At 46.2% G+C, this 144179-nt stretch overlaps 2 protein-coding genes across 2 annotated transcripts in view; one reads left to right on the top strand and one right to left on the bottom strand.

Annotated features, from left to right (window-relative positions):
• Positions 1–46939, top strand: part of ROBO3 (roundabout guidance receptor 3) — a 167833-nt gene extending 120894 nt beyond the window's left edge. The window contains exons 9-28 of the mRNA XM_063139600.1: positions 10681–10886; positions 20134–20215; positions 24110–24278; positions 26526–26692; positions 29262–29383; positions 31250–31466; positions 32009–32133; positions 32342–32513; positions 33094–33288; positions 34227–34250; positions 34362–34404; positions 34726–34883; positions 35244–35519; positions 37427–37580; positions 39101–39328; positions 39727–39908; positions 40965–41072; positions 42662–42844; positions 45137–45291; positions 46417–46939. Coding sequence (XP_062995670.1) covers positions 10681–10886; positions 20134–20215; positions 24110–24278; positions 26526–26692; positions 29262–29383; positions 31250–31466; positions 32009–32133; positions 32342–32513; positions 33094–33288; positions 34227–34250; positions 34362–34404; positions 34726–34883; positions 35244–35519; positions 37427–37580; positions 39101–39328; positions 39727–39908; positions 40965–41072; positions 42662–42844; positions 45137–45291; positions 46417–46428 — 2978 coding nt within the window. The 3' untranslated portion in view covers positions 46429–46939. The remainder of the gene's footprint in view (positions 1–10680; positions 10887–20133; positions 20216–24109; positions 24279–26525; positions 26693–29261; positions 29384–31249; positions 31467–32008; positions 32134–32341; positions 32514–33093; positions 33289–34226; positions 34251–34361; positions 34405–34725; positions 34884–35243; positions 35520–37426; positions 37581–39100; positions 39329–39726; positions 39909–40964; positions 41073–42661; positions 42845–45136; positions 45292–46416) is intronic.
• A 19324-nt stretch (positions 46940–66263) lies between these two features.
• On the bottom strand, positions 66264–129202 carry ROBO4 (roundabout guidance receptor 4). The gene is made up of 19 exons (XM_063139504.1): positions 128964–129202; positions 123018–123341; positions 115910–116067; positions 115362–115482; positions 114445–114583; positions 109006–109133; positions 108176–108306; positions 107080–107299; positions 106518–106639; positions 104985–105156; positions 103995–104189; positions 102394–102436; positions 101552–101691; positions 100019–100363; positions 94918–95019; positions 84634–84778; positions 77655–77897; positions 70752–71155; positions 66264–66565 (listed from the first exon to the last, which is right to left on the bottom strand). Exons 1-19 carry the CDS (start codon positions 129028–129030, stop codon positions 66264–66266), a joined length of 3501 nt encoding a protein of 1166 aa, XP_062995574.1. The 5' UTR covers positions 129031–129202.
• Positions 129203–144179: the final 14977 nt, after the last annotated feature.

Raw genomic sequence — 144179 nt, 5'->3', positions numbered from 1 at the left:
TTTAATGGCGACACCTGATCCGTTGGTGGCAGACAATTGGGAGAGATTAATAAGAACAAAGAAGGTTGTAACCCTGAAATCCTCATTTAGCCGCAGCCTCACCAGCTGGGTTTCTACGGCAACAAGAGGAGGAGAACTCTTCCCCAAACTGCTGTGGCACACCACCACCCAGGAGACGCACCTCTCTCTTTATGTGTGTGTGTGTGCGTGCGCGCATCGTGCGTTGACACATGAGCAAATGGACGGGCCTGTTGGCAACTCACAGTGTCGACCCGGACCAGCAAAATAACGCCTTCTTTGCCGTAACCCTCACCGCACAGCTCAGACCTGTGCCTGTTCTTGTAGGTTGTGCCCACGCGTGCCGTCACGTAGGATGTCAGGCGTCTTGTCTGCCGTGTGGGAGATTCAACGGGGCAGGAGGGGAGGAAGTGCCGATGATCAGTCTCCCGTGCGAGTGACGGGGGCAGGGTCCCCGTGCTGAAAGCTTGGCAGGTGCGACAGATGATTCCTGTCAGAACTCGGCTCCTTTGCCTTGATTGATTTTTCCCCCCTCCCGCTCCCTCCCCCTCGTGTCCGCTTTCGCGGCTGATTGTTACTGGGAAATTCAATTGTGTGTGAACTCTCGAACGCCCTTTGTCCGTCCGCTGCTTCCCAGTCGATAGAGAGTAATTAGGGCCGTAAATAACGGGCAGGGCCCCTGAGCTTGCCGGACTGCTGGGCAGGAGGTGAAACTTGCGTTGACTCTTGGGTTTCATTTCAGGGGATTATAAGGGACACGTCTTTCGGAGAGGCGGTGCAGTAATCCTGCTCTGATGCTCTTTCCCTCTGAGTCCTGCTGCTAAAGAGGGCAGCAGTTCAAGTGAGCTGCTTATATATGAGAGGGAAGAGTGGGAAGGCTACAGCCCACAGGAAGTGATGTTGCTCTAGGTGGGGCTACAGCTTTATCCCCTCTTTACTTTTCTCTACAGTTTGGGAGACAGCCAGGGAAGGCAGGCTATGCACTTAGCCTCTTCTCTCCATTTGCTTTAGGGGCAGGGAAGAAAAGTTAAGGATGCCTCTTAATTGTGGCATGAATCACATTGGTGATGGTTTATCAAGGGTGCCACATCACAACAAGGCATTTGCTTTTGACTTCCGCATTTAAGAGATTAACTTTCCAACCCCCACTGAAATGAACATAAAGAACACTAAGAACATTTCTATTCTTTCAGTAAACAGTAGGCTAAAATCCAAAGGTAATATAATATATATATACTGTATTTCACTTTGTAAACTGCCTTGTGAAAGGTCTTGGAATGAGTGTGGTTTTTCACATACTATAAAAGGCTGCAACCCACTTACCTGAAATTAAGACCCATTGGACTCAGTGGGACTTACCTTTGTGTAGGGTTGTGTTATAATATAAAATGAATCTTCCCCCACTTTAGTCTGTATGGGGGAATTTACAAAAATTGTGCAAATCGAACAGTTCAAAGCTGAGCAAATCAAACAGGTGAACGTTATGCAAATTTCACTTTCAAACGCTGCTCGATTTGCACAATTTTCCTGTTTTCACGGAGCCAACAGCACTCGCAAATGCGAACAGGAAGCGGGCATGGGATGAGCGTCAGATCCTGGTGATGTTCAGCGAATCTGATGATCTTGAACATCGCTTGTTCGCCCATTTCTATCCTATATGCTGATCACAAACTGTGGATCCATACATAGCCAGAGTGGCATCATCCATACACAAGAGGTAGGTATCCTCAGATTCAGGGAAACGCCAAGGTTGGCAGAAGTACAAAGAAATCGTTATTGGGGGAAGACCTACGGAGAGGACAAAACCCCCAAAATAGCCCAATGAGGATCCAGCATGTTCAGCAGCCATGAATAACTGACTGGTCGTTGGAGCGACAAATGAAAACTGTGAGCGGGGGAGGGTAAGCAATGACATGTCCTGGGAAAGGACATGGCTGGCTAGTTGGAACTCTGTATTGATCTGGAGGCCTGATTCTGTCAGGTCCCAGTCAAATTAGATTCTTTTGATTACCAAGATGAAACAAAGACTGGGACCTGACAGAAACAGGCCTCCAGATCAATACAAACTCTGAACAGAATCCCTCCATGCTGTAACATTTTGTTGCAGGTCTGATTTGTTTGGACCAGCACTACTACCACCACCACCACCCTCATCTCTTGCTCTGCCTAACATTTTGCTGCCGGTACATGTGAGTTTTCTGACCAAAGCAAATCGGATGATATTTGCACTTGGATGAATGTCTGTTTCTGTGACAGTCTGTGGACTGGGATGCTTTTTGAATCCTACTCATCGACCCCTGGCCTCCCCAGCCCTATCTCCTGTTTCCCTTTCCTCCAGCTGCCTGCCTGCCTCTCCGTTCAATAGGGCTGCTATTTTATGTCATTTCTCACCGGGTCAGAGCAAGCCCCCTCCAGCACTTCTGATCAATGGCATTGATCTGCAATAAAACTGGCACTGGCGTCAAGCGTCCGGAGAAGCGCTAAGCACTTCTCAGCAGGGGAAGGCAGGGGTGTGGAGTGCTTAGTTCGTTAACACAGCGACTGGCTTCCTCATAACTTCTTTCACTTGTAGTTCACCTGTATTTCGTTGTGCTGTGCAGATCTGTTTTGCTGTCAATGTAGATGTGGTTTGTTATGACCAGTGGCTGAGGGACAATCTATTTAGACTAATGATCCACATTCAGGGGACACGTGGAGGTGAAGGGTCAGGATTAGGCCCACTAGCCTCTTCCCAACCTCTGTGCAAGTCAGCCAAATCCCTGAACAGCATGTACTGTATGTACACCTGTAGAATCTATAATTCTGGGGATCTCCCTGATCCTGCAGAGAGAGCTTACCTAGGCACACCTTCTACACTGGGGATGAGGAAAACATGACCAACCATATGTGGTTGGATTGTAAATCCCATTGGCTATGGTAGCTAGCTAGGGCTGATTGATGGAAGCTGCAGTCCACCAGCTTGCTTATTTATTTATTTATTACATTTCTATACTGCCCAATAGCCAGAGCTCTCTGGGCGGTTCACAAAATTTAAAAACATTCAAAGTATAAAACAACAGTATAAAACCATAATATAAAATACAATATAAAAGCTCAATGAGATAAAAACAGCAGCAATGCAAAATTACAAATTTAAAACACCAAGTTAAAATTTATTTATAGACTGTTAAAATGCTGGGAGAATAAAAAGGTCTTCACCTGGCGTCTAAAAGCATATAATGTAGGTGCCAAGCGAACCTCCTTAGGGAGCTCATTCCATAGCCAGGGTGCCACAGCAGAGAAGGCCCTCCTCCTGATAGCCACCTGCCTCACTTCCTTTGGCAGGGGCTCACAGAGAAGGACCCCTGAGGATGACCTTAGGGTCCGGGCAGGTACATACGGGAGGAGGCGTTCCTTCAGATAACCTGGCCCCAAGCCATTTGGGGCTTTAAATGTTAATACGAGCACTTTGAATCGGGCCCGGACCTGGCTTCTGGAAAGCCACACTTTCCCCACCACCATTTGACACTCATAGCCCCCATTCAAACAATACGCTAAACCATGCTGCTTAACCAAAAAATGGTTAATGGAATGCATGAAGGTTAATGCATTCTGTTAGGCATTTTGTGGTTAAGCAGCATGGTTTAGCATGTTGTCTGAACGGGGCCATAGGCTCTGTTCAGAGGTTGGGCAGACAACATGGAGGTTGGGAGCATAACCATTGGACACAATCCCACTCTGTCCCCATGCATTCATTGAGCATTGAGCAGTAAAAGTATTAACTTTTACTGCTAAAAGGGTTGATCCCAGGGGTGACAGCAAAGCTTGTGTGCCGTCCGCTGGAGTTGACAAATGGCACTCGAAGCCATGATCAGTCCCTCTCTTGCAAAAATTGTCCAGCAAGTAAGCTGCATTTGGTATTGTAAGACTCTTAACAAATCAAGACTGAGACCCAGACCTCGATGCCCAAAATCAAGCTGAATTCAAGTTCCCAGTAAGCAGTTATCAAACAAAGACCCAATTTTTCAAAAGCTGCCAGATGATCCCAGAATGTTGAGTAAACGTGAAGATCACTGATAATTTTGGCCCTGTGAGAACCAGAGAATACTAGAGGCCCCTGTACATGTTATCTGTGTGAAAGATGCTCCATGTGAGTAGGGCCACCTCATCTGCCCACAACTTTTTGAGCATCCCTGGTCCCCCCGCTGCTGTGTTAGACTGCTAGAGCAGTACGACAATGGAACCAATGACCTAGGGAGGTCGTGGGCTCTCCCACAGAAGAGGCATTCAAGAGGCAGCTGGACAACCATCTGTCAGGGATGCTTGAAGGTGGATTCCTGCATTGAGCAGCGGATTGGACTCAGTGGCCTTATAGGCCACTTCCAACTCTACTATTCTATGATTCTATGTCCATGCATTGAATGTGGACCTCTGAAGAGAGGGATCCTATCCTGAAATATGAAATGCTTGTCCTGAAAATAACACATGAAGTGGGAAGGAGGCTTAATAACTGATGAGCACTGTATATGAATAAAGATGACAGAAGCTGGAAGGCAGGTTTGATGCTTCTATTTGATCAGCTTTCAGCAAATCACAGAGCATGATCAGAAAGCAAAGTGTAAGGACTGCATTCACATACTAAAATCCAAAGCAAAATGAATTTCCTTTGATAGAGAGACAGAGACAGGTCTTGCAAATTAGTGGAAACATTTCTAAACACCTCTTTTGTGTTAATTAAAAAAAAATTCTGGGCAACTACCTCTAGAGTAAACAACGCAGCAGGCAAAGTATTTAATAACAGGCAAATTGATTTCTCATTACTAGGTCACTTCTTAACGTTCCGTTATCACTGAACCGATACTCATTTCTCTGATTGTGTTAAATAATAGGCACGTCTATGGGAAATGATTTATATTCTTCTACCATGTTAATTCCACATGGGCGCCTTGTCTCTGAAAGAGAAATCTTTAACGTGTCTCCCCCTCTCATAACAAGCAATTTCTGTGTAAAACGTCGCCTAGTAATGGCTCCACTTTGTTTGTGATGATAGACAGGGAGACACGGGAGAAAAAAGAAAGTGAGAATTGCGCTTTTCAGCATGTTTGCAGAATTTAAGACTGCCTGCAGATCTAAACCTCTCTAGCTGTGTGTTGTTTTATCCATCCCACCTCACCCCACACCTGCACATATACACCTCTGGGTACCCTCGTCCTTAATGTGTGGTTCACACATGCATATTTATCTCTTCATGACAATTTTTTTTTAAAATAAGCCAGATCTAGTACCACAAAAGAATGTTCAATGAGCATGTGATTACATTCCTCCAGATCCAACATCGGCTCCTGAGGCCCTTTGGCAACTGACAGGAACCCTGTTCTCTGACCTGGCTCACCTGCCCTGGGCCTGTGAGTTGCTATTTTGCATATCCCACAATACCCCTGATGCAGCATCACTTTGTAGCATTGAGGGAAATTAAAATGGTGGACGAGGTACCCCAGAGCAACACTGTTAGCTCCGGCTATTGGGCGGTATAGAAATGTAATTAATAAATAAATAAATAAATACATCAGAGGCATTGTGGGGAAATTAAAATGGTGGCATGTCATTGCCCTCTGCTAGTAGGTGAAACCATGGCTGAGGGCCCACCTAAATAAGTAGTGGCTGTCCAGGTGGCATTTGCTGAGGAACCCCTCAAACATGGAGGACTATGTAGAATTTAACAACACACACACACATATATATATGTATGTATGTGTGTGTGTGTATGTGCGTGTCTGCAATTTCATGCATATTTTATTTTAAATGTACACATCAATTGTGCTCATCTTTCAAATGTACACATTCTTCTTAAATTTATTTATTTATCTATTTATTTATTTATTGCATTTCTATACTACCCAATAGCTGATGCTCTCTGCGGTTTACAAAATCAAGACAATTCAAAGTATAAAACAACAGTACAAAAACATTATATAAAATACAATATAAAAGCACAACCAAGATAAAAACAGCAGCAATGCAAAAATACAAAATTAAAATACAAATTTAAAACAGCAAAGTTAAAATTAACTTATAGACTGTTAAAATACTGGGAGAATAAAAAGGTCATCGCCTGGCATCTAAAAGAATATAATGTAGGTAGGTGCCAAGCAAACCTCCTTAGGGAGCTCATTCCACAGCTGGGGTGCCACAGCAGAGAAGGCCCTCCTCCTGGTAGCCACCTCTGTTTGTGTGTATTTTTTTCCCCAAATGTATGCATGTTGTCAAACACATTTTTTGGCTCCGCGTATCACATTGCAATGTGATGTAAGGCTTTGACTGCAGGTTGCATTCAAGTCTGTGTTTGGTCTAGAACATGCAAACTGGGTGAATAATAATAATAACAACAACAACAACAACAACAACAACAACAACAATAATAATTTCTCATGCAACCCTCCATATAGCCATCAGGACTAGCAGCCATTGATAGTCTTATCCCCTATGGATTTATCTAATCCCCTTTTAAAGCCATCCAAATCATTGCATCTTATGCTAGTGAATTCCATTGTCTAACTATGTACTTTCTTTTATCTGTCCTGAATCTCCCACCTAAATAGGACCTCTGATAATAGAGACACCTGATCTGTCAATCTGAAGCTATCAACCATGGCGGCTAAACAGAACCTCAAAGTTTAGTGTCAGTACGAATGAGGCCTGCAACAAAATGTTGCAGTGTGGAATCCTGATTCCACCCACTCTATTTTATTCTGCCTACACTAAGCCCCCACCCCACCCAGTCATCTTCCCCATCATCATCACCCCAACAGTATGTTGGCATTCTTTGGCTACTGTGCATATTGAATCTCCATTGGGCTATTTGGGGAGTTTCCCTTCACTTAAGAGTTCTTTTTTTGTCCGTAAAGATGATTTTTTTTTTTGTACTTCTGCAAAGGTTGGCATTCCCCCTAATCTTCTGATATCTCCCTGTGCATGGCTATATTAGCAGTGGCACTCATCCTGAACGTCAGAAGTAGAAGCAATGATACCAGATGCTGGCGACAAACAATGGAAGTGCTACTTCTGTCAAGGCTACCTTGAAAGAATCCAGCTAGACAACATTGACGTCAGAATGCCGGATTAGATAGTCCTCTGGCCCAGTCCAGAAGGCCGCTTCTTTAAGTGACGCAAAGTGGTTCTGCACTATATCTAGTCATTAATACGTCTACTTTTGTGCGTTCACCATGCATGAAGAGAGTTCCCACCCATCACTTAGCAACTTGACAAAATTCTTTCTGTCCTTCGGATTGGGCAGGTGATAGCTCAGATTAAAGGTGTGCATTGACACATTTACTGCTGCCTGTAGTTCCCTGGCAGTACATCTCCAGGTAATCAATTAACATTTGCCTTTAATTGACTATTTAATTATGCGTTACGAAACAAGCTGACGGATATGAGTTTTATCACCTGTGGCTCTGATGACAGCAAAGACGCAAATTGTGATCCGTCATGGAAGAGGCTTTTAAGATGCTGCAAAGATCAATTTCTATTCTTGGAGGGGGGAAGTATTTGTGTATATGGGGTGAGAGATGGGGAAGGATGGAAGCATTGTAGCCCAGCAGAAAGGAGCAACCCATCAGATTAAACAAGAATTTAAATGCTAGCACAATCATTCCTGCTCTTGGGCCTGTTTGGGGAACAACAGGAAGGGGCATTATGAAAGAATGCCTTTGTCAGTAGAACCAGGCAGGAGGAAAACGAAAAGGCTGGGAAGGTGTTTAGCAACCAGACAGGGTGTGCCGTTTTAAACTGGCTGAGAGGGAGTTTTCCTTGGGCTATGCTTTGTGTCTGGTTGCTCCCAAGTGCATTTTGGCATGTCAGAGATTGACTTGTGCAAATACGCCACTCGTGCTTTCGCAAGCCGTATCATGTAAGAACAGCCAAGCGCACATGTGCATTGAGGTAGAAAGAGAGAAGTCAGATTTCCCCCATCCTGATGCCCTTCAGATGTGTTGAACTGCAACTCCCATAATTCCCAGCCAACGGCTGTGCTGGCTGGGAATTATGAGAGATGCAGTCCAACACATCTGAAGGGCACCAGGTTGGGGAAGTACTATGAAAATTATCGCCTTTGAATTTGCTGTCCCTGCAAGCTACTTCTCTCACGTGAGTAGACTGTTCCTGTGCAGTGGTTTTGCTCAAACTAGACTCTGCATGGCAACTTTTCCCACATTGCACACATTCCACAGACTTACAGATTTTTTATTATTATTTTCCAGAATTTTGTGCAAATTCTGGAAAATACACCAGCTGAAAATGTACATTTCCTTCATAGGCTAAGTATGAAACTGCCCATTTTGGGGAGATTTGTGCAGTGGGAGGGATTTGCACATTTTCGCAAGTGCAAATTTGCACAGAACTGAATTTGCACAAATTTGGGAAATTGAAAACAACAACAACACACCTTTGATTCCATCAATGAGCAGACAGCAGAACAAAAAGCTGCAGACAATCCGTAAAATGAAGAAGGAACTTCTTTTTTTTACAAAACCTGTTTATCTCTGTCTCCAAGTCATTCTGTTTCACTATTTAAATAGGCCTTATTGTTAGGAAGTATTTCCCAATGCTTAGCTGGAATCTGCTTCTTTGCAATTTCTACCTATTGATTCTAACCCTGCCCTCTGGAACAACAGAGAATACGTTTGCTCCCTCTTCTGCATGGAAGCCCTTCAGATATTTGAAAGCAACTATCTTGTCTCCCCTTAACCATCTCAGCTGAATATGGGCCAGCAGTGTGATGTGGCTACAAAAAAAGCAAATGCTATTTTGGGCTGCATTAATAGAAATATAGCTTCCAAATCATGCAAGGTACTGGTTGCCCTCTATTCAGCACTGGTTAGGCCTCATCTTGAGTATTGCATCCAGTTCTGGGCACCAAACTTCAAGAAGGATGCAGACAAGCTGGAGCATGTTCAGAGGAGGCCAACCAGGATGATCAGGGGTCTGGAAACAAAGCCCTATGAAGAGAGACTGAAACAACTGGGCATGTTTAGCCTGGAGAAGAGAAGACTGAGGGGAGACATGATAGCACGCTTCAAGTACTTGAAAGGTTGTCACACAGAGGACAGCCAGGATCTCTTCTCAATCATCCCAGAATGCAGGACATGGAATAACAGACTGCAATTACAGGAAGTCGAATTCTGAATGGACATCAGGAAAAGCTTCCTAACTATTAGTGCAGTATGACAATGGAACCAATTACATAGAGAGGTTGTGGGCTCTCCCACACTAGAGGCCTTCAAGATGCAGCTGGACAACCATCTGTCAGGTATGCTTTAAGGCAGACTGAGCAGGGGGTTGGACTCGATGGCTTTATCGGCCCCTTCCAACTCTGCTATTCTATGATTCTGTGATCTCCAGGCTAACCTTACCCAGCTCCTTCAGCCACTCCTCACAGGACTTGGTTTCCAAACGCCCTCACCATCTGCGACACACTCATTTGAATGTGCTTCAGTTTGTTGATGTCTTTCTGAAAATGAGACAGCCAGCAGTCCAGTTATGGTCTGGTCACTACAGAATAGAGTGGAGAGGAGTGAGTTCACACATACTGTGCCTGCTTCTGAACACCGTGTCTCTCTGAACAGGGCTTACGCCTTGTTCAACTGTTGTTGTTTTCAGGGTTCCCAGTCACATCGAGGGGACATTGTCCATGTACAAGTGAGCTGTATTCCAACCTTCAACTGAACTACAGCTGTCCCCGGATTAAAGAAATCCTCCTCGTTGATTATTTGAATGTGTTTTAATGGATGAATCAGTTCATTAGTTAGATCTGTCCACATGTGCATATGATCACAACAACAGTTTTGAAGAGGAAAAGCATAGTTTAGAAGTCTATGTGTATCTATCGATCTATCGACACACACACACACACACACACAAGATACACACATGCACACACGCACACGCAGAGTCACAGTACACACAAACTTAGGCCTTTGCTAGACCAGGCTATATCCTGGGGTGATACCTGGGATCGTCACTATGTATCCAGATGACGCACAGGGGATCCTGGGCTCAGGCAGGGATCAACCCTCCCTGGCCCTGGGATATAGGCTACCCCTTTGGGCCCACTTTTCCCCATGGTCTCGGGCTGAGCCTGAGACCGCAAGCATGTGGCCTGTTTTCGCAGCTTTTCCCGGCTCTGCCCAAGCCAGGAGCACTGCGCCCATCAGGGGCAGGGTGGGGGGAGCAGGGAAACCCATTTTTTAAAAAACAAAAAACCCGCTTACCTTTGCGCACGATCGTTCATGCACGTCGTCCCCTTTAAAAGTTTTTAAAAATGGCGGTCACGGCAGCTCTCTTCGTGAGGTCACCTCGCCTTATGTATAAATGAGGGCGACATCCCGTGATACTTGCATCGTGGGGTGTCCCCTCATCCATCGTGGATTTACTGGTAGGTCTAGCAAAGGCCAGAGATGAGGCATCCTGTGTGAGAGGGAATGGGGAAGGCCTCTTCTGAATCCATCTGCAATTTTTAAAGTTACTGATATTAAAAAGAAAGTCCTAATCCTAAAACATCTTCCATTTTAAATGGCTCTCTGTCTAAATGATTTTATTTGAGCTGCAGCTGAGATAACTGTATTTCATTGTGTGAGCCAATATGCTATACCATGCAGTTTTATTTTTGTTTTGTTGTGCATAAAGTGACATCAGATCGTATTCCACCAATTATTCGCCGAGGGCCAACCAATCAGACGCTTGCCATAGATTCTACAGCACAGCTGCAGTGCCATGTGACTGGGAACCCCCTACCCAGCATTCAGTGGCTGAGAGATGGACAACGGATTGTGGGCAGTGACCCAAGAGTCAGTCTGTTAGACAACGGAACACTGCAAATTACAAACCTACAGGTATGATTATTTCCTTCCATCTTTGTTGGAAGACACACAGGCCTTAGCTAGACCTAAGGTTTATCCCAGGATTGTCCCGGGGTCTTCCCTGCCTGCTCCTGGGATATCCTGTGTGTCATTTACATGAACAAGGATGACCCCGGGACAATCCTGGAATAAACCTTAGGTCTATCTAAGGCCACAGTTTCGTCTCTTGCAGCAAAAGGTTGCAACTTTCCTGTCATCAGTATTTTATTGCCAATTGCTTTTAACTTGTTTCGAAACAGTTCTACAATTTTGAATGTTAGAGGTGTTACATTACATTTTATCATGTTGTGAACCACCCAGAGTTCGCTGGCTATTGGGCAGTACAGGAATGAATGAATGAATGAATGAATGAATGAATGAATGAATGAATGAAAAGATGACAACTTCTGCATTGGATTTGAGGGCATGCAATTGCACACAAGGTAGAGGAACTGGGCAGATCTGGCCTTCTGGCAGTTTTGACTGAGCTTAGAATGGACAAAGGTGCTATGCTTCGTGTTGGATTGATAGGCCATCGCTCCACTTATGTCTTTGCTGTGTGATGAAGTTAGCAAGGGGAAAGTCTTCCCCCTTTGACCACCTACAGACACATGTGGGGAGAGGGGAGGTCCCTTGCATCTTTGCATTTCATGTGCAAGTTTTTTAAAGGTATCAATTGCGTCAAACGGGGGAACCGGTAAGTTATGTGATCAGAGTAGGCATGGAGGGGGAATTCAACCTTTCCCTCCCCCCCCCAATGGGGGATAACTCAATCCCCCCCCTTTTTTTAAACCTTTGGGAAAGAAATTTTCCTCAGGACCTCAGCCAGACTGGGAAGGATTACACTCTGTGCCTGCTCTGATACAATTTTCTAATTTAATAACTGCACATTAAATGCACCATCACACCTAGTTTCATCAAGGCTACAACACATCACTGGGGATGTTAAACGTGTTGTTACATGTAGTTTTATTGTTGGTGCCCTACAGTACTGATGGTTTGTGTGGGCGGTACAGGTAGATTTCCCATTGGTTCAACCAATACCACATTCCCCGACACCTTCACAATAGCCAGTTTGCATAACCATCTTTTGTGCAATTAAATCAAATATGAACGTTTTAGTATTTCAGAGTGATCTTTCCAATGCTCTGACATGTGCCCAGATCATGACTTGCGACAGCTGGGTAAATTCAACCCCTCTAGTGAACAAGCAGCCTGCAAGCACATGAATTCCACAATGTAGTTAGGAATTGAATTGCTTGCTTTCATAATTGCGGGGAAATTGCTAAGTAATGAAATTACTTGATAAAAAGAGGGTCTGTAATTGCCTGGTTCAGAACTTGAATAGGAATTGTTAAACGCTCTTGAAAGCCAGCTCAGAGAATGGGCCCATAAGTTACTGTGTGCTTATTAAGAAATTAATGCTGTTAACAGGCAGTAAGCAATTTCTTTGTTTTACTGGCTAAAAAAACAGCTGAATGCAATTTTCTTGCTCTTAACAAAGTGAATATCAATAAACAAAGAGCCAAGCCAGCCAAATCAGTCCCTTTGCAACACAGCCACGTCTGAAAACCCACTTTGCTGTGCATTCCATTACGGGCAAAGTTATACATAATTTGCCGCCCAGAGTTTGATCATAATTAAACCTCTTTAACTGATGCTCTAGCAGCCACACTTCTCTTCAATTTTCATTTCCTCTCCTGAAGATCCTTTCCATCTTCTTCCAAACATGAGGCTAAACTGCACACCCTATTCAGACGTGACTGGAGGAAGAGTGGTCAGGGAAACAACGGAGCAGGGAGAGCACGTGAGACCATGACACATCCACCCATTCACGTAGTGGGGAACCACAAGGCATGCGTAGTTTATTTCCTGTTCCCCATATCATGGGGGCTGTATTCCAGTGGTGGGTAGGTCTGAAGGCAAAATGGAGCACGTCCAAAGGCAAAGGGGCAGGTCCCAAACAACAAAAATGCCAGCATATTTTCACTTAATGTTCTTACTAGGGGGTATTGGAGAAACTGCAATGGGATCAAATGAGTCCACTGAATCCATCCCATAGATTCCACAGCAGGTTGGCTTGTCCCGGTTTGCACAGATTCCACAGATTTGTCAACCCCCTTTTTAAAAAAATTCTTGAATTTTATGCAAATTTAGTCAGAAAAAAACACTAGCTGAAAACGCACATGTTGGGGGAAATTGTGCTTTTCAGGGAGATCTGGACATTTGGGGGATTCGTGCATTTTCGCAAGTGCAAATTTGCACAAATTTGAAAATTTGGGGGTGGGTGGGAAACCCGATTTGATCAATGAGCAAATCATGGAAATCTGCAAAATGCGGACGGAACAGACTTTAGAAATCTGTACATCCCTAGCTCTTGGTGCCAGTAAGTAAGCCTTAGGGGAGGTATTTGAAACTTTTAGAACTGGGGAGCATGGAGAAAGCCAGCAACGATCGAAAGATCTGCGGTTGCGAGGGAAAGGCAGAACTCCTTTGGCTCCAGTTTTTACCTCCATGCGTAGACTGACTTTTAAGTGGTGGGGCTTCATATCCATTTTGATGCATTACTATGGCGTGTGGTTTACAACTTCAATTTCCCATTCGTTCAATGATCACCACATCTCCCAATACCTTCACCTAATCTTCCCCACTATACGTTTATTTAAATATATTTACAATATAGTGCAGAAATGGATTTCCCCCCTCCCCTCGTTTAGTTGCTGGGTGATGCGGTGTGCCTCGTTCCTGTGGGGAATTGGAGTTGTAAACCGCACTGCTGTTATAAATGCATTGCAATGGATATGATGCATCACCTCGTAACAGTTTGATAACCAGGTGGAAGAATTGCTCTGTGCATTGAGGCAAACCTCCGGGCCCACCAAACATTTGCCTTCTCGCTGTTAAGCATCAGCTTAAGTGTACATATATATTGGCATGGCATAAGTTCTCCGCCATCCACTAGAAAAGACAACAACAAAGAGTCTTGTGTCACCTTAAAGAAAAACAAATTTATTATGGTGACCATATGAAAAGGAGGACAGGGTTCCTGTATCTTTAACAGTTGTATTGAAAAGGGAATTTCAGCAGGTGTCATAGAATCATAGGTGTGTCTCTAGAATGGCTATGCCAACATTTTCCAAACTTGGTCCTCTCCAGAAGTGTTCTACTGCAACTCCCATCATCATAGAATCATAGAATAGCAGAGTTGGAAGGGGCCTACAAGGCCATCAAGTCCAACCCCCTGCTCAATGCAGGAATCCACCCTAAAGCATCCCTGACAGATGGCTGTCCAGCTGCCTCTTGAAGGCCTCTAGTGTGGGAGAGCCCACAACCTCCCTAGGTAACTGATTCCATTGTCATACTGCTCTAACAGTCAGGAAGTTTTTCCTGATGTCCAGCTGGAATCTGGCTTCCTTTAACTTGAACTCATTATTCCGTGTCCTGCACTCTTGGAGGATCGAGAAGAGATCCTGGCCCTCCTCTGTGTGACAACCTTTTAAGTATTTGAAGAGTGCTATCATGTCTCCCCTCAATCTTCTCTTTTCTAGGCTAAACATGCCCAGTTCTTTCAGTCATTTGTATATATGGAGAACCTAAGGAAATTTCCTCCTCATCACACCAATTAAAGCTGCAGATGCCCTGCCCTCTTTTAAATCTGGCCACTCTAGCATAGCTCCTGCACCTTTAACTGTTGTGATGAAGAGGGAATTTCACCAGAATCATCATATATACAAATGACACCTGCTGAAATTCCCTTTTCTATGCAACTGTTAAAGATACAGGAGCCCTGCCCTCCTTTTCATATGGTCACCCTGATCTATGCACTACAGTACATCTGATGAAGTGGGCTGTAGTCCAAAGATGTTTATGCCCTAATAAACCTGTTAGTCTTCAACATTCATTCTGGAATTGCAATTACCATGGCTAGGTTAATCCAAAAAAGCTGTTGGATAAAGGCTGATATTATTATTGTGACTGCAGTGCACAGGGATGGAGGTTTTGATCTTGACCCCCAGCAATCTACACACACACACACACACACGTTAAGGTTCTGATGAAAACCGCCACCCAATAAAGCTACTATTTGTCTTGGGAGGGAAGTTTCTATCAGTGTGAAAGTAGAGATGGCAACCAATTTCAATAATAATAATAATAATAATAATAATAATAATAATAATAATATAAATAATATATTTCTTACCTGCCTCTCTGTTTGGATCAAGGCAGAGAACAACAGTAAGTATAAAATACATAAAATACTGATTAAAAACATAGTATACATAGTATACATGGCTTTAAAAGGGGTTGGATAAATTCCTGGAGGAGAAGGCTATTGATGGCTACTAGTCCTAATGGCTAAGTGCAACCTCCAGTATCAGAGGCAGTGAGCCTGTATACACCAGTTGTTGGGGAACATGGGTGGGAGGGTGCTGTTGCAGCCACATCCTGCTAGTGGGTTCCTGGTCAACAGTTGGTTGGCCACTGTGTGAATAGAGTGCTGGACTAGATGGACTTTGGTCTGATCCAGAATGGTGCTTCTTATGTTCTCCCAAGACTAAAAGCAACTTTGGATGGTGGGGGTGCCATCAGGACCATAGTGTAGGAAAACTGTTACATCCTCCCCCCGCCCCCCATGCATCATGAGCCCAGTTCTTATCCCCCACATCTGCAGTTCTTATTTAGAAAAAAGCCAACTAGATGGCTTATGGTGCAATCATACATTCCATGCCATGTCTAATTTGGTACTTTCTTCACTGTCTGCAAAGCCAAGTGGTTTGCTCTTAGGAAGAGGGGGACACCTCTGCTTCTACTTGTGCCCTTCCCTCCATGTCTCCCACTCGATGAAAGTAAGTTATTCTCTGAAATGTTATACATGAATTGAACACTTCAGGAGATATGGTTGCAACTGTTGACCCCCAAAGTATAGTAGATTCAAAATAGGTGAGCCTAATTTTAACCTCCACAGTTGGCTATAGCTTTGTTAGGAGCAACCAAAATTCCACAAAAATATGCAAGTGTACAAATTCCTAGTAAATGTATTGCCAAGTTGGATATATCTTCATGGACCCACGTGGCTATTTTTGTTTTTGTTTTGTTTTGAATGCATTTGAACAGGCCAGTTTAGGTTGATGTGCATCAAGAGTGAGTAACTTGTGACCCACCAGATGTTTCAGCATAGCCACTGGTGGGGGATCATGATAGTTGTAAGCCAAAACATCTGCCTACCCTGGAAAATGCATGATTTCCAGTTTCACGTGATAAACCAGCAATTTCTTGGATCTTCATAAATTAGATGAATATAGCTTTTGACCTATCTGGTCCAGTACTGTCTACTCCAGACTTCCACAACCTGGTGCCATCCAGATGTTTGGGGCAGCAACTTCCAGTATTCATGACCATTCCTGGTGGCCAAACTGGCTGCAAGTGATGGGAATTGAAGTCCAAAACATCTGGAAGGCACCTGGTTGGGGAAAGAAGGACTACTCCAACTAGTAGAATCTCAAGAGACCTTTTTCATCATCTGACAACTGACCCTTAACTGAAGATGCTAATGATTGAACAAGGACCTTCTACAGGCAAAGCATGTACTCTCCTACTGAGATATGACTCTTCCCCAACTCTTAGAATTTGGGATTCTTCTTGCACAATTGGAATGTAAGTGTGGGGTATCACACAGGATGCAAAGGCCTGAGGCTGTGGGGGCAGGAGGAATCCATCATGAGGCAGAACATCTGAGGTCGAACTTTGGGGGGCTTGGTATATAGCTGTCCTCTGAAACAATCCCGAGCACTGGGTGTGTCCGATCTGGCCTTTTGCTGCACCGGAGTCAGATCCGGCGACGGGGTAACCTGGAGGTTATTCATGAATTACTTATCAAAACACAGAGCTCACGCTAAACATTTGTTTAAAAATTGATGCCAGCAGTCAGCGGGGAGTGAAATATTTCACGTTAGTTTTGTGCCTTCCTTGTGTCGGAGTCAGGAGGTTAATGCATCTGCCCGGTCCCAGCGCGCCTAATAGCATCGTTTTATGGCAGTCGTGGCTCTTTGCCCAGGAAAAAATTAGAGCTGTCAGGTGGATTGGTGGACTAGTATGAGTTAATGGTCCCCCAGGACGGGCTGCCTCATCAGGCCACTCTGATTCATGGGGAAAAGTGGGGCAGCGGTCCATGAGTTGCGGCTTCAGAGCCCACCTGTCCTCTCACTGTCCCATAGCATGACCATCGGTATGTCAAGCCAACGGCTGTTTGCAACTTCCATTTTTGCTTCCTTTGCTCATAGGATTAGAGAACGGGCCACAACTGCATGGATAGCGCACAGCGATGTGTGAATCAGCAAAAAAAAATGAGTTCGCTGAACTTGCCAAATTCCATCTTGAAGCTAGTTCTGATTTGAGTCCATGTCAGTTTGCAAGGGTTGTTGTTTCTCTTTTCACATCAAGATCTGAATTGATTAAAGTGGGTTTGCATGCAATTTTCAAAACCACGCATTATTCAAATGTGCGAATGCTGTTGAACACATTTTTGTGGAGTCCATGAATCACATTGCAAGGTTGGAAATGCACAGACTTTGACTGCAGGCTGAGTCCAGGTTCATTCCAGAAGGTGCAACCTGGGAAAACCCTGATCAAAAAGGAACTGAAATAAAAAATCTCGTACATCCCTAATAAAGCACATTTTTTGCATGTGGAAGGTCCCAGATTCCATTCCTGGTGCCTCTAGTTCTAAAGGATCAGGGAAAAGGTTATGGGAAAGTCCCTGAAGGGTGAGAAGCTCATCACGTTTTTATTTTTAAGCGAGATTATCCAGTTTGCACCTCCCAGTCCTGAACACAGACTCGCAAACAACTTGCGGTCAGAAATCCATACATGTCCCAGCAGTGGAGGCTGTGGCTCCAATTTTGGTAAGGCTGTGAATCCATTCTGGGTTTGGGTCAGAACCAGAGCAAATGTGCGCAAATTGAGCTATTTAAATCTACATTTTATGCAAATTGCCATTTGCACAATTTTTTATTTTTATTTTTATAAAAGATTTCAGCTTGGCATGCAAACGTGAGCCACAACAGGGGCATTTGGGGGGATCCATCGAGCCCCAAAGGGCTGGATTTCCCCATGCTGGACATCCCTAAAGGCATCATTTTATATCAGGGGTGCAGAACCCAACACCCAGAAGCCAAACCTGGCCATTTGAGGGGGGCAAATCTGTCCCTCCAGGGCTTCTCAGAAGACCACACCCCTTCACGTAGTCCCACCCCATTTCCCTTGGCTACCAAGTGCATGGCAGGTGCCTGACCCGTGTGCCATTTTTCCCCATTCTGAAAAGTTGGGATGCCTCCCCTAAAGCTTAGTCAATGGCAGTAAAAGATTTAAGCAGAAATATGCTAGTATCTGGAGGGCAATGCCTTTTGCCATTGGCCCTGCCCACCACTGGCTGAATAAGGTTCTGCAGCCTGACCATGTTTCATATAGAATAGGGGATAGGGTGACCATGTGAAAAGGAGGACCGGGTTCCTGTATCTTTAACCGTTGTATTGAAAAGGGAATTTCAGCAGGTGTCATTTGCATGCATGCAGCACCTGGCGAAATTCCCTCTTCATCACAACAGTTAAAGCTGCAGGAGCCCTGCCCTCTGACCAGATACAAAAGAGGGCAGGGCTCCTGTTGTGATGCAGAGGGAATTTCACCAGGTGTGGCATACATTCAAATGACACCTGATGAAATTCGCTTTTCTATACCACTGTTAAAGATACAGGAGCCCGGTCCTCCTTTTCATATTGTCACCCTAATAGGGCATTTATTTATTTTTAGATCCCACCCTCCTTTTTCTGCTGTAGGTCCACTGGGGAGCAAACATTCCCTTCAGAGCCTTTCCAATCACCCAAATTGCTGTGCCATGAAGGAGAGTTGTTGTGCCTATCTAGCAGCCTTTGGCCTAGTCCTCACATAAGGCAACTGGAGAGGTACACCTCCACTTTGCATGATGGATGTTGTAGTCCAACATATCTGTAGGGCACCAAGTTGGGGAAACTGCACTAGAGAAAGGTCTTCTTATTTTCTCAGGCCTTTTTATATGTCAAGCTTGGTTCTCCCACCCCCATCGTCCGCCTTATTAAATCTGTCGCGGTGTGTGTGTGTGTGTGTGTGTGTGTGTGTGTTTAATCTGCTGTGTTTTATTAACTGTGCTGTTTTCATTTAATTTTGATTCTTTTATTGTTTGAGTTGTGGTGGAGGGGGTTTAATGTTAGCTGCCCTGGAAGTATTCCTACTCAAAGGGATACAAATTTGTTTTGAAAGGTAGCTGGGATTTATTAATCCCATATTGCAGTGGGGAGGGGAAGGGAAAATGGTATTATAAAAGACAACTGAAAGCTAGGTTGTTATTTTTATCCCTATATTGCGGATTGGAGGGGTGAGGCTGAGACAATGTTGGTGGCTGGCCTAAGACCTCCTAGTGAGCTGGCAGCTCAGCGGCAATAAAAAGAGGATCTCATGAACCTTTAACTCATGAACCTATGCCCATTGGATTTCATGCACATATTCGAACATAGGTCCATAGGTGGATAGGTGTGTTGGATGAGCAGGGAGGAAAGGCATGCTTTCACTTGGTACCACATCCAGAGGATTCATCCATGTATGTATCATCCAGTCCAGCCCACTCTTAGCCCGTACATAGCCCTAGTTCACCATTTCAGTTCAAGGCATCACATGCAGGAGCATTTCACTGATTAAGCACTGTAGCATGAAAAGTAACAGAGATGCACATGGACATCAAGGCTTGCGCCAAGACATCCTACTTTTCCCTGTGCCCTGGGAACAACTATGGGGCTTCTACCATGGATTAACTGTGGGTCTTCACACACACACACATACACAAACATCACAAGAAGATCCATAGAACATAAACCATTCTCCCCAACCTGGTGTCCTCCAGATCTGTTCTACTGTAACTCCCATCATTCCCAGTTGGAGTCCAATGGCCATCCTGGACAACCATCTGTCAGGTATGCTTTAGGGTCAATTCTGGAATTAGCAAGGGGTTGGACTTGATGGCCCTATAGGCCCCTTCCAACTCTACTATTCTATGATTCCATGATGATGGGAGTTGCAGTAGAACACTTCTGGAGAGGACCAGGTTTGGAAAATGTTGGCATAGCCATTCTAGAGACACACCCAAAGCTCTTTCTACAGTTGCACTGAGTTGTAGGTGGAGGTGAATAACATTTTCCCTTACTGTGCATTTCAGATTTCAGACTCCGGACTCTATGTTTGCATTGCTACAAGTTCAACCGGCGAGACGAGGTGGAGCGGGTTTCTGGCAGTTGAAGGTCAGTAACGTCAAAGGAAGTGTATGAACTGAACTCTCAGGTGATGACTCAAGGGGATGTGCTAGACTTGGTGTCTCGTCAAGTTCATTTGTTACATTTTTACTGGGGGAGGGATGCAGCCTGATGTTCAATCATTTTCATTTCATCCATTTGCATCTGTTCCAAAAGCAATGCATTGAGTAACAAGCGAGTACACTTCACTCATGCAGCAGGAGCATGTACCAATGGGAAATTTCTCTGCCCCGTTCCCCCACCTCTAATGAACATAATGAGATCCATGCTGGCTCAGACCAAGGGTCCATCTTGTTCAGCATTCTGTTCACACACTGGCCCACCCAGCTGCCTGTGGGGAACCTCCAAGTGGAACATGAATGCAATGGCACCTTCCCAGTTGTGTTCCCAAGCAACCAGTGTACATAGACATACTGCCTCTGATACTGGAGGTAGCATGTTGCTATCAAGTCTAGTGGACATTGTCAGCCATGTCTTCCATGAATTAATGTGCAGCTCAAACAATAAAGATTAGGTGTCTTCTTTTAATTGTGAAACTCCTGTCCTGAGAGAGCTTTTTGCTAAATAAGAGACGATTCAATAAATACTATTTTCGCACAGATGCAACGGTGCCATTAAATGGAATGGTACCATTTTTCTGTAGATTCGAAGGTGCAAATTGCACCTTCAGAGGAGGGATTTTCCTCAGGACCACAGCAGGGGAAGAAAGGGTGAAATCCCTTCTCCGTTGCTCCTGTGATCCTGAGAATGATCATGCTCTCCCACTCGCTTCCAGCTTGACAGTCTTTCCTCATTCAAGAAAGCTCTCAAGACTGAACTCTTCTGGCAGGCCTATCCAGTAGAATTTTAGGATACTTTTAATATGTGTTTAGGATGTTTTAACATTGTGTGCTATGTTTTTAATCAGTATTTTGTGTATTTTATGCTTCTTCTTGTTCCCCGCCTCGATCCAATCGGAGAGGCGGGTAAGAAATAAAGGATGATGATGATGTGCATTTTTAAAACTTGCACATTAAATGCAAAAATGCATTTCAAACATTGCATCTTGTTTGGCTTTTAGACGCGTAGAGCATGAAGCCAGGACTCAAGTATGGTACCCGAGGGTCTATTCTGCAATTATTTGTTCTTCTTTACATCGCCCAGGGCAGCACCTGAGCGGACCCAAACACAGATCATTATTTGGTGTAAAATCCATCCTCTAACATTGGTCGCTAGTTCTCCCATCAGGCTCTGGATTCCTTGCAAAGGAACGAGTGGGTGAAATTCTCAGGCCTGTCAACTGTTGAAGGAGTTAGGTGCAAAATAGTCATCCCTTGAAATGTGTGTCCAGCAGGTACATCGTAACCCTCTCTCCCCCCCTTTTTTTTTTACTCTGGAGTTAGGCATAGGACTCTCAATCCAGATGGGTATCCTAACACGGAGAGTGAGGGACTTTTAAGATGCAGATTGAGGCCTTTGTACCTACTCGAGATTAAAAACGAAGAGATGACATAGGTGCTAGATGCACATTTAAGGTGCACATTTTGGCCCATGGACTTGTACAGTCAGAGTTGTCTCTTCTGGCCTTGAAACCGAGACTCATGTATGTCCGTGGGCCACTGGACACCTCCTGCCTTCCAAAGCAAGAGGCCCGCCAGCATCTGCGTATTGGAACGGCTTGTTTCAAAAGCAGTAAACTGCCCCTCTGATTTCTAGCCCAGCCAGCACATTCCTGCCTGCAAGAGCCGGGCCAGGCAGTTAAATGCGAAACCAGCCTCAAGGAATAAATGCTGTTGATGTGGAGGAGACATGAGGGTGAGCCAGATTTCCTGGGCCCCACGCAGGGTTTTGGGAGCTTTGAAGCTCTCGTTTTTTTCTCTCTCTCCAGGATTGTTCTTGGAAAAAGAAGCAGCTCAGTGTAAAAGGAAACCTGCAATCCTGCCAAGCTGCATATTCTCCCCAGACTTGGGAGCTATTGGCATTTGTAGATTTGCCCATTCCAAAACCAAACCAACATTAGCAATTCTTGGGGCTGGCTCTGCCTTGCCCACATTAATAGCAGGAATTTTTTTTCCTTTGAATGATCAGAGCAGCCTTCATCAACCTGGTGTCCCCCATAGGTTTTGCACTACAACTCCCATCTCACCCAGCCAGCATGACCAGTGGTTGGGGGTGATGGGGCTTGTAGTCAAAAACTACTGGAGGGTAGCAGTACAGGGAAAACTGGGTTAGAGCCATGAACTGTTCCTCACCTGGCTTCATGGCAGCTGGTTGATTTGGCTTAAAAGAAGCTTAGTGTGAATGAAAGATTTCCTGAAGAGCTAAGCCTTCACTCACCAAAAAAAAAAAAAAAATGGCTAGCAGAGATTTTAAAAAGCCCTCCCTGTGATTATCACCTTTTTATCCTTATCATTCTCCAAGGACTTTTTATCTTCCTTCCTTTCCTCTTTAACAACAACTGGCTGTGAACTGGCAACTGATCACCCAATGAACATTTGTGTTTGAGCAGGGATTCGAACTCAGGTCTCTATCAAAAAATCTAACACGCTAGATCAACCTTCCCCAACCAGGTGCCCTCCAGATGTGCAAGGCTGCACTTCATATCGTGCCAGTCAGCATGGACAACTGCCGTGCCGACTGAGAATGATAGGAGTTGTAGTCTGACACATCTAAAGAGTTCTAGGATGAGGGAGGCTGTTTCCATGTTGGAACACAGAAGCACTTGTAATGGAGATGCGGAGGACAATTGTTACATTGAGGAGTTTAGTCGTGTACAACAAATTGTTCCCTTCTGTGCCTCGACTTCCAGGTGGGCGTGTTGCAGGAACCTAGTTATGCTTCTTCTTGCCATTCTTTCCCAGTGTCAATTATCTGTTTGAGGCTGTACAACTTGAGAGGCCAGTATTGACCTTTAGAGAGCATCTGGCGAGATCTCAAAGTTGGCCACTTGTGTGGAGAGTAGCTGGGATAGTCCTCTCTATGCTGGCAGCCTGCCACTTGTTAGAGCTAATCCTTTCACTTTGCAAGAGTGTGTAAACATTCTTGAAATCAGTGGAGTATTGCCAGAATTTAGGAGGGATTAATGTGAGTGTAGTAAATATACGGGTCTCTGGGAACCCTCCCAATTCAGAACCTCAATGCAGGTAGAACTTGTAGGGTGACCACTTGGAAAGGAGGACGGGGCTCCTGTATCTTTAATAGTTTTATAGAAAGGGGGATTTCAACAGGTGTCATTTGTATGCATACAGCACTTGCTGATACTCCCTCTTTATCACAACAGTTAAAGTTGCAGGAGCCCTGCCCTCTTTTGTATCAGGTCAGGATGGCAGAGCTCATGCAGGGTTAACTGTGGTGATGAAGAGGGAATGTCACCAGGTGCTGCATGCATACACATGACACCTGCTGGAATCCCCTTTTCGATACAACTGTTAAAAATACAGGAGCCCTGTCCTCCTTTCCATATGACCACCCTAGGCAGAAGGCACTGCATACCAGGCCGCTGGGGTTCCTTCATCACTGATTCTGACGGGGTTCCCGTTAACAGTAGGGGTGTAGCTTGCTTTGTAATTTCCTGCTGCAATCATTGCCTTGCAGTGTTCTGCTTTAATTCCTTCTGTTAATTTGCTTGATGACATCTTTAGCCTTTGCCCATTGGTGTGTTCATTATTTCTGAATCCTAAAAAGAACCACTGCCCCTTGGCAATTCAGTAGTACTGGGTACGGTGGAGTGGGGAAATAGTGTTAGATGTGAATTTGCTGCTCAGCTGAAAACCAATAGCCAATTCAGGCTCAGACCGTGCCAGCTTCCTTCAGTCATACCTCCAACTGGGGACGCTGATTAGAGAATAAAAAGGAGGGCTTACTGCTATTTTCCCCCTTTTCCCCCCACCTTTGTTTCTCTAGAGAATGGGGCTGATCTCCAGACTCAGCTTCCAGAGCCGAGCCTTCTCCCTGGACCGCCTTCTGCACCTCTGGTCACCGACGTCACCAAGAACAGTGTGGCTTTGATTTGGAAGCCAAATCCCATGAGCGGGGGTGCCGCTGTCAGTTCATACATAATCGAAGCATTCAGGTAACTCTCAGGTTACTGGGAAATCCTTGGGCACAAAACAGAGAGACGGTTTGGGGATGAAAAAGACTTAACAGCTTAGTTGATTTAGGGATGGCCAACCAGCAGACCTAGGGCTCCCTGAATTTCATGCAACCCTCTCTGCAAGCAGTCAGTTCAAATCTTTGGCAAGAGCAATCTATCCACCCCTCGGCAGCCACAAGAAGAGGAGATGGGGGGGCATCTTAAACCACAGCTGTAACCACAGTGGTTAAGCCAGAAAGCCGGGCTGTGTTCAGAAGACACCTTAAACCATGGCTTTAACCACTTTTTGCTTTATTCACCATGGTTAAAGCTGTGGTTTAAGGTGTCTTACGAACACAGCCTGGCTTTCTGGCTTAACCATGATGGTTAAAGCCATGGTTTAAGGTGTCTTCTGAATGGGGCCAGAGAGAGAGAGAGAAGGAAGGAAGGAAGGGAGTGACAGGAAGAGAGTGATGTATCAGAAAGGGGGTTCAGAGAGAGAGAGGTGTCACAAAGAAAGGGATGTGTCAGAAAGGGGGGTTTCAAAGAAAGAGGAAGAAAGAAGAAAGAGCAAGTGAAGGGGTATCCAAGAGGGAGAGACAGACAGAGACAGAGAGAGAGAGAGAGAGAGAGAGAGAGAAGGAAGGGGATGTCAGAAAGCGAGGGATGTGTCAGAAAGTGTGTTTTCCTCCTGGGATCGCAGAAACAGTAAGAGGGTTGCCTTCTTTAATGGGCAGAGCTCTTTAGAGAAACCCACTGACTTGTAGAATGACCCGGAGATAGTGGAGCATAGGCCTCTGCTCTGTTAACTGAGAACGGCAACTTTAGCATCTCACTTGGAAGACTTTGGTGTCGTAAAGATCTGAATTTGTATTCTGATTCAGCAGCTCAGCCAAGCCTGTCTAGATCTGGGCTTGTAGAGGTCACGGGAGCAGACCCCCGCAGCTGTGTAAATGTTTCGCTGTCAGCACACTCCTGGGCAGGAGGTCACCCCCACTGAGCCTGTATTAAGCTTCTGTTTGTGATTCCTGCCTACGGCACGCCGCCAGAGGCCCTCCGCTCAGATGCTTCCTTTCCGCGGCCGAGTTGCTAAGGGTGCCTCTGGCACGAAGGCAAACACTTGTCTTTTCCCATGCAGCTGGCTGTCTCTGGCCAAACTTACCTTGTAGTGCCATCTGCTCTGGCGTTAGGGGAGATTTGTGGGGTGAGCGCAGGTGGCCAAGCGATTCAGTTAGCAATGATAAATTCTGCAAACACGGAAGCAGCCAGGCTACGCTGTAAATCGCTGGACAAGCTGACTGTGTGTTTGCACATGGGCGTGAGTGTGCCTGCGTGCGGGAACACAGAGAGGCAGGGGTTAAAGGGGCAGTGTGGCATCTGTCGTAAGTTGCCTTTAATGGGGGCTTGTCTGTCTGTGTGTTCAGGCCAACCAGTCAGTCTGCAAGTCTGCATCTGCCCACAGTTTGTCTGGAACGTCCCTGTAGATCAGTCATCCCCAACTTGGTACCTTCTGGCGTTGTTAGACTACAGTCCCCGTAATGCCATAGCTGGCTGTGGGATTATGGGAGTTGTAGTCCAACATGTCTGGAGGGCACTAGGTTGGGGAAGGCTGCTATAGATCATATCCTGACATCACTGTCTAGCCCAGTGCCTTGCCGGCTTCAGTCTTTGGACTAGCCATCACAGGCAGATGCTCTGTTCTCCTGACCCTCCCCCATTTACAATCTATTTCCTGCCTCCAAGAAAAACTTCAAGGGCCATGCCCTGGCTCCCTTGTCTTCCTTTCCTGTCTCATTGCATTCACTAGATTTACTTCTATTACATCAGTAGATCAAGTAGGTCTACTTCACATACATCTCTCAGATTTAATCACAGTAGATCTATCACTATTGCATTCACTAGTACAAGTAGATCTACTTCAAGTAAATCAAGTAGAACTCTTCATAGAATTTACCTGAGCAGATGAAGTAGATCAGTAGATCAAACAGATCCTTTGACAGATCAAGTGGATCGGGGGATGAGTAGATAAAGCATAGACCTTGATAAAGTTGTCCTTAGTAGGGCAAATAGATCAGTAGATCAAGCAGATCCATTGATAGATTTCATCTTGGTTGTTCCAGCAGATCTATTTCTATTGCAGTCAGTAGATCAAGTCCATTCCATTGCAGCCAGCTGGCTGTGCACGGGAGCTGTAGGAGGCTGTTGAGGCTGTTCCCTCCTTTCTCTTCCTCTCCCATTGTTTTGCAGTCAATCTTCAGGTAGCACGTGGCAGACAGTGGCAAACAATGTGAAGCTTGAGAAGCACACGGTCAGCGGCTTGAACCCCAACACCATTTACCTCTTCCTCATACGGGCCGTCAACACCTACGGCCTGAGCGACCCCAGCCCTGTTTCGGAGCCGGTGCGTACGCAAGGTGAGTTTCCCTGCGCTGGCATGTTGGAGTAGCATAGGGTGGGTGAGTGGGTGCAATGGTTTGATCTGACACACCCATAGTGTCACCATGGTGGGACCACCAATGGGAATGTAGGAGGGTGGTGAAGAGACCAGATCAAATCCCTCCACTGCCAAGGATTTGTTGGGGTGCCTTAAACAAACCTTTCAGCCCCTCCTCCCTCTCTCCCTCTCCCTCTCCCTCTCTCTCTCTCTCTCTCTCTCTTACACACACACACACACACACACACACACACACACACACACCAGTCTGCAATAGGGGCTAAAAATACTAGCTGCCTTACAGGGCTGTTGTTGTGAGGACTGATGTGCCATACAAATGCAAAGTAGGGCTGTGCTCCGCTTCTCCTCGGACTGGAGAAGCAGAAGAGAATCGAGGTGCTTCGCCTCCCCTTAAGGTGGAGGCGAAGAGGATTGGGGGATCAGCGGAGTGGATCGAGGTGAAGGCAGATCCTTCACCTCGATCTGGAGCTCTGCAAAAAAGGTAAGGGGGGTTTACTTGGCCCTGCTGCTGCCGCCGCCACCCATGCGGTGACAGCGGCAGAGCCAGGCAAGAGGGAGGGGGGTCTTACCTGCATCCGTCCGCAGCCCCGTGGCTGCTTCAACTGAGCCTGAGGACTCAAACGGGAAGACTAGGCTGCAGGTAAGGGGGAGGAAGGAGGGGGTGGTTTCCTGGCCGTGCCACCGCCGCCTGTGCGGCAACGGCAGCAGAGCCAGGTAAGGGGGCAAGGGCTTACCTGCATCCGTCCGCGGCCCATTGCCGGCTTCACTAGAGCCCGTGGCTCAACCCAGAAGTGTAGGCCGCAAGCGGGGTCTACTCTTCCTGGTTGAGCCTCAGGCTCTAGTGAAGCTGGCGGTGGGCAGGGACGGAAGCAAGTAAGGGGGAGGAGGGAAGGGGGCCTTACCTGGCGCCGTCCCCCCCCCCCCGCCGCTGCCAGAGCTCCGCAGCGGAGCAGACCCTAGGTGAATCAAGGCGGGGCGGAGCGGGCCCGATCCACAATTTGTGGAGTGGGAGCAGGGCGGAGCGGGGGGTCCGTGCACAGCCCTAATGCAAAGTATCATTATAGAGGAAGAGTTCTTTTCTACTATACTCCTAATCTTGAGTCTTCCCTGTAAACATGGAGAAGAGGGCATATCTACCCAAATTATGGGTGATCCCTTCCACTCCTTGGTCCTAAGTGGTCTGTAATTGAGATATTTTATATGGGGGGGAGCCTTTAGAACAGTCTTTTCCCCATCCAGATGTGTTGAATTATAATTTCCACAATCCCCCCAGCTGGTTCCCCATCCTGGTGCCCTCCAGATGTGTTAGCATGGCTGGCTTGGTAGAATCTGGAAGTTTTCATCCAACAAACCTGTTGGGTATCAGGTCTGGGAAGGCTGCTGTAGAGGCTGTGGTTGGGAGGAACCCAGAGTGATGTATTGTATTCTGCGGTTATATTTCTGAACTGCAAAGACAGCTATTGAATGGATTTAGAATTCTAAAGCCTTCCATCCCCCCAACCCCATTTCAAAACAAAAAAAAACCCCAAACACCCATTATTCTAGCCCTTAAGACTATCTATAAAAAGGACTTTAAGGTATATGGGAAGCACTTGGTGAAATCTGAGGGTCAAACAGCGTGTTACGCACAAATGGGGATGGGAAAACTAGGGATGCTTGGGCTCACTGAAATTCTCCAAACTTTCGTTCAAAGTAGGGCTCAGAGGCCATTTCAGAGACCCCAAAACAGCCCTGATTCAACTTGGGTGCTTTGGGGGGGGGGGTGCCTGTCTCGCCTCAGTAGCAAATCAAAGGTGAAATTTGCCTTTTCCCTGCCCCCCCCCCCGAAGCAGGTCGGCTTGCAGGTCCCTGGGTGCCAGCTGGATGGACAGCACCCGAGAAAGCCGGGAGCCAGACCGACCAGAAGTCTACTGAACTCCCGACTCCCTGCTTCCCCCTTGCTGCCCCCACACCTCCCCCTTGTCACCCCTTTGCCCCCAACCCAGAGCCACCATTGCTGGGACTTACCTGGAAATGCATCCTCCTTTATAGTTATTGTGGGGGCTCTCTGTCTTTAGTATATCTAAAGGTTGACCACTCTGTGGCTTATTTATTTATTTATTTATTTATTGCATTTATAGCCCACCTTTTTTTCCTCCAATGAACCCAAGGTGGCATACATAATCCTCCTCCTCTCCATTTTATCCTCACAACAACAACCCTGTGAAGTAGGTTGGACTGAGAGTCTGTGACTGGCCCAAAGTCACCCAGTGGGTTTCCATGGCTGAGTGGGGACTAGAACCGAGATCTCCTGGTTCCCAGTGCAACACCTTAGCCACTACACCACACTGGCTCTCAATCACATGCACATCTGAATCACATGCACTTCCCAAGCCATTTGAGTGCAGCTGCTGGGGGACAGGGGTAGGTTGATGGAAGTAGGCATAAAAGGAGCTTCCTGTCCAATGCATGAGAGAGCCAACAAACTTTAGTCTTCATTGCTAATGACATCATTCATTTCCTCTCTCACCTTTCATGTGGCTCGGCAGACGTGAGTCCCACCAGGCAAGGGGTAGACCACCGCCAGGTTCAAAGAGAACTTGGAGAAGTTGTGGTCCAGCTCCAGGATCCTGTTGTCCTCACTTCCACCACCATCCAAGTGACCTGGACTGTGAGTACCAGCAACGCTCACTGACGAACGTATGCGAGAGGGCAGGACGCGTGCAAGCAAAATGCGTTAGACCCAAGTGCAGAAGCTCTTTCAGCTCAAAAGCCAAATTCAGTTTTGGAGAAGTTCTTGGAAGCCACATTCCAATGGTGGGCAGAGTCAAAGGCAAAGAGCGTGGAGTCAAAAATACCCCAATACTAGCATATTTTAGCTTAAAGCTCTTACTGCCAGTAACTAAGCCTTAGGGAAAGTCTTTCAACCTTTTACAATGGTGGGGAAAACTGCACAAAATCTGAGAAAACACATAAGAAGAACCCTGTTGGATCAGACCAAGGGTCCATCTAGTCCAGCACTCTGTTCACACAGTGGCCAACCAGCTGTCGACCAGGGACCAGCAAAGCAGGACATGGTGCAACAGCACCCTCCCACCCATGTTCCTCAGTCTCTGGTGCACACAGGCTTACTGCCTCAGATCCTGGAGGTAGCACATAACCATCAGGGCTAACAGCCATTGATAGCCTTCTCCTCCAGGAATCTATCCAACCCCCTTTTAAAGCCATCCAAATTGGTGACCATCACTACATCTTGTGGAAGTGAGTTCCATAATTTAACTATGCGCTTTGTGAAGAAGTCCTTCCACCAAATGACTGACAGTCAAGGGAATGGATAGAAGCAGGAGCGACAGGCAGGGGCCATCTGGGGAACTCCAGAGGGCCACCAGGGGATGCACAGGTGGGCCAGCTTGGCCCCACAGGCCTAAGGTTCAACACCCCTGCAGTAGACAGAGAAGGTAGTTTAAATGGGGGATAAGTTATCAGTGCCTCCTGGTCACTATATGCTTCCTCCAGGAAAATGGAAGCCACTGGGGAACAACAGCAGGAGATGCCTCTTGCCCTCATATCCTGTTTGTCAGGTTCAAAGAGGCATCTAGACGGCAAGCATGGGAGGGGGGAGTTGTACATAGGCCTTTGGTCTGGTCGAACGGGACTTTTCTTACATTCTGAAATATATTGGAGTCAATGGCAGCGCTGGCCTTCAACATTTTTGGGCCGAAAAGTCACAATTGCAGCTTTGGGTTGTTGTTGTTATTATCGTTATTATTTAATAGTATGCAGAAATTAATAATAATAATAATAATAATAATAATAATAATAATAATAATAATAATAATTTATTTATTTATTTGTTACCCACCTCTCCGTCTGGATCGAGGCAGGGTACAACACAAATAAAAACACCATAAAATACATAAAACTAATTCAAATGTTTAAAACCAGTGCATCATTAAAAGCAGCACACCATTAAAAAGGGCATCTTAAAATTCAACTGGCTAGGCCTGCCGGAAGAGATCAGTCTTTATGGCTTTCTTAAATTCCGGAAGACTGTTGAGTTGACGAATCTCTCCCAGCAAGCCATTCCGCAAACTGGGAGCGGCAGAAGAAAAGGTCCTCTGGGTAATAGTTGTCAGCCTTGTTTTTGTTGGCTGGAGTAAATTCTTCCCAGAGGACCTGAGTGTGTGGGGCAGATTGTACGGGAGAAGGCGATCCCGCAGGTAGCCTGGACCCAAACCATGTAGGGCTTTAAAGGTGATAACCAACACTTTATACTTCACCCGGAAACTAATTGGCAGCCAGTGAAGGGATTTTAAGACTGGTGTGATGTGGTCACCCCTAGGTGACCACATCACCACAAGCAAGAAAGCCTCCCCTCCTCCCAGGAACGTTGTTGTTTCTTGGTACAGCTGACCCTAGTTGAGGGAGATCAGGTTGCCGTGCAGGGTCTGGGGTTAGGCAGGCAGCTAGGCAGGTCCTTTTCCAGGCAATGGCTTTCATGCCCAGGCAGTTCATACTATCTCTTCTTCTCCCTCAGGTGGATCGCCAAGCTCAGTTCCTCCAAGGCTACAGAGTGATGTACCGGCCCAGAAATAGTGCCTGGCTGGTGCAGGATGTGAAGTCGCCTGCTGAACGAAGCACGGTCCTAGTTGAGCTGCACAAAGGCCAGGAGTATGAGGTCAAAATCCGCCCGTATTTCGATGAGTTCCAGGGCATGGACAGTGAGGTGCTACTGGTGCGCACCCCGGAAGAAGGTACATGTGAGAGGGGAAGGAAGCTGGGGTCTCTAGGGTCTGACCTCCCAGTCCAAGAAGCCAGGAGTTGTGATTCTCTGGGACAAACTAGACATAAAGTTAATTGCGTGAATTGTGAATGTGTACCATTTCGGACCATGAGTTCTGTGATCAGAACTTGAACAGGTTCTGTGAGGGAAGCCATGACAGTTAAACCAGTTTCAAATCCATTTCAATGGGTTCTTAAGGGTGATTCCGGCCATGGCTAGACCAGGCCTATATCCCAAGATCATCCCAGGATCGTCCCTGTGCATCCAAACGACACACAGGGAATCCTGGGAGCAGGCAGGGATGACCCCGCCGTTTGCCTGGGATCTAGCTAAGGCCTCAGTTTATTGGCAGGAATGACCTTTTCTTTCACTGCCTTTCTTGTGACTCAGCTTGTCCTGGCACTGCTGTGTGGCATCCCACAGTTCAGAATGGTCATCCCTATATGCCACATTGGTCCTTGCTCTTACCAGAAAAGACTGAACCATAAGCTCCTTTCATCCCTTCTCACCCAGCTCCCAGCGCTCCTCCTCAAGCAGTTACCGTAGTAACAGTGGGGCCCAGAAACAGCACCAGTATCAGCATATCCTGGGAGCCCCCTCCACCCGGAGAACAAAATGGGATCATCCAGGATTACCGGGTAAGGCAGACTCTCCAAATATCCTTGGGCAACCCCTGAGATTTGTGAAGCCCCAAAGATTAACAGAAGGGCCGGAAGGACTTGGGGTCTGGCTGCAGCAAAGGGGTGGAGGAGATGCCAAGAGGCAGTAATGGAATGTTTGCCCCTTTTTTTGCCATGTGTGTCACTTCAGCCATTGGGTCACTACTTTCTTCCATTCCTGTGTCAGGTTTGGTGCCTGGGGAATGAGACTCGTTACCACATCAACAAGACAGTGGATGGCACAGTGCGTTCGACAGTCTTGCTGGGTCTGGTGCCCGGCATGGTTTACCGCACGGAGGTGGCAGCAGTGACCAGCGCAGGCATTGGAGTGAGGAGTGCCCCAGTTGCCATACAGATCAGTGAGTATCCAGGGCTCACCCAACTGCCCATAGGTAGAGAGAAGATGACTTCTTCCCATACGACTTTGACAATCCACTGAGGACATGAGAAGTCCTCCGTTTTGTTTGGCCTCTGTAATGATGACAATTTAATGTTGCTGGATGCTGGTGAGGTTTGGCTTGCACGGTTCTGATGTGGGTCATGTGTTTACGAAGGCTTGGGACAAGGCAGGTTTCTCGGTAAGGCAGGACTGGGAACAGGACAGCAGCTTGGAGAGTTCTGAGTGGTAGTGGGGCTGGAGGCCAGATAAGCTTTTCAGTACATTGCTCCAGCAGGGAACAAGATTGAGCCTTAAGTAGGAGTTTGGCTTCTTTTAGGCTCATTTGCCCCACCTCCACTAAGGTCTTTTAACTTAAAGGGTCCTTGTCTGTTTCAGCAGCTTAAAGCTGCAATAACATGGAAATTGCTGTAGCAGGCTAGACTAATTTATTATTGTCAAGTGAGTTTCCTCCTGGTTTCCCACCTCAGTGACAACCAACGTAGCTCCAGCTACTTACATCCTCTCACAGCAGATTCTTTTGCCTCCCCTGCTTGCTGCAGAGCCTTTGCCGGACCAGGACACTGTGCCTGTCAGCAATGGCGACAGCGTGAGCCTTGCTGAGCAGATCACGGACGTAGTGAAACAGCCGGCCTTCATTGCTGGCATCGGTGGGGCCTGCTGGGTCATCCTGATGTGCTTCAGCGTGTGGATCTACTGTCGCCGGAAGAAGAGAAAGGAACTGAGTCACTACACAGGTGAGGCGGGTTGGGCATTCATGCCACCTCCTTGCTCTTGCGAGGGGCAGTGTGGGTTGGCTGCCTGAGGACATAGGTTGCATTATACTAGGTGACCTCTCCTGACCTTGGCTAGAGTCCAACAAACCAAGCAAGGTACCACCACCATGGGAAGCAACTTGCTTCGGTCTGGGACTTGACTGAAGCCTTCTGCCTTCAGGGCCAGGTCACCCCTCCCAGAAGCCTGCTCTTTAAAGGATCAGGCTCCTGACTTAAGCCTAGTACTCCAACTCCATCTCTCTGAGGATTTCCTTCAGTGGCATTGCCCACATTAATGAGACAGCACAGGTGTGTAGGTCTTTGTCATGACGGCTTAGTTCCATGAGGTGTGCCGGCTCTGAGGGTACATACAGGGGCTCTCCGTCTCAAGGAGCCAGTGGGCTCACATTCTGGCCTGGTCATGATGCTGGGACCTGAGTTGCTTACGATGCCATCGATCCAACATGTAGATCTGCCCAGGCTCTTTTCTTCTGAGTCAGGATCTGAGCCCACACTAGTGGTCAGAGTGAGGGTCTTCACACCAGGTCAGATTATTTCTCCTTTTGGCCCAAGGGTGTTGAACCACAGGGCTGTGGGGGTCCCCCATCTAGTCCTCCAAGGTTCCCCAGATGCCCATTCACCTTCCCCCTGGCTCACGCCCTTTCCTAGATCCTTTTTTTGCTCTGAGTGGCAGTGGGAGGTCTCAGGTAGGGAGATCCTTTCTCCGCCACCCTGATCCCTTTGCTTGGAGATACCAGGGAGACAAATGTATACCAATCTGCATGCAATGCATGTGCTCTGCCACCAAGCAATGGCCCCTCCACTTGCCCCGACCTTCCTTAGACTCCCTCCCTGCCTCTGCCAACCACATGTGTGACTTGCTCTGAGCTGCCTCACTCTTTGCTTGCTTCTCTTTGCAGCTTCCTTTGCGTACACGCCAGCAGGTAAGGCTTCTTCCCCTCCCATCACATTGCTTTTTCACCCAGCACCGCCACATCAGCCCTCACCTTGTTCTCCGAGGACGTGTCCCTGAGTGTGGTCTGCTTTCTTTTCAGTCTCTTTCCCCCATGCGGAAGGGTCAGCACGTGGCGGTGGAAGGTGAGTGCGGAGCAGGGATGGGGGAGAATTTCATGAAATATAGTGTAGTGGGTAGAGTGGTGGACTGGGGCTGGGGATGTCCACCATTGGGAAATCCAGTTCTTATTTGACTCAACTGACTTCCATGGTGTCTACAACTCAGTTTGTGAGCTGAGCTGTGGACTTCACCCCAAAATCTGGATTGTTGTTTTGCTCAAATTCAGCCATCAAGTACCCAAAATATTGACTAAACCTCAACACTTCAGTGTTGTTGTTTTTTTAAAAAAATGGATGTCAGCCCTTCCGATGAACTACAAAATGATTATCATGTCTCTCTTCTAGCCGCCCTGGCATGCTGGCCATGGCCACTAGTGCCTCTAGCTATCCGTGGCTAGCAGATTCGTGGCCAGCCCCAAACCTGCTGCGGAACGGGAAGACGAAGGAGCCTGGTGTGACCTGCTGCACAGGAAACCACAACGCCACCGAGAGATACTATAACGGTAAGAGCCCCTCAGATCACTAAGAAGGAAGCCTAATGTAGAACTAGTGAGCAAAAAACAAATAAGTGTAACTAGCAGAAATGACATGCAGGTGTTACAGTAGTTGAGCTGGACATGCTCAAGTAAGAGCCTTAGTTTGCACAAAAGAGGAAGCTGCTGAGACAACCAGAGCAGATTTTCCAGGTCGTGACCTCCCAAGAGAGGAGCTGAGACAAGGTTAATGCAGAAGGACTAGCAGGACCCCTTCTGACCCGCAAGCCTGGATTAGAGATAGTTCTCCGAGCCCAGAAGGTGCTCAAAAATTGAGGCATTCAGAAGGCCTGCTTAAGCCAGGTCACAATGTGTCCCCTTGTTTTGCAGATGCTGGGATTTCTAATTACATTGCTCAGACTGAGAAGTTTGGGACGGGGGTGTCCGATGGGCCCATCTACAGCACCATTGACCCAGCCAGCGATGACATGAGGACGTTCAATGGGGCGTTTTCACAGCACACCACCCCGTATGCCACGACGCCTGTGGTACCGTATGGGGCGACACATCTACACTCACCTGATGAAGAGGAGACCCAGTGGAACACCCAGCCTGGGATCTCCAGCATCCAGTATGCCCAGCCTGAGCGGGGCAGGGTGGAGACTGGTAGGAATCTTCAGGTTATGAGAAACTTCTTCTCTCCAAGTGTATAGATGGTCCAACTGCATTGGCATCATCTACCTAGGAAAGAGAGCCCTTGGCATGCCCTAGAACAGAATCAATGTTGTTGTTGTTGTTGAGATAGTACCGGGGTGCAGATCCTCGAATTCCATTTTGGAGATGCTCTAGGTGGTCGCATTCCAGTCGTGGGTAAGGCCAAATTCAAAAGGGCTGGGGCAAAACTGAAAAATACTAAAAAAAAAAAAAAAAACTAGCATATCATAGCTTAATGTTCTTACTGCCAGTAAGTAAGCCTTAGACAAAGGGGGTGTGGACTTTTGGGGAAACCTCGAGGTCCAGATGTAGAGCCATCAATAGACATAGCACTTTACAGGGCAATGCAAGGTGTGTGGGGGGGAAACCTTTAGACCGCGTTATACGTGGGGCTGCCTTTGAAAACGGTCCGGAAGCTTCAGCTGGTACAAAACAGAGCAGCACGGTTATTAACAGGGACTGGGCGGCGAGATCACATTACGCCAGTCCTTTTACAAGTTCATTGGCTGCCAGTCCAGGTCCGGGCCCGATTCAAAGTGCTGGTATTGACATTTAAAGCCCTAAACGGTTTGGGGCCAGGTTATTTGAAGGAACGCCTCCTCCCATATGTACCTACCCGGACCTTAAGTTCATCTACAGGGGCCCTCCTCCATGAGCCCCTGCCAAAGGAAGTGAGGCAGGTGGCTACTAGGAGGAGGGCTTTCTCCGCTGTGGCACTCCGGTTGTGGAATGAGCTCCCCAGAGAGGTCCGCCTGGCGCCTACACTGTACTTCTTTCGTCGCCAGCTGAAGACCTTTTTATGCTCTCATTATTTTAACACTTAATTTTAACTTAAATTTAAATTTTACTGTTTTAACTCTGTATTTTAATTTTATATCAATTTTGCTGCATGGTTTTTATCCTGGTTGTGCTTTTTATACTGTATTTTGTATTTGTGCTTTTAACCTGTTGGTTGTTTTATTATGGTTTTAATTTTTGTGAACCGCCCAGAGAGCTTCAGCTATTGGGCAGTATAAAAATGTAATAAATAAATAAATAAATAAATAATCTAATGTTAGATATTAGAAAGAGATGCAGGGGTGGAACTCAATGAGCTTTCATCAACTTCCTCAACCCCAACTTTGGTTCATCTTCCACTACCTGGGCCAACTCATCCTGCAGCGAGCCGGGCCATCTACTGAATATCTGTTTTTATAATTTGTGCAAATTACTGCCTCGATTTGTGCAAATTTATGTAAAACACCTGATGTGTACTAGATGACCAAGCAAGCTGCAATCCTCTGCACACTTGCTAGAATGTAGGTCCAAATGATCTTCATGGGGTTTGCTTCTGAGTATACATATGCCTGGAACTGCACCTAGATTCAGTGCATTGTTCTTTGGACGGTCCTCCTCCCTAAGAATGTGCGAATCACAAACCCGAGTTCAGCAAAGTTCCCCAAATTCCATCTTGAAGTTTGTTCCAACTTGAGTCCCTATCGGATTGCAGACTTTTGTGATTTTTTTGCATCAAAATCTGTGCATATTTTGGGAGGTGTTTTTTTTCCAAATCTTGTGGACATCTTTGAAATATACACATGCTTTTCTCATGGATTAAAGGGTATTTGTGCACATTTTTCAAAAGTATGCATTTTTCATGCACGTATTTAAAGGTATTCATGTTGGTGAACACATTTGTGGGTAGGGAGGGGGGTAGTCCATGAATCACATTGTAAACTGGGAAATGTATGGACTGCAGATTCCATCCAAGTCTATGTTTGGTCCTGAAGGCGAGAACTGGGAAAATCCTGTTCAAAAATGAACTGTCATTAATTTCTCATTCTCTCCTCCCTGTCCCTAACCTCTGTTTCTCTCCATAGTTGCTAAGCCTGGGAAACAGAAATCAATGGGGAAGCCAGTGAAAACGCCGTCCCTCAACTGGACAGAAGTGCTTCCTCCACCCCCTTCTGCCAGTGAACTGAGCCAATATGTGGAGGAAGATGAGGAGGAGGAGGAAGAAGAGCTAGAAGTTGGGTAAGTCTCAAAGGAAGAGCAAGCGATAACACTTCATTTCATTGCAGTGTTTCCCCTGCTAATAGGTCTGGTGTTTGGACTAGAGACCTTGCATTCATCATCAGTCTGAGCTTGGGCTTCCACCGTTATTGAGGTTGTAATCATGCACTCCATTTGAAGAGCATCTGGAAGCAACAACTGGTCTAAAATGCCAGCCTGTTCATTGGAGCATGCCATTCAGAGCACAAAACTCTCTGTGGTGTATTGGTTATAGCATAGGACTAGGATCAGGGAAGTCCAGATTCAAATCCCCTCTAACATAAAGCTCCCTGGACTAACCACTGTCTCTCAGTCTAACCTACCTTACAGGGTTGTTGTGAGGATAAAATGGAGGTGTCTGAGCTCCCTGGAGGAAGGACGGGGTGGAAATGGAATGGGTTAATTACTAACTCCAATGTTTTCATCAACTTCTCTGGCTTCCAGTTAGTACCAAGGTCCAATTCAAAGGGTTGGTCTTGCCCTTAAAAGCCCTAAATGGTCAGGAATCAGAATATCTGAAAGCCCTCCTTCCCCCTTAGAGCCATACAAGTTGCATTTGCATTGATTCAGCTCATACATCCTCTGGGGACCTTTCCGTGAGTATCAGGAACCAACGGTCACTTGAGCCTCACTTGAGTAGGATTTAAATGGGATTTAGAATTTGTCCCTAAACTCAATATTTGCAAGTGAGCCTGGTTCTTTGAATGCTGCCATCAGCCACCCCAAGCATCTCTTAAAGAACTGCATCTAACTCAAAAACCATCAGGTCTCTCCGGCAAATGCCTAGACCAGTTCCCGCTACTCAGAAGTGCACCGAGACCTCGGATTCATTCTGTGTTTTGAACCGGACGGGCACAACCAAATTAGATGTATCAGATGGCATCGAAGAACCTTTTTCGTCAGGTTAGGGATGGAAGCTGTAGGCCAGGTCTACACCAAGCAGGATATAACACGATGAAAGCGTCTTGAAAACCGTATATGGAATGTGTCATGGGCCCCAACAGTTGTCAGTGCACTTCAATAGCATTATACAGCAGCAATGCCAAACCTGCTGTAGTCAAAGTAGGTATGAAATGCCAAGAATTCTTATCCAGTGTTTAGAACAAGGGTGCAAAACTTCTGGCCTGAGACCAAATCTGCCCTCTGGGGTCCTAAACTGATCATTTGGCGGCTTCCCTACCTTTTACACAGTTCCTCCTCCCAAAGCGAAATGGTTAAGACGCTTCTCCTAAGGTTAAGTTACTGCCTGGCAGTAAGAGCTTTAAACTAAAATGTGCCGGTGGGATTTTTTTTTAGTTTTTGACCCATGCAACTTCTGGAATGTGGCCCAGGGAGCTTCTCCAAAATGGAATTTGGCCATTGGGCTAAATGCAGTTCAACACCGCTGGTTCAGATGCTCCCTCTAGACCCCTTAGGATGAATTTCCTGAGGATGCTTTGTTGGATGGGCTGGGAGCCCAACACCGTCCCTGCCAAACTGTCTAGTTCCTTCGCCCTTTGCAGTTCCGAGGTGGAGGAGTGGTGCCCGCCCCTGCCAGAGAGGACCTACTTGATGGAGAACATCCAGGAAGAGGAATGTCCTCCTCCCCCACCCCGTGGCGAAGCCTCCTCACCTGCAAATTCCTACGGGCAGCAGTCCACAGCCACACTAACCCCCTCGCCCCGGGAGGAGATGAGAGCTTCTGAGGACATCCCCAGACTGCATCACTTTGAGATCCCGCACCTGCCCAGGTATGAACCGCAGATGCTCGCAAAGTATACACTCCAGTCCTGGAATAGTACCGTACTTGCTCATCCCTTTACTAATCTCCCTTCCCCAGACCTATTGTCTGGACCTTCTAATGAAAGGCTTGCAATAGCTATCAAACTTTGGAGCAGGCTGCTTCTTTGAGGCTCCAGAGGACTAGAACTAATGGGTGGATGTTGGAAGGAAGCAGATTTCAACCAAACGTTAGGAGAAACTTCCTCATGGTGGAAGAGCCACAAGATGCTGGTTTTGTTGTGAGTGCAAAGTCTATACACAGCCCTACAAAGCGGTGATCTCCTCTACGCCTTGCATCCCCTCCATCATGACTGTCTCCCTGCCCAGCTCATCCTCTCCACTAAATCTGGTGCTTCTTGCTTTCAAGGCGGCTACCCAATGGCACCGGGCCATTGCCCAGGGCTTCAAGTCCGCCCTTGACTCAATCCAACCCAAATCTAAATGTGCCCGAAGACGGACTCGAGGGCATGGCTCCCAGGTCCGGCCATCGACGCAACCTGAGCCAGACGCCGGCGCATAGTGCGGAGAATGTGGACTCCCCAGGAATAGGTAGGTGCATCTTCCAAGAGGCAAGGTGGCAATCTGAAGCAGAGGGACACGGAGGGGATATGACCTCCACCCTGATGTCCCCGAGGTTGCAGTCATGCAATGTCAGGTTCGAGGCAGTTTCCCTTGTAGTCAAGTTGCTGCAACTGGAAGAGTGAAAATGTGCATGGGGTTAATTGCCCAGCAGCAGATTTTTAGGGCATATGCAGTAAATTCCTTTAAGAGTTAAGAAAGGCAATATGGTACAGGGGTTAGAGCAAGGGTGTTGAACCTCAGGCCCATGGTTAAAATCTGCCCCGCCTGGGGTTCCAATCTGGTCTTCCAGGGGGGTTTGGATAAACATGCTCCCTTTCTTCGATCTCATCCTTTCCCCCAGGTGTCAATTGTTGGCTGTGCATTTCTGTGCATTTTCCCCCCATTCTGAAAGCTTGAGATACTTCTCCTTAGTTACTGGCAGGGAGATCTTCAAGCTGGACTACGTTGATGGTGCACCAGTTGCTTTTTGCCTTCGGCACCAGCCATCACTGGAATGAAGTCTGCAAGAGCTTCTCCCAAATTTAATTCAGCCCTTGAAAGAGACCCGACACCCCTGTGTTATAGGGTATCAGACCAGGGCTGGGGAGACCAGGCTTCAAATCCTCACATAGCCGTGAAACTCACCAGTAATCCTCATACATAGAGCTTCGACTGTTGGGTGGTATAAAAATGTAATAAATAAATAAATACATCCAGCCCGCTTCACAGGGTTGTTGTGCGGATAAAACGGAAAGGGTCGGAAAGTGTACCCCACCGTATGCTTCTTGAAGGAAGGATGGAAACAAAATGGAATGAATGAATACATAATAGAGCCCCTCTGCACATGTATTTCACTGTGTAGGACAGTGCTGTGTTTTATTAGCTCTCCGTCATCCAGTGTTTTTGACCAGCCAGCAATAGTCAATTGTGCTGGGCTCACCCTCTGGATGCAATGGTTTCCCTTTGCCAAAGCTGAGACTGGGTGGGACAGACCACGTTGCTGGCTATGGTTCTATGACTCTGACACTAGGCTTTTACCGACAGGCAAAATGCACCCCAACCTCAGGGACATGCCTCTCCCTCCAGGGCAGAAAGCAAAAGGCAAGAAGAAATCGAAGTCCAGCCATTACCGTCGAGAGAAGAAGCAGGGAGGTGAGTGCAAAACATGCGCTCTTCCACAGAACTACGGCCTTTCCATTGTTCTGGGGTCCCCAATCCCACCAATCAAGCATATGTGTAGCTTTTGCATGCGCATGAATGTACAGACTTCAGAGAACAGGAACGGCAGGCGTGATCTCGCTTCTCTTCCCACCCACCCCACATTGCATTCTTTCTGCTTGGATGAACTTGTGGCCAGAGACATGGTAGAATACCGTAAGGCAGCTCCTCTAGCGAACTACCCAAGCTCCATTCAGAAGTAGCGCTCATCAGCGCATGAGCGGGGAGTGGCATTTTATTGAGTAGCCACATTCCCAATGCTGTGTGCACTGACTAGCCATGTCCCCCAGCACATGTGCAGGGAGAGAACACATGCATGTAACCCCCTGCACGATCAGGGTTCTAGATCTCATGGAAGTGTTTATGCATGCAGCTTTGCGTGCCAAGGCTCTGCCTCTGCAAAGATTCATGTGGCCATGAGGGTGGGGCTGGGCAGCACACATGATGTCAGGGGTGTGGCTACTCCCCGTTGTCTTCCTTCTTTGTTGGGGGAAGAATGCATGAGTGCTACTTCTGAACAGGGCTCCAGTGCAGCCAACTATTAGTATAATTTTAATTCCACAACCATGCACTGGCTTCCTCCCTGTGCTGTTTATATTGATAGAGTCTGAACTTCTGCTTACCACTGCAGGGTGACCAAGTGGGAGGAGAGTTCCCATTCCTACTGGTAAGAATCATAGAATAGTAGAGTTGGAAGGAGCCTTTGAGGCCATCAAGTCCAACCCCCTGCTCATTGCAGAAATCCACCTTAGGGCATGCCTGAGAGATGGCTGTCCAGCTGCCTCTTGAATGCCTCTAGTGTGGGAAAGCCCACGACCTCCCTAGGTCATTGGTTCCATTGTCGTACTGCTCTAACAGTCAGGAAGTTTTTCCTGATGTCCAGCCAGAATCTGGCTTCCTGTAACTTGAGCCCGTTATTCCATGTCCTGTACTCTGAGAGGATCGAGAAGAGATCCTGGCCCTCCTCTGTGTGACAACCTTTTAAGTATTTGAAGAGTGCTATCATGTCTCCCCTCAATCTTCTTTTCTCCAGGCTAAACATGCCCAGTTCTTTCAGTCTCTCCTCCTAGGGCTTTGTTTCCAGACCCTTGATCAAGAAGTCAGTGCAATGCAGGTGCTTTTTTGCTGATTGGCTAGCCACCCCAATGCAAGTGAGGGCTCCTGAAGCCAGCAGGGGTGGCTAGCCAGTCAGTTTGCACAGCGCTAACTGAGGCTCCCCTGCCTCTGCCAACATTTCCTAGTTCTTATAGGTAAGGGCAGGAATTCCCTTCACTTCCCTGTCATGCTACAGCAGCAGCCAGTGATTCCAGCTTGCAAAACCAAACTCTAGACAGTGCTGCATATAGCAAAAAGTTCAGCATCATGAAACTCTTGGGTTTCTGGTCTTCAAGTGAACTTCTAGTACTCCTTTTGACTGTGACACTGGGTTTGGACATATGGTGGGGGACGTCTGAGGACATTTCAGGAACCCTGTGGAAAGAAGGGGCTGATGGGGGCTGCTTCATCCTTGGTTCTGCTTGCAGATCTCCCACCCCCACCCCTGCCACCTCCCGCAGAAGACCTCAGCAGCTCTGCTCCAGACAGCACTCCCCGACTGGGCTGCGACCCCTCGTCCCTAGAGAAGGACACCTGTGGTTCTTCAGCCGTGGAGCGGAAGGCCACGCATCGCACACTGGCAGGCCAGCACTACCACCAGCATCGAGACGGTAATGATTGCCGGGGTCGTCACTTTTCATGCTGTGGCTTGGCGTTGAGATTGTCTTGTGATCTGGTTGTGGAGCCCATTTCTTACCAAGGGCCAAAGCTCCACTCATCCAAGCCTGGTATCTCCAAAGTGGTACCGGTGGGTACCAATGTGCTTAAAGACACCTCTTTTGGCAGCCACCAATCTTCCCGCCCCTCCCAATTTTAAGTTCATTTCTTAAGTTTGTTCTTTCACCCAGAGGCTGGCACGCTGCGGAGAGTAACATGGTGCCATCTTTAGCTGGGTTCAAAAGAGTGGCTTTCTAGGGATGTGCTCCGCTTCTAATCGGACCGGAGAAGCAGGAGCGGAGCGGGGGGCTTCGCCTGCCCTTAAGGCGGAGGCGAAGAGGATTGGGGGGCCGGCGGAGCGTGGCAGAGAGGATCGAGGTGAAGGCGGATCCTTCGCCTCGATCCGGAGCTCCTCCGGAAAGGTAAGTGGGGTTTATCGGGCCCTGCTGCTGTCGCTGTCGCCCATGCAGCGACAGCGGCAGGGCCTGGTAACCCCCCCCCCCGCCCTCCTCTCCCTTACCTGCCTCCATCCGCGGTCCGTCAGCGTCTTCAATTGAGCCCGGGCTCAATTGAAGACGGCGACGGACCGCGGACGGAGGCAGGTAAGGTCCCCCTCTCCCTTGGTCCCTTACCGGGCTCTGCCGCCGTCGCCGCATGGGGGGCGATGGCGGCAGGGCCCGGTAACCCCCCCTATGGGGGGGAACGGAGCTCCGATCCGGATCCGGAGCTCCGAGCGGAGCGGAGTGGGCACAGGCGGAGTGGGGGCGGGGCGGAGCGGCCCGATCCGAAAATGGTGGATCTGAAAGTGAAGCGGAGTGGGGGGTCCGTGCACACCCCTATGGTTTTCTACCTCTGCTTTGTACTCAGGTTATTGGGAAGGTCACATTTCTTTGAATCGCACAAGTTGCTTTCTTGGAAACTAGTTTTGTGGCTGGCCGTGTCCACTACAGTAGCCATTTTATGAATGGGCACGCTCCACTCCCACAGCAGCCCTTTTGTGGGAGCAGCCACCACCACATCCTCTCAGCATTCCAAAGGTGTGCACTAACATGAAAAGGGTGGGAACCCTCAATCTATGACTTTCCGGAAGAATTTGTTTTTAAGAGAAAAGTAGCATCTAACAGGAAGGAAGGAAGGAAGGAAGGAAGGAAGGAAGGAAGGAAGGAAAAAAAAGAAAGAAAGAAAGAAAGAAAGAAAGAAAGAAAGAAAGAAAGAAAGAAAGAAAGAGAAAATACTGTTGAGTTATGGCATAAAAGCTGATTAGTTATGGCTCAGACTGGGATTCTGGCACATAACCTTTTTGTATTAAGTCTCTGTCTGGGCAACCAGAGACTAGCAGAGAATGCAGCGGTTCTCAGCCAAGAGACAGCAAAGACATGAATTAAGGCAAAGATTCTTGTAGGTTAAAACAAACGATTTACTGGCAGATACATATAATTTAGTTATGGCAGTACAGATACAAATACTTACAAACGGTCAGTCAATACAGCACACATCAAGTGGGTAATGGGGAATGGAAGGTATCAGAATACATTTACTTGTATAGACAACCTGTACAATGATGCAACTCTTTGCAACTCTTAATTGACAATAACCACATAGACAATTATTCAATTATTACACTTAATGTCCAGGTGGAAAGTTGACCTTTAAGTTTCTGCTGAGTCCTCTGTTCTTCCAGATCCTCAGAAATTAACAAAGCAATGGAAAAACATAACCAAGATCCATTCCAGGATCCAACCTGCTCTGTTCCAAGCCCACTTGCAAAACTCAAACCCTGTTGTGCTCCTCTTTTCTCATTGGAATATTTGCATCCCCTTTTTCGTATGAACTATCCTTAAGCCAGTTAAGGAAAGATTGTGGAAATTGGGCACGGGAGTCTTCTTTCAGTGTTCCCATTCCACAATGTCCATACATACAAAGTGATCCCTGCTGAGCCATGCCGCTAACAGAAACCAACACAAGATCTAGAAAAGATGTGACTGGTTCCTGCAATGAAATCAGAACGCTTCTTGTATTCTTGGTTGATTTGCTGCCTAAACAAGCCCTGAAAACACTTCCTTGATGTTGCCGGATTATATTGTTATTGTGATGGTGGTGGTGGTAGTAATGGTGATGGTAGTTTATTCTGCCTGTGCTTCTGTGACTGCACAGGCTGTGCTGAATGGCAGCCTAGTGTATGTGAAGCCAGAGCCTGCCAGACCGATTGACTAGCTTTCATTATCGTTGTTCTTTTCTCCTGGCAGAGGAGGAAATCGTCCCTTATAGCAAGCCGAGCTTTCTCTCCAGAAGCCAGGTGTCCAGCAATTGCTCCACAACAGGAAGTTCTTCTTCCAGAGGATCAACAGGATCTCGAGGCCATGGGTCAGGCCGCAGCCGGACAACAGGGGAGCGCAGTGAGGTGACGTCACAGCACTTCCTGTACTTTAGTTTGGTTTGCTTGAAGGATGGGTGAGGGAATGAAGGGTCCTAGCTCTGGGGGATCGATTGATACAGGCCAGGCATCAGCACACAGGCATATGCCAGAGCCCCAGAAGCAGTTCTTGAACATGAGAAGAGAAGAAGAGCCATGCTGGATTAGAGCAAGGGTCCATCTAGTCCAGCACTCTGTTCACACAGTGGACAACCAGCCGTTGACCAGGGACCCATGAGCAGGACACGGTGCAACAGCACCCTCCCACCCATGTTCCCCAGCAACTGGTGTATACAGGCTTACTCCCTCAGATACTGGCGGTAGCACATAGCCATCACAACTAGCAGCCATTGATAGCCTTCTCCTCCAGGAATTTATCCAACCCAGCCTTCTCCTTCAGAAACGTAATAGGCCACTCAGTTTGGATCAGGACCACAGCAGAAGGGAAGGGGAGCTAACCTTCTGCCCCACATCAAGTCCTGAATTAGTGTTGGCTTCAGGTTTTTGAAGATCCCTTGGAAAGGCACTATCCCTAGTCCACACTGCTCTCCCAGAGTGCCTATTCAACATGGAGCAAACAAAAAATAACCCAAAACAAACACTATTTCCAGAGTGTTTGTAGGCCTAAGCTGTGCAATCTATATCCCCAATAAAATCCATAGTTAGCATCTCAAGGGAGAAGGTGATTTTGAATTGGGGGTTCAGTGCACAGCAGCCTTGGTCCAATTTGCTCCCTCCTCTCCTCTGCACATATATTTTGAAAGACATTTACATGGGGTATCCCAGTCGCAGTACAAGTAACATGCCCTGCAGGGCAATGGAAGTAGTTGGGGTTAGGGAGAAGGCTCACAAGTTAAACAGAGGCATAGGTTGATCAATTTGCTTAGGTATGGAGTCTGAGCCAGTTAACCCAAGGGTAGCACTTCTCTGAAAAGAAAAGTCCGAGGTTGTCTAATGGCATGGACTTCCTGCAGGAAGTGACTGGTACTTCCCCAGCCATACCCCAGTCTGTGATCATGCAGGCCGGGCCTCTGGCTGCATTATGGGAAGGAGGAAGAGCAGGTGAGAAGCAGAAGCAGCCCTGTTGATGTGTTGTCCCCTTTGTGCTTGCAGGAAAAAAGATGAAACCAAATGGAGATGGTGTGAGCAGAGTGTGAGGCCTACGGATTGGCATCGGTGGACTTTGGGCCAGGGTGGGTGGGTGTTTCCGCGCTTCTAATTTATGACCCTTCGAAAGGAGCCATGTGGCCGGGCCCCTTGTAAATATGTCTGTTCCCTGGAGGTTGGCAGTCCCTGGGAGCCAAGGAAGCTGTATTTATAAATCACGACAAAGGGACGCTCAAGCCTTGGGCCTCAGCGGGCCAGATTTTTGGAAACGTTGGCATTTCTGCAACTGGAGAGTGTGTACCCAGTGGCGGGCAGCTTGGGGGAGGGACGGGAGAAGGCGATGGGGAAGGAAGTCGGCCTTTGCTCATCCAACTCAGAAGGGGCATCGCAAGCAGCCCCACTGCACCAAGCACATGCTCCGATACTGCCCAGGTGCTCAGCCCTGCCAGCCACAAAGCAGAGATCACCAGGTGTTTCTTTGGTAGCTAATGAATCCTTTTGTAACATGACCAATAAAGATGTTTGTTAACCTGGATCTCTCTGGGGTCTCTCCACTTTCTCCACGGTGCTGCAAACTCACCCTCTTAGTGAATCCTGGAGCGTACAGACGTACTTACAGTAGAGCAGGGGTCCCCAATGCAGCACCTGCAGGCATATGTAGATTAGATAGAGATAGATAGATAGATAGATAGATAGGTAGGTAGGTAGGTAGGTAGGTAGATAGATAGATAGATAGATAGATAGATAGATAGATAGATAGATAGACGTGCACATGGATTTGTTTATATCCATAGCAATGAATACATATGAAATGCAGACAGCTTTCAAACAATGAAAGCTGAAAACAACAGAATGAAATTTAATAGGGATAAATGTCAAGTTCTACATCTAGGAAATAGTAACCAAATGTACAGTTACAAGATGGGCGATACTTGGCTCAGCAATACTACAAACAAGAAGAATCTTGGAATTGTTGTAGATCACAAGCTGAATATGAGCCAACAGTGTGATATGGCTGCAAGAAAGGCAAATGCTAATTTGGGCTGCATTAATAGAAATATAGCTTCCAAATCACGTGAGGTACTGGTTCCTCTCTATTCGGCCCTGGTTAGGCCTCATCTAGAGTATTGCGTCCAGTTCTGGGCTTCACAATTCAAGAAGGATGCAGACAAGCTGGAGTGTGTTCAGAGGAGGGCAACCAGGATGATCAGGGGTCTGGAAACAAAGCCCTATGAAGAGAGACTGAAAGAACTAGGCATGTTTAGCCTGGAGAAGAGAAGATTGAGGGGAGACATGATAGCACTCTTCAAATACTTAAAAGGTTGTCACACAGAGGAGGGACAGGACCTCTTCTCGATCCTCCCAGAGTACAGGACATGGAATAATGGGCTCAAGTTAAAGGAAGCCAGATTCCAGATGGACATCAGGAGAAACTTCCTGACTGTTAGAGTACAACAATGGAATCAGTTACCTAGGGAGGTTGTGGGCTCTCCCACACTAGATGCCTTCAAGAGGCAGCTGGACAACCATCTGTCAGGGATGCTTTAGGGTGGATTCCTGCATTGAGCAGGGGGTTGGACTCGATGGCCTTGTAGGTCCCTTCCAACTCTGCTATTCTATGATTCTATGATTCTATGAATTATACAGAGCATCAACAAAAGGGGACGAAATATCCAAATAAGTATCCCTTTGAAGGTGGCATCAATGCGCCATCTGTTCAAATACTGAAAGTGTTGTAGGGGCCTCAATCCATGGCACTATAGTAAGGTGAGTGTTATAATATCCTTTTGGTTGTCAAAAGGTGCAGAAGAGGACTTTATCTGTGTACTAACCTCTGCCCACAAAAGAAGCAACTCTTGAACATTACCAAAACATACGTTTAAAAGAAGCATTATGCTGACCATTTGTTAATTTCCACGAAGCAGATAAATAATTGAAAAGAATGTGTTCATCAGTGAATATTAGACTCTTGCAGTACAAAATTTATCTGTGTAATAACCTCTGCCCCCCAAAAGAAGCAACTACTGAACATTCCCAAAATAGAAGCATTAGCAGAATTGCACCGCCAACACGTAATACATGTTTTTGCTGAATAAGATGCAGCACAAGATCCATAGATGCAACAGGCAGCTGCAAAGCAGTGGTCCATTTTCTCAAATTCCCAAAGGTGTCCAGGGTCCAAAAAATATATATTGAGGATCCCTGCAGTAGAGCCTATTTAAAACACACTGGCACAAAGCCAGGCAACTTCGGGGAGTGGAGTTCAGGGCCCAATTTCCACCCATTGCTATGTTCCTCCCTGTCACTGCAGAAATAAATGGCTGTCCTGCCATCAAAATTTGGTGGTGTGGTAGCAGCCAAAAGCAATTTCTCTTTAAAACAGGACAGATGGCCTTGTCATAATGCAAGTACCTGCCTCCCCGTACCCAGCTTTGAAAAACTGGACAGGTTATCAGGAGCCCAAATATGTTGAATGGTCTAAAGTCACAGCAGCTGCCTCCCAGGAGTGGAAAAGCCAAATGGAAGCAGGAGGCCAAACCAGTTGCTATCAGATGGCAGATGCTGGAAAAAGGCAGCAGACGAGCCAAGCTGATGGGGGGTTCAGCCCAACACAGATGATGACCAGTCACTCATTTATCTGTCAATTGAGTTCCCTTTGTTGTGGAGTTCACTTTGTTGCATATCTATCTATCTCTGTGTGTGTGTGCAAATCTGTGTCCTTTCATTTTTTGTCCATGCATTTCCTCTATTTTTGGTGATGCAAAAGTGGTCACCCTACCAAGAATGGCTAACAAACTGTCCATCTCGGCACACAGTCCCAAACCAAATTCTGCAAAAAATAGTGGTGAGGGGGGGAGCCCTTTTCCCTGCTTCATCTCGTGCCTCTGTTCCAAATGGCATGGCAAAGCGAGAATTACTTTTCCTGGGAGGTTCCTGAAACTGAAAGGCACCTTGAGAGGTTGGTGCCAGAGAACTGGGCTGCAGAAAAAGCCCAGGGTTGATTTGTTCAGGGAAGTCACACTTTAGCAATTTATCCTCCCGCTGGGAGTACAAAGTCCCCCCCCTCCCCTCTGGTGCCTGTGATGAATGAGCTGGCGGTCAGTAAATCAAGGAGAAATTCAGCTCAGGAAATGACATGGCTCTTTTTGGAGGAGGGAGAAGTCTGTTGGGCTGCGGAGGCTGGGTTTGTTTGCGAAGGATGTCGCCGTGCTGCCTCGAGCCATGCCACTGCAGAGAATATGCCTCTCTAAGGGTGAAAGAGCCATGGCTGTGTTTACCTCCTCCCATTTCACCCTTGAACGTCTGCAACAAAACCCACTCATTGCCAGTGGTGGCTCTGATTTTAGTGGGGCTGTGACTCTATTCTGGGTTTCAGGCAGAACTTTAGAGAAGCTATCCAAGGCATTGAACTCTATCCCCAAAATAGGCTCAGCATCTTGGATAGCACCATCAGAGTTTTGGCTGGTTCTGACTGAAGCCCAAAATGGATTCACAGACCCACCGAAACCAGAGCCAGCAGCCTCTATTGTTCATTTCCCAGGGGATTATTGTATACCTTCAAAGAAGGAGGCTGGGACATTGGACTGGGGAACATGGTCTGCATCCAGCCTGCCAACTTCCCCGCCTTATTCCCAATCGCTAATCCCCTGCTCCATTAAGATTGCTAAAAGGCCTCCAGTGGTACCAGGGGAGCTTATTTCAAGCCTAACTGTGGTGTGGGTGAGCATTTTCAGGGGGGGCTTCTGGGGAAGCAAAGGGTTAACCCTCCACCTCCCCACTACTGCAACCCACCTCAAAAAATAGCAGCTCCCCCTCTGCAATTTGGCTTTTGAAAAGTCTGATTGCAGCGAGTGTGTGCATAGATGTGTGTGAGTGAATGAATGTGTGATGGTGGTGGTGTGGCTCCATCCACTTCTGGGCAACCCCACTGTGGGCATGTGGCTCCTGAAACACTTGCCCAGAATCCACTTGGCCCTTATGCCAAAAATGTTTCCCTAAATGTTCTTAAAAGTCCTGAGAGTGCCTTCTCCGCTACCAACCTGCCCGGTCACTGAGGTCATCCGAGGGCATGCTCCTGCCGGTTCCACATAGATCCATCCTCCAATTAGAGTCCACCAGGAGAAGAGCCTTCAGCGTGGTGGCTCCCTTCCTGTGGAATTCCCTGCCTCTGGAGGTCAGGCAGGCGCCAACTTCGTACTCCTTTCGGCACCTCCTGAAAACATGATTATTCCAGGAAGCCTTTCCTTAATGTCCTGCCATGAGTCACTGTATTTTAAGTGTTTTATTCTGCTTTTATTTTCATTTTATCTTGTACACTGCTCTGAAATTTTCAATGGGGAGTGGTATATAAATATTGTAAATAAATAAAAGTCCTCCCTACCCCCTATGTTAGCAATCTGGATCAGGCCCCCTGTGCCTACTCTAGAGGGGAAATGCCATAATACAATTCACAAGAGAGAGAGGAGAGCAAAGGCCCCTCTTTCCAGTAGCCACATGCCTAAACTCAGAAGGTTTGGGCCATTGTAGAAAAGCCTCCAATCAGAGGGGAAGTCAGGTAATTTTAGACTCTGAACCTACTGGTCTGAATCTAATGCTCTTAGGTCCCCCACCTATGGTAGACCTCCCTTCCTGTGTTTGGTTGCCATCCTGCTGAACGGGTGCCCTGAATGCTGGCACCAGAATCCTAGCCCCATGGAACCATCCCCGCAAACCAACTCCAGACATGCTGCTGCCAGAGGCAAAGAACAAGATGGTGCCCCCGCCCATTTCATGTACAAAAGCCAACTGGACTAATTAGGATGGCCATTCCTAATACTTTTGACCATTATTTTTTTATAAATTCACACTTTTTTGTGTCTAATTTCCTTAATTGAGCAGGGGGTTGGTCTTGATGGCCTTATAGAACCCTTACACCTCTACTATTCTATGATTAATATATACATTTGAGTGTTCATTACTTGATTGGAGAACTCCATTGCTGAATATGGAAAAGTGCAAATTTTGAGGCGTAGATGAGTTTGGTTCTCATATGGGTTTGAAAGTGGAAAGCTAGGTGCTTTTGCTGCATGGCTGAATGAATATCTCCCCCACCCACCCACCACCGTTCTCATCTCTACCACTCAGGCTACAAAAATAGCATTATAAGAATGTAAGAAGAGCCATGCTGGATCAGACCAAGGTTCCATCCAGTCCAACATTCTAGTAACACAGTGGCCAACCAGCTGTTGACCAGGAACCCACAAGCAAGGCAACAGCACCCTCCTGCCCATGTTTCCCAGCAACTGGCTTACATAAGCTTACTGTCTCTGGTACTGGAGGTTGTTGAGTTATGGCTTTAGAAGCTGTTTAGTTATGGCACAGACTGGGTTTCTGGCACATAACCTTTTGCGTTAAGTCTCTGTCTGGGCCCTACAGAGACTAGCAGAGATTACAGCGGTTCTCAGCCAAGTCAGCAAAGACGTGAATTAAGACAGAGTTTTATGTAGGTTAAAACAAACCTTTTTACTGGCAAATAAATATATAATTTAGTTATGGCAGTACGGATACAAATACTTACAAACGGTCAGTCAATACAGCTCACATGAGGGACATGGAAGTTATACAGGAACTTGAAAATACATTTACTTTTATAGACAACCTGTACAATGATGCAACTCCTTGCAACCCTTAATTGAAGACAAGCAGTTAGACAATTATTCAATTATGACACTCAATGTCCAGGTGTAGAGTTGACCTTTAAGTTTCTGCTGAGTCTTCTGTTCCTCCAGCTCCTCAGCAATTAACAAATCAATGGAAAACATAACCAAGATCCATTCCAGGATCCAACAGAGGTAGCCCATAGCTATCACAACTAGTAGCCATGGATAGCCTTCTCCTCCAGGAATTTATCTAACCTCCTTTTACAGCCATGGCAGGATCTACACTACTGGTTTAAAATGGTCTATAACAGTAGTGACAACTGTTAGGGCCTGGGACACACTGCACATATACAGTTTTCAAAGCATTTTCAAAGTATCGTATCCTGCTTGGTGTAGATCTGGCCCATCCAAACCGGTGGCCATCACTGCATCTTATGCAAGCAAAGTCTATAATTTAACGTCCTTTTATGGTGAGTGCAAGGAATCAGCCTACAGAACCAAGAGGCTGACAATGGATGCAAAAATGCCCCCTGGGTTTTCAGCGCTACAGTAATGTGATTCTGTACTACTAACCCCTGCCTTCGGTGGTGAGAGCCGCCTTCTGAAAGCTGCACATCGGGCTTTGCAGACCCAAGCTCTATAATCCCAGTATTCATCCAAGCATGGGCTCTTTTTCCCAGCATAACGCAGAGAAGGGCAAAGGCACCGGAAAAGCAACAGGATTTACGAGTTCAATTATTTCCCTTGCACGAAAGTCTGCTTTAATGAGCAGTGCAACAGTGTCGTTCCAGGTGTTGGGCTGCACATCCATAAAACAGGCAGATAACGTCCGTACCAAAGCAGAGCAATGCAACTCCCAAGCAGAGAGAGGAAGCACAATAGAATAATCAAAATAAGCATTGTTAACCGAGCAAGGGAGATAGTCTATCCTGAACTTCAGGGCAGCTTGAGGTTTCTGTAGACCCTGGGCCAAGGGAGCTCCAGTACTCCCCAACAAGGGCGGATGGTGGCCTAGAAAGACCAAAAAGGTAAATTTTGAATTGCACTTCCTCAGCAGTACTACGTGCCTGCCACACAAGGAATAACCAGCCCATGTTGAACGCACTGATTCACGGTGTCAAGTCCAGGCTCAGCAATCAATTTCAAAGCTTTCAGAGGTTCCAAACAGCCATGGGCTAGGGGCTGTCATTGTATGGAATTTGGCACATGCCAAGTGATGCCAGACTTGCTGAACAGCCTTAATAGTCCAGCAGAGTGGAACATACAAAGTTGCCTTTGACAATTAAGGATGTACAAGGATTTCATTTCTGTTCCCAAATCATGCAAACATTTCACATTCGCAATCCTGAACACAAGGAGGAGCATTTGGAGTGGGGTGGGGTGGGGACAAATGCTTGCAAATTCCCTAATTTGCAATTGTATTGCAAAAAATGTGTACATATATATTTCAAATGTGTATTCTGAAATATGAATTTCCCCTCAATATTATGTATTTTCTTGCTTTAGTTAACTGGAGGAAAGAACTACTACTACTTATTATTATTATTATTATTATTATTATTATTATTATTATTATTATTATTTGCATTTATAACTTGCCTTTTTTCCCTCCAATGAACCCAAGGTGGTGTACATAATCTTCCTCCTCTCCATTTTATCCTCACAACAACAGCCCTGTGAGGTAGGCTGGAATGAGAGTCTGTGACTGGCCCAAAGTCACCCAGTGAGCTTCCATGGCCATGTGGGGACTAGAACCCAGATCTCCCAGCTCCCAGTCCAAAACTTTAGCCACTACAACACACTGGCTTTTGAAAAACTATGCACAGACAAGCTCACTTCTCCCATTTGAACTGCACATTTCCTATTTGAACAAGGCAAAATAGAAACAGGTTAAAAATAAAAATGGGAGTGAGCCGACATGAAACCCAAAGTCATTTTCAGAGAATATAAGTGAGCTCAAAATTGCTGGTTCTCCCGATTGACCAGGTTTGAGTATTTGTCCAACTAGCCCGGTGTCATTGGGCTAGGACTGGGGAGATCAAGGTTCAAATCCCAGCTCAGTCATGATGTTTTTTGGGTGGTCCCCATACACGCCCTCACCCACATCCACCCATCCAATATGCACAGAAATGCCATGTGAAAAGGGGCTCTGGTGGAGTACCCCCCCATCATTTTGTTACAAGCAGTCATTCAAGCGGCTCATGGTGGGTACAAACCAGACTACAATCCCCAATCCCTCTGCTAGTCTGTGCTGCATCAAGGGATACAAACGGCTGAGCATCCCACAGCCTGCCCACCCCCAGCTTCCAATCTAGTGAGGATGACTCCAGATTTAAATAAATGGGTGACTTCATCCATGGATGGCAGCCGTCCCAACAGTTACAGTTGAATCTCCTGAGCTCCCGGATCTTCCTGGAGGCAGATGCTAAAGTCATCACTGCTGACTACATTGAGCTTCTGTTCTGAGATGGGAAGGATGTTTATGTAATCTGTCGAAGGAAACGGGGGGCCCTCGGCCACACTTAACAGACACAAAAGGTTTGGGTTTCCCAGCTCCCTGCTAAGCAGCTGCCTGTGTTTATTTAGCCTCTCTCCAACAGGAAACCCCTCTGGAGTTCCCTGATTAAACCAGACGAGACCCCCAAATGCTTCCAAGCTGCTCTGGACGCCTGGACAAAGAATGGCAAGAGTTTTGTTTTGTATGACTCTGATCTCAACTGTACGAGAATCTATAAGCAACTGCTAATACTGCTTCTTCTCATGCAGCTCCATTTCTTCCTGAAACTGAAGGCTGGAGATCTTTGGTAATGCTGAGCGCAGATTTTTTGGCACGGAGGGGGAAGCCCAGCAATTATTCTAACAAGTTCTCTCATTGTCCTTATTTTCTAGGGACAGCACACCTGTCTCCTAGTTGGCCTTGGTAAATGACTTCCCCTGTTTTTAACCCAGTTTGCCAGGGCGGGGTGGTGGTGAGAAAGAGAGAGTAAGATGTATTTATTTATTTATTTATTTATTAAAAAAGGGAAATCAAACATAAAGCATAAGAATATTAATAAGCCTGTCAATTAAGCACCAGACTTGAGAATGACAGTCAGGAAGAAATTGAAAATCAGGGGCTAACGGAGCATGAGATTGCAAAACCAGAGATAATAAGGAAATGTGATTGTGTTACTCAGGGACTCAGTAGGGACTAGGGTTTCTATGCACCTTATAAAGACTTTGAGTGCTTTTTGTGGCTTATAACCAACAAACGTCATGCAAATTTACTATAACATCTGAACAACTAAAATGGTTAGTCTATATGTGTGCTGCATTTAAATTATTATTATTATTATTATTATTATTATTATTATTATTATTATTATTTTAGTGTGTGAGGTTGGAGTCACCATCCTTCATGTGTTAGTTCCTTCCCCTTAGTTTCTAGACGTTAAATCTATGAGTAGAGAGCAGAGGCATTTTCTATTTAGCCCCTTATTACCTACTTTGACTGGCAGCTATCCTATTGTCGTTGCCAACGATGTCATTGTGACCAGCAAAACAGCATGCCCGTGCCATTTCATGTACAAACTACATTTTAGAACTTCTGTTTTACTGGCATTGATTCTTCTTCCAGTCATGGCTTGTAAATGCCCTGAGCTGCCATTTCTGAGCTGACGTTGCCAATGCTTTTTAATGTTGCCTTTGAAAGAGGCCCAATGGGCAGAAATTACAGCACCTCTCCAGCTGACCCTTATATCCTGATCCCTGATACTCCCCATCACTATTTTTACCTTTGGGGAAGGTCTTGTGTACTTTTAATGTTTACTATTTTTAATTGTTGTAAACCGCCCAGAGAGCTTCAGCTGGGGGGCGGTATATAAATGTAATAAAATAAATAAATAAAATAAATTCCTAACGGGCCCAGCATGGGGGGTTGCACCATTGGGCATTTACCCATGGCCCAAGCCCACTGGCCTGTCTCCCCACCCTTTCCCTTTCATAAGGCAGGCAGGCCAAAAAATAATGGCCTCACCACCAAACGTTCTCATGGTTCCCACCATTTTTAATTTCCCACACGCTGTTTTTTGGGGGGGCAGCACTGCTTCTTGCATTGACCTGAGGTTGCCTCTCTTGCTTGAGTCATCGCTCTTCAAGATTCTGACTCCTCTTTGGGATCTCCAGAAATGAAACCTCTGGGTGAGGAACGGGTACAGAGCTTCTTATTTTGCTCCTGCATGTATCAGTAAATGCATCTGCCCAAACGCAAAGGCACCATGCAGGGCACAGCCTGCCATTTCACATAGTTCAACTGCAGAGAGATATTTTGGAACCATCAATAGCACTCCGTAAAGCAATTTCTGTTGTTCCCATCTGTCTTTCAAACCAAACAACGGATTCCTCCTTAGCTTTCCAACCAGGTAGGAATGTACAGTTTTTTGTTATATCTGTTCAGTCTTTATTTCGAGATAAGGCATCTTTCATTCAATCATCTGCTCATTGTCAGAATGTGTGTGAGTGTGTTTTAACCAGAATTTTGCTCTACTACTGCTAATTCGCATTACTGCATATTACTGCATATTACCAATGCGCATTGACTAATACACACATTAATACTAATGCAAGTTAGTACAACACACACACACAAGTAAAAATAACATGGTCTGCAAATCCACGGAATCTGCATGACTCAGAACTATCCGGTCCACTACTGAATCTGTAAGTCGGATTCACAGAAATCGGAACTCATGTGAGCCCATTGCCAATTTCTGCAACATCCTAAAAGACAGACTTTTGCAGAGCAGATGAATGCCCGGCGGGTGGGGGGAGGTTCCCAGTAATGTTCTGGGAAGGAGGCCTCTTGGACCATAGTTCATTCGTAGGGCTGTTACAATTATAGCCCTGTACAGGGGTTCAACTGCACATGCAAGCTGTAGTAGACCAAGGGATGCACAGATTGTTGTTGGGTTGTTGTTGTTGTTGTTGTTTAAATCTGTCCCATCAGCCTTTTGCACATTGTCAGATGCCTTTTGCTTCATCGTCCAATAATTGACAGAATGACATTTTCCAATTTCCCAAATTTGTGCAAATTCATGTATGCACTCATTCGTACTTGTAAAAATACATAAATCACCCCAAAATGCACAAATCCCCCCAAAATGTGCATTTTCATGGATTTTTTTCATCAACAACATATTGTTGTGTGCTATCCCATGCACAGATATATAACCGACACACGCACACTCGCAACTATAGATGTGAAGCAACACAGCTGTCTGCCTTTGGGGGCTGTCCTTGGGGACATGGTTAGGGTGACTATCGTGATGAGTATCTGCACTTCAAAATGTACCACTACACCAAGCCTAGGTAGCTTGGGGTTCGGGAATGTGGTTTTCTGCCAGAGAGAAAACAAAAATAACCTTCAATGACTCAATGGGATGCTGCAGGAAGCAGAGGGGGCTGATAGCTGGACACATGGCACCCTGTGTCCCCTAATGCAGCCAGGGATGGCACCAAAGCACCTGATCTGGGAAGGCTTCCCTAATGGTCAAAGATGCAGTTGGCTAATTAGGTCAAGCTGCTCATAGAGGCAGAACTTTGTCCCTGGCTCTCCCGGTGCTCAGCCAATGTCCCCGAAAGTACCAAATCCAATTAGTTCATCTGAAGAAGTAAAAGCTCCGCTCATAAAATTATCATTGCAGCCATAAAACTATCCATCCCTCTTCTCAAACTGAGCACAAGCACTTAACTCCCTGACCCCGCCTGGCTCATTGAGTGCCGCAGGGCTGACTGGAATACAAAACGACAAAGCCCAGCGATCAGTTGTTCCCAACTTGGAAATTGGGGAAAGGCAGTGTGCAGAGATCCCAAGCATGCTTCAAAGTGCTGTGATCTAAGCGCAAGGGCAGCCCCAAGGCAAAACCTATGAACCACAAGGTCCTGCTTTAGAGAGGATAGTCCTCTATTTTGGAGTGCTGCCAGAAGATGTTCCTCTATTTGTAGGTGTCATCTGTTTGGAGAGGTGTCTGGTCCAAAACAGTTTTAAAGACAAAGAAACCTAAGGAGGGAGAGCCTTGAAGTTGCTCTCAATACTTAGCACTTGGGCAGCACACTAACCAGCAGGCACACCGGCCACCTGGTCAGTCTTCTCCTCTATGGTGTCCACTCTGTTGTATTTCTATTGACATTTGCAAAAGTTATGCAAATTGGTGTCTTCTTTTTGGTGAGGTGTTTCCTCTTTTGGAGTGATGTGCAAGTGGCCACCCTAGTCAGCATAAGAATTAAGAAGAGCCCTGCTGGATCAGACCAAAGGCTTATCTAGTCCCTCATGGTGTTTCCCACAATAGCCAACCAGATGCCTCCAGGAAGCCTACAATGCAGGGCATGAGGGCACTAGACTCTAGGGATGTGCTCCGCTTCTAATCGGACCAGAGAAGCAGTAGCGGAGCGGGGGGCTTCGCCTGCCCTTAAGGCGGAGGCGAAGAGGATTGGGGGGCCGGCGGAGCTTGGCGAAGAGGATCGAGGTGAAGGCGGATCCTTCGCCTAGATCCGGAGCTCCGCCGGAAAGGTAAGTGGGGTTTACCGGGCCCTGCCGCTGTCGCTGTCGCCCATGCGGCGACAGCAGCAGGGCCCGGTAACGCCCCCCGCCCTCCTCTCCCTTACCTGCCTCCGTCCGCGGTCCGTCAGCGTCTCCAATTGAGCCCGTGGTTCCAGCAGGAAGTCTGGGCCGCACTTGTGGCCCAGACTTCCTGGTGGAACCACGGGCTCAATTGAAGACGGCGACGGACCGCGGACGGAGGCAGGTAAGGCCCCCTCCCCCCTTGGTCCCTTACCCGGCTCTGCCGCCGTCGCCGCATGGGCGGCGATGGCGGCAGGGCTCGGTAACCCCCCCCCCGCCCTCCTCTCCCTTACCTGCCTCCGTCCGCGGTCCGTCAGCGTCTCCAATTGAGCCCGTGGTTCCAGCAGGAAGTCTGGGCCGCACTTGCGGCCCAAACTTCCTGGTGGAACCGCGGGCTCAATTGAAGATGGCGATGGACCGCGGACGGAGGCAGGTAAGGCCCCCCTCCTCCTTACCGGGCTCTGCCGCTGTCGCCGCATGGGCGACGATGGCAGCAGGGCCCGGTAACCCCCCCTATGGGGGGGGACCGGAGCTCCGATCCGGATCCGGAGCTCCGAGCGGAGCGGAGTGGGCACAGGCGGAGTGGGGGCGGGGCGGAGCGGGCCGATCCGAAAATGGCGGATCTTAAAGTGAAGCGGAGTGGGGGGTCCGTGCACACCCCTACTAGACTCCTTCTGGTCTTGTTCCTCAACCACTGGTGTTCAGAGTGGTGTGCCCACAGATATATCGCTCAACAAGAGGAAATTCATCACCGAAAAAGAAGACAAAAGAGGACGCTGATTTGTGTAGCATTTGCCTATGTAAATTTTATCTCTATAGATGCAAATTTAGAAATAATAACTATGATTTTTTTAAAAAACCATCTCACCATAGTGAAGAAGACTGACTAGGTGACCTGGGTACCTTCTGTCCAGGTTCTATCAAAGGACAATTTCAAGGAACCTGCACTCCTCTTCTTATAATTCTTCGACTTTAAACCAGAGTTGGACTGGGAAACCTATCAAATAGAGAACATCTTCAAATAGTGGACTACTAACTCACCAAACTAAGGGACTGCCTTCTGTAAAATAGGACATCTTGCCACCCTATTTCAGGGGCATAATGCTGCCTGTGGTCCTGGAGATAGCATCATGATTAGTAGTCATTGATTTAGCCTCCAGGGTTTGATCTAGGATAATCCAGAAAGACTGATAGTGTGCCCATGTGCCCAACTTTATTAGGGGATCAAAGGGTCTAATGCATACATATAGACACATGTTTAGAAATAATTACTAGAGTTTGAATATAAATGTAATACAACACAGCATAGTGAAGAAAACTGTGACCAGGTGGCCTGTGTGCCTTCTCAGGATGCTGCCCAGATGCTGTTAATGGACAACATCAAGGCCCAACTCTTCCTTCTGATGGTTCTTTAAACTGAACTTGGACTGGACAGCAGGACCGGTGTCAAGGGTAGGCATAGTTGGGCATGTGAAAGGGCCCACACCCCAGTAGGGCCCCACTAACAAAAGCCACATTTAGTAGCTTCTCCACTTCACCATTGCAACCTGCTTGTTCACCTACCTCTTGCTCTGACCAAGACAATGGTGATGGTGATGAGGAGCCATAAATGCCACAGCTAGGTTGCTCGCTGGCTCTCTGCCTACCAACCAAGCAAGTGGGAGCAATGATGAGAAAGAGAATGAGGACCAATAGCAGCTGGTGACAAAGGTGGTGAGAAGGTAGACTCGATGAGGGAGGAGGCCCATTGAGGGTCCTCAGAAACCTGAAGCCAGCAGTGCTGGACAGCCCTTCAGAGGACACCTTCAAATTTTGGAGGACAGGAGAACAGGACAGCTTGGATGTAAATGACCTATACTTTAAGTCCCTGTCTAAACCTCCCTGGTGTGCACATTTCCCCTATGACCCTCCGGCTTCTTTGATGCACTATCATGTGCCCCTGTATGCTCAGTGTTAAATTTCTACTCCATTACCATCCAGATGATCTGGAACATTTATCTCCCTAGCTCCCAGGGATGATTTGTCTTGGACAGGATGCTTCTCATCACCTGACAGCTCCCCATCTTCCAGGGTCAGTTTAAAAGCTATTCTCAGGTGAATCTAAAGAAGGAACACAAGCTCCATTGTTCTATGGCTGTGATGAAACACTGCAAAACAAGGAAGAGATTGCACACTCTGGAAAAGTTTCCATTTATTTACAGAATAAGGCCATAAGCACGCCAAAAAAAAAAAAAAGTTAGTAGCTGTGCTGCTGTATCAGGAGCAATTAGTACAGTAGACATTCAAAAGGAAGAAAGTGTTTTCAATGACATAGACGTTTCTCCTGCAAGAATGTAAAACAGTAAAAGAGACACACCCACCCAGGGGTTTTGGAGGGATGATTGCAATCGTTCTCTTTTCTCCAACTCTAAAGATGCCCCCCATTATTTAGGAAAATACCCCAACTGAATGAGAACAGCAGTGGGGAGGAGATTCCACTCTGAACCTTAAAAAAAAAAACACCATAAGCTTGTAAATCAATGATTACGTAGGAGATCACAAACAGTGGACTTTTCCCCTCCCCATTAATAGAAATGTCCTTGCAAGTCCACAACCCAGATGGTGGCAGAGACTGATGGATCCTGGGAGGGTAGCCAACAGCAAAAAGCCCAAAAGATTTCTCTTCATTATCCCGACACTGATCTCTGCCTCAGAGGTGACTGCGATGATCAGCCCTCTGCAGAATTACCAACTGGCTAGAAAGAAGAAAAATAAGACTGGGCTGGCAAAAAAAAAAATGGGCAGACGACGCTTTTGCTAACAGAGAGGTGAAGGTGATCACCTGCTCAGTGCTGCAGTTCAAACTCCTCTTTAGAGGGGCAGCTATGGCGAGTGCTTCAAGAGCTGGCCACTCAGGCTACTGCCCAAAGAGACAAGAAGGAAAATGCCAGCGAAGGGCTCCCAGATCTGACTGACAAACCCAATCCTGTGTGTGTTTACTCATATGCAAGTCCCACCCTGTTCAGTGGAGCCTGTGCTCAGGGAAGGGAGTACAGGAGGATCGCAGCCCAGTTGTGTAAGAGTTGATGACATAAGGGTGGGATACCTCAGGCCTCGGGGCCAAATCTGGCCCTGGAGGGTTTCCCAGAGGGCTATGCTCCCTTCTCCTGGCCACGCCTCCTTTCCTCCAACCCCTGATCATTGGGTGGTTTCCGACGTTGGTGCATTCCCCCCCCCCATTCTAAAAAAGCTGAAATGCTTAGTTACTGGTAGGAAGAGCTTCAAGCTACAATAGGCTGGTACTTTTTTTATTTTGGCCCCACCCATTTTAAATTTGGCCCCACCCCCTTTGCCTTCAGCCCCGCCCACTACTGGAAGGTGGCCCCCCGAGAGCTTCTCTAAAATTGAATTTGGCCCTCGAGCTGAACAAGGTTCCCCATTCCTGTGCTAACAACTAGGACGTGACACAGGAAGTTCCCTTCTCCCAGGCGCATTACAAGCAGATTGCAACAGAAGAGTCTGTGGGCAGACAGTGGCCCAGACCATTGCCCACCTGGACCCAAGGAACATCTGCAGGAATCCTTCCCACCAGGAATGAAAATCAGAAGAAGGACTTCCCCCCCACCCCGATCATCCAGACCCGGATTGGCGAAATTCTGCCGGCCAATGAGAAATATGAACCCACTTGTTGCATCGCAGCTCTCTGATCCCGACAGGCCCCTCCCAAAGAAGTGTGGGAGGGGCCGGCCTGGTAGGGGGCAGCGTGCTTTGCTTTTGTGCACCTTCCCCACAGTCAGGATGCTCCTGGGCTTTCTCAGCGCCCGTTTTCTCTCCCTTGGTTTGGCGCAGCGAACTTTTCCATGGCCGGTTCCTCTCCTCCCTTTGGAATGGCACAGGTCCCTGACCCGGGATCCTGGGTATCAGTTGCTAGAGACTGGGCGGCACCAATTCCTCCGTCTGGATGGTTGATTGAGTCAGACGCACAGGGCCCTGAAAGAAACAATCTCTTGCTATTACTGTCCTTCGGGGAGGGGGGGCAGGTCGAACCAGGCATGCACACAGAGGCACAAAAGGTTATTGTTCCAGCCCACAGACATAGCAGAGCAGGGGAGAGAAGGTTTCGGGGCAAGCCAAAAGCCACTTCTTTGACAGCTACCGAGAGGAAAAATCCTTTGCACACACAGGAGCCGTTCAAAGGCGTGTGCCCTGGAGGCCTGCTTCCAGCACGTACAAAGGCCGTACGTACAAACCCCCTCCATCAGGGTTTTGTTCTTTCTTGGCCAATGGATTACATCTCCGGGAAGCCTATTAGTTTCCGGGCAAAGTATAAAGTGTTGGTTATCACCTTTAAAGCCCTACATGGTTTGGGTTCAGGCTACCTGCAGAATCGCCTTCTCCCATACAATCCGCCCCACACACTCAGGTCCTCTGGGAAGAATTTACTCCAGTCAACAAAAACAAGGCTGAAAACTATTACCCAGAGGACCTTTTCTTCTGGCTGCTCCCAGATTACAGAATGACTTGCCGGAAGAGATTCGTCAACTTCACAGTCTTCCGGAATTTAAGAAAGCCATAAAGACTGATCTCTTCCGGCAGGCCTAGCAAGTTGAATTTTAAATTTGCCTTTTAATGATGTGCTGCTTTTAGTGATGTATTGGTTTAAATGTTTTAATTAGTTGTATGATGTTTGCATGTTGTATGATCAATGCCCTGCCTTGATCCAGAGGGAGAGGCGGGTAACAAATAAAATTATTATTATTATTATTATTATTATTATTATTATTATTATTATTATTATTATTTCTTGACACACCCAAATACAAAATCAAATTCCCCAAGGATTAGGATGCAACAAATACAATGCAGATGTGTTTCAGGTTCACAACTGGCATCGTTTTGATTGGTGTGAAGTGGTTCGGCTAGGATTGGGCCACAGGGCTGAGCTCCAGGGCCCCACAGCTGAGGCTGCTCACTGCAGTATTCCCCCTTCTTCTTCAGATAGAGGTTTTGTCCTGACATGGAAAAATGTGGTGCTTTGCCTGCTAGGATTTTTTTAAAGCAACCTGGGGTTAACAAAACTGCTGCCCTTGCTGAAACACCCCATCGTTCAAGGTACAGGGATTCCGTTCTCCCTTGCACCTGATCACATTAACTGATGGGTGCTAATAGATGGCTGATCCCTTCCAGCAGTGCAGACTGCCAAGAACAAAGTAGGAGGACCAATATATTACCTGCATCACCCTAACTATGCGTCACAGCAGGTTTTAACTTTAGGAACACAGGAAGTTGCCTTATATTAATTCAGACAATTAGACCATCTAACGCATTATCATCTATACTGGTCTTCCCCAACCTGCAGCCCTCCAGATGTTTCAGACCACAACTCCCTGACCATTGGCCATGCTGGTTGTGGCTGATGGGGAATTTAGTCCAAAACATCTGGAGAACACCTTGTGAAGGAAGACTGGTCTACATTGATTGGTAGCACTTCTCCAGAGTTTCAGACAAGAGTCTTTACTAGGAGATATTGGGAAATGAATCTGGGACCTTCTGCATGAAACACATCATGCGCTGTACCACCGAGCTATGATGCTTCCTGCTCCATGACCCACCACAGTCCATGGCAATATGACCATGTTCCCTACTAATAACTCAACCATCAAAACAAACAAAAGAAGTCCACACCAGGCCCTCATTTGGATTAGACTCCAGATCTCTCAAAGTGGCCCCTGAATGTCCTTGATGGGTGAGATGTTCCTTCATCCATGAGAGAAATCCCTCAGATACACCTTGAGGTGGGAAGAGTGAGGTACTGGAATGCCAGAATGCAGCTGAGGAAGAGCCGTTCTTCTTATCGTGCCTGAGACTCTGATCCAAAGTTGTTCTGGCAGAGGTCTCTGGACACACTGAATGCTTCCATCAGGTGAGGCCATTGCTAATTGAACCTCTTTTCCCTGCTTGCTGAGGCACAAAGGTGTGGGAAGCCATCAAGGCCCCCATCCATCAGTCAGACCATTGGAAATCAATAGGTCTTCTCTCCCCACACACACACACACACAAGCACACACCCGTTGTATGATCTTGAAGCAGCCGGGGGCTGCAGATTCCAGCAGAAACTCACTCAGCCTTTAGCTGTCCATAGAGCCCCGGGTGGAGCAGCCACATGGGGAGTTGGAAAGAGTTAACCCTTTTTTTCCCAAGCCACATCTTTGCCGAAGAGCAGGAGTGACTCTAGTCACTGCGAGCAATGCATTTGCCTTGACTTGCAGAGCAACATTTCGAATCTGGGTCACCCAAGGTAACCTGCTACAACTGATTGCAAAGTCCAGGCACCTTTAAGAGCTGAGGAGACAAAGGCAGGGGCATCCGCTCACCAAGTCGCAACACTGCAGGGACCGGAAAAGGCTGCACCTGTCATAATCCTTCTGTCGGCCTGACGCTTAAATGCATAGGAATCTCTAACCTTGTAAAGCTGCCTATCCCTGGCTGTGGAGTCATGTATGCACGTCCGATTTGCATTATACCCATGAAGCAAAAGAACTCAGTTTATGCTCTTGGTTGTGCCTGCCTAGGTCAGATGCATATAACCCTTCTCAGCATGGAACTTGATGCCTCTGGCTTTCCATTTCTAGCCGCTTGGTTGCAAAAGCGCAGGGCCTTTGGGAGGCGCGAGCCACATTTTCTTGGCACAGAACAAAGACACCGCCCTGTTCCTTTAACTTGGCAGATTGGGACTCCCCTGGTATGGCACACATCTGCATTCCCAGTTGGAAGCTCTGCCTCTGGCACCCAGTGGTGTAATGGTAAATGTTGAGTGTAGTGAGTGGTGTCTTTAGAGTGTGGTGTGCACGTAGTGGAAGTATATTAATCAATACTGATAATAAAGAAAGTTCAAGAGTGATTGTGTGAGAAAAAAGAAAGCGCGAATGTGAGAGTGACAGGATTGTATGGAAGGTTTCAAAAAGGTTTTTAAATGTTGTTATTTGAAACAAAGCTTATGAACTTTTAAAAATAAATTTTGATTGTTTGTTTTAAAACTACCACAAAAATCCCACGTGTCTGTTTGGCGTTTATCATCTTAAGTTTACACATTCAGCACCCACTCTGACAATCATTCACCTAAGCAGATATAACTCACAGCACATTATTATATATATTAAAATCCATTCTCCATTTTAAACCCCTTTCTCCACATAGTTTGGAGGAAGGTGGGCTTTATCCCTTTCCTCAGGCGTATCAAGCGGTGGTGCTTGGCTTGAGCAGGGAGTAGCCTCGGCCGGGTCTGGTGTTCAGAGCCTGTGTCACCCCATAAGAAGTGGTGGCAGATGTGAGGTCTGGTGTTCAGAGCCTGTGTCGCCCCATAAGAAGTGGTGGCAGACGTGAGGTCTGGTGTTCAGAGCCTGGGTCGTGGCAGTTACCCACCCCACATCTAAATGCCAACCCTCACATTGGAGAGTTTTAAGGGTAGTTTGGTGGAGGCAGCCAGAGGGGAGGGGAGGGGAGTTTCCACCTGGTGGCAGGGGAGAAGGTCACAGCAAGGGAACATCAAAGCATGGAGCACACTATTCTGTTTATTTCCCCTTCCATTTAGAGGACAAGGCATTGCTGGTGCATGACAGCGACAAAGTCTGAGCACCCTACCCATCCCAATCATTGGCTGGTCCTCCACCACGACGGCACTTGCCTTGTGTTCCTTGCAAGGCGGAAGCAGTGAGCAGCCGGGTCTCTCTTGGTGGAGCTGCCCTTTCTTTTCCCAACTTTGGGAGAGCATTCCAATTCTCAGCCTGCTGTGTATACTTGGTTTCCATCTCATCTACCCAATCTGTGCTCCACTCCCACACGGGCAGAGACTGCATTCCGGGCTTCGGCTGCGCTGCCTCCGAACTCTCGGAGGAAGGGTGCAGGAGTCCATCAAGAGGAGATGCGGAAGGCAAAAAGTCTGCAAGGAAGAAGAGTCAGCTCATCATGACAAGGGATGTATGAGAATTTCATTGCAGTTAGTTTTTGAGCAGGATTTACCTAGTTCTCCCCTTCCAGACTGAACACAGATCCGGGCGCAATCCGGGGTTGAAATTTGCGCATTTCCGAGCTTGCGGTGTGATTCATGGACACACGCATCCCCAAATGTGTTTGACAGCATGCAGACTTTTGACAAATTGTGCACAAACATGTTTTCATCAATGGGAAAAGAGTGCATACATCTCAAAGGTTGACGTGTGCATTCTGAAAAATATTCACCCAAATCTGCATGAATGTTCATGCGAAAAGAAAAGAAAAACCAAAGATAGCATTCCGTCATGGACACGAGATGGAACAAGCTCTGATGTACAATTTGGAAAATATCAAGGCATGTTTGTTTCGCTTGTGTGATATCCTTAATAATTGCCACCCATTTCAGTGCACAGCCAGGTGGACAGTGGATACATAACCTCTAAGGATCCAACCAAATTGTGGAAATAAGGAAGGAATAACTGCCCAATACATCCACACTGTTCTCTAGCCCACTCCAGCTCAGAAATGGCCACAGCAGTTGTTGGGACTTGGGAGTGCAAAGAAGGAAAACACTTGTGGAGCTACATGAAGAGGAAATGTTTAACAGCAGGGGTAAAGTAGCACACTTTGAGGATTTGGGATTAATCAGTCACTACTCCTTCCGTGCTCACAATCCTTAATGCAGCTTGGATCCCCCCACTTTGCACCAGCAATGGTGCTGTTGAACAGTTCATCCTTTTATCCCTCTGATTCTGAATGTGACAAGGTGGGTTCAGGAGAGTTTAAAGGGTGAGTCAATCTGTGCACAATTATTGAATAGGCTATCGAAGGCTATTAGCCATGATAGCTAAATAGAGTCCCTATGTTCAGAAGGAGTAAACCAATGAAAACTAATTTGCCAAGGAAATACAAAAGGGATTGTTCACACAACACACTAACCTATAGGGCTGTGCTCCACTCTGTTTCGGATCATAGAAGCCGGAGCGGATCCGAATCGGGTCAGGGTTGCTGTGGATCGAGGCAAAGCGGTTCGCCTCCATCTGGAGCTCTGAACACAGGTAAGTGGGGGAGGGCTCACCTGGCACTGCCACAGTCCATGCGGCGATGGTGGTGGAGCCAGGTAAGGGAGCCGGGCCCCCATTTTGTCGCCCCTTCCCCACTTACCTGCCTCCACCGTCCGACGCAGAGGCAAGTAAGTAGGGAAGGGGGGCAAAATCTCAATCCGCCCCTCTGAATCTCACTCCGCAGAGCAGAGTGAGGGGAGGGTCGCATCGACCCGAAGCAGTTTGGGCTCGATCCAGAAGTTCCGAATCGGGCCACGAAGTGGTTCAGTGAGCCCATGCACAGTTCTACTAACCTAAGTGGTTGAGTGGGGGTTATTGATAAACTGTGGTTTGGTTTTTGATCGTTAGTGAGCTGTCTGAACCCAGGAGATTTTCTGTAGGGTGACTTGTTAACCATGCAATATGGCTTATTCACTACCCTGAACATCCCAACAACAAACCATGGGTACTCAAGGTGAAATAATGTAGGGGAGCCAGACCCTTAATGCCTATCATGAACTTTCAGAATATGCTGTTGCTGATTCCCTCCATGCCTTGGAGTGGAACAAAGTGTGATGTAAAGTGCAGGGATCTGGCCGGGAGCAGAAAAGGCCTGTCTACGTCACATGCACTATGCCTGGTTTAGCTTCACTACGATGACGGATCTACACTACTGCTTTAAAGCACTTTATAACCGTTTTAAAGCACTTTAAAGCAGTTGAAACTGTTATAAAGTGGTTTAAAGCCATAGTGTAGATCCGGCCCTGTATGGAAGAAAGGAAGAGTCTGGCTCAGTAGCTAACAGAACTAGGAAGACCTTCATAGGAATCAGTTTGGGAAAGGGGGAAGAAATCCCAGCTCTGTCTTGCAAAGGAAAGTGAGTGTGATCTTGCTTAGGGATTCTCCGCATGTTTATGCCTGGAAGCTCTTTCTTCCTGCTGCATCAATTTTGTCATTTACGGCTCCCAAAGTTTGCAATACAGGGAGAAAACTCAAAACAAAAGCCTCATTCTAACGGCAACGGAGAATTACTGCAGTGATAAATCAAGCTGCACTTTCTTGGCTGTCTGCCTTATTATGAGGAACAGAGATTGAATGGAAGTGACCAGAACCTGAGCAGCAGATACAGTATAAATCAATTCATCTGTCAGCTCCAGAGAGCAGATCACACTCTGCTTGCAACTGAACTCCACTGTCCCAGAGAACATCTGGGGGTGGGGGTGGGCAAGGAGGACAAGGGAGAGTGTGGATTCTGCTCACACACCAGCAGGGCGTGTTAGCTGGCAGGTCAGCAGGCAGATGCTGACCATTTCAGGGGGGTGGGAGAAAATAACGGGCACCATGAACAAAGTGGGATTTGGAGGAGAGCAGTGTTACATTTTGTAACCCTCTGAATTCCAAAGGAGACCTTCCCCCAATTATCTTTGGGATGGGAGGAAGCAGAGCCCTTTCAACATCAGGCCCTTTCTACACCTAATGGCCTTCAGGGAGGGAGGGGGAATGATCCTGAACTTACCTGCTTCCAGGATCATCCCTGGGCATCTCAATGGAAGCATGATGTCTCTGTCTCTGCAGAGGCCACCAGTGAGGGAGGAAGCAGCAGCCAGGCACCTCTCCACCGTGCCTGGGTCCAGCTCCAGCTCAGAGCCCCCTCCCTCCTGCTGTCAACTGTAACTGCTGAACTTTGCAACTAAGATTGTAGTGCCTGAATTTGCTTTCCTTTTCCCCCTCCTCCTCCTCCCTCCCAATCCCCTTTCCTTTTGTGTCATGTCTTTTAGATTGTAAGCCTGTGGGCAGGGACTGTCAAGAAATACTTTTGTAAGCCGCCGTGAGAGCCTTTTTTGGCTGAATGGCGGCATAAAAATCCTTAAATAAATAAATAAATAAATAAAATGATGTCCCGGAAGGGAAGAGGGACATCGCACCCGCCATGCCCACAATTTTTTATATAAAAAACACAAAAAAACAGGAGCTGGAGCACACTTGCGCTCCAGCAAAAAGTTTTTGTATTTTTAAAGGCCCAACCCTGCTGCCCCCTACTGCCGATGTCCCTGAAGTCCCCCTGGCCCAGCTCTCTCACTCTGCTGAACCCCACTAATCATGGGAGGAGGGAAGAAGCTGGGACAGGCACCCACACCACCTGTGGTCCTAGGGATCATCCTGGGCCTGCAGGTAAAACTGGGGTAACCGAGGTCCTGGTTATCCCAGGAAAATGGAGGGATCATCCCTGCCTGCTCCCGGGATCCAGGGATCATCCTGGGAAAACTCCAAGGTGTAGAAACGGGCCATAGTTCTGGTTTACTACCAGGGCAACTCAGGGAAGGAATTACCTAGCAGATCGCCTTTCCCAATACAGACCTGAGCAAGCATTAAGGTCATCGGAGGAGGTCTTGCTGGTTGTAACATGATCTGCAGATAGCCATCTCTGAGCAACCAGGAAGTGGGCCTTCTCCATGGTGGCCCTGGGTTTATGGAATGAACTCCCCCCTCCCCTGGTATTTGTGAGGCACCAACTGAATCATGTTTTGGGTGCCAATTTATGGCCCATTTCCTTGCCCACGCCTTCCCTGAGTGAATGTGCTGCCCCGTCTGTTTGTTTGCAATCCTGGAGTTGTTTTAATTGAGTTTTATTTATTTAGGGTGACCATATAAAAAGGAGGACAGGGCTCCTGTATCTTTAACAGTTGCATAGAAAAGGAAATTCCCCCTTCATCACAACAGTTAAAGGTGCAGGAGCTATACTAGAGTGACCAGATTTAAAAGAGGGCAGGGCACCTGCAGCTTTAACTGCTGTGATGAAGAGGACATTTCACCAGGTTCCCCATATATACAAATGACACCTGCTGAAATTCCCTCTTCTATACAACTGTTAAAGATACAGGAGCCCTGTCCTCCTTTTCATAGGGTCACCCTAATTTATTTACTTCATGGTTTATATTAATTGTTCAGCCATTTTTACATATTCTAATTGCATGTCAACGTATATTACAATGTATGTTGTGAACCACTTAGCGATACCTTTAAGTACCTTCAGTGGTATATAAACCTATTAACTAAGCTGATCAATTAAACAATGAGACAGTTTGTTACCTGTCAGTGCCTTGTCAACCTCCCTCTGAGTCAGCCCGAAGCAGAAACTGTCCACTGCCACAGTCAGAGCCTGGGCAAAATTGGCGTCCATGAGGAAAGAGCCATCTGAGGAGCTGACCAGGCTGCAGCGTGTGCTGGTGCCGTTGTCTTCGGAGACGGAGCCCCACCCATTGAGCAGGGAGCCGCCCAGGGAGGCCTCATCCTCGCTCAGACTAGACGAGGGTGTCCGGCAGAAAGCCCGGAAGAATGGGGTGGGACGGCAGCCGCCCTCCACCAGGTTGGGGTCGTCATCGCCTGCGGCGTCTGTCTCCAGCAGCTCTGAGGCCAGCGGGCTGCAAATATAGCCGTAGGTATGAGGTGGAGAGAAAGGGCGAGGAGTAGCCGGGGTGCCGTTGTTCTGCTGCCTTGGGAGAAAGAGGACAAAGCTGGCATTTAAACCAGATGACAGCCATGAAATGGAGACTTGCCCAGCAAAGACAAATGAGCTCCAAACTTGAGGATCAAATCAGTTAAAGGCATCTTGGGATCTATTTCGCAGTTTGGTTTGGCTTGCTTTTCAACATGCAAGTGACATCAGAGAGGAGAAGTGAGAGCAGTATGTATTCAGGGGGAACTTAACCCTTTCCTCTCCCACTACACTCCTGAGGAAATCCCTTTCTCTAAAGCTGCTATTTGCTTTGGGAGTTAATCCCCCCTTGGCACCAATGGGGGATCTTTCCCCCAAGCAAACAGCAGCTTCCGAAAAAGGACTCAGGGACCAGTTCTTAATGTTACATAGTAGTTCTTACAATGACCAGCTTGACTGGAAATAGTTCAGGGAGATGAGGAGACACATGGAACTGGTGACTCAGGAGAGGGGATGGAAAGGCCCTGCCTCCCATTTCTTCTCTTGCTGAAGCCTGATGGAATGTCTGCAACCATATGTCAGTTGAGGAAAAGAACGAGCCAAAGGCAGCTGGTGTCTCAGCAGAGCTGATGGAATGGCTTGCTTCCCACCTGTCCCTCTGCTGCTGTCAGGTAGAATGGCTGTTGTCAAGTGATAGTTGAGGAAGGAAGGAGGTCTTTATCAGTAAGGATGTTTCTATTTATTTATTTATTTATTTATTACATTGCTATACTGCCCAATAGCCGGAGCTCTCTCGGTGGTTCTATCTATAAACATCATGGGTGGCCTCTAACTAGAGTCCCTCTGCTGATGGAAAGCATCCATCAACAGGGTTGGGAGGGTACAATTTTCAGTGATTCTCTTCCCCCCTGTAGTCTTCCACACCATCTCCCATATTGTCCCAAAGAGCAGCCTTGAGGTAGATGGGTTGTTGCATAGGGAGGGTGGAATCACTGAAAATCCACCCTTCCCTTTCCCCTAATGGATGCCTTCCATTGGCGGAGAGACACCAATGGGAAACCACCAGGGATGATTAGTTGTTTCTTCAGCCTACAAAGACTTGATGAAATCTACTGAGCACACCAAAGTGCCAATGACTGGTGATAAGGGACTTCTCCTTAGCCCAAGGAACATCTGCTACTAATGCCTTGAAGGAAGCATTGTTCTGCCCATGTCTTTTATGGATATGTTCTCCAAAGATTTTTTTAAAAAAATGTTTTCTACAGATGCTGTAGACTGATCAAAAGAATGCATGATAGACACTGGGAATGAAGGCCTCTTTAGGGAGGGGGATGCATCATGGTCTTATTATTCCTTTCTCCTAGCCAACTCCAGTTGCTTTGCTTCTATTTCTCTCCTTCTCTCTCTCCCTCTCTTGAGCTGTTCCATAACAATAGGTGGGAAGAAGAGGAAAAACAACTAAATGGGACAAATATAAATGGGACAGAATAGGTCCTTGGACAACTCAGAGCATAGGAATGTCAGAAGGGTCTCATGGACATCAGGGTAATGGGCCATCTTGTACAGCATCCTGCTTCCCACTTTGGCAAACCGAAGCCCACAAATGGCCAGTAGCCCCTCCCCTTCTGTCTCTCTCCACAATGTGTATTCCACAAGTTCCACAACCTCCAACTTCCACAACTTGTATTCAGTACTGATTTTGAATTGGTGGTTGCGTTTTGTGATCCTGGACTAAGAGCTGCTGAGATCCATCTTCTCCATGAATTGGTCTCATCTCCACCACCTCCATGAAGGCTCCTCCTCCCTCAACTGCCACCACCAGCAGCCAATCCAGCAGGCTGGAATGAGAGCACAAGAGTGGTGAAAGGATGGTCTTTTTTATTTTGGCTGCTCCTCTCCCCTCATTGGCCACCCTTCTTCCAAAGCAGCCTCTGATTGGTTCAGATTGCTGCTGCTCAAAACATCAAGTAAAAATGTGTTTCGAATGGCATGCTGTGGTTCCTAGAGGCTTGTCCGTCTGTTGCCATGCTTCATTTCATGAGCAGAGTTGGCCATGTGAGGAGACGGAGAGAGGAGCAGTTGCCAATGTCTCTGCCGCATCAGTGTCAGGGCAGGGAGAGGCCCATTTGAGTTTCTGCACCCTCGGCAGCTACCCAACCATGCTGACCCCTGACGCCAGGCCTAAGCAGCAGCAGTGTGCATCATCAAAGCCTTTCCCCACGCACATCTGCCGGCCTAGTCATTAAGCCCTTCCAAATGCCTAACAGATGCAAATTGCCCACACTGGAGTTCTGCCACGGTTTCTTTTCTTTTCTTTTCTTTTTTTGGTATTTGGGCCAAAGTGGAATGAGGCTGTTCTTCTTTTAAAAAAGCATTTCAGGAAGGGGGGGGAGAAAGATCACGGAAACCACCAGTCCTACCCGAGACAGCCAGAAAGCGAAACCAGCAATACCGAGGTTTCGTTTTAATTAGCAGCTTGTTTGTGTGACTCTTCATTTCAGGGATATATTCTCCCCGTTCAAATTACAAGGTCAATCTCAGCAGCAGCAGCAACAACCAAAAAGTAAATTAACCAGGCCCCTGCTATTCCAGGCATGGGCTTGTTTCCACCCTGTCCTCTTAGCTCTCCCTCTCTACAATCTCTCCCACCTCACTCACAATTGCTCTGCTACCTTGGCAATAAACACACACACACAGAGAGAGAGAGAGAGCCCAGGGATGCAATTAGGTAATTTTAGACCCTGCTCCTAATTATCTTATTCCACCACCACCCTCTTCGATGGCCATTGCTTCACTTACTTCAAAATGTGGTGAACCAGCCCTGCTGCATTTGGGGGGGGGGGGGGGGCTCCTGTACATTCTGCTGAGTGGGACCCCTGGACATTTGCCCCAAAGTTCTGTCCTTATGGTGCCACTGCACAGCCCTCTTGATTCCTTTGATTCTGACCCATGGGGATGTTCTCTGCTAATCTTTGGCTCTAAGAAAACCCATCAAAACCCCATTTGAAATCAGATTCAACAGTTGCTGACAGAAGTTTCGATTAGCAGCAGAAGTAAAGTTGGCAAATGGGGATTCATGACATTCCAAGAGAACATTCATGTGGCTACAGGACTTGATTCTTTATATATAGATTATAATGGATGGATGCATGCATAACTGCTGTTTTTTCACCCCTCCATAACCACAGCCCTACTCCGAGGGCTGGAAAACATTTTGCAGGCAGCCCTGGATGTAATTGACTCAGGATCAAAAGCTGCGGTCAACCCACATCCTGCCCTAAGACCCAAAGGTTTCAGAAACTGCAGCCTAGCATTAAAAGAGGCAGAGGCAGAATGGTCCCTGAAACCCATCCTAGAGGTGAGCACACATATAAAGGCTGGCTAGGTTGAGGCTCCTCTTCAGACGAGAGGGGAATAATGAGGTGGAGGGGTCAAAATGCAGTTCTTTCTACCTGCCTTGGCTTTCCGTCCCCCACTGTACTTCAAGCCTAGGGAATGATCATGCTGTATGGCCATACAGCAGAAGATTGCAATTCATTCAGAACCACAATTCTGAGTAGAAAAGAAAAACCACCTGGCACGCCAGTTCAGCGTTTGCATTTTTTGGGTCGCCACCTTCCATTCAGGGTGAAACTGCTTGCTACATCAACGGCGCCATTTGTAGCTGACCCATACTTTCCCTTTCTTTTACTTTAGCGTAAGAGTGTGGGGGCCGGATTCAGATCAGGACTACCACAGACGGGGGGGGGGGAATTAAACTGGACTCCATTTTTGGTGAGGGGATGGAATTTAGGGGAGAAAGTGGATAGGTGGAAGGATTTAACCCCTACCTACCCACATTGCAAGAGGCAGCCAGCGAGTTTCTCTCTGCACCTGCTGCGAGGGGGGAGGGGAAGAGGGGAGGGAGCTTGGTCTCCTGGGTCCGAGGTCAGAGCACAGTCACTGCCCTCGGATCCAGGAATTCAAAAGATCCTATTCCACCCCTGATGCTTTCTAGGGGCCATAGGATTGCTCCCTCCAGCGCTTTAAACATGCTGGTGTTTTGTCCCCACTCCATTTGCCTTTGCGCCCCCATCTGCCTACCATTGGAAGGGAAGAGCTTCTCCAAAATAGAATTTGGCCCTCCAGTTGGCTGTGGGTTCTCTGTTGGGGCTATAGCTCAGCATGGAGCACATGCTTTGCACATAGAGGGTGCTGGTTTCCACAACCCACTAAAAGATGCCAGGTAGAAGCAGACCAGGAAAGACCTCTGTTTGTGGCTCTGAGAAGCTGCTGCTAGTGACAGTAGACAACTGATGTCCTGGTGGTTTCTCCCAGTGCAAGGCAGCTTCTTCTGATCATCCCGCTGAAGCTACAATAATCACAGACTCTCTGTCACCAAGGAATGCCTATTCTCCCTCCCTCCCACCGTGTCTCAAGAGGAGAGGCGGCTCGGAGCTGGAAGGCAGGGGCAGCTGGCACACAGGACTGGCTGAGGCTTGTTAAACACCGCCAAGAACATATTAATCTGGCAGGCGGTCGGCCCACCTAGGCTCTAAACGGAGCTGTAATTATCCGAGTGGGATCAATGTGCTTCCCGTAAAATCAGCTCCTCCATGTCCCAGCCCCAATTACAAAAGTGTAAGGAGTCAGCCTTGTGGGGCGAGCCGTCCTCAAACTGCAGAGGCAGCAGTAACAGCGCATTAGCTAATTGCAGCCGGTGAGGCTCTTGCTGGCAGCCAGGAGGAAGCCGGAGCCCTACGTTAAGTGCAGTTCCCACGAGGCCAGGGTGGAACAGTGCCGTTGGCCCAGGCTGCCCTCATTCCACCCTGATCCCTGGTCTGCCTGCGAGGCAGACGGGAAGAAGAGCGGAGCCAGCCTGGGCTGCCAGAGACCTTCACGGATGACCTAAAAGCAGGGACGCAGGATATGCGAGTGACTCTGGCATCCCGTGTGCACAGCCATCCTCCTGCATGGCTCCTACCCATTTCAGTGGGACTTGTGCAGTAGAGTATCACAGGTGATTGCTCTGGGTCTTCAACTCCCATCACCTAACCAGCATGATCAATGATGGGAGCTGCAGTCCAACACCCTCTGGAGGGCCACAAGTTGCCCACCTGTGGGCTAGAGTGTTGGCATCTTGCTCCTGCCAGAGGGATCCTCCTCCTCTTCTGAGGACGTGGACCTCCCTGAAGCCCTGGAGCCACCTCTGTTGGGAGACATAGGGAGTCTGGGCCCCCAGGGGAGAAGACCACAGGCCTGCCCCTGCCAGAAGAGGGCAGTTCTGCTTCAAAGGCAGAGGCTGAGCGTCCACCCAGACCCAGAGAGTGCCATCTCCTTAAGAGGAAGATCAGTAAGACTCCTTCAAGATGAAGTACCTGACTCCAAGGAAGGACTCCTCATGAGTAAAGATTGTAATATATGGCAGCTGAGCTGAAAATATAACCCTGCATTTTTTGTCTGGACTTTGCTGACAACAACACCGGTTCTCAGCTCCAGCTTCTTTTATCCTAAACTTAACTTGTGTTTGGACCTCTGCATTACTGACTGTGGACTTCTGCTTGATGCTGCCTCTGGATTCTGACTGTTCTTGTCTGCTATCCCAGGCACTTGATGTTAGCTACATCGCTAACTTATCTCTGGAAATGCCTTGTTTGCCAGCAAAAACTCTGTTTCCCACTCAGCCTGCTTAATTGACTCCCCCATTGCAATTAGCAGTTTGTGTTTGCATAGCAAGGAGCAGAACAGGAGATCTGGGTTTAGTTTCCCATTCAGCAATGAATTTCCCCAGATGACTGAGGCCCAGGGTCTTTCTTTCAGCTGAATGTGCTTTCCAAGGTTTCTGCAAGGATAAAATAGGGGGTGTAGACGGGGGCACGTGCACCACCCCACGCTCATTGGAGAAAGGAGGAGATAAAAGCATACTTTTAAAGAGTCTGTGAGAATCAACTTCTACAGTGTTGTTTTATTGGTCTTTCATCTACAAAAAGCCGGAGGAAATCTGGAAAAGCGTTTTGCACAGCAAAGCGCTAATGATTAGAAATCACAACCATCTTCTCGGATCAAGGAACCTCCGCTACTGATGTTCTAAGAAGGCATTTATCACCCCAGGTTCCTTTACAGTGATGTCCTGCAAAGATTTTCAGTGAAACAGGACATGCAAAGTGACTTCTGCATCCTGTATATTTAGATATTGTGCCAACGGGGAACTTGTGCATGAGTCATGCAGAGAGATACACAAGCTGTTCCCACATTTGGAGGCATGTACCTGTAAGACAGAGGAATTAGGGTTGTCACCCCTTTTTTCTGATAGTCTTCTTGTCTCTAACATTGCAGGCAGGGACAAGACGGTCATCTCCATGCTGGGAATCACTGTACCTACTGAATTTGTCCAGTGCAGACAGTGAGAATTTTATACGTATTTTTGATAATAATTTACTAAAGTTCACAAATGTCTTCATATATGGGATGGGGAGAAAACTTGAACATTTTTTTAAAAAAAATGTTGGAGAAAGCAAAATGGGCAGATCTGTCCATCCCTACAGACATTACATTTTGCACAGAGTGGATCTATATACCTTTCATGTTCTGCCTCTTCGCTGAGCTCCAGGTATTCAGCCACTTCCTCCGGGGTTAGAACCGTCTCCTGGTCATCATTGAGAGATTCTGAGATCGAGGCTGCAGAAAGGTGGCTATAAGGAAGGGTTGGGAAGGTTTGACTCCCTTCCAGGGACTCACTGGCTGCCTGTAGGGAGTCCATGTCCTGCTGCCGCCGGGCCACAAAATCCGCAGGAGGATCCAGGTAGCAAGTGCAGGTACACCTGTGAAGAACAGAAACAATCACAGGCACACCATGAGTGCCTCCGGCAAAAAATGGCTCCATCTCTTCCTCTCTTTTTTTATGCATGGCAAAGCAGCTACTGAAAATCTGAGAATACAGCATCTCTTCGCTACATTCCCAATGTTCCCCTGATACGTTGGTTAGAGGAGTGCAAATTTAGTTTTAGATCTCGTTTGGTACCCAAGTACTGACCAGAGCCAGACCTGCTTAGATTCTGCAAGGTTATTACATCACGTGCCTTCTCCAGACTATGCCCTGGAAAAGCCGCTGCTGTGTCTCTTTGCAAGATCGGCTCTACCATTAACATGAGTGAGAAAACCGTGGTGAAATCCAGTGTGGTGTAGTGGTTAGAGTGCCGGACTGGGACTCGGGAGATCTGGGTCCCAGTCCCCATGCGACCATGAAGTTCACTGGGTGACTTCGGTCCACTCAATGACCCACAGCGTAACCTGCCTCACAGGATTGTTGTGAAGATAAATTGGACCATGTAAGTTGCTTTAGTTCCTTGGAGGGGGAAAAGGCAGGATATAAACATAATAGATAGATAGATAGATAGATAGATAGATAGATAGATAGATAGATAGATCTGCTTCACCTGGCAGATGATGAAGGGCAGCAGAAGCAATAGCAAATCCCCTGTTTCTTGTGAGCCCACTGACGGTATCCAATGTTGGCCCTATATAGAATGGAGCTATTGAAATGAATGGGACTTAAGTTAGTTATGACTGTCTTAAGTCTCATTCTTTTCAACGGGTCTACTTCCCATGTAGGAGTAACATTGGATGCTACCCTGTGTATGTTTGCCACACAGCCTGTCTTGGACCCCCAAAACCTTAGCTGTGGGTGGAGGATGTTATCCCATCGGCAGTGTTGAAGTAAAATTCAGCTGCTCGTCCAGTTGGTGGCTGTAATTGGAATAGGGAGGGAGACGCCATTTTATCTCTGGCAGAAAAATGACTTGGACCGGTTGGACCTCTAGGTCATCGAAATCTCAAATGCCAGCTTATGTGCCACAGTAGCCTCTCCCTTCCTGCTGGCTGCTTCTTAGCTGTCTGGAAGTAGGAGGCAGGCCAGAGAGAGCAAACCATCCAGGGCCACTGCAGAGGTATTGAACCACAGGCCCAAGGCCACATCCTGTAAGGTGGCCCACCTGAGGCATCAGTCTAGCCCCCTGGATGAAGGCTGGAGGCTCCGATGTCAATGGGGCAGTGAATCCACTCTGGGTTTCAGTGAGAACCAGTCCCCTTGGATCACTCTTTTAGAGTTCTGATTGATTCGGACTGAAACCTGGAGCGGATCCACTGCCCCACTGACATTGGAGCCACCAGCCTCCACTGCCCCTTCCCATGACCCACCCCACTTCCTCCAAGTGACAATCATGTGCTGGTTTCCCAACTTCTGCAGGTTTTTTTTCTTCCCTATGCAAAAAGGTGGAATTGCCTCTCCTGAAGTTTTAGTTATGGGCAGTAATAGCTTTAAGCTAAAATGCGCTGGTAGGCTTGGTCCTGCCCCTTTTGCCTTTGGTCCCGCCCATCAATGTGGCCCCTGAGAGCTTCTCTGAAATGGAATGGCTTCTGAAAGCCAAAGAATGGCTTTCAGAAGCAAAGAATGGCTGAAAGAGCTTCAACACCCCTGCTTTATTGGCTCCACTGATGGCCGCTTGCAAAGTTTGCAGGAAAAGTTCCGACACCTCCCTCCCTGCCCCTTGCCACAGCAATATCGGTGGCTGCCGGCAATCCTACAGCAGCAAAGCCAGCCTCCGGGTGGGGAGCACTCCCCCCTCATCGGCACAGTTCCAGTTCTCTAAGTGACTCTCTGGGTCGTGCGTCCATCTCTCACACCTCTGCCAGGCCATTTGGGTGATTTCCATAACTGAACTGAGCCCATTTCCGTGCAGGGAGCTCTTCCATCACTTCCAAAACAATTCCTCAGCCCTTCCTTCCCCACCCCCCATGTCTCCCCCCTGCCCCGCTTGGTTAATGACAGCACCCGCGCCTTGCATGTAAATGGATGGCGTCTGCCACCTGCCACCTGCATTTGGGGTCCTCTCTCTCCTTCGCTGACAATGTGCGAGACAGGAGGAGAAAGTGAAAGGGGAGGAGAAGGGGATTGCTAAGGAGGTGACGACGCTCGCTGCTGAAGGAGCAAACTTGCAGAAGGGTGCAGGTCCTTGCAAGAGACTGGGAGGGAAAGAGGATAAGCCTGAGCAAGGCGGCAGAGGCAGGTATCCTAAGAGCAGCAGACAGGTTTCACTGGGAAAATGTACTTTGCACCTCCATTTGGAGGATCTTAAGGCTACAGCTTATGGCTATTTGTTCCTTATTGTCAGTGCTGATTACTAGCTCATAGCTCAAAGGGGCACACTGTTCACACACGCACACACACATCCCCACACCCAATTGCATCACTAGAGACAGCAGAGACTATCAGGGGCAGCACAGCGGAAACAGGTGAAGTGTCAGAAGCCACTGGGTGCACCCTGGGGCAGAGGCCGGTCGCTGCAAGGTAATGACTTCAACAACAAAAAGAAAGAAGGAAGGAAGGAAGGAAGGAAGGAAGGAAGGAAGGAAGGAAGGAAGGAAAGAAAGAAGGAAGGAAGGAAGGAAGGAAGGATGGAAAGAAAGAAGGAAAGAAGGAAGGAAGGAAGGAAGGAAGGAAGGAAGGAAGGAAGGAAGGAAGGATGGAAAGAAAGAAGGAAAGAAGGAAAGAAGGAAAGAAGGAAGGAAGGAAGGAAGGAAGGATGGAAAGAAAGAAGGAAGGAAGGAAGGAAGGAAGGAAGGAAGGAAGGAAGGAAGGATGGAAAGAAAGAAAGAAGGAAAGAAAGAAGGAAGGAAGGAAGGAAGGAAGGAAGGAAGGAAGGAAGGAAGGAAGGAAGGAAGGAAGGACACACTGTTGAGAATGCTGCATGGCGAAGCAACTTGCCAGGGCACCATCTTTAGTCCCCCAGAGTGCCTGCAGGCTCCACATGGGTCCAGGGATATTCTGGGGAAATGAAGATGGAGATCACCTCTGGGATCTTGGCAGGTTCTTCACTGCTCTGTGCGCCCAACTTGACCAGTTGTTGGGGGGTTTTAGGGAGAGTGTTGAAGAAGGAAATGCCACCCCAGTTACTGCTTCCCACCACCTCCTGGTCAGTTGCACTGGGAAGGAGAGTGGGGCAGCCAGGATGGGAGACGGTGGCAGGGAGGAAGCAGCAGAGCATCTGGAGAGGAGAAAACTAAAGGGAGTGGCATGTGGGGGGGGGAGTTAAATGGTTAGGAGATAGATGGGGGTCCCTCTGTCTATATTTGAATGAGGTACCCATCAAAAACATGGGCAGTTTCTGGGGTCACCTCACCCAGAATGCCTTGCTATGGGGAAGGCATTTGGGCCAACTGCTCCTCCTCCTAGCCAGTCCACAGGAGCCATGGCCACATGGTACTCTGGAGAGCCCATCCCCCACTTTATTTGTTTGTTTCTTTTCTTGCTGCAGCAGGGAAATAGCTGGCAGGGCATCCCAGAGAGCCTGCCTGGCCCAAACCTGGGATTGGGCACCAGGTGGGTGGTGCTCCATTTCCTAAATACAAAAGCAGGAGACCATCCAAGCCAAATCAGAAAAAAGGAGAAACGGGTTCTCAGGATGCAAATAATTTATTTTCACGAAAATAAATTATTTGCATCCTGTTCATTTCAGCCTGTTCTTTATTTAAAGGCCTTCCTTAGGGGGTTGTTAGAAGATGGTGGGCAACTTCAAGGCCCATCTCTCCCTTCTTTATCTTCAAACCAGACTGGGACTGAACACAAATAGAGGACTGCTTTCAAAATAGAAGACAGTCCTTCAAATAGAGGGCTTCCCTCTATAAAAGAGGAGACATGGTTACCCAGTCCTCTGCTGTTTGGGCCATCTCCTGTGGTTCAGTGTAGAGAGTGGTGTCTTTGGAGCGTGGTGTGCACATAGTTGATGTATATTAATCAATACAGATAATAAAGAAAGCTCAAAAGTGATTGTGTGAGAGAAAGGAAAGCGCGTATGTGAATGAGTGGAAGGATTGGATGAAAGGTTTCAAAAAAGTTTTTAAATGTTTTATTTGAAACAAAACTTGTGAACTTTTAAAAATAAATTTTAATTATTTTGTTTTTAACTACTACAAAAATCCCACATGTCTGTTTGGTATTTATCATCTGAAGTTTACACATTTAGCACCCACTCTGTCAATAATTCACCTCAGCACATATAACTCACAGTGTTTTATTTTATATATTGAAATCTTTCTCCATTTAACCCCTTTCTCCACATAGTTTAGAGGAGGGTGGTTTTTATCCCTTGCCTCAGGCGTATCAAGCGGTGGTGCTTGGCTTGAGCAGGGAGTAGCCGTGGCCAGGCTTGGTGTTCAGAGCCTGTGTCGTGGCACCGCCCCTCTGCCATGAAAAGGTGGCTTCAGTCTTGGAATTACAGGCTCTACCCGCTTCCGCCACACTCTATGCTGCTATGTTGTGGCTCTCTCATCACTAGAAGGCGATGGCTCCAATTTTGGTGGAGCTGTGGTTCCATTCCAGGTTTCAATGAGGACCAGCCGGAACTCTGAAGGAGCTGTCCAAGGTGCTGAACCCCAGCCCCAGAATGGGTTCAGTACCTTGGATAGCTCCTTTAGAGTTCCGAATGGAATCCCAGCCCCACCAAAATTGGAGCCTCCACTGCTCCGTGTCTCTCCAACCTGAGCATGCGACAGACACCAGCTCTGGCCTGAGGCCTGCAGCACACGGGAAATGCACCACAGTCAGTTCTCTCGAGCAAACCCTGCCCTGATCCCCTCTGCAACAAAATGTATTTTCAATCGAGCAGCCAATTATTGTGTAATTGCCCATAAATTTAGAATGACACTGGAATTATTTCATGCACAGATCCAAGGACAACGTTTTCTCTTCATAAATGTGGGATTCAGGGGGCAGCGAAAAGGACGGAGTCAGCTGATATTTCACTAATGGATTGATTTACTTTCCTGGAATGATAATTGTCCATTTACTTAAATAGCTGGGCACTTGTACAAAGGCCTGGCCTATTAAGTGGGAAACGCTCCCTCCTAGCAAGGCACAGATTCTCAGCTTGATTTGTAGCTTTTTAAGTGCAAAGTAGGTAGAAGGTATGGTCGGAATTCATTTCCCATCTACCCGCTAACCCCCACTCACTGCCCGCGCCCGTCAGGGATGATCCATCATACCGGTGCCTGCAGATAATATGCAAAGCAGGTAGGTTACCCTTCTCAGTGCCAGAGGGGGGCAGCGGGGAATTTATTCTAAGCACCTGGCATGATTGGAAGATGAGTCAGCATGGAGGGGATCTTGATGCAGCTGCAGCTGCAGCGTGCTCCCCATCAAAAGGTGTGTGAGCCCAGGGAGGAATTCTATAGTACGGCAGACCTCCGTCGCTACAGCTGGCTATGAGTCACCACCTTGTGAGCTCAGTTAAGATCTGAGCACCATCAAAGCATTCATTTGAGGTTCAGAATCTCAGTTGGGAGAAGCTCTCAGGAGCTGCTTTCCAGTGGTGGGTGGAGCTGAAGGCAAAAGGGGCGGGGCAAAACACCCCAGCATATTTTATCTTAATGCTCTTATTTCCAGTAATTTAGCCTCATTTCATCGTTATACAATGGATGAAGGGGCTGTGCAAAATGCCAAATGCTTGTAGTCAAGGGAAATGGGTGTGGCCAAAGGAAGAGGCGTGGCTTCTTGGGCAACCTCAGAGGGCTGGATTGGGACCCTTGATCCTGAGATTCTCCCAAACTCATGCCCCATGCAACTGGTACTCGGGTATACTCATGAGGATGGAACAGAAGCTATGTCAGGTGGACATTCCTTAACCACTGGAATTCTTGCTACAGTTCAGTCTTCCCCAAACCAGTGCCCTCCAGATGTGTTGGGTTACAATTCCCAACACTCCCATCCAGCATGACCAGTGGCCATGCTGGCTGGGACTGATAGGAGTTGTAGTCCAACACATCTGAAGGGCGCCAGCTTTGGGGGAGATAGGTGTAGCCTTTGAGTTCCCATCCATCAGTCCTCACCCACTTTTGCAGCCTGGAAGTTTGTCATTTTCAAAACTGGGTTTGAAATCTGGGTTTGAAGAGGTCTGTATCCTGGTTACCTTGGCCAGTAGTCACTGAAGACTCAGGACTCTTTGATTCAAATGATTCACAGAGCTCATGTTTACTGCCAGTAACTAAGCTTTAGCAAAGGCATGTCAACCTTTTAGAATGGGAGAAAAACAGCACCAAAGTTCAGAAACCACAAAACCACTGAAGTTGGGGAAAAGCAGCTGAAGCCAGGCAAAGGGGCCTAGCTGTCTGGGACACCCCAGAGGGCTGTACTGGGGCACCAGGCAGGCCAGATTGGGACCCCAGGCCTGAGGTTCTGCAGCTCTCCTTTAATGGGAGTGAAAAGTTGCACCTACTTCATTTCTCCCTTCTTTACAACTACTGGGGATGTGCAAGGGAGGGGAGGGGGAGGGCATTCAATTTGGGCAGGTTTGCCATTCCTGAACTAGAACATGGTGAGCAAGGAAGTGTGCCTGTGCATAGGGAGGAGGGAACATGAACATTTGACAGAGGTACAAAGATTGATCTGTTTCTTCCATAAGCATCCTTAGACCCTCCAGAGCGCATATCAAGACAGAAAGAGGATCATGAACAGAGTCCTACAAACAGTGATAAACTAAAAAGGCATTTCAGAGCTGTTCTTACCCTTGCTGGGTGCTGTTATCCTGGGGAACCTGAAAACCTGGAGGGACGGGAGGAGGAGGAGGCAACAGACCAGCCACATTCTGTGAGGCACTCCAGTGTGAGAACTTTGGGAAGCTGTATGTTTTCTGCACCTTTTTCGTCTGCCCTAGGAAGGAAGACAAGGAAAAGATACAGTGTTAGCCATTTTGGGCTTGTACACAACCTCCAGTTCTTCTTTTTTCTACTATTAGGTTCCTGCCATCCTGTTTCTTCAACAGGATTACACATTCCCACAACCCAGTTTGCACAAAAAAGTATGTATTTTTGCATGTTTTTCAAAACATGCATCGCAATTTTTCAAATGTACATAACTTTGTCTACTATACATACTGCGACGGCACCAACCTCACACAGAAGGCCTTGCCTAGCACACCCTTCTCAAGCCAAGCGCCACCTCTTGAAAATCCTGAGGAAAGGGTGAAAACAACACAACCTTTCCCCTATATGTGAAGGAACAAGGTAAAGGGTTTTGGAAAATAGGTTCTATTACTGAGGTACTGAACTGCAGGTGTATTGTCAGATGTTTTTACACTGGGTAATATAGCAGGTAATAAATCCAAGCTGACACTTGGTTTGTGGTAACAGAACACAAAGTAAAGTTTATTGAAATTTAACAAATCTTTAATAATTCAATTTAGATCAAGCCTGCATATTTTTATATTTAAAACAACCATCCCAAGTCCCTTAAAATTCTATCTCTTCTCACTCCTCACACCAAACACTCTCACGAAGCACAAGCCAGACTAAAACTCCCAGACTAAAACCAAACCTCAAAACTAACTCTCACAATCCCCTCAGCCAACCTATTTATACTCCTCCCTCCCCCTCTCTCACCGCATCACTAGCCACACCCACTCAGTCAAACATTCTGCACTCACTAGACATACAAATGTCAGACATACCTAAGGGACAGAAAGGTGGGTGTCACCACACATACTACATAGTGAAATGCATCGCAAACTCTGGAAATGTATGGATTTCGAGGTTTAGATGCATTGTGGCTCATGTTTAAATCCAGGAAGTGTAATTTTGGTAAGTTCGCATTGAAATGTGAACCTGACAAATTTCTGAACCATCTCTATAACGGAGTATGCACATTGTTAATTTGATCACAAGTTTACTATTGTCATTGAGGTTAGGCTTCTAGGCTCCATGGTGCTTGCATCCAATGGAAGGAGACCACCGTAGATCTGTGTGTGTGTGTGTGCGTGTGTGTGCGTGTGTGTGCGTGTGGGGGTGGCAGAAGCAAGTCTGTCAGCATCATTGGCCTTCTTGTAGGAAACTAAAAATAATGTTCTCCTTGAAAGTCTCATTAAACAGCATCCCCGACCCCTGTGTATGACTGCTAGATCCAATTCAGATTGGGGAAAACTTAATGCGCCCATCAGAAAGAGAGAGAGAGAAAGAGAGAGAAAAGGCCCAGATAAGCATTAACTGCCTGACAGGATCTCTATGGGCAAATTGATCAGGCACTTAGTTTTCTGAGCTGCAGGGATGTGGAAAGGAGATTAGAGCAATAATGCTGCCCCGTATCTATCACAAGTCACAACCAACAGGGCTGTTACCTCGAATTTAGTTGCTTTCTGCAGGTCACAGCACCTAAGACGGTGTCCAGGTGGGCAATTGTCTGTGAGTTCTGCTAACGTTATTCATTGACGCAGAAAGAGGGAGTGGGTTTAGTCCATGCTATAACGTCTTATCTATCACTGTTTGTTTGCACATGGTTCTACAGGCACCTGATTCCCTGACCCCCCTCTCTTAATCCCCATCTCTCCTCTAAGAATTCTCCTGTCAAGGACCACAACTGTGTCTTCTGTAACACCCCTAGTGCATGGCTCATGACAAAGAAACATTAAACAGGAGGCAGAAGAAAGGGAAGGGAACAGGAGCCTTTCTTTCACACACACACACACACACACACACACACACACACACACACACACACCATCTCAGCTTGTGATGTAGGCCAAAATCACACGTACATTTAAAATTGCTTCAATTATCACTCCCCCGCTTCAGTTAATGCATGTTGTCACCATTCACAAGTTATTCTATTCCTGCTTTATGTGTCACCACATCCCCTCCTCTAGTGCAAGAGAAGAGGATCCCTTACCTGCCCTAACCCAGATGCTAATTCACGGGGTCGGGCAGCTAGATGCAAATCCCACAGGTATCTCTCAGGTAGGGTTATACAGATTTTGTAATATTCATTCTGTCTGTGTTTTGCAGACTGTCAGATACCTTTTGCACCATCCTCTGCTCTTCAGTAGGATTGGAATTTTTTTTTTCCAATTTCCCAAATTTGCACAGTTACGCAGTTGCAAAAATCCCCCCAAATGGGCACACACACAAAACCATGCACATTTTCATGCTTTAGCTTATGAGGACTATGTGCATTTTCAGCTGGTGTTTTCTTTTTAAAAAAAATATTTTGCATATTTTCCTATGACTAAATTTTGCATAAAATTCTGGAAAGAAAAAAAAAGTCTGCAAGTCCGTGAAATAAAACCACAAGACTCGGAAAAAGCCGGTCTGCTGCAGAATCTGTGGATCAGATTCATAGAAATGTGAATTCATTTGATTTTGTGGTGGATTTCTCCAACATTTATTTATTTATTATTTATTTATAAATAAATAAATAAATTCTCCAACATCCCTACCCTCAGGTCCATGTCATGACCATTTCTTCACTGTCCATTCATTTGCTCTCCAGTGAAACTGACAAGGTCAGGAAAAGGCTGGGAGAGCAAACAAGCAGGATGATGAAGGGAAATTTACGTCACTGAAACTGACAAGCTTTTCCCACCACACTTCTGTTTAGGTGACATAGGAATCTGGTCCACCTAGTTCAGCATTGTCCACACTGACTGGCAGCAGCTGGCAAGGATTTCAGGCAACTCTACCTGGAGATGCCAGGGATCAAACCTGAGACTTCTGCATGCAAAGTGTGTGCTCTGCCATTGACCTAGAGTCCTCCCTGCTCCACAAGTTAAAATATGAAAAGGCCACTCCTAAATCTATGCAACTGTATGGTGAAAAAATGGTGGTGATGAACAAAAAATGCACTTCAGACAGATAGCACCATAATCAGCGGCTCCATGTGGATCTATTCTGGAGTTTAGTCCGAACGAGACAGAACTCTAAAGAAGCTATCCAAGGTGTTGAACCTATTTGGGGATAGAGTTCAGCACCTCGGATATCTCCTTTAGAGTTCTGGCTGGTTCTGTCTAAAACAGGGTTTCTCAGCCCCACTGAAGTCAGAGCCACCAGCCTCCACTGACCAAAATAAAACGCAGGAATGTGGAAATGAGATTGTAAACCCATATTCTTTCATGGCCATTAAGTTATTTAATTTTAAACGCATGACAGGAACACATTCAAAACCATCTTTCTATCTTTCACACTTGCTCACCAACTGTGGGAGATAAGCTCAGAAGTACTTTAAGTGGCAGGTGTGAAATATGTGTGTTACATCAACCTCTAACAACCAGAGTGATGATTTTCTCCATCACACTACATCTGGGTAGCAGTCTGATCTGGAAACAGTTATCCATGCCTTGGTTACATTCTGATTAGACTATTGCAGTGAGCTCTATATGGGGCTTTTCTTGAAAAGTGTCTGGAAGCTTTGGTGCAAACTGTGGCACCTAGGCTGCTAATTGCGGTATTAGGGGTGTGCAAAGTGGGTCTTCTCTGCCTCAAAATTCAATCCAGAGCTCCGTAGAGGTGTTTCTTCGCCTCGATTTCCAGAGCGGGTCCCTCTCTCCGCCTCATCGAATTACCCATCAAAATAATTGCCCCACCCCATCACCCCATGTTCCTTATTGGGAGGTTTTCAATTAGACACACATACCACACACACACGCAACATGGTTGAATAATTATGGAGATGTTAGAAGCACCGACTGGGCGCATCTCCGCTCTGACATTAATCGATGGGTTTTGAAGCGGCCAATCTCCGCTCTGGAAGATTGAATGCTCTGCGGATGTTCACAGTTACCAGATAATTCCAGGGCAGAGTGCACACCCCTACTAGGTATCTTGGCTGCATCATCCCAGTACTAAAAACTCTGCACTGTTTGCCAATTGTTTTCTGGGTTTAATTGAAGGTGTCCGTTTTAACCTTTAAAGCTCTAAACTGCTTAGGTCCTGGATATTTGAGGATCATCTGTCTTTGTATGAGCCTGCTCCGTGATTAAGGCCCAATGTTTTGAGAATTCCACAATTCCCAGCATTTCCCCAGCCAGCCATGGTTTTCCTGTCTAACCAGGTGTAAGATTACAACCAAAGAACATCTGGAGAAGGCTCTTGAAGACACACCTGCTTGTCAGGCATGCAAGAAAGGACTTTCTCCAATGTTCCTGCCAAGCTCTAGAATGTGTTCCCTTTGGAGTTGCAACTCCCATATCACAACTGTGACTGGTGCACTCCTTCAAACTGTAGAAAATTACTTCCAGTTACTTATTTCAGACTGTGCCTCTATATCAGGGGTGAGGACAGGTTGCTCCCCCCCCCATGTGGTTGGACTTGAACTCCCATCAGCCGTAGGCAGCACAGCCAGAAGTGAGAGCTGATGGAATATGTAGTCCAGCAACATCTGGAGGACCACACATTTCTCATCTTTGCCCCATATGCAAAGTAAGGCAGCTCCTGCCTGCCACTTGAAAAGGGATAATCCAGGATGGGAATTATTTATTACTTGATTCTGTTGCAGGTATAAACCAGCCTTTAGTTAGGGTTTATGAGTACTCTGTCAGCTCACACTAGGGATGGACGAGAGTTTCATTTCCATTTGTGAATCATCAAAACTTACTTAGTTATTAAAACATTTGTATCCCACCCTATACCATTGGTATCAATGATATGTGAATTGGGAACTCATTGCGTTCACATCCCCCGAACTTGAATGGAAGTGCATTTTTCTCAATCTAGTGTCTACATAAGGAAAAAAAATGCATACATTTTGAAATGCACTTTAAAAAAAAGATGCATTTTCACACTTTAGTCGATGGGGAGAAAGTGGTCCCCTTTTTTAAAAAAAATGCTTACGGAAACGGGCACGTTCCCCATTTGAAGGGAAAGAAAGCCAACTTGCAAACAGAAAGAGGAGCAAGGAGAACCGAGCTTTGAAAGTACATTTGGAGAATCTCAATGAAGTTGCGTGTCCCTTGTTCTCCCATCCCTAGCTCACACAGCAGCAGCAGCAACGACAATAAAAACAATACACACACATCGCAATCCATTTCGAGACCGAAAACCATCCCATTCTCTGTTCCCAGAATGTCCAATTTAGCCACAGAGCCCCTTCCTCGCAGACGCTGCCTCATGAATGGCTGAGAAGGATTTATGGGCGTGGGGCACTGGGGAGAGGGGTGGCGGAGGCTGTGTGCAAAGTTGAAGAGGAGACGCGTCCTCGGCTGCCACGCAGCCTCATTAAGCATTAGAAAGGGCTTCGTACGAAGCCTCTTCGTCTGAGAGCCAGCTTGGCGGCTGGAGACTCATCTGGCATTGGGCTTCCTTAATAAAAGCAACAGCAGCAAAGTGCAGCCCTACTTCCAGAAGTGCATCTATTTGCCCCCAGAGCTGAGTGTTCAGAGATGGTCTAGTAGTCTCACCTCGAGCTCTTGAAAGTCCCTGAAAGCCGAGCTACTTAAGGGCAGACCAGGCCTCCCCTTAGGAGGTGTGGGCACTTGCTAGGGTTTGGATAAACCCATCCCTCACTCATTCTAGCCCATTTTTATTAGGGATGTCCCTCATTTGGAAATCCGGCCCAGAAATCACTCCTCCAAGATGTAGTGATGGCCAGCAACCTGGATGGCTTTAAAAGGGGATTAGGTAAATTCATGGACAATGAGGCTATCCATGACTATGACTCATGGTGGCTCTATGCCACTTGCGGGATCAGAGGCATCATAACTCTGTATACCAATTGTTGGGGAACCGCAGAGGTTGTAGGCTATTGCCCTCGTGTCCTGCTTGTGGGCTTGCCATGGGCATCTCATTGGCCCCCGTGGGAAACAAGTTCCTGGATTAGATAGGCCTTTTGTCTGATCCAGCAGGGCTCTTCTAATGTTCTTAAGCAGGTTCAGTTCATATAAAAACAACGGCTGTCACATCCACTGTGAGATTCTCAAGCCTTGCCTCCTAGAGAGGTTTAGTTCACCTAGCAGCAGAATCCTAAGCTGGACCGGTGATCAGACCACCAAGCCATGGCTGAGGAAGGGAGACTATGAGCTTCATCACATGGGGGAGAAATTGTGTTTCCTTACCGTCGTTTCTCTGCCCCCACATTTGTCCTTCATTACTTCCTCTTTTTTCCCAGAGAGGAAAGGGGAAGTAAACAAAGGTCACATGGCCCATTTAGGGGCCGTTTTTATCACGTCACTTTTCCTGCACACAGCAGATGATCGCAGCACATTCCGTTTTAAAAAAAAGTCAGATTAAAAGGGGTCTATTTTGTGATGGAAAAATGAGTGGAAGAAGTGGGAGGCAGACATCAACATCTAAAGGATGTGCGCACATCCATAAGTGGGCAGTAGCGAGCAAGCAATAAAACGCTCGTCCAATGATGCCCATAGTATGGACTTTGTTAAATCCAATCCATCTGTGTTTCATGGATTATTGGGCATCTTTTGTTATGTCACCCACTCATTAACAGAATCATATATATATATTTTAGGGATGTACAAGAATTTCATTCTACTTGTGCAAATGCACACTAGCACAAGTGTACACTTGTCCTAACAAGCATTAGTGCAAGTGCAAATTTGTGTGAATCCCTTACAAGTAAAAAAAAAACCAAAAAAACTGAACCACTACTCTGCAGAACCAATGTGACGTGGAAAAATCCAGTCTGCAGGAGAATCAATTGTGGATTTCTTTGACATCCCTAGGTATAGCAGGTGTAGGCACTTGGTGCCCTCCAGATGTTTTGGATTTTAACTCCCATCAGTCCCTGCCAGCATGGCCAATGTTCAGGTATGATGGGAGTTCTAGTCCAAAACACCTGGAGGGCACCAGGTACAGCATGTGAACTCATTTTAAAAACCCACAAGCAGCAACACAGAAGCATCTGACGTCTCAATGACTAGCAGCACACTGAAGAGAGCCATGTGGCCACTCTATTGGAAGGCAATCCAAAGTATTAAGGCTCTAAAAGGAAAAAAAAAATGAGAAGGCTGATCTAGTGTCAGTCTAGGGCAGGATCTACACTACTGCTTTATAACAGTAGTGACAACTGTTGGGGCCCAGGACACACTACATATACTGTTTTCAACCCATTTTCGAAGTGTCTTATCAGGCTTGGTGTAGATCTGGCCTAATATGGCAGCTTCAGCAAGGCTTCGACCACAAGAGCAGCCAACAAAAATGTTAGGTACTGCTTAGAAGAGCCTCCACCAACCTAGTACCCTCCAGATGTGTAGGAATTAGGGGTGTGCACAGACCCCCCGCTCCGCTTCACTTTCAGATCCACCATTTTCGGATCAGGCCACTCTGCCTGTGCCCACTCCGCTCCGCTCGGAGCTCCGGATCCGGATCAGAGCTCCGTTCCCCCCCCCATAGGGGGGGTTACCGGGCCCTGCCGCCATCGCCGCCCATGTGGCGACGGCAGCAGAGCCCAGTAAGGGACCAAGGGAGAGGGGGACCTTACCTGCCTCCGTCCGCGGTCCGTCGCCGACTTCAATTGAGCCTGCGGTTCCACCAGGAAGTCTGGGCCGCAAGCGGCCCAGACTTCCTGCTGGAACCACGGGCTCAATTGAAGACGCTGACGGACCGCGGACGGAGGCAGGTAAGGGAGAGAAGGGCGGGGGGGGTTACCGGGCCCTGCCGCTGTCGCCGCATGGGCGACAGCGACAGCAGCAGGGCCCGATAAACCCCACTTACCTTTCCGGCGGAGCTCCAGATCGAGGCGAAGGATCCGCCTTCACCTCGATCCTCTCCGCCACGCTCCGCCGGCCCCCCAATCCTCTTCGCCTCCGCCTTAAGGGCAGGCGAAGCCCCCCGCTCCGCTCCTGCTTCTCCGGTCCGATTAGAAGCGGAGCACATCCCTAGTAGGAATACAACTCCCAGGTGATGATAATGGGACTTGTACACCAACACATGTGGAGGACACCAGGTTGAGGAAGAAACACAGTCCCTACACACAGGCATGCAGTCTTAGAGCCCAGCCAGGGATGATGCTAATCCCATATCCTTAGAAAGCATGCAGGGTTGCAGTTTTCTGGGGGAACCTCCGCCAGTGTCTGGGCCTGAGTGAGAGGCAAGTGAACACATAGGTTGCAGAGGCAAAGCGGAGGGGCTCGTCAGTGGGCTCCCTGCTGGAGTGGGGGCCCTTGGCAAATGCCCCAACATGCCTAGGGATGGGCAAACAGATGGTGTTTGAGTTTGTGTAGCTTCTCTGAATTCTTCCTCAAAGCTCATTTCACCTCGTTCCAAAAGCAGGCATTTCCCACCACAGTGAAAAAGTGCAGATTTGAGTGGGGGAGTTGTGTCAATGGGCATTTTTGCATGTACACGCTTGTGCAGATGTGCATATGCGCACATGCACATTTTCTGAAGCATTTGCGCACTTTCAAACACAAACGCAAATTTGGGAAATTGTGAAAAATCCCTGAGAATTGCATTCCTATTCCCATCTGGAGTTGTGAATGGGAGATGTTTGCACGATTTGCGAACAGGAACTAAACTCTTGTGCATTCCTAAACATAGCATCTCTTGACGCTGCAGTGTTTTTGTTAAAAGAAAATCAATAGCAGGCTTGCGGGGATGCGTTTTCATTGAGAACGTAATGCACGAGGAGGAGAGTTTTAACCCTCCACTCCCCAGCCTCACTCCTGCGAAAGATCACACACACTATTAAGAAAGAACGCTCCCAGTGGAACCACCAATATGGATCACAGATTCATGTGAGACCTGTGCTCAAAATGGCAATGACATGTGGTGTGGATTTTGCCTGCCCCAATCTCCCAGGATGACAGACCATGACAAAGGATGTGTGGCTACACTACATGCTGAAGCGTAAAGAGTCCTAAAGCTCTAAAAGAGACCCGGCCACCGGGATGAACAAAAGCATTAGCGATCATTTTTCTTGGCAGAAAAGTTCTTAGTGGCTTGCTATTGAAATCTGGACTCAACGTGATTCTCTGCTGCCCTCTACTGTTATGTCAATGTGATCAGTTTTAAAATCTCTTCACTGGCTGCCAATTAGTATAAAGTGTTGGTTATCACCTTTAATGCCCTACATGGTTTGGGTCCAGGCTACCTGCAGGATTGCCTTCTCCCATTCAATCCGCCCTGCACACTCAGGTCCTCTGGGAAGAATCTACTTCAGCTAGCAAAAACTAGATTAACAGGTGTTACCCAGAGGACCTCCTCTTCTGCTGCTCCCAGACTGTGGAACGGGCTGCCAGAGGAGACTCATCAACTTAACAGTCTACTAGCATTCAAGAAAGCTATAAAGACTGATCTCTTCTGGCAGGCCTATCCAGTGGAATTTTAAGATGTTTTTAGGATGTTTTTAACAATGTATATTATGTTTTAATTGAGTATTATGTATTTTATCATTTTTCATTGTTCCCCACCTCGATCAAAATGGAGAGGCGGGTAAGAAATAAATTTATCATCATCATTATCATCATCATCATCATCATCATCATCATCATCATCAGGAAAGGCATTAAAAGAATGTCAGTAAAAAGCTAAGGTAGTTGTGTGTTGATCCCAGGGACCAAGCACAGAGGAGAAATGTATCTTTTCCTGGGGCCCAGAAATCAGCAAGCTTTGTAGGACTCTTCTTCAGGCTGGATACTATGCTAAACAAACAAACAAAATGCAAAGCAGCATTCATAATTAAAAAGCCTTCTAGAAGGCCATGTCCTAGTTCATACGTGTAGTAGTCCAGTTGTGTTGGATTATGATTCCTGCACTATTGTTGACCAACAGTCAGGGCAGATCCAGGACATTGTAGTTATTCCAAGCAAATCAATCTGAAGAAAAATTGTTTGTTTTACAAATACACACCCACACACGTTGCCACTTCACACAAGTATCCTATAAGGGGGGATCTATCTGGATTTTAGGTCAAATTGAAATCAACAGGACATGATACTTGTGGCTCAAAGCCCATTTGATTGCAACGGGAACTAAATTTAACCATCGTAGTCTGGAATCCCACCCAAGGATTCAACCCATTTTCTGATGCCTTTGTTTGCCCCTAGCTTGTGAAGAAGCAGGTCCTTCTCCTACCATGGATTTTCTGGAGCTTTCTGCTGGTCCGGCTGCCATGGTGGCTCCAGTCTGGTGAAATGCTAGGTGGTGGCATGGGTGTGCTGTGAGCTTGTTGTAGCTCTGGAGAAGAAGAAGAAGAAGAAGAAGAAGAAGAAGAAGAAGAAGAAGAAGAAGAAGAAGAAGAAGAAGAAGAAGAAGAAGAAGAAGAAGAAGAAAGACATTACCGTTGACACATGCAAGTCAGATCAGATCTGTCTGAATTTCTGTTATAACAACTGCATAGGAGGTGCCATGATATGTTACGACATTCTTGACTGGCTGCTCCTTCGGGAAGAAGTGCCACTTTGCAGGGCCGGCCAAACACATCCTGCTGCCTGAGGCAAAGGACAAGATGGCGGGCACCCCAGACCAACTACAGAAGCTGACCAGAGGGGCCATTGAATTGGTACAGGTAAGAGGAGTAGTAACACATTGGTAATAGGAGAGAGCATCCTCCACAGAACCTGAGAGTAGCAGATTAGCTTAGGGGTTGAAAGGCAGACCGTGTGATACACACAGTTCTGTCTTCCAATACCTCATCACCACCCCCACCATCTGCTGCCTGAAGACGCTGCCTTATTCTGCTTAATGGTAGGGCCGGCTCTGCCACTTTGATGTTTTGCTTTGTTTCATGCAACTCGGTCTGTTGTGTTGTCCATCATGTTTCAGCGCCCGGTCAAAACTTTCCCCTTTCCCAGGTATTTAGCAGCATATGTTGAGTTTTCAGTTGATCCTAGATCTGTTTTTAGGTTTGACTGGCAGCTCAAAGTTGTTTTTAGATGTATATTGTCTTTGTGCATACTGTTTTATGTTTTTTTATGTTTTTAAATTTTGTATATTGTTTTTAATGTTTTACTCTTTTGTAAACCATCCAGAGAACTTCAGCTATGTGGTGGTACAGAAATCATCATCATCATCATCATTTCCTTGAGGTTTTTTTAAAAGATTTTATTAGTTTTCCACACAAAAAAAGAAAAAATCAACAATGAGAAAAAAGAGGGAGGGAGAGAGGGAAGAATCGGAAAAGAATAGATAAAAAGAAATATATTTAATTTAAATCAAATTATTGACAGAGGATAGCACTCCTAAGATCTATTCATATTTTTTTCATTATTACTTTACAATCCAAGTCATACATGGAATCCATGGCCTGCTTAGAATTTTTCTTTATAATTCTTTGGTATGTCAAACTTATGTTTAGTCTCCTTTCCATAGTCTGAGGAAAGGTTTTGACAAATGCTGTTGCATATGTCTGTGATCTGTGTTTAGAATAAAGTCCTGCCATGTTTTATAGAAGACAGATGTTTTGACTTTGCCTTTAGCTAGTTTGAGTTGGTATGTCAATTTTTCTAGCCTTTAGTTTTTCATCCTATGTTAGTGTGCTTGTATTCTTACAGTGGCTGCTCAATCCATGGCTAGCATCAAGGGATGGCATAGCTGAACGCTTGCCAAGGGCTCACACCCCAGAAGATACCCCAACCCACAATTCTGGTGGCTCATCTTATGGGGCAGCTGTACACGGTTCTGGCCTTGGTAGAGTCTGGCTCTCCTTGTAGAAATCAGCTGTTGCAGACTAAATAAATATAGAATATGGGAGAGCCGTCACTGTACACCTTGACACAAGAACAGGGTTTTTTAAAATGCTTTTTACCCAAGGTGGGGGAGAAATTTGTTCGGCACCTAATTTCACAGTTTCAAACCAATGCACAAAATGAAATTTAGGGCATGTCTACACCAGGGGGCTGGAGGGGGAGGATCTTGTGATATGGTGATCGCGAGATCCTCCCCCCTCAGTCTACATGCGGCGCACAGTGTCCCGGGAGGATGGAGGACATCACACCCACCATTTTGTTTGCTTGTTTTTACTCAAGATGAGTGCTTGAGCACTCCTTCTTAGAGGTAAGTACCCCAACCCTGATGGGTCCCCAGGTCCCAGGTTACTTGTGAGGAGCCAGGACTAAAACGGGATGCCCAGCCACACCTCCCACGGTCTCAGGATCATCCCGGGACCGCAAGAAGAACCAGGATTAAAGTGTAGGGCCATATCCCAGGGAAAGGGAAGGATCATAAAACCCTTTTTATTTTCTCAGTATTTTAACACCTAATTTAACTTAAATTTAAACTTTGCTGTTTTAATCTCATATTTTAACCTACATTAATTTTTGCTGTGTGGTTTTATTCTGGTTGTGCTTTTTATATTGTATTTTGTACGTGAGCTTTAAATTTGTTGGTTGTTTTTATGCTCTTCATGGTTTTAATTTTTGTGAAGCGCCCAGAGAGCTTCGGCTATTGGGCGGTATAAAAATTTAATAAATAAATAAAGAAAGAAAGAAATTCATCCCTCCCTGCTTCCGGGATCCCCTGTGTGTCATGTGGACACAAAGGGACAATCCCGGGATGATATCACCCCATCTAGCCATGCCCTTAGTTACACACTGAAAACCACATTTCATGGAAGGTTACAATAGAGTACTTCCAATGAGAAAGTGTGCACCAAAATGTGTAGATTCGTGGAACGCACACACAAAAAGGCAGATATTTGTGAAAACAATGTTCAAAAATGCATTGGATTAGAAAAATTGCTTGCAAAAAAATGTGTACATTAGGCAAAACTGCATAAGAAAATAAACATATTAGGGAAATGCACACCAACACGAGCTTGGATTTTTAATTATCATTTTTTAAAAAAAAAAATCTCAACATTTGGGCCAATCAAACCTAAGTTTGGAAAAATGAAGAACAGAAACCGAAGTTGACAGATACATCCTTCTCTAATTTGTATGGAATCAGCCTTGTTTTCATCTGTAAAATGTCAGAAGGTACACCTTTCTGGAGGCCACCAGAGGGGGCAGGGAGGCTCGCAATGAGAGAGAGGTGAAATGATTTTTGTACCTTCCTGGAGAAGGCGTTCATCTGAATGGGCCTTTGGTGGGCATTTAAACTTTCCTGGGAACCAGAGACCTTTCCCCATAATTGGGTTCAGAGGCACGAGGCCTGACTCGAATGCAAAGAGGAGTGTTCAGGTCAAAGTTGCAGAGGATCCCTCACGCAGCGAGAGATGGGAGCGCCCTTCTAAGCTGCCCGGCCTGTTTCCCAGCAACCCAGCCCCACCGTGTCCTTAGCAGGGACAGCGCGTCCCTCTACATCGCTCCTGGCAATTAGCAGCTCCGGCAAGCAAATTAGGTTTTCCATTAGGTTCCACGCAAGTCACGGCATTCAATTTGTACCTGAACTTTGGAGATAATTCAATTAAAGCCTCCTGTGAATGTCGGCCTCCTTAGAGGGAGGGGAGGGAGAGACGCTCACCAGGTGGGCGGGGGGGGGGCTGAGAGAAGGCTGTTTCTCCTCCCCCACCCCCAGTGATCTGTAAGGACATTTAGATTCAGGATTCCCCTTCCCGGTGGGTAAAGACCAGGTTTCGGAATCCCATGTGCTTTCATAGGGAAGAGGCAAAACTCAACTTTCTTTAAAAGGTGCCCTGTCAGGTTTCAAGATCTGCAAACCAAAGCTTAAAGAACGTGGCCTCAACATGCATTGGTGGAGCAGGGGAGGGGAGAGGAAGGAAAGTGACTTTTTTTTCTTTTTTCTTTTTTTGTGACAGCAAAAACCAAAGATGTGATTTTAAGGCTGCAATCCTGTGCACTAAGGGAGGGCAGCTTTTCCCCCAATTCAAAACTATCATCTCACAGAGGGAACTTGTCAGGGGTTGTATATAATTGGGTGGAGGGGGTCACGGGCAAGGAGCACCCTCCTGACCCCCACCCAAGAGCAAAACTACCTTACACTGATTCACCCCCCCTTTAAAAATCTCAAAAGAAAAAGAAAGAAATCATGTGGGGGTGATTATCACCTTAAAATCATCGCCACCACCATCTCTCTTTCTCTCTCTCTCTCTCTCTCTCTCTCTCTCTCTCTCTCTCACACACACACACACACACAAACACACACACACCACTCACATGAGATGCCATTGGAAGCATGAACCCAGCCAGAGGGGTGCTTTCAAAGTGCTTTTCTCTCCCAACTTGGGCAGGGATGCCCCCCCCTCCCCACCTGGGCAGGAAAAACTCAGGCAGAGTATAGCAGAATTTCCCCCTCCTGTTATACAAAAAAAAAACCAGAATGTTGGCATGGCCTAACCAGTCCAGTAAAACTGCAGTCATGAATCCCCAACCACAGCCCTTGATTCAATTAAATGACAGTGGTGTTTAACCTCTTTATGTTGAGGCCGAAATTCAATTTTGAAAATCTTGGGGCTGCATTCCAAGGGTAGGCCGGCCCAGAGGCAAAAGTGGTGTGATAAAAATACTCAAAATACTGCCTTATTTAGTGGACTCAAGCCAATCAAAACATCTGCTACAAGAAATGTGTCTTTAAGGTGCCACAGGACTCCTTCTCATGTTTATTGTGATAGACAAACGTGTTTCTACCGCTGGTGTGGAAAAAACACACCACATGTCTATATACCTACTGCTAAGGATCTGGTTGGTTATTTAAAACCAGTAGTTCAAAGCCAGCCCTCCTTACCTGTTTTCACCCTTCCACCTTTTTGCTAGCTCTGAGGTGAAGACTTCCTACGTGATCACATTGATCCACACTGTGGCTCCATCCTTGCCAATATTATAGTCTCCCCAGAAGGTGCCTTCTCCACAGGAAAACACTATTCAGGAAGCAGCCACACTGTCCACCCTAAGGTTAACCTTCTGAGAAGTTGTAGAACCTTCTCCTTTTCAAAAACTTTCAAGAAAACACTGGATGGGCTTCTTCTACCATGGATGTTTGAGGTCTTATACTTCCTGTTTCAGAATAGAGGGTTGCTTCCCTTTCCCCTAGAATTGCCAACTTAATTCTCTGGCAGGGCTCTTGTCCCTTCAACAGCTGCATGACAAAATTCACCAGGTAAGACTGTTCCCATCACTGCATCTGCCTACTGGGACAAGTCCACCTAAAGAGTTTGTGATCCATGCACAGGAGGTCTGTCCAAAAATAGTAATAACAGCTGGCAACCCTACTTTCACATCTCTGTGTATTCTGGCTTCACGGTCATTCCCAGGCCTTACCTGAAGGAAGGGGGTCTTACCTTTCTTGCTGTTTTTATCCCAAGATCCCTGGAGGATCAGGTGTGGGGACAGGGGGCCATTGGCCTTCCATGGCCCTTGCCGAGAGCCTCCTCTGATTTTGCCATTGTCCTGTCTCAGGTTCTGGTTGCAGTGAGGCATGAGCCTCTGGTCCCCAGCTCTTCCCTGTTCCACAGTGTGCAGGCTGGGGTGGGAGTGGTTAGGCAGAGGGGCGCTGTAGAAGGTTTTCAGGTCTTTTGCTGGAAGATCCACATACAGGGCCCCATAGAGGCTGCTGCTCCTGCTGTCAGGCACCAAAGGAACAGTTTGGATGTAGGATCCTTGGCTCTGCCGGTCGAAGGACAACGCTGCAGGAAAAGAAGGGGAGAAAGGAAGCAAATGTAAAAAGGAAGCATCAGTAGTTGTGTTTCAATTCATTCATCAGTGAGGTTTATATAGGCTATTGAGCTTAAATTACTGTGGCTGCTGCCACCAGACCAGCCTTCCAATGGATCCTCATTATTTTTATCTTAATTTTTATTTTTTTCAACAACATCTAAAAAGACATCACACATAATACATACAAACAAGGATACATTTCACAACTAGAGTTACACTAAAAACATTTAAGGATGAGGTTAGGATATATATTTTTCTTTTGCCCTCTTCATGCCCGAAATGCCCCTTAATTTCTTAATTACCCTTTACATGTCTCATACATTGGATTCACAGAGTTATGCTTCTTTCTTCCCTTTCCCCATCTTAATACTAAAATCCGCAAACATATACAAATGGATCCTCATTAAAGAATTTCAAGTGTAGTTGTTCCAATTGCAGGGCCTCAAAAGAGTCCTGTGTTGTTATTTTTCATCTCTAACTCCCCACACCTTGATGAACCAGTCAAATACCTTTATAGTCTTCCAGGTCTTTTAATTCCTTAACCGATGGATTTTGCACCACTGATCAATTTTTGCTACTTTTAGTATCTTGCTTGCAAAGTTTAAAATTCGATTCTATTGTATTTTGAGTCTCTGCAAACCACCCTTGCAGAAATCTCTGTAACGAATGGACAAACACACTGAGATTTTCGGGCCTCACTGGACAAGCATCCGGGTAGGACTGAGTGAATGAGTGATGTCTGGAGGATTTTGGTGAGCTCAAACATCAGCTTGCTGCTTATCTCTCTTTAATTTTCATTCACTGTTGACTTCGTGCGAATGGGGAAACTGTGCAGAAATCGAACATGGACATTGTGCAGGGGGAAAAACCAAATTTGTGCACATCTGCAAAGTTGTGCAAATTTCCTCCACAAACTAATGCGTGGGTGATTTAAACAAAATCAAATGGGGAAATCGAGCACACTTTTAAGAATTTGCAAACATTTTCGGCGGACGCATTCTCCCACTCGCACATGTATTCAGGGTTGTGAACGGGGCACGCTTACCTGTTTTGCAAGGAGACTACCCCGTTTTCCTACACCCCTCCATGAGAGATGATGATGAAGAAAAATGGTGGAAGGGCAAAGAATCAACCTGCTGTCGGCAAGTGGCACTTACTGGACTTGTGGAATTCTTGGCTGTCTTTCGGCTCAGGCCACAGAAGCTGGCTGCTTAAGCTGCTGCTGGTGCTGTAATTCTTGGAACCTGAAGTAGATTTCCATGTGTTTGAAAGCCACGGGGAATCGCTGGAGTCTATCCTATAGGCAAGAACAGAATAAACACACTTTCACAGATGTAGATCTGGATGGATGGATAGATGGATAAGGGGTATATAGTGGTGCCATTTGGGGAGGACTTCAGGACAGAACTCTAGGGCCCATGCAGCAGAATGGGAAGGAGGGTTCCCTAAAACAGCAGGGTTGACTCACCACATTTCGAAGCATATAATATACATTACCATCTAAAGATCCCCTACGCCATGTATAAGAACAAATCCAGAACCTGCACTACTGAAGAACTGGACTGAAGTAAGAGACATATGAGTGATGCCTCTATTGGTAGTTTGGGAATTCAAACCTGGCTCATGTCTTTGTTTGCACACACCGGGCTAGTGAGTTCCAGAAGCACATGCATCAGTCGCCTCCTACCCTTCCTTTGTTTGGAAGAATCAAGAAGGCAAATAAATATATAACCCTGGCAACTCTTTTGATATCAGGAGGCATTGACGGAGGGCTCTAACAATTTTGTCCTGGCCTCACATTACAAAAACAGGACATTAAAGGAAGAAATCCAATCACTGCCTTTCCTGGACATGGCGGTGGCAGTAAATGATAATTATCTCATGGCTTACACCTTGCTTGCCATCAAAGATTCCACAACTTTTAACTATTTTGCTGATGGATCCATTCTGCCCAGATCCCCAGAGATCAGTAAAATATTCAAACACAGCTAGAGATTACCTGTGTTTGATGATGGTGTCATCACTGGCATTCCTGTACAAACCTGGGGAGAGGGACATGAATGGTAAGATACTCTTATCCAGACGTGTTTGTCTTAATTTGCAATTCATTTCATGATTTATGTGCCACTGTAGAGAACAGTATTCATCACTGCCGCTTGGAGCAAGGCATCTTCTTAGGAGAAATCCAAACTCATGTGACCCCATTGAAGATTTCTCTGACATTCCCACTTGCGGTGCAGGGAGAGAGAATTGGCCTCGTGGTGTGCTTCTTGTATCCTATCGGGGAGTGGGTTTCAGGGAAGCCATTCTGTTCCCCACCTCCAATAAGATATACCACACATAATTGGATGCATTTCTGTTGTTGTTTCAGGGCTCCCCACTTGTTATATAGAGTCGATTATGTTAGTAAGTAACTTGAACACACAGCTGAAGCACGCACAAGAAACTTTACTACCAAACATAGCAGAGAGGGAAAAGATCAGCCCTGTGCTGAAATCTCTTCATTGGCTTCCAATTCACTTCAGAATCCAATATAAACTTCTCCTGTTAACCTTCAAAGCTTTTCACGGTCTAGCTCCTTCCTATCTCTCCTCTCTCATCTCACACTATTGCCCCGCTCGTGCTCTTCGCTCCTCTGATGCCATGTTTCTCGCCTGCCCAAGGGCCTCTACTTCCCTTGCTCGGCTCCGTCCATTTTCTTCTGCTGCCCCTTACGCCTGGAACGCTCTTCCAGAACATTTGAGAACTACAAGTTCAATCGCAGCTTTTAAAGCTCAACTAAAAACTTTTCTTTTTCCTAAAGCTTTTAAAACTTGATGTTGTGCAGACTTTATACTGTTAGTTTTACCCTACCCTGTGCCTGCTTACCCTACCCTGTGCCTGTTTGCATTCTCTTCCCCTCCTTATTGTTTTACTATGATTTTATTAGATTGTAAGCCTATGCGGCAGAGTCTTGCTATTTACTGTTTTACTCTGTACAGCACCATGTACATTGATGGTGCTATATAAATAAATAAATAATAATAATAATAATAATAATAATAATAATAATAATAATAATAGGACACCAACTTAACTGTCACACACAAACTGACTTAAGAGACTAGCAGGCGGTGTATGTATGTGTGTGCGTATATATATATATATATATATATATATATATATATATATATATGATTAACTAACCCCAGAAACCACCAATTTGCAACATATACAAACATGTGATTGAGCGTGTACACAGTGAAGGCTGGTGGCTCTGATGCCATGGGGCGGTGAATCTGCTCTGAGTTTCAGTCAGAAACAACCCAGACTCTGGAGGAGCTATTCAAGGTGCTGAATCTTATCCCCAAAATAGATTCAGCACCCTGGATAGCTCCTTTCAAGTTCTGACTGGATCTGACTGAAACTCAGAGCAGATTCACTGATTTCAGGGCCACCATCCTCCACCGCTTCTACACACAACTCACATACTGTCATAACGCTGAGAAAATGGAGTCATCGGCTGCCCACCCCTGAGCCCAATTACCCCCCTTCCCCAACCCATTTTAATATCACTGAGAGTTTTCCCTTTTCTAGGTCTGTAAGGGTCGTCGCCCTTACCTTCGCCAAGGGCATACTGCCGCCCTGCTCTGTATTGCTTGGTTTGCTGTTGGCAAACGTAAATAGCCAACACCATCAGCATGATCCAGAGGGCTGAGCCCATGGTGGCGATGAAGACAGGTTGGCGTACCACTTCCAAGATGGCGTTGGGGGACAGGAAGTCCGGGGTCTTTGCCATCTTCCCCACTGTAGGCTCTGGAAAGGAACAAGATGAAATGATGAAACCAGAGATAACAATGAATGTTTGAACCCTATGTACACTATGGCTTCATTCAAATGGAGGAGAAGCCATCACTCAGTGGAAAGATCACATGGTGTACAATCCAGAGGGGGATCTACACTACTGCTTTAAAGCGCTTTAAAGCACTTTAAAAATGTTTTGAAAACTGTATATGGAGTGTGTCCTGGGCCCCAACAGTTGTTAAAACTGTTATAAAGCGCTTTAAAGCAGTAGTGTAGATCCTGCCCAGGATATTTTTTCTGCTGTTTTCATTTTATTTGTAGAAATAGACGTATGCACAAATTGTGGCCTCAGTTTGCATAATTTGTGCAAATTTCAGCTGCTATTTGCTTAATTTGCACAAATTGTGACTGCAGATTATACAAATGAAGCAAACTGTAGGCGAAATTTGCACAAATTACTCAAATTGACCTGCAGTTTGTGCAAATGTCTGTTACTGCAAATAAATAAATAAAAATACGGAAAATCTGCTAGATGACCTGCAAGTAGCAGAAGACAAAACAAAATCTATGCAGGGGGCAGGGGCTGAGCCAATGAAAGCCCAGTGACCTCCACCTCCAACCAGATTTCTCCATGATTGCTGACTTTAATAAGTTCACATTAAAATATGAAGCCAATTTTTTTCCACCTAAACCCAGTTTTATGATGCACCTTCGTGATTTATATTGACAAACCAGGCAGCTGCCATAAAAGAGTGACCCTAGCATAGCTACATTCCAAGAGATTAAATATAAAATAGCATCTCTGACCTACAGCACTGCAGACAGGATTGCTGGCCACTCCAATGCCTGCTCCATTGACCGCTGCTACCTGCACACAGAATTTTAGCCCATTAACTAGGCCTGACGTTTCTAGACTGTGTGTTCCTCCATCGACAGACTTGTTAAATCCATGGTGAGTCTCATTGCCCAGGAACCAGACCTGCAAGCACAAGGAAAGGCCAAAATAAAATAGCCAGTCTGTACCATGCAGAGCAGCACAAAGCCAGCATTTCAGTAAAACGGAAGGGCACATGAAGCTAACCAAATGTGACCTATAGAGTCGCAAGGCTAGTAAAGCTGTAACACACCAATGAAAAGCTAGAATAACAAGCCAAGCTGCAGACTAGAATGTAAATAATTGCTTTTTTTTATGCCTCCATCACAGGAAGGGGAAGAAATTTAAATATTCTTCTCCTTGGGGAGGGGGACAGGGTTTCCACAAACATTTCTAAGTTTAGGAGGTGGCTGAAGGATCTTAATTCTTTATTTCTTTTACTTTAAAAAATGCCCCCATGCACTTGCAGCAGCATGGGAGTCTTTACAGGCAGGCTTCTGCAACCCCACAGTTTTTCTTGAACTCCCATGGAACCACAGGACGTCACCATCTCTCATAGGGATTCAGGAAGAGCTTTCAAGCTGCAGAAGCCTCTGTGCAAAATGTCTTGGACAGCTGCAAGCAAGAGCAGGACTTTTCTAAATCTCGTAAAGCCCCATTTGTTCTTGTTTTGCAGAAAGGCTTCTGCAGCCTGGTAGCACTTCCTGAATGCCTATAGGAGAAGGCAAAGTCATATGGTCTCCTGGAAGTTCAGAAAGAGCTGCAGGGCTGGAGAAGCCTCTCTGTAAAGAGTCCTGAACTACTGCAAGTACAGGAGGCATTTTTAAAGTTAACCCCCCCAAAAAAGGAAGAAGATCCCTTATCCACCACCTACACTCAAAAAGTAAGTGGAAATCCTGTCCTCCTCCCAAAGGAGAAAGTTGTTCAAAATACTCACCTCCTCAACCTATTTTGCCAGAGTTTTCATTTCACCCCCACCCCACCATGAAATGCTGAAAATGGAAGAATTGAAATATTATTATTATTATTATTATTATTATTATTATTATTATTATTATTTATATAGCACCATCAATGTACATGGTGCTGTATTATTAACCATGACACTAAAATGAATCCATTGTCAATGCACCTACTTAAAATGTATATAAGCACACAGCACAATAGGTGTCAAAGCAAAATGAAACTGGAATACCAGGACAAGAGCTAACGATGCACTAGCAGGAAATGAGCTATCCAGGATACACTCTATCAGGAATAGATAATCTGGAATACTGGGTCAGGAGCTATCAGCTGATGCACGGCAATCACATCTTCTTAGACTGCTACATCCCCATTAAAACTTCTATCTTACCACCCTTGGCGGTGTACTACCAGTCATCCTTCCTTGAGGTCCCTTCCATCTTTCAGCATCTCCCACATATGTTCCCACGCGAACTCTAGGTTGCAGTTTCTCTCCTCCTTACCTGGTAGGCCTTAATGATGCCATTGTGTGTGTCATGCGGAGGAGGTTCCCAGTGGATGATCACAGTGCCGTTCCCATCTTGGAAGGTGGTTATGATGATGCTCTGAGGAGGAGCACTTGGCACTAAGAAGAAAGGTCAGGCTTATTTTAAGATGTGAAATTCCATTTCAGAGAAGCTCTCAGGGGGCCTATCCCATTGGCAAGTGGAGCTGAAGGCAAAAGGAGGAGGCCCACCTGCCTCCCTCAAAAAATACCAGCCTATTTTAGCTTAAAGCCCTTACTGCCAAGCCTTAGGTGAGGGATGGATTGGGGCCCTAGGAGGACTGGATTTAGCCCCTGATTCTGAGGTTCTGCACCCTTACTCTAGGATATTGCATTTATCACAGTCGGGAAGAGGAAATGGCTGTGGAGGCTGTTGCCTTTGTGGATCCATGCTGGTCAGAGCCAGTCAGAATTCTTAAGGGAGCTATCCAAGGTGCTTCTGACTGAATCCCAGAGTGGATGCACAGCCCCACTGACATTGGAGCCACCAACCTCCACTGGGAGGTGGTGAGCTTTCATACCTTCTTCTGGAATCCAGAGATGTCTTAGATTGCTGTCCAAGCCATGGACCTGCCCTGAATACGGGCGCACCTTGAACTCATATGTATAGCCTCTCTCAAGCCCGGGAATGATGGCACGGTGGTCTCCTGGAACGTTCCATTCAGCCCAGTGCGTGGTCACAGGAAACAAAGAATGGTAGGACACCACATAACCTTCGATGTGTTGGGAGGAGGGGATGACCTTCAAGACAATAGATGAGAAATCGGGATTCACCTCCAAATTTCAGTTCTGAGAGAACAGAGATACTTCCAGCAGCCAAGAGTACAGTTAGGATAGAGCAGTTCTGCTGGTGGGCAAGAAGAAACTGATGGGATTTAGTGAGACAAATCAGTGGGAACAGACTAGAGCTTGGCATTGAACCTCTTTCACCCTGAGGGTCAAACTCAATTTTGGAGAAGCTCATGAAGACGAAGGCAAAATGGCGCATGGCTAAAGGCAAAGACCAAAACATCAAAAATACGGGTATCTCTTACTTTCAGGAACGAAGCCATTGATAGCCTTCTCCTCCAGGAATTTATCCCACCCATTTTTAAAGCCATCCAAATTGGTGGCCATCACTTCACTTTGTGTTAGTGAACTCCATAATTTAACTATGTGCTGTGCGAAGAAGTCCTTCCTGCTATCTGTCCCGAATCTCCCACCAATCAGCTTCATGGGATGAACCCGGGTTCTAGAAAAATGTCAGTGTTTTTGGAAGTGTATGGAAGAGATGTTTCCCCCCAATAACAATTTATTGTTGTGAGCTAGACCGATTGTAATGCATAGTGTTTTTGGATAGCCTGGTGATGAATGGGCAATTAAGTCTCCTAGTGGAGATGAAAACAGCTAGAATGGGATTGTTGATGCAGGACTCTCCTGCAGGCGTGGCTATGGGGGACGTCCGTGCTTAATTCCTGCACTTTCAAATTGACCACTACAGCATTGTGCACTGTCTTCTAATACTACTAGCGAAGTGGATGAAAGCTCTCTGTTTTTTTTTTCCAAGTTTAACTACAGGGATCTCCAACTCTACCAGGTTCTTAATGCTTCTGATAGTCCTTGTTGCGTCTAACTCACCTTCCAGTGCAAGTGGGCTGCTGGAGCGGAGGGGACAGCAGTGACATTCTCCAGGTTAACCCTGGCATCTTTCAGTTCCTTCAGAACATCTTTGGGCCTGTCCTGCTCCCTCTGGCCAGTGTCCAATGGATCTAAAGGCCAAGAAAGAAACTCAGAGACTACTTTTGTGGGGTTTTTTGGTGAACCTGAACTTTATCTAAAGGAGGAATGGTTACGTCAATCCTTTCATGACTCATCCCTTCTCTTGCATTTGGGTGTGATGTGGGTTTCCTCCGCAGCAACCTAGAGAGAAGGTAGGTCACCATGCAGTGGAATGTCTCAGAAAGCAATGCTAGTATTTTAAGGGTCCTGCTGCAACTACTGCAGCTAAAAGCTCTGCCTTTCCCTGTGTCCTCTATGGAGGCACCAGTATGTTGGCCAAAGGGTATTCTAAGTAACACAGCACTGGGTTCCAGGTTTTGGGGTCTATTGGGTAAGATGCTTTCAGTGCCGCCCTCCTTGAGTGCAACACCCACCTCCTCCACTGTTGCCATTGCCCAATCACTTGCTTCTCCCTCTGGACCTGATTAGCACCAACGTCAAGAAAGAGGGGACAAGGTGATTAGAAGTTACTGCTCCTTCTCCTTGCTCCTCTCTTGCTTGTCCACTCAAAGAGGGCAGACGAACAGAGGAGAAACAACAGAGCCATGAGGCTTCAAGGTTTGGCAGTGCCCTCCCCACCCCACTCCAGGGCATAGGCCCTGGTAGCCCCCCAACAATGGTGTAGCTTGCCCTGATTAGCCAACCCAAGTGAATTATCCATCTTCTCTCCTGTAGACAGAACTGCTTACCCTGCACCGTTAAAGATGCCTTGGCAGAGATAGTTCCCACCTGGTTGCGAGCAATACAGACATATTTCCCGGCATCGTATTTTGTCAGTTGGTGAATCTGAAGGCTGTTTTCTTGGTTTATTTCATACCTGTAAGGAAAGGTCAAGAAACCTCAATTGGTGACCATGACCTTGTTTCACAAATGTGCATTCATCACTTGATGGCTCCAATATCAAGTAATGGTTTGCCTGTGTGAAACAGCCATCACTAGATCAATTACTGAAGAAACTGGTGACATTATACCTTCAACAAAACTATTTCTAATGGAGGCTGTTCCCACGTCCAACTGAAAGTCATCAGGACAGCAGTCAAACATGCCCCATCATGCTGACTGTTACAGCAAGCCATGACGAAGACCATTTCTACATGTGGTTGTTAAGCTGTTGTGTCTACTTTCGGTTTCAGTGCAGAATTGAGATCCAAGCTCTATACAAAGTATTTTTCCTTTCCCGTTTTTCCTCTACATAACCACTAGGTGGGACTGTGCTACAGTGGAATATCACAATTACAAAAGTAGGAAGATATTTTTCTTTTGTTTCACAAATAATACTGCTTTTTCCCATCCTAAAAAAACAAAGAAAGAAGGACAAGAAAAAGAAGAGGAGGAGGAGGAGGAGGAGGAGGAAAGGGGGGAAGTCTTCTTAGAAAACAGAAGTGAAACTGGAAGGTCATGACATCATCTAAAGAACACGTAAACAACTATCAGCAAGGAATGACAAGCACACAATAAATGCCTCGTGTAGAAGAGCTCTTACATATGTGAATGAGCCATGGCAAGTGAATTGTTAGAGAATAACAACATGTTCACTCAGCCATGGTGAATTTCAATGGAGATAATTCACAAATTTGGCTGATGTGAACATGAATGTGTGTGAATCAGCCCAAAGAGATGAGTAATTGTGCACTGAAAGTGTTTGTGTGATGCGCTTGCATGTGCGAACCCAACTGGTGGCAACAACAGGAGGATTATTGTCTGAATAAAAGTTCTGCTTGTTGTAGTGAACTAGCAAATGAATTATATAAGAAGAGCCTTGAGAAGAAGAGATAGAAATCAATATTCCGAACATAAGAGGTCTACTTGTTGAATAATGGGAACAACTCCACATGCTTCCAGACACTAGGGGGCGATAGAGAATGTGTTGCATCAACAACCTTATTGTCTGATCAGTTCCTTCTTCCTCCTCCTTTCTCTTCTTGCCTCTGCAACAAGGGCCATGTGGTCTCTCCAGAGAGGAAGCAAGTAACCATATCTCACGCTTTCACTTACTTACACTCATGCACCCAGCGTTAGGGGGTGCTTTTAGTTAGTGTCCAATAGCCTTCTCTGATGACGTGTGTAGAAGCACTAATAAAATTAGGTGATTTGAATTTCTTTTAAACTGGCTCTAGCCTGTGTTTATTGCCTCCAATATTAAGTTCAGGATGTCAGAGGAATCCATCCAGGGGGTGAAGCTTCAGACAGCTTGGTCCTCTGGACTTCGACTTGCTTTACCATGGATTACTTTTTAGCAAAATAAATAAATAAGTTCCCACGTTTCGGGAATACGCCCTCAGCTCACAAATGCAAGCCAAGTTGGGGATGGCGTGAGATTCCGTCAGGCCCCAAAATGTCCGGATTTCCTTGCGACAGACACCTCTATGTTAAGTATATGAAAAGAAATACTTGCTTAGTCATTAAAATTGTGTGTGTATGGCTATCTCAGGGTTAAACAGAGAAAGTCTATCTGTGGGCAATTACCTTGAGATAGAGGCTGTTCTGGGAACCTTGCCAAGATTCTAAGTTAGCCTCATCACAGCTGTATGTAATGTAGATAAGAATTGTGTAGATCTGTATATAGTTTTCTCACTTGTGTAAAATGTAACTGATCACTGCTTACTGATCACTGCTCTATGATCACTGCTCTCTGTGTATGCCTCAGTGTGCTGATCTGAACTGAACTGCACAGAAGCCTGAAGGAAATAAACCAGCTCTGCTGTGTAAGACCTGCGTGATGTGTGTTTGTTTCTGAGCACAAACAGAGTTCCAGAAAGAGAAAAGTTCTGGCAATAACCCAACAAAGGTTATGGGCCCAGTCTAGCCTAGACCAGCCTACGCCAGCCTAATCCAGGCAGAAGAACCAGAACTTAATGGGAACGGTGCAGTATCAGAACCAGGAGTCTGCTAAAACAGAAAACTGTTGATGAAGGAAGACATCAAGCTAAAGCCAGTGCTGCAAAGTGAGGAAAAATCTCAGTCGGCTGACTCTGAGGAGGACTCTGAGCAGGAGGACGGTGAGATACAAATTCCTAAAGCAGAGGAAATGGCAGGAGCTAATATGTCTGGTTTGCATCAATTGTTGGAAAAGCTGAATGACTCTAACTATGCATTATGGTCTTACAAAATGCAAATGTATCTGATTCAGGCTGAACTGTGGTATGTAGTCACAGAGGATCCACCAGATAGAGCAGATCCACAGAATGCTAAATGGTTTAAGGACGATGCAAAAGCAATGGCAGTTATTGCATTAGCTGTGGAAGACTCTCAAATTTCCTTCATTCAGTTTTTGAATACATCAAAAGAGTGCTGGAATGCGCTACAAGCTGTATATCAAAGAGAAACAGCGGGCAGTAAAGTAATTCTAACCCGGAAACTGTATGGAATGAAGCTGAAACCAGGGGAGTCTATGTCAAACCATTTGAAAAGCATGAGAGAAATCTTCAATCAACTCAGGGCACGAGGGATGGAGTTTACAACTGTACACCAAGTCTATGTGATTTTGTCAAGTCTTGATTCATCGTACGACGCGGTTGTCACCATGATGGAAAGTCAAGAGGAGAAAAATTTAACCCTCGAGTATGTAGCTGGAAAACTACTGGAAACCTATGAAAGAAGACAAGCTTCAAAACAACAGAGCCTTAAACATCCTGTGGCTGAATTTCAACAAAGCCATAAATCTTCTGATGTGGTGGCTGCATTAAAGGCAAGGAAATGCTTTAACTGTGGTTCCACAGGACACTTAAGGCGGGATTGCAACAACAAGAAGAAAAAGCAGTCAACAGCAAAGTGGAGAGAAGAAAACAACATGAATGAAGCTGAATCAAAAAAGAAGTGTCTTCTAGCAAGAGTCAAAGAGACAATGAATCCTTGGTTTTTGGACTCTGGGGCTTCAATAAGTATGGCAAAAGACAAACTTTCATTTGTAACCTTGGAAACTTCTACTTCAAAGCAAAAGTGTGTTACCCTTGCAAATGGAACAAAAATCCAGATTTGTGGTGTGGGTAATGTATATTTTGATTGTCTGGGAGTTGAACTACAAAGTGTTTTATATGTACCAGAATTAGAAACAAACCTTCTAAGTGTGTTTCAGTTAACAGAAATGGGGTATGAGGTTTGTTTTACTGAAGAAAATTGTACTATAAAACATGGAAACAAGGTGTGTGTGCAGGGAATAATGAAAGATTCTTTGTATGTGATTAATACTTGTACAGAAAATGAAGTTGTAGCCAGCAAAGTCACAACAAAAACAATAGCCAATTGCAAACCACACCAAGAGTGTATCCATTTAACTCATAAAAGGTTTGGTCACGCTAACTATAAAACAATTTCTAAGATTCCAGAATTGTGTGAAGGGGTGAAAATCAAACCATGTTCTAACTATGTAGAATGTAATGTATGCAGTGAAACCAAGTGTCATAAGTCAAACATTCCAAAACATAGTGAGAGAACAACAAAAAGAATTTTTGAATTAATTCATGCAGATCTTGCAGGTCCTTTTGAGACAAGTCAAGGAGGAAACAGATTTTTCTTGTCTATTGTTGATGATTACAGTAGATTTGGATTTGTGTATGTGTTAAAACAGAAGAGTGAAACTTTTGGAAAGTTCAAAGCGTTTGTTAAGTGGAGTAAAAATAGATTTAAAGAACCTATAGCTAATCTAAGAACGGACCGGGGAGGTGAATTTCTTAGCAACCAATTAAAAAAATTCCTCAGTGATGAGGGTATACAACATGACCTTACTGCTCCATATTCACCATTTCAAAATGGAGTTGCAGAAAGGAAAAACAGAACCTTGCAGAACATGTTAAGAGCTCTATTGAAAGAGTCAGGATTGTCTAATCTGTTCTGGGCAGAAGCTTTGTCCACCTCAAATTATTTGTTAAACAGGCTTTACCACTCTGTACATGAAAAAACTCCATATGAAATGTTTTACAAAAGAAAACCTAGAGTGTCACATATAAGGGTTTTTGGAAGTAAATGTTTTGCTCATATTCAGAAAGAAAACAGACCAGGAAAGCTAGCTCAAAGAGGTTTGGAATGTAAACTGTTGGGATATGATACACAAACAAAAGGCTATCGTTTGTGGTCTCCATATCACAAAAGTGTAATTGTGAGCAGAGATGTAGTTTTTCATGAACAAATGCAGGAAACAAAACAGTATGTAAGTTTGCCTGTAGAACAGAAAGCTGTAGAAACAGAAGAAATTCCTGAACAATCTCAGCAAGAGAGGGAGGGGGAAGAAACTGTAAAGGAGGAAATTGTGCCTGTAACTATGCCAAGACGATCAGAAAGGGAACGCAAAGCTCCAATTCGTTACTCAGATGAATACCAAAGCAAACAGGTTTCTCATAGAGCTTTACTAATAGCCTATGAACCTACTTCATTTGAGGAAATTCAGGAAATGGAACCTACAGAAGCTCAGGGCTGGCATGAAGCAATGTCAGAGGAAATCAGAGCAATGAAAAAAAATGAAACGTGGGAGCTAGTACCTTTACCTGAAGGTCGTAAAGCCATTACCTGTAAATGGGTATTCAAAGTAAAACAAAATGAGAAAGGACAGGTGGAACGTTCAATGGTAAAACACAAGGAGATGCTTTTAAAGCTGGGTCTCAGATTGTAACACAATTTAAACAACATGCGCAAGAGGAGGACTATTAAGTATATGAAAAGAAATACTTGCTTAGTCATTAAAATTGTGTGTGTATGGCTATCTCAGGGTTAAACAGAGAAAGTCTATCTGTGGGCAATTACCTTGAGATAGAGGCTGTTCTGGGAACCTTGCCAAGATTCTAAGTTAGCCTCATCACAGCTGTATGTAATGTAGATAAGAATTGTGTAGATCTGTATATAGTTTTCTCACTTGTGTAAAATGTAACTGATCACTGCTTACTGATCACTGCTCTATGATCACTGCTCTCTGTGTATGCCTCAGTGTGCTGATCTGAACTGAACTGCACAGAAGCCTGAAGGAAATAAACCAGCTCTGCTGTGTAAGACCTGCGTGATGTGTGTTTGTTTCTGAGCACAAACAGAGTTCCAGAAAGAGAAAAGTTCTGGCAATAACCCAACACTCTATACTAAATGCTGTGTTCCTACACTTTCTCTCTATGAAGCACCTTCATAGACTTTCCAACATTCCTCACCTTCCTGAGGGCAACTCTCCATTTTCTTTATGCCACTGGATGACAGGTGTTGGGTCTCCATGGATTCCACACATGAACTGGACGTTGCTGCCAAGTCTGGCTCGAACATCATTAGGTCGCCGAGTGAAGGTTGGCTTTTCTAGGACGGCAGAAGCAGACGGTTTAGTCAATCCTAATAGTTCCTCAGGGTGATGAAAGTTCACAATGCAGGGTGATTAGATGGCACCCTCTATTATGTGAAAATTCTTTTTAAAAAGCATGTCTGCTTGCCTGTGAGTTTACTCATTCCCCACATCTTCACAGGAGCTCTATTTCCTGTATTTGATGATGATGCATCCAGGCATAAAATACAGGAACAGGAACAGAATAAGCTGAATCATCCAGCCATTTTTACTGAGGACTGGTAGCATGCCACATCTCCACCATCTGATACCATTACAGAACATTTCTTTCTTGAAACACGAGTGTTTTCGCTGAGTGAATGTTGGCTTTTCAGGGGTCGGCAAGATGTTTTAGACTACAACTCTCATCAGCCTCAGCCATCATGGCCCATGGTAGAATAATATTGGAGTTGTAGTCCAAAACATCTGGAGGGTACCAAGTTGCCTATCACTGTGCTAAGTGAATACCTGGGACACGTCAGCTTTAGTGTTATGCGCAAATTCATGACCCATGAGAAACAGGGTCCCATGATGAAAAACAGATACCCTTCCTATTAAATGGAGAGAGTAGAAGAATGTATCATTTCCTCAATCAGCATCTCAACCCTCTGTACAGTTCAATAAAGTTTGCCAGATCACTCCTAACGAAGCATTTACCTGTGGTTCAGAGGGACCCTGATTGGTTGCCCTCCAAATCCACAGAAAAGCACAATGGGCAAAGATGTGATTTTGTACAGTCACAATTAACCTTCTTACCCAAGACAGAGACCAGGGCTGCTCTGCTTGTCCTCTCTCCTGCTTGATTGGTGGCCACACAAACGTATGCTCCCGAATCACTCTTCAGAGCATGGGCTACCATGAGATTCACACCTGAAACCTGTAGGAATGGCAAAGAAAAAAAAATACTTGAAAGTTTGTCACACAGAGGAGGGCCAGGATCTCTTCTCGATCCTCCCAGAGTGCAGGACACAGAATCATGGGCTCAAGTTAGAGGAAGCCGGATTCCTCCTGGACATCAGGAAAAACTTCCTGACTGTTAGAGCAGTATGACAATGGAACCAATGACCTAGGGAGGTTGTGGGCTCTCCCACACTAGAGGCATTCAAGAGGCAGCTGGACAAGCATCTGTCAGGATGCTTTCAGGTGGATTCCTGCATTGAGCAGGGGCTGGACTTGATGGCCTTATAGGCCCCTTCCAACTCCACTTTTCTATGGATCTGTTGGTTCTTTCTTGTCCCTAGAGTTGTAACCTTGTCAGCTAGCCTGAGAAGCATCAATAATACACTGTTATTGACTACAGGTACCTCATAATGACCGTTTCCCTCATTTATAGGCACTCCATTCTTCTTCCATGAGATGGTAGGCTCAGGGTGTCCTCTGGGTGGCACACATTCCAATGACAAACGTTCTTCAGCTGTCACCACCAAGTCACTGGGATGGAGCCGAAACTCTTCCTGCAGAGCTAGAAGGAAACACAGATTATCTTAAACAACATCACTGGTGGGAGGATGTTCATCCTTCCAACACATTTCTGGTAGGCCACTAGGAAGTTATGGAAAGATGGTGATGCTGAGGTCAGCAGCAAAGTGTCCAGGGGAAATGAAACGCAGGAATTGTCTCTATATACGCTGATGCCTAAGACTGAGAAGTAGGAGGTGTCATTCAGTGATGGAGCACAGACTTGGCATAGAAAGGGTAACTCCTCTGCTTTGTGACAAGCTACAGATGGTTTTTGGCACTTCAAGGACGGGAAGAACAATCCTAACCCCAGAGCCAACCTCCATTGGTGGGAGGACCACTTTGCTGCTTTGGATGCCCCTCCTGTCCCAACAGAGACATGTGGGTGAGTGTGGAAGGGTACTGCCAGTGATTACAAACATAACACACTCCAAACTAGGCCATTTGGGGGGGGGGGGCAGGATAGGTGTAGGTTGGAGCCAGTATTGGCTCCATTCTCCCAAGACAGGCCCAATCTGACGCCCCCAGCTACAATGGTCCAGAGCTTTCCATTGTACAATCCTTTTTTGGCTTTGAGGGCTACATTCAGTGGGGGGGTAAGTGGGGGGGTAGTGGGTCAGAGGTCAAGAGAGCTGGTAGTAGGAAGAGGCTGAGCTGACAATGAGTGTGGCTGAGGGAAATGCCCCTTTGCCCCCTCACACTTACCCAGTAGAGATTAGTGGCTCTGATTTCTGTGAGGCTGTGGATCCATTCTGGACCAGCCAGCATTCCAAGGGAGCTATCCAAAGTGCTGAACCATATACCCAAAATAGGATCAGCACTTTTAGAGTTCTGGCTGGTTCTGACTGAAACCCAAAATGGAGACACTGCCCCACCAAAATTAGAGCCACCAGCCGCCATTGCACTTACCCTGTCCACACACAATCACACATAGAACCTTTCCTCCATTCATACACACAGACCTCTCTCTCTCTCTCTCTCTCTCTCTCTCTCACACACACACACACACACAGATACACACACACACATCCTGGTGTGCAAGTGGAGACAGCTAACCCTCCTTGACAAATCATGGGGGGACATGATTTACATGTGGAGGATGGCATGCAGGCAAGGTGGGAGAATCCGGCAGCAGCAACGAGGGTACCAGTACAAGCCACCCTGAAGGTCTCCAAGGCCACCTACAGAATATGAGTTGCCCATACGTGGTCAAAAAGAGCCCTGCTGGATCAGACCCAGCGTCCACCTCCTTCACCATCTTGTTCCCCACGGCGGCCAAGCAGAAGCCTCCCAAAGCCCACCAGCAGGGCCCGAAGGCTGTGGCTCTCTCTTCCTGTTGCCCTGCCCCTATTGGCATTCAGAGGTACCCTGCCTCTGAATGTGGGGTTCTTAGATAGCCGTCAAAACAAATTGCCTGTGGATTTGTCCAATCGCCTTTTACAATCAAGGCAGGAGCTATGCTACTGCTTTATAACGGTTTATGGTGGTTTTAGCAACTGTTCAGGCCCAGGACACATGTCATATACTGTTTTCAAAGGGTTTTATCCTGCTTGGTGTAGATCTGGCCCAACACAGCGAGTGCCCATCGCCACATCCTGTGGCAGTGAAATAAGAACACGTGTGGCTATTTACGGAAAACTGACTCCTTTGCCGCTTCTCCTTCAAACACAACTTGAAGTGGGAAAAGGAACGGAAAGGAAAACCCACAGAGAGCAAAGAAGCCTGCCTTTCCCCCTTGCTGTTCAGTCTTTTGCCTGTTTCCGGCATTCATCCCTCCCAAAGGATGCAAATCTTTTGTGATAGAATCAGACCTCCGGAAGATGAGTCAAGTGCTTACAAGCAGCGGTCTGCAGGGCTCATACCTTAGGATGTTATTGCTAGATATTTTTAGACTCTCCCCTGCCCTCCACCCGCCAGCCATCATAATGGTTTGTAAAAGCATCCACACCTCATGCACTTTCTATTACAGCCCAGAAGAAAAGAGTTGACTTTTTTCAAAGAATTAAGGTATGTTCCACCCCACAAGGAAGAGAGCTGGTGCCAAACGGACATAGAAGGACCTTTGGTAGAATGATTATCTTCCCCATAAGACATCATCTCAATATCTGGAAGGGAGGCACTAAATTTAATTGCTGCTGATCAGATGTCCAGAACCCGGGCAGGATCTACACTACTGCTTTAAAGCGCTTTATAACAGTTTTAACAACTGTTGGGGCCCAGGACACACACCCAATACAGTTTTCAAAACATTTTAAAAGTGCTTTAAAGCGCTTTAAAGCAGTAGTGCAGATCCCCTAAATATGACTTTCTATTGCAGAAGCTGATGACTTGGGATGTGGGCAGATATTTAAGAGATTTCTTACGCATTACTACCTTTTAAGCTACTGCACTGGTAGTGAAGATAGTTACCTAGAGTAAAATCCAACATAAGTCCTACTTAGAGTAGACCCTTTGAAATGGATAGGACTTAAGTTAATCATGCCTGGTGATGGGCAAATGTAACCTAAGAAAATTTGTTATTTACTCAGAAAGTAACAAATTCCCCCATGTATGTTTGGACAAGTGTTCATTTTTAATACGAGATCTCATTACATGTCTATACATTTTTGCACATGTGCTATATCACAGTGAATCTTGGGAGCTGTAGTTTGGAATTACATAATTTCAACGTTTAACTTCCACCTATTTTTGTAAAACATACACACCCCAAAGCAAGCATAGTAAGCTTCCTTACATCAAATCATTGGCCCTTTTCACTTAGTATTGTCTAACCTGATCGGGCACAGTCCTCCAGGTTTTCAGACAAGAGTCTTTCCTAGTTGTACCTGGAGAAGCTGGGGATTGAACCTGGGACCTTCTGTATGCAAAGCAGGTACTCCACCACTGAGCTATGGTTCCTTTCTTAAAAGGAACATTTAGTCAACTAATCAATCCATTAAAAACATTTGATCAATCCACTAATCAATCCATTAAAAACCATGCAGTGGTTCTGCCCAGGGCCAGCGCTGCCATAGAGGCAGCTCAGGCGGCGGCCTAGAGCGCCAAGCAAAGGAGGGCGCCAAACGGCGCACCCGGAAGTTGCTCTCTCTTCCGGGCACGCTGTTCCAAAGCTGCCACCACCCCGGCCTCCCCCCAACCCCAGCGTCCTGGCTTCGAAGCCAGCACCCAGCCGGAAGCCGCTCCTGGCTTCAAAGCCAGGACACTTGGGTTGGGGGGGGTGGCGGCTTCAGAACGACGCACCCAGAAGCCACTTCTGGGCACGACACTTTGAAGCCTCCGCCCCGCCCCTCAACCCCAGCGTCCTGGCTTCAAAGCAGGAGTGGGCGCGGGGGGCGGGGTTTGGCTTCAGAACGGCGTGTCTGGAAGCCACTTCTGGGTGCACCGCTTCAAAGCCACCACCCTGCCCCCCAACCACAGTGTCAGAGCGGGCACAGGACGGCTTTAGTACGGCGTGCCTGCCTGGGGCGCAAAATAGTCTGGCGCCGGCCCTGGTTCTGCTCCTGTATACATTCTATGTGCAATGATATTGTCTAGGCCCGACCAGGTGCCCTCCAGATGTTTTGGACTCCAGGTCCCATCAGCCCCATCCAGCATAACCATTGGACAGGGAAGATAGGAGTTGTGGACCAAAACATCTGGAGGACTCCAGGTTGGGGAAGCTTGATCTAGAATTGTACAACCTCGTTCTGCCTAATTGGCTGATCCGCTCTTAGACACATTTGCACCTGATGCAAAATACCAAAGCTGCGTCCCTCTCCTGCTAATTTCGCTTTTTTTGGCACTTAGAGGTGGAGGCTGGAAATGGGAAAACAGAAAAATTGAGCCTTCCCAGAAATCTGCCTCCCAAAGCACATGAGGAGCATCACAGTCCAGGCCTGACATGCATCCAGGGAGCAGATGTCTTCGTGGGCACGCGCTTGAAATGCAGACCCATGCTGCACACTTAATTTTGTGCTGCGAACAGAAGCATCTCCCAAACTACTGTTGCTTGTATGAATATTTATAGCGGCCAAGCACCACTGTGAGCCTTCATGCTGAGCCATGGGAGCCGAATGGAGGCTGATCATTAATGAAGTGCTAATTGTAGAGTCGCCGGCCCTGAATATTAAAGAGGATTTTTAATTGCATCGATAATTAGTGCTGCGTAGCCCTACAAGAGCAACATTGCAGGTTCAAAGGTGGGGAAGCTGGTGTGGTCCAGCGGTATCCATGTGATGTGGGATTCGGCATCCCATCGCTTCCCTGGGAATGAAGTGCATGAGATAGGAGTCACATATGAGTAGCAAGAAAGCCAAATTCTTTGTAATGCAGTTCTTAATCTATAGATTTATCATTTTGTTGTTGTTGTCATTACTATTAATTTATTCATGGCATTATTTACTCTGGAGTCTGGATATTTATTTTATTTATACATATCTATACATCCCCTCTTTGGGAGGGACAAGAAAAACAACAACAAGAGTCCTTCAACAAGACTCTTTATGCTTGTAAATTGCCCCAGGGCTTCTGCCAGTAGGGTGGAATATAAATTTAATTAATAAAAGAATAGATCCAGTTCAGACGCTTGAAGCCCAAGTGGCTCCATGTCAAGAAGCAACTTTTACCTGCTTCGGCCAGTTACAACCCTACCTGGACAGGGATAGCCTAGTTATAGCTATCCATGCCTTAGTAATGCCCTGCGTGGATTATTGCAATGTCTTACATGTTAGAACATCTCTGGAAATGTTCTGGAAATTTCAGTTAGTGCAGAAGAGAGTAGTGAGGCCACTGACTGGGACTGGCCATTTTGAACATATTATTCCAGGGCTGGGTCAATTGCACTGTTTGCTAGTCAGTTTCTGGGCCCAATTCACAGTGTTGGTGATGTCCTCTAAAGCCCTAATAGTACAATTTATTATTATTATTATTATTATTATTATTATTATTATTATTATTATTATTAATTTATATAACATATAAATAATGCTTATGCGTGCTTAGAAACAAAATCCTAGAATTCCTAGGGTTCCCCCTTCCTCTTCCGAAAGGCATTTGATCATTAATTGGATGTCTGTATTTTCAGTTTTACTGCTGTCTTTTTGATATTTTAAATGTTTTTAATATCTTATTTATTTTCATCAGTTGTATTTTTCTGTTGGTTGTTGTTTTATTAATGTTTGGGTGTTTTAGGAAGGCAAATTGCTCTGAGGGCATTTGTCAGGTGGGCAGTCTATAAATCTCATAAATAAAACAGACATCAAAATAATCCACCATTAAAAACACAATGACCAGCATAAAGGAAGCATAAAAAAAGAAGAAGGGAGAAACACAATGTTCCAAAACTAAATAATCAAGAAATCAAATGGGGGGGGGGACATAGAATCAAAAGCTTATGATCCATTTTTATGCTTTTTATGGTTTTAAATTTTGTACATCTGTTTTTAATGTTCCATGTTTTAATCTTTGTAAACCACCCAGAGATCTTTGGCTATGGGACAGTATAGAAATGTAATAAATTATTATTATTATTATTATTATTATTATTATTATTATTATTATTATTTAAAGAGAGATGTTTGAAATTGCTGGGGGAAGACAGAGAAGAGTTGCGCATACGGGACGCTGCCACAGGGAAAGCCGTTTCCGCGTTGCCACCAACCATGCCTCAGAAGGAACACAGCTGCCAATCTGAAGGGACAGCAAAGTCACATGGGAGCTATCAGTCATAAGAAGATAAGAACATAAGAAGATCCATGCTGCATCACACCAAGGGTCCATCTAGTCCAGCATTCTGTTCACACAGGGGCCAACGAGTCGTCAGCCTCTGATGATCCGTCAAGCAGCCTGGTCTCAAGCTATTTAGGGCTTTAAAGTTAATAACCTGCACTTTGAAACAGAGGTGCAGCTAGATAAATTTAGACCTTGGACTTAATGGTCTTATCATGGGCCCATTTAGACAGCTACATAGGTTATTTTGGTTGTGGAGCACACAACCAGCACGTGTCTTCTCCATTCCAAGTTTTATCATTCATTGTGGCAGGAAAAGATGATACATTTTGAAAGCAAACATATATCTCTGTAACCATGTACATGTGTAGCCAGCTATCACCTGTCTATAAAATGCTTTAAAAAATAAGACCACAGATGCTGCAGCGGCCAGTGTTGGCCCAGGTGATGGGGCAGTGGATATTTTTTTTCTGCCGCCCCCATCACCTACCACTTCCTGGGTAGTCATTTCGGGATGGGCCCGGGCTGCGGAGCTCTGAATCTTGTCCCCAAAGTCCAGCCCTAGCTGTACTGCTACTTTGAAATGCAGTTGTAAATGAACCAGCAGCCAGTGCAACTGATACAATAAAGGGGTCACAGGTAGGGATGACGAAGAAACCCATAGCAGATTCCAATGAGTTCAGGTTTCTATGAATTCAGGCCATAGATTCCGCAGAGGACAGCCTTTTTCTGAGTCACATGGATTCTGTGGACTTGCAAACCAGTTTTTGATCTTTTTGGCTTTCTAGAACTGGATGCAAATTTAGTCATACAAAAATATGAACAATACAAATAAATAAATTACACTGACCAAAAAATGTACATTTCCCTCCATACGCTAAAACATGAAAATGAGAGTGGGGTGCATTTGTGCAAATACACATTTTTGGATGTGCACATTTGTGCAAGTGCACCTTTTCCGATGCAAATACAAGTTCAGGAAATTGAGAAAAATCTGATTAAATCCATGAGCAGATGGTAGAATGAAAGACGCCAGACAATCCGTGAAAGAGAGATGGGATGGGTTTAACAAAAAACGTCCATCCCAGCACTTTGCCTCCATCACAACTGTACTGGATTGGACCATTGGGCCATTGCCGCCTCGGAGAAAGCTCAAAGAAACAGGCTTTCAGCCAAACTGTCCTACCATGCTGCGAACAAAGCTACCTGCCAAACATGACCTACTCCGAGATGATCTCAATGACTTACCTTCCACGTAAAGCGAAGCGTTCCTGCTAATGGCTGTGCCCAGGTGGTTTTTGGCCACGCAGTTATACACCCCTTCATCTGATTTTCCCTTTTTCTGGCTGAGACGGAGGAAGAAGAGAGACCCATCGAGCAGAAGAGTAGGTTGGGAAGTGGCATCCCCTTTGCTAGTTTCCACATACTCCCCGTTGCGATACCACTCAATCGTGGGCTTCGGGTTCCCAGTGGCACGGCAGTTCAGGGTGGCCGGCTTGTCTGAGCGAACCACAAGGTCGGAGGGGTGGCCAATGATTTGGGGCACGAGTTCCTCGGAGCGAGACTTTGAACCTGAGAGAACAACGAAGTGGGGTATAAAGCAGAAAGTCTTCATTTCCTCCCTTGCGTTCCTTTTTTCTTGCTCTACTTTGTTGGACTGTTGACTATAATTAGGGTGACCATATGGAAAGGAGGACAAGGCTCCTGTATCTTTAACAGCTGCATAGAAAAGGGAATTTCAGCAGGTGTCGTTTGTATATATGGAGAACCTGGTGAAATTCCCCCTTCATGACAACAGTTAAAGCTGCAGGTACCCTGCCCTCTTTTGTATCTGGTCACAGTATAGCTGCAGTATAGGTCCTGCAGCTTTAACTTCTGTGATGAAGAGGAAATTTCACCAGGTGTGACATGCATACAAATGACACCTGCTGAAACTCCCTTTTCTATGCAACTGTTAAAGATACAGGAGCCCTCTCCTCCTTTCCATATAGTCACCCTACTATAATGCACCCACCACTGTGTTTACCCTGAAGTTAAGAACATAAGAATATAAGATGTGCCATGCTGGATCAGACCAAGGGTCCATCTAGTCCAGCACTCTGTTCACACAGTGGCTAACCAGCCGTTGGCCAGGGATGAACAACCAGGACATGGTGCAACAGCACCCTCCTACCCATTTTCCCCAGCAACTGCTACACACAGGCTTATTGCCTCGGATACTGGAGATAGCACACAACCATCAGGGCTAGTAGCCATTGATAGCCTTTGCCTCCAGGAATTTATCCAACCCCCTTTTAAAGCCATCCAAATTGGTGGCCATCACTACATCTTGTGGTAGCGAGTTCCATAATTTAACTGTGCACTGTGTGAAGAAGTCCTTCCTTTTATTTGTCCTAGATCTCCCACCAATCAGCTTCATGAGATGACCCCGGGTTCTAGTATTTTGAGAGAGGGAGAAAGAGTTTTAATTAAAAATAAAATAAATCCAGTGCCCCGGTCACCTACGGATTGATTTTGCAACTTGTATAGAGCCTGTGTGGTGTAGTGATGAGAATTGTTGGACTCGGAGTAGGAAGTCCTGGGTCAAAATCCCCACTAAGCTCACTGCACATTTGCAGAACCTCTTTTATCCTGAGGACCGAAGTCCATTTCAATGAAGCTATTGGGGGCTCCCATTCGAGCGGTGGGCAGGGCCAAAGGGAAAAGAGGTAAGTGGGACCAAAGCCAAAAGGGAGTGGGGACAAATTACCCCCAAAAATCCAGCCTACTTTAGGTTAAAGGATCGGGGAACAAGGGATGGACAAATAATAATAATAATAATAATAATAATAATAATAATAATAATAATAATAATAGTAAATTATTTCTTGCCAGCCTCTCCATTTTGATCAAGGCAGGGAGCAACAATAAGCAATAAAATACATAAAACTTAATTAACACATAATATACATTGTTAAAAACATCCTAAAAACATCCTAAAAACATTTTAAAAACTTCTTAAAATTCCACTGGATAGGCCTGCCAGAAGAGATCAGTTTTTATAGATTTCTTAAATGCTAAAAGATTGTCAAGCTGATGAGTCTCCTCTGGCAGGCCATTCCACAGTCTGGGAGCAGCAGAAGAGAAGGTCCTCTGGGTAACAGTTGTTAATCTAGTTTTTGCTAGTTGACGTAGATTTTCCCCAGGGGACCTGAATGTGCAGGGCGGATTGTATGGGAGAAGGCGATACCACAGGTAGCCTGGACCCAAACCATGTAGGGCTTTAAAGTAAGGGTGTGCACGGACCCCCCCGCTCCGCCCCGCGGGCCGATCCGAAAATTTCGGATCAGCCCGCTCCGCTCTGCTCCGCACCGCTCCGCCCATACTCCGCTCCTCTTCGCCACGGAGCTCCAGCTCCGCAGTAGAGGGGAGTGGCGCCAGGTAAGGGCGGGAGAGGAGGGCGGGGGGGTTACCGGGCCCTGCCGCCATCGCCGCCTGTGCGGCAATGGCGGCAGAGCCCGGTAAGGGACCAAGGGGGAGGGGGGCCTTACCTGCCTCCATCCGCGGTCCGTTGGCTTCTTCAATTGAGCCCGCGGTTCAACCAGGAAGTCTGGGCCGCAAGTGCGGCCTAGACTTCCTGGTTGAACCGCGGGCTCAATTGAAGAAGCCAACGGACCAGGGATGGACGCAGGTAAGGGAGAGGAGGGGGGGTTACCGGGCCCTGCCGCCGTCGCCGCATGGGCGACAGCGACAGCAGCAGGGCCCGGTAAACCCCACTTACCTTTCCGGCGGAGCTCCGGATCGAGGCGAAGGATCCGCCTTCACCTCGATCCTCTTCGCCATGCTCCGCCGGCCCCCCAATCCTCTTCGCCTCCGCCTTAAGGGCAGGAGAAGGCCCCCGCTCCGCTTCTAATTTGCCGGTCCGATTAGAAGCGGAGTACATCCCTACTTTAAAGGTAATAACCAACACTCTCCATGAGGAAATGCAAGATCTTCACAAATATTAGGAACCCACATGTTCCAGGTAATGTTGTCTGGATTTGGGCTTAACTTTTTTTTCTCTCATCCCCAAATAAAAGCCATCCTCATATTGTGTCACTGCGTTCGTGCAGGTACCTCCTCCTACGACCTCCGCTGGCCTTCCCTCTGTCAATATGCATAGTGCATGCGCTTTGGGGCAGATGGCTGCCATTTCTTGCATAGGTTACCCTGTAAAGGATCATGTACATTGCTGGTGCAATAATAATAATAATAATAATAATAATAATAATAATAATAATAATAATAACAGCTGAGCTCTCCACCAGCCATGAACTCATTTGGTCTCTTAGAACCAACCCCCTATTTGCAATACAGGGAATAATACTGCCCTACATTACAACATTGTTGTAGGCATTACTGAGATATTGAATACGCTTTGAACCTTCTAAAACACAATAATAATAATAATAATAATAATAATAATAATAATAATAATAATAATTTGCTACTCTTAGCCTCCTCATTTCATTATCTGTAAACAATGGCTGCATGGTTTTTTGTCACTCTGTTAAATATGAGATCCAGATTTCCCAGGCTTCAAGCGTCTACGATTTAATGAGAAATGGTAAAAGCTGCCCCATTCCCCCATTTTAAGCCGAGTATAATGGCATTCAGCTCACACACACACACACACACGGGAATCCAGCTCATTGTTATCATTGCAATGCATGCTAATTCCCTCCGAACGTCCTGTGCAAAACTTCCTGACATTGTCCTCTCGGAAGAGACAGGGAGTCACAGACCTTCAGCCACAATGAATGGAGTCTGCACCCCACTGGGCGCCCAGGCCCCTTTCCACACGGTCCCTATTCCCCAGCTGCAAACTCTATTCTCTGGGTCCTGCCCCTGTCCCTATTGGGGTGTGTGTGTATTTTTTGCCTTTGGGGAAGCCTTTGTGAAAATAAAAACCTTTAGGATGCTCCAGCTCTTCATTCCTCTGCATTAGTATAGACCAGAAACAGGAAACTATTCTGGTTGGTTTGTTAACACAGAGAAGCTCATATGGGACAGCTCGCCCCATCTCTTCCCCCCCACCAACTCTTGCTCTCTGTGCTAGCCCACCAACCATAAGGCTGATGGCCACACATGTCCCATAGACTGCTGGTTCCCCGCCCTGGAATTAGTAAGCAATCACATTTAGCTCCAGAACATGCTGTGATCAAGCCACGGTTAAAATTGCAGCAGAAAGGACTGCTTAAGCAGCCTTTCTCAACCTGGGGCACTCCAGATGTGTTGGACTGCATCTCCCAGAATGCCCCAGCCAGCGGCTGGGGCATTCTGGGAGTTGTAGTCCAACACATCTGGAGCGCCCCAGGTTGAGAAAGGCTGGCTTAAAGCATTGGGGACCTTGTGCATCGGAGGCACAGCTGAGGTTTCAGCCATGTGTGTAGCGGAAGGGACGGTGATCCTTGGCAGGAGATTAGGGGTGTTCAAAGAGTGTGCCTACGTCCACCTGTGAAGTGCTGTGGCACAGCCTTGCCCAACCTGGAAAGCTCCAGGTGCGTCTGACTACAACTCCTATCATCCCCAACCAGCAGGGCCAGCAGGATCCCAACCCCACAGCTTCTTCCCTTGAAGCCATTCCTTCCCCCAACTGCTGCTCATTTAGCACTTTCTGCACATTTGTGTAATTTTTCCTACATTCTGAAAGGTTGAGAAGCCTCTCCTAAGGCTTAGTTACTTAGAGTTTTAAGCCTTTGGAAACCGCCTGTAGGATGGAACTGTTTGACTTGTTCATCTCCCAGGCCTGCAAAGCTGCCCTGTGAGGTCGAATGGCCACCTCCACTCATTGCTGCTTTCAGCATTGGGAACCCTGTGAAGAAAAACTGCTCTGGGTGGGGTAGGGGGTATCATCTGGAAACACACACCCACACCCAGGGCAGTTGTCCAAGAACTAACTGTGATTAGAATGCTGGACTAGATGGACCCTTGGTTTTATCCAGCATGGCTCTTCCTATGTTCTTAAAAGTCCAAATCCTAGTTCCGTGACTCCCTGGAATGTGGCATGCAAGGATCCAGATGCTGTTCTTACATACAACCCTATATCAAATGAAAACACACCAGACCAGCTGCAATACCCAAAAAAGCCACACCCAGATCCAAGGAACCCAACCTAGAAGAAACCTATTGGTTTGGGTCCGAAACAAGACCACTTTGCCCCCAGTGGTAGCACAGCATTCCCCAGAGCCCAAGACCTCCAGATGTGTTGCAGTAATAATAATTGTATTATGGAATGTGGCGGGGGGGGGGGGGGGAGAAAGATTCAAGGCAATATTATTACAGTGCCAGGAAGCAAGTCTAGTAGTCCTTGGGGATAACCTTGCAACCCACAGTTCCCAAATTCTAGTCCATGTTGTTCAGGGAACATTTTGGATTCAGTGGGTCTTATTTCTGACCTGCAGTGTATTTACTCAGAGCTAAGTCCTACTCTGTCCAATGTGACTTACTCACAAGAAAAGTATGTTTAGGATTGCAGCCTAAGGAGTAATGCCACTGAAGACGGTGGGCCTTCCTTCTTACTAAGCACGCACAGGATTGTGCTGTAAAGCTGCTAGTCCTGTGCACATTGATCTGGGGGTAAAAGACATTTAACAAAGAGGGGCCTATGCCCAACTGAAGCACGTAGGGTTACATACCGTAAGTAAGCATGCAAAGGATCTGCCTGCACATTCAATTTTGGGAGGGGGGAGATGCAGAGATTTTATTTCATTTTTAGAATTTTGATAATGGATGGTTATTTTTGTTTGTTTGTTCATTTTCATGAAGAATATATTCACAATTTTTAAAGCAAGAAGTCTAAAGAATATGGTGACACATGATCCAGAGGACATCTGCAACACTTTTCACATTTTCTGAAAACTCAAGCAACGATGCCTTGTTACTGGGGAATCTGTGATTCTTTCTCCCATAAGCAAACTCAGGGGCTTCTTCAGTCAGTAAAAACAAACATAAGTCACTCCCCCCACCCCCCAGCAGCCTCTTTCAGTCCAGACTTACGGGGGCAATCCTAAACAGGTTTCTATGGATGTTGTTGTTGGGAACTGAGTCATATTGATTTGTACATCCAGGTTTAGGATTGCAGTTTATGCTTCAGATAGCAGCCAAAAGATTCCCTCCTTGCTGCTGCATCTGCCTAAATTCGATCACCGTCTAAGGGCTGAACTGTTCACTCACCTTCCATTAACAGAAATGCTGTCCAAATCAAGAACCTCTGGAGCGCAACGCCCTTTCTTCCCGACATGCTTGTCTAATTGCCGAAACCTTTTCTTTAGAGAACTTTTTCACCCAAGGAGGTTGACTGGACCCTTTTCACTTCTCCCCTTCTCTGCCAGCCAGGGCCACGAGGGCTTTTTGTCTGTCTTTCTGCTCCAACATGCACGTTTGTCAGTGCCGAAGGTTTCAAGCCAGTTCCATCCCACTTGGTGTCACTACGTATTTTCCTGGACGGATCACAGGATGTGGAAAGGGGCGGGTGTGCATTTTAGCTGCATCCTCTCCACTGACTTCACTTTGAAACTGCAGCCCCTTAAAGATCCCACATCATTGCCAAAAAAGGGGACTGTTTGCACCAACTTTCTGGTTTCATCCTACAGATTATAAACTGGAAAACTTTGAAGTCCTTTGCACACAATTCGCAGTGATTGCACAGTATAACGCTGGTGTGATAAAGCTCTCAGAGTTGGAATCTGCCCCTTCCTAAGACAAATAAGTCTCCTTCAACAGGATTTTCCCTTTATTCTCTGCTCCCCCCTTGCTTCTCTTCCTTCAATGAGATCTACTTCATTCCTACCTTGCATACATAAACAATGCTCTGAAATCTTTTATATATTTATTTATTTATCATTGCATTTATATCCCCCCTTTTTTCCTCCAAGGATCCCAAGGCGGCATACCTAAACCTCCTCCTCTCCATTTTATCCTCAAAACAACATCCCTGCGAGGTGGTTTGGGCTGAGAGTCTGTGACTGGCCTGAAGTCACCCAGTGGGTTTCCATGGCCAAGTGGGAGCTAAAACGCTTATCTCCCGACTCCCAGTCCAACACTTTAGCCACTGCAACGCACTGGCATTCACTCTTATACTGGAAAATCTATGATGGTTTTCCCAGAATAAAATAATAGGAATGAAATAAACAGTTTTTGTCTAGTTAACCAACAAGTGATACAGTTTGTAAATGAAGTAAAAACAAATCATCCAAAAGACGTGGCCAAACTATAAAAGCATATCTTCCCAAAATTGGCAGAGAGCGAGAAATCCATATTTCCTGCTTTTTACTCCACATTATCCAAAATACTCTATCAAATGTCACTGTGTGTCCTACAAGGTATAAATGCACAAGACGGATATGGCATTACCATAAGGGGATTATAATGATTTGACGCAAGGTGTAGATCGGGGCATGGACAGGACAACACAGGCCAGATTTGAAAGTCTATGGAATTCACTACCACAAGTTGTAGTGATGACCACCAATTTGGAAGGCTTTAAAAGGAGGTTGGATAAATTCCTGGAGGAGAAGACGATCAATGACTACTAGCCCTGATGGTTGTGTGCTACCTCCTGTGTGCATCAGTTGCTGGGGAACATGGGTGGGAGGGTGCTGTTGCACCATGTCCTGCTTTGTTGGTCCCTGGCTGACAGCTGGTTGTCCACTGTGTGAACACAGTGCTGGACTAGATGGACCCTTGGTCTGATCCAGCAGGGCACTTATGTTCTTTGAAGCAATTCTCCATCAGAAGGGCTGCCTAGTTCATGTCCTTAAAGTTCAAGAACCAGAAGAAGGGCAGCAGAGGCCTTGAAGTGGAGTATTATCAGTGAGCACCTGGACTGCAAACTGGGCTGGTGCAGAGATCTCCTGGTTGCACTCCTCCCCACTATGCAGGGATGTATTGCATTCCTGTTTAAAGTATGGTAATCATTTGTAAATTTAAAAAGAAGAAGGCAGTAGTGTGAATGATTCAAGTGCCATAAGCACACAACTACACAATATACATACAGTGGTGAATAGTAACAAATAACTTTATTTATTTACAATATATAACTGATGCATAACAACTGCATGGTCATTAATGGCCAACTACCATTTGACCAACAAAACTGTGCAAGAAAAGTGCTCCTAAATAGTCGTCACTTTACAATAATTATTATTATTTCCATGTATAGTATACAAAATCAGAATCACAATTACTTAACATTACTATTCATCACTGTATGTATATTGTGTAGTTGTGTGCTTTGGGCACTTTGTATATTTCGAATTATTTGTAAATTTGCATTTTTGCATATACATGAGTGTTTGCCAATTTTATGCAATTCGGCACACTTACACCCCCCCATCTTTTTGGGGGGTGATGCATTTCCTCTTTTTTCAGCCATGCATATGTGGCCACCTAACTCCATATCAGCCACCCACCCACCCCGATTTTAGAATTTCCTTTAGTACCAAAAGCCATTTGCCATAGGGCTGCTGTAAGAAATTGACTTGTCTAGTCCTTCTTCCTCTCCTTAGGTACATAAAGCTAGTTGTCTGTGTTTGTAAAAATAAATAAATCAGGGCACGAAAACATTCTCTCCTTCCATTCACTGACAGTACATCTCATTGTGTTATAAAGCCTTGCAAATAGCCAGAGTTTGCCAAGGCTGTACGACTATACAATAGCAGGATGTTGCAAAAGTGGCAGGAAGTGTTGTGAATAATACATCTAAAAAAACAAAACAAAACATGGTTAAGGAGTAACTGTTTGAGCCACAAAGGCCAAAGTCATAGAAGCATTCAATACTGCAGGACAAAGGTCGGAAGCGAGCAGTATTGCTGCAAATGTCTGGTCCCTCTGGTGTTGGGTGAACACCAGACACAACCTGAGACACCTTTGAGGCACCATACGAAGTGTGGACTATTTGGTAAGTAAAAGCCCAAGTCAAAGTTTGGACTGGTGCATGATTAAATAATAAACCCTTCTCTTATTCCAGTTTGTCTCTCGTTCACAGTAGCAGCATTGGCTACAGCCTGAACAGTATTGGGCTTTTCTACATGAGGCATTTCCCACACGCTCATCATTCCCTACTCACAGTTATTTATGGTTCTTTAGATGATGTCCTGACCCTTCAGTGTCTAACCAGAGAAAGAAAGTGTAGAAGCAAAAGAAAGCGTGATTTTATCTTACGTATTTGTGCTATTCTGCTATGCCACAGTGTCACCTAGAGGTTATGTAGTAGAAACGCAAGAAAGGGAATGCTCCTCATATAGTTCTTGGAACTTAATTCTGTGATGAAAGTGAAAGTCAATATAGCGGATAGACAGCCAATTAACAGTCTCATGTAGGAAAGCTCCCAGTAGTGCTGGCAGCAGGAGGCATTCTGCCATTAAAAAACTGCTGCTGCTGCTGCTGAGAAATTCAGTAAAATACAACAGCTACAACCTTTCATTTATAGGGATAACAGGAATATAAGGACAAATAGGTGCAAACAGGGGGCTATAATCAGACAGGTGCCATTGGTGAGGCTCCCCAACCCTCATTGTCAGTGGGTTCTCATCCATCCCTTGTTCTCAGAATAATAGGGTTCTGAATTAATTGCTCAGGGAGAGGAGAAAGCCATTGTGAGTCTACCAGCTTCTCAGCACCCTGTCTTCTCCAGGAAAGTCCCAGTGACCCGCAACGCTACATCCAGGGGAGATTGTATCATTATCCTCAGACTTGGAGGACTCTAGCCATGAAGATACCAGCATGCCACAGCCACTCCTACATCATGCCCAATTAGGCTGCTAAAAAAAGATCAGGTCCCTATAAGAGAAAAGGCCTTAGTCAATGTGGAGATGGGGTATCTGGTCTAAAGGAAACCAACCCCCTACTTAAGGCACAGTCATAATCTGCTGCTTGTTGGAGCAGCATACAGATAAGCTTTTCTGGCTTTCAACCCCATCCTGTACCTGCTGATTTCCCCCTGAAAATGCTCCCCCAGGTTGTTTTTTCCTACAAGTGGGCTTAGGAAACTGCCTATTGGGTTTTTTAAAAAGAACAACAACTGGGAGGGCAATTCAGGGAAAAATCAGCAAACAAGAGCAAGGTTAAGCAACCTTTCCCAACCCTTCATTCTTCCCTACAAATTCTCCTCCCACATTACTATTATTTCCTTCTGTAGACATAAGTACATTATGTCTACAGTACATTATGTCGACATAAGTACATTCCCATGAGTTGAATAGGGAATGAAGAAGCTCATTTCCCCTGTTTTCCCCTCCTCCAGCAGCTCCCAGAGCCTCCTCCCTTGTTGTTCCAGAGATTTCCCAAATCTCTGGCTCAGATTTTGAGGGGCAAGGAGGAGTGCAGGAGGGAGAGGGAATTGGTGAAGTCACCCTCCTTTTCTGCCCAAAGGAGCATTCATTCCAGTTCCAACCCAATAATTTGGCTTGGGAAATTAAAATTGTGGCAGGGCCTATGATTCCCCTGTGGAGCAGTACCTCCTTCCTTGCTTTCAGAAGGACTATACAGCTTTCCTTTTTCAGCTGCTACTTCAGCTTAGGAAATGTTAAATCAGGATTAGTAATTCAGATAGATTTTTTGGGAAGGTCCCCAAAAAATATAACCTTTGGATTTCCAAACAACACACTCTCTGGAAACTAGCAATTCCCAGCTTTCCATTATGATCAAAATGTCGGGCGGGGGGGAATCAACAAAGTGGTTTAAACTTAATTAGTTACACTGACGTATCCTGTTGTATTTTCAACTGAAAGACTTTAATAACATAGGAATAACATTGGAAATGACAAACATTGAAGGAGAAGCTCTCTGAACCATAAATCCAAGATATCCTTTGAAAATGTTCATACTTTCTGCCAATAGCGGAACCATTCGGAACATGCTGTGATTTCCCTGCAGCTCAGTTTCTTCTCTCTTGTTGTCCACAGGTATGTTACTACAAGGCCATAAGGAAGTCCTTCTTCATACAATACATTGCTAAACTATGGCATTCACTACCACAGACCATAATGATGGCCATCAATTTGGATGGCTTTAATATGGGAATAGACAAAATCGTGAAAGAGAAGGCTATCAATGGCTACTAGTCCTGATGGCTATATATTATCTCCAGTAAGTTCTTCTTATGTCCTTTGAGAGCCCTGCTAGATCAGACCAAAGGTCCTACTACTCCACCATTCTGCTCCCTACAGTGACCAGGGAGTATACAATCAGAGCTTAAAGGCAGTAGCCCATTCTTGCTCTTGAGTAGTCCTACTACTCTCTTGCCCTCCAGCATTCAGTGACAAGATGCCTCTGAACGTGCTGTTTCTATTTCACTGTCATGGCTGCTAAAACCCTTTAATTGTTCATCCTCTATGAATTTGTCTAATCTCCTTTAAGAGCCACCTAAGGTGATGTCCATCACTAGATTCCAGAAACTAAGTATGTGCTGTTTGAAGAAAGTACTTTCTTTGGTGTGTCTCGAATCTACAGCAAATCACTGGGGACCCAATACCACTTTGGTTGGAACCTCCCCTCCAGTATGTATTGATACTGAAAAAAAAAACCCACCTTTCCCGGGCCTCCTATTTATTAGGAGAAAGGGAGAAAAAGTTCTCTCTGGCCTAATCTACACCAAGCAGGATATTACACTACGAAAGCAGTATGAAAGTGGTATATAAAAAGCAGGAGCCACACTACTGCTTTATAGCGGTACTGAAGTACACTGACAATTGTTGGAGCCCACTGACACATACCTAGGGTGACCATATGAAAAGGAGGACAGGGCTCCTGTATCTTTAACAGTTGTATTGAAAAGGAAATTTCAGCAGGTGTCATTTGTATATATGGGGGACCTGGTGAAATTTCCTCTTCATCACAACAGCTAAAGCTGCAGGTGCCCTGCCCTCTTTTAAATCTAGTCACTCTAGCATACCTCCTGTGCAGCTTTAACTGATGTGATGAAGAGGGAATTTCACCAGGTTCTCCATATACCCTATTTCTTCGATTCTAAGAAGCACTTTTTTCCCATATAAACATCTCTAAAAATGGGGTGCGTCTTAGAATTGCAGGTGTGTCTTAAGTTTTTTTTCTGTTGATGGTACTGAAATTAGTGTGCGTCTTACAATCGATGGCGTCTTACAATCGAAGAAATACGGTATACAAATGATACCTACTGAAATTCCCTTTTCTATACAACAGGAGCCCTGTCCTCCTTTTCATATGGTCACCCTTCACATACCATATACCGCTTTCATAGTGCTATATTCTGCTTGGTGTGGCTCCTGCCTTTTATATACCACTTTCATACTGCTTTCATAGTGCAGTGTCCTGGGCAGGATCTACACTACTGCTTTATAACAGTTTTGACAACTGTTGGGGCCCATGACACACTGCACGTACAGTTGTCAAAACTGTTATAAAGCTCTTTAAAGCATTAGTGTAGATCCGGCCCTGGCTTGGTGTAGATTACCTTTGTTTTTCTAAAAGAAAAGGCCCAAAATACTTCAACCTTTTCTCATAGGAAAGATGCATCCCTTTCCCTCTGCTCTAAGACTCTGTCCATCAGAGGAAACTCCTTCTGTCGGAGGAAAGGAATTTATGTGCGGGAGGTCTAGAAGTCATTGAGAAAGAGAGAGAAACATGCCATGTTAGAGAGCTCCGGCTATTGGGCGGTATAGAAATGTAATAAATAAATAAATAAATGTTAGGAAAAGCAATTCGTTTTTCTCAGTGCTTAGAACAATAATTTGGGCAAGGCTTGTTTTAGGTTGCAGTTTGTATAGGAAGCCGTTAGATGGCACTTTGGAGTTAGCACCGAAATTATAGTGGCTCCTCTTGCATGCTGCTGGGAGAGAAACCCAAAAGGGCTGCTTGTCCAGCTACCTGCTAATCATGTGGGTCAGCTCCTCCCAAGGGCTGAGAAATAGACGAAAGCATGGACCAGATCCACAACAGGTATATGTGTGCTGTGCAACTGTCCATAATTATCACAACGTCAAAAACTAAGCCTGGCTAGTCATGCTGATGTAAGCAGCTGACAGCAAGTCATACATCTAAGAGCTCAGTTGTCAAATGACTACTTTCGGAATAATTTCATGAAAACCAGTAGGACTACTCCAGTGGATGGACTGATTCATGTGATCAGGCACTCAATCATGGCATATCCTTTGAGTCTGCCATTGCTGACTGTGGGCCAGATCAGACAGCTCCTCTCTCTAGTGTAGTAGGGAGGTGGAGCAAGCCTTCCCACCCTCTGGTGTCCTCAAACATCCACACTGGAGATAATGTTCAGATACAGTTTCTGCACACAAAATCCAGTGTCCACAGATCTAGACTGTTCAGTCGATTTCTGGATAGCCAAGAAATCATCTGAGCCTACATATGTTGGATTTGATTCATGTGGTCTCCATCCAAACATGACACCCCTGTATGGTCATCTGGGAATGTCTGAAGTGGGACAAGCTCTGCACTCTGGACACAAGTACGGGCCAGATTAAGGAGAGATATCATCCGCCCCGGCCATTTACAAGCATTTGTATCATTCTTTCACCCTCTTCCAAGATGATGCTGGTAAAGCGATCAAGGCCCATGTTTCAGTGCGCCACCATGTATAAAACTTGACATCTAGCTGCATGACAAAACCATTCACACAACCACCCTGCCTTGCACAAAGTCTATGAGGACCATCTCTGCCAGCTTATTTGCCTTGAGATGGTCATAGAGCCCGTTCCTTCATTTCCTGGAAACAACAGTGTGGATTCACCTGTTCTCTCATAGCCTTTCAGCTATGCATGCAGAAAACTCGTGGCTGTGCGAGCATCTCTTAGGAAGCACAGGCTGTCTGTAAAGCGGTTAAATGCTGTAAATCAACCCAATTTTCGCCCAACCAAGCTGGTATACAGCTAATCTGACAACCCCTCATGTGTAAGAGGGATCTCTTTCCCCCATGCATTAGGCTTGCAAATTCTGCCCTTGAACTCTGGAAGGAAAGTGCTCGCTTTGTTGCATTCTGTTATCAAACTTGGGCACAATGGCATGCTATCATCAGCAGAGTTCAAGAGGCACAACAAGGTGTAGTGTCAGGAGGAGCCACATGCCAATGACCTGTACTTCTCAGTACACATGGTGTAACAACCGCCCCCTGATTTTATATGAAGTCCAATGGGAGAGAATCAGATTTCTTCCCAGAAGGTCACACAAGTTCTCCCTTTGAGCTGGTCCTTCCATTCCATCCTGTGCTTCACAAAGGCAGATTCGGTATTCATGCAAGTCATCCAGCTGATTTGTTAACTATGTGGTCTTCAACCCGACATAGCAAATGCAAGACTTTAGCCAGGTAGGATGGTTTGCAGGAGCAAAACTAAAGTATTAAATCAGAGTCTCTTTCATCTCCTCTCCTCCCTCAGTACTATGACCTGGGCCGGATCTACACTACTGCTTTAAAGTGCTTTATAACAGTTTTATAGTGCTTTAAAGCAGTTAAAGCGCTTTATAACTGTTATAAAGCGCTTTAAAGCAGTAGTGTAGATCCTGCCCTGGTTCACACCTCGCAACAGAAAACCCAGAAATGGTTGCAGATGAGTGAAGCAACCAGTGAGTGCACTGCCTCCCCTGCACTCATCATTTCTGTTTTTAATTATATACATGGGCACACCCCATCCTGGGTTGTTTTGTGACATGCAAATCCAGAACTCTGGGCTGTTTGTGAGCTAAACAACCCAGAGTTAACCAATATGGGGGGGGGAGGTTAAGTCTGATAGTTGTCAGGTTTTCGTGTTAACCTTAACAGTAATTAATGTCAGATTATTGGCAGAGACTTGCAAGCTCAGAACACCTGTTGGTGATTGAGTGAAGTAAGTAAAAGGCTCGCTCTTTCACAGCAGTGCGTGAAGGCTTGAGGGTATGGTGTAAGCTGCTGCTAGGGAAGATTGTATGCTGTTTTGATGTAAAGAGAACTTTTGCCAAGAAGAACTGTAAAGCTGTTATGCTTGCTATGATTTATGGTGAGACAATTACTTTGTTATCAGTTGATGATACCAGCCTGGTTGTTTTGAAAGACTTCTCTAAAATAAAGCACTAAGGATTCAAAGCTCACGCTTGCGTTTATCTGCATGGAGGAATTTGTACAACACTACTTATTTCCCCCAACAATAGTGTGTCTTCAATTGAGTGTATGGTACTCTGTGCTTGCACAGTTTTGCTAGATCTCAATTAACACTAAGATAGAGATGAGGGAGAGGTCATTCCTATTGCTCCGCAGGAATGATTTATTTGGATAGAGCTTGTAGCTGACCCAGAATACAAAGCCTGGAGGATCTCTGGAGTGACTATATGTTAAAGATGAAGAAGCTGTCAGAAAAAAAATGAGGTGGCAACCTTGATTCTGCACCTATGTGGTTAAGTAACATTGATTTTTCTTATTGTTGATTGTTTAAAATTGTGTGTGTGTGTGTGTGTGTTGACTTTTCATTTGTTTGTAAGTAGATGATTTTTATACCAAGTAATAATGTGTTTTCGAGGTATTTAATGTTTGTAAACCGGCTAGAGGGTTTCAGCTATTGGACGGTATAGAAATGTAATAAATGAAATGAAATACACAGGAACTCAAAGCCAGACTTTGAAGAGCCAGCTACTCAAAGCCCTTTGCCTGGATAGATTTTGTTTTGTTTCCTCCCATATTTGCAGGGGAAAGAAATGTGTGGATTTTGGTAAATTCTTATAAAAAATGAACAAAATGCTCACCAATTCCTCCCTGTAGCAGACATCTCAGGACTCTGATGTTCAAGAGTGGCATAATGAACCACGTGAAGCGCTATAGCCATCTTGGGTTGCAGTTCAACAGGTCTAGGATATAGATGTCAGTTCCTGGGAAACCTGACTCTTTTCTGACTCAACAGAATTCTGCAGTATGTACAACTCTATTTCTGTTTGCGAGCCGAGCTGTGGGTTTCCCCCCAAACTCTGTGAACTTTTCCCCCATTATTTTTATTTCTGCAGGTTCTGCCACTTGCACAAATTTCTGAGCAATCTGCATGAATTACGGTCAAATTTATTTATGTATCTATTTAATTATTAATACATTTATCTCACCTTTTTCCCCTCCAAGGAACCCATGGTGGTGTACACAATCCTCCTCCTTTCCATTTTATCCTCACAATGAAAACCCTGCTGCTGAAAAAAAACATGTGCAAAGGGCTCAGACGTGTGTTAAAGTTGCAGACGTGCAGTGGGGAGGTGGGGAGGAATGCCTAGAAAATCCGCAAAATGCTCTAAATCGCTCGGGTCTGGGTCAGGCACTGCAGTAGGAACCAAAACAAAGGCCGTAGCTAGACCTAAGGCTTATCCCAGGATCATCCCGGGTTCGTCCCTGCCTGAGCGCTGGATGCCCTGTGTGGCACTTAGATGAACAGGTTTGACCCCTGGACGATCCAGGGATAGACCTTAAGTCTAGCTATGGCCACAATCTGGGAGGCTGAGCCTAGGAAAATGTGGAGAACTCCACCCACCCCCCAGTGGATTTATCTGACATCCCTAGTCTAGGAAGAGTAAGAATTTTCCTGCATCAAAAAGCTATAAACATTTAGAGTTTATTTTTTTAAAAAAAAAATCTGTAATATATATATATATATATATATACACATACACACACACACACATATACACATATACACACACACACACACACACACACACACACACACACACACAAACTAGATGCACTACTAGTGGGCATTTGTTTTCTTTGGAGTGCTGTGCCATGCACATCACATCACCTGCATATAGGTTGTATCAAAAAGTCAGATTGTGTAAGGATATAAGAAGAACCCTGCTAGGTCAGGCTGATCTAGGCCAGCATCTTCTTTCTGCCAGATATCTACAGGAAGCAGCCCACAAGGAGGTCATCGCTCTGCCATGGGGAATGGCCCCCATCTTGCGACGTTATTTATTTGTTTTATTTATTTGCAATATTTATACACCACTGCATATATAAAATAGATTCTGGAGTGGTGAATATTGGAAGGTTAAAAGGTTAAAAGCAGCAAATTAAAATTGTTCAATTTCTAACAAAGTGCCAATAAAAACAATGGCTGGGCAGTTGAGGAAGGCTTCCTGGAAAAGAGATGTTTTCAGGAGGTGCCGGAAGCATCATGGGCCACAGCTAGACCTAAGGTTTATCCTGGGATCATCCAGGGTTCACCCCTTCCTGAGCATTGGATCCCCTGTGTGTCACTGGGGCCATAGCTAGACCTAAGGTTTATCCCTGGATCGTCCAGGGGTCAAACCTGTTCATCTAGGTGACACACAGGGGATCCAGTGCTCAAGCAGGGGTGAACCCTGGATGATCCCAGGATAAACCTTAGGTCTAGCTGTGGCCCTAGATGAACAGGTTTGACCCCTGGATATGGCCTTAGTGTTGGTGCCTGCCTGACCCCCCCCCCAGGGGCAGGGTGTTCCAAAGAGAAGGGGACACCACCCTAAAGGCTGGTGGATTCCAATCAGGCCAAAGGTCCATGTGGAACCACCAGGACCATGCAAACTTGCACTATGACTCACAGTTGATGGTAGACCTACCCTGTGATCCATGAATTTATCTTCTCACTTTTTTAAAGTTATCTAAGCTAGTGGCCATTACTACATCTTGTGGCAGGGGATTCACTGCAAAAACCAATTCCATTTTGAGCACATCACTCAAAGGAAGAACCCTGTAATTCATCCTACTTACTATGGTGAGCTCATAGTCTGGTTGTTTCGCATCAGTGTCATTCGCAACAACACTAAGCCACCAAATGATCATCTCTTCTAATCATAGTCAGATACAGGCTAAGTTAGCTCAGTGGTTCCCAAAGTGGGTGGTACTGCCCCCCTGGGGGCGGTGGGATTGCATAGGGGGGCACTAAGAGGCAAAGGGGTGGCTGGCAGGGGGGCGCTTGAGGTGGTCCTTTCCGAGAAGTGCCTCTCCAGTAGGTCTTAAGACATTTTTATGGGAGAAGGTAGTTTGGTCCCAAGCCATATAGGGGGAGAATCCACACATGTATTAATACCGTTTCAGAAGAGTCCTTTTAACAGTGAATTGAAATGTTTCAAAAGCACCAAAATGCTAATGAAGAGACATATCCTGCTTGGTGTGCCCCGCCACGCCGGCTGCAAAACAGAGGCGTTTGCTCTCTTTTCCCTCCCTCCCTCAGCAAGCCTGCGGCGGGTGCTTCCCATTTGAAGGCGCTGTGCGCAGGGGGCACTGGGCATGAGTTTGCTGAACCAAGGGGGCGGTTACCTGAAAAAGTTTGGGAACCACTGAGTTAGCTGAACGCAATAAATGTAACAGATTAATCATGATTTAGGGCAGGGGTGGGCAATCTCTGCCAATTTTGCCCTGCACCGCCCCTCAGAATGCACTAAGGGTGCAACCCTTGCTGCTGTACCACTGAATTCACAATCGATACAAAGCTAAATTGGCCAAAGTGGATATACCCCTTTATAACAAATATAAAAAGGTCCCTTATGCTGCTGCTGTGATACCAAATTTCAGCAGTGAATTGCCAATCCCCCACCACTACTAGTGGTTGCAAGACAGTGGAGGCGTAACTGAGAAGCTGGTAGGGGGGTTGTATCCTGTGGGCAGGTGTTGCCCACTCCTGACTTAGGATAAGAACATAAGAAGAGCCATGTTGGATCAGACTGAGGGTCCATCTAGCTCAGCACTCTGTTCGCACAATGGCCAACCAGCTGTTGACCTGGGACCCACAAGCAAGGGGCAACAGCGTCCTCCCACCCATGTTGCTCAGCAACTGCTGTACAAGGAGAACCCTGCTGGATCACACCAAAGGCCTAGCTTGACCAGCATTCTGTTCCCACAGTGGCCAACCAGATGACCCTGGGGAGCCCACAAGTAGGACATGAATGCAACAGCACCCTCCCACTCCTGTTCCTCAGCAACTGGTATTGGGAGGCATTATAATTATGACCAGTAGCCACTGGTAACCTTATCCTACATACAACCCATTTATTTCGATGGGAACCAAGTTGAATTGACTTCGTCTGGATCCATCCCATAGTTTTCAGGGAGATAGGAAGAAATAATACACCCCCTCCTCAACTCCTCAAAAGAGAGCCTTTGAGGATATGGCAACAAAGTCCGAAGAGACCAAGGGAAGGAAAGAATGAAGAGACACAACTGTCTCTTCATTGACTCTCAAAACAGAACCGTGACCTCTAGGAGATGCGTTAGTGAATAGGCAATACAAGCTGCCCCGCTCTGAAAAAAGATTTCTCAAGACCGCAAAGAAGCCCTCGCTCAATGTAACATTGCTCCCTTTCTTCTGAATGTTCTGATATTGTCACCTCCTTTGCCATTGTCCTGTCATCACTGGTCATTATTTCCATGGCTGGTTTTTTTTTTTAACTGAAGAATATTTGCTGGAGTGGGGAGACACACATCTTTAAGTGAAGTGATTTATTTTTTTTAATAAAACTGCATTGAAGTCTGATACAGAACAGCAATATTCACATTTGGTCTTTTGCCTGGGAAGATATAAGGCAGTTAAGCGGCTGGTTTCTCAACAACAAACCAAGGCAGGATCTACACTACTGATTATAACAGTTTATAATGGTTTTGACAACTGTTCAAGCCCAGGACACATTGCATATACAGTTTTCAAAATGTTTTTATAGTGTTGTATCCTGCTTAGTATATAGGGTGACCATATTTGGGAAACCAAAAAAGAGGACACCTAGTGTGTGTGTGGGGAAGCAGCTTTCTGAGTCCTGCAAAAAGTACGTTATTCCCCCGCCACCTTAAAGAACCCGATTGGAGTGGAGGAGGGGAAAGGATTTCATTCTGCACCACCACCATCCACTCCAATTGGGGCCTTTTCTTAATGTCCACGAATGACCCACTTTCCCCTTTAAGACCTCAATTGGAGCTTGAGATGGGGGAATGATGTGCCTCAAGAAAGCATGTCATTCCCTCCTGCCATGCTAATGGCAGCCTTCAAGGGGAAGGTGTGTCATTCCAGGACATTATTGAAAATTATAGAAAATCCCCCCTGACACCATGGAAAGAACAAAAACCAGAACAAATCTGGGGAAATCCTGACAGTTGGTCACCCTATTAGTATAGATCGGGCCCAAAAGGAGCTGTGAAGTCCTTAAACCAAGTCCCTTTGTGGTGATTTGCTATTTATTAAGAGAATTCATGCACCAATCCACTGGGGTGATCTCATCCACAAAACACCATAGGAATGAATGGGGTCGCACCAGACCATTAATGTTCTTTTCTCAACAAGAACTTCCTGCTCAACCAACAATATTTGGCTCTTCCTCGTGAGTTCTGCTTTTCCATGCATGCATGCCTTCTCTATTCCCCCTTAAGTCTCTGCCCCAAAGGCTTTACACAATCCACATGGACTAGCGCAGAAAATCCACAAACACATGCAATGTCATGACCATCATCATCATCGAAAATCACTGTCACCTTCTCTTCTAGCCAACCTTAGTGACCCTCTCTAGATGAATTCCCTTTACACTGTTCTTCCTCAAGTTTTTGATTCAAAACTGCTTCTGTGTTACAGAAGCAACATCAGCATGTGGAATCTCAGGGTTAAACCCTAAAGGTCACCCTCTCCATGGAGCTGCAGTCATCTGTTTCCCACCCGAATGGTCATTTCCAGCAATCCTTGGTTGACTGGAGTGTACAACAGTAAACCACAGCTGCCACTGCCTCCCCACACTCCACCATTGGCACATGTCCTGGGATGCCCTGAAATCATTCTCAGACTGTACATCTGCCCGAGATGAAGACGATGCCAAGCAAGCTCAAACAGGTGGTGGCTGTGAGGGATGAGATGCCAAAAAGCAAGTCCACCCTGGGGCTCTCGGGACTCGAATACATCACTTGGTTAAAAGTTTTGTTCTTGGTTGTTTTTTGGATTTTTGGTGGAAGGGTGGGGAGGGATGCTCTTACCTCTTAGCCTGCGCCTCTGCCTAGGTTGGTGGTTGTGCCGGAGCTGCCGGGTTTGCCTGCTTGGCACCTGCAAGGCCTTCCTCGTCGGCTCTGCCAGGCAGGTGCAGCGGCATTGGCACATCTGAGACCCCCAAACCCAGGGGAGGGAAGCAAAACCCAGCAGGAGAACCCCGGGCAGCATCCTGCAGAGGAAAAAGCGCCAAGGGAGAGGTGGCTGGCTCCGGAAAAAGCAACTCCCCTCTAGTAGCATTCAAGGAATCCAAAGAAACTCTTGTCCAGATGCCCAAGAAGCCTCGGGGGGCAGGTTTTGCCCCCCTCCCTTCCCCCCTCTCTCTCCCTCTCCCTCTCTCTCTCTCTCTCTCTTTGCCTGCACGACTCTCCCCTCTGCTCAGCTCAAGCCCTCTGTTTGGGAAATTATTTGGAATTTGTTATTAAGCATGTTTTCCAACTGCTTTTGTATTTTCTCCCCT

The sequence above is a fragment of the Elgaria multicarinata genome, chromosome 12 (genome assembly GCF_023053635.1).
Source record: "Elgaria multicarinata webbii isolate HBS135686 ecotype San Diego chromosome 12, rElgMul1.1.pri, whole genome shotgun sequence".
In the NCBI taxonomy this organism is placed as follows: domain Eukaryota; kingdom Metazoa; phylum Chordata; class Lepidosauria; order Squamata; family Anguidae; genus Elgaria; species Elgaria multicarinata.
The sequence above is the reverse complement of the archived record's forward strand: the minus strand, read 5'-3'. Positions and strand labels throughout refer to the sequence as shown.

Coding starts and splice junctions, on each gene's coding strand:
- ROBO4 (XM_063139504.1), bottom strand. CDS start 129,030: ATGTCGGGAAGAAAGGGCGTTGCGCTCCAGAGGTTCTTGATTTGGACA. Junction 109,134..114,444: donor GGAGAGTTGCCCTCAGGAAG/GTGAGGAATGTT, acceptor CTTTCCTTACAG/GTATGAAATAAACCAAGAAA. Junction 101,692..102,393: donor GACACCATCATCAAACACAG/GTAATCTCTAGC, acceptor TCTTGCCTATAG/GATAGACTCCAGCGATTCCC.